Raw genomic sequence first — 142,979 nt, forward strand, 5'->3', positions numbered from 1 at the left:
AGGAATCACTTTTTTTTTTTTTTTCTTTTGAGGAAGATCAACCCTGAGCTAACTACTGCCAATCTTCCTCTTTTTGCTGAGGAAGACTGGCCCTGAGCTAACATCCGTGCCCATCTTCCTCTACTTTATATGTGGGACGCCTGTCACAGCACGGCTTTTGCAAGGCAGTGCCATGTCCGCACCCGAGATCCGAACTGGCGAACCCTGGGCCGCCGAGAAGCGGAACGTGCGAACTTAACCACTGCGCCACCAGGGCGGCCCCAGAATCACTTTTAATCCCATTATCTAGAGGAAACCGCTAATAATGTTTGGTAATTTCTAGATTAGGTGCCATCTCTGAAAAGTTGCACAAAAAAACTCACTGCAATTGTCTCCGGGAAGGAGTGGTGGAGACTGGTATCACTTCTCACTTTGGTACATTTTGAATTTTGTCCCATGTACGTGTGATATAAAAATGTATTATTTTATATAAATAATAGTATAGAGTAGGCTTTTTGGACTATATAAGAAATAGATCAGGACTCTAGTCATTTGAACTGTTTAGAGTATATAACATGGTTTCTTTACAAATTAAGCTTATCCATAGTGCATTTAAAATGTATTTATAACACTTTGCTTTAAATATACCTTCCCTGAAGCAGACTTCTACCTGAGTGGGCCCGTGTAGTTTCAGTGTGACTCTGGGCATCATCACAGAGTCAGCTTCCCGCAGGCCTCTTTTCCCTGTGCACTTACTTTGGAGTTAGAAAAACCCACGTTCTAATTTTGGCTCCACCACTTACAGCTGCATGACCTTGAGTGAGTTACTTAACCTCTTCAAGGAAGAAGAGCCTTGCTTTCTTCCTAAGTAAGATAAGAATACACAATTCCTTATTCATAACTGCAAAATTCCAAGAGTTCTCAAAATTGTTTTTTTCCTAAATTTGGCGTAAAAACTGGTTAGGTGATGAAATCCGACCTGAACTGGTGTGTGGTCATTTACAGTTTTATTTATTGCACTCATGGTGACTGTTCAAACATTTCACTACAGTCCAGAAATGTGAATGTGTGGGCTACATAGTGCTGTAGTGGACCCCAGTGGGGGTGTCATATACTATGTGTAGAGCTCCATATCACTTTTATAAAGTTCAAGGAATTCTGACTTCCAAAACACATCTAGCCCAAGAGTAACAAGAAAGATAAGGTATAAAAAGTAGTAGTGCACGCAGTATTATTCACAGAAGCCAAGACATGGAGGTAACCCAAGTGCCCATCAACTGATGAATGGATAAAGAAGATGTGGTATATATACACAATGGAATACTACTCAGTCATAAAAAAGACAAAATTGTGCCATTTGCAACAACATGGATGGACTTTGAGGGTATTATGCTAAGAGAAATAAGCCAGACAGAGAAAGACAAACACTGTATGATTTCACTTATATGTGGAAGATAAAGTAACACGTAGTTAAGAAGAACAAATTAGTGGTTACCAGAGGAAGAGGGGGTCGGGGGTGGGAGAAAGGGGTAAAGGGGCACACGTGCATGGTGATCAATAAAAACTAGACTATTGGTGGTAAACACGATGCAATCTATGCAAAAGCTGAACTATAATAATATACACCTGAAATTTATGCAATGTCAAAAGCCAATACGACCTCAGTAAAAAAAAAAAAGTAGTAGAGCAAAGATTGCTAATTGCTTACCCAATATCCATTCTTACTATGTTGCTTAATACAGAACTCTGATATTTTATTGGGACTAGAAATGTGTCTGGCTAAAACACTCCCCTTCCCAGCCTTCCTTGCAAATAGGAGTGACCAAAAAAGATGTAATTGGAAGCGACTGGATGGGTGTTCCAGGAAAGCACTCCCTTTTCTCCCGGCCCTTCTTCTTACTGCCTAAATGTGGATGTGATGGCAGGTGCTGTGGCAGCTTTATTGAGTGTGTTTAAGCTACACTAGTTAGAGCTCTGTTAACTGAAGCAATGGTCTAGTAAAATGCCTGAAGACTTACAAGTGTCTTAAAAGTCCATAAGAACACACAAAAACAGATGTGGTCCTCATGGAGACCTTCTGATGATATCAAGGACATGCCCAACAGGAAAGAATGAACTAGAAACTCCTTGGCTTCCATTATAGCCTGAGTCCTTGACCTGGGCAAGAAGCACTCAGGAGTCTTATTGGTGCTCAATTTCCCAACCAATGACGCCAGTTTCAGGGAGAGAGGGATGAGGCCCCCAGAGCGTGGGTAAAAGAGCCTAGGAAGGGCCTTATCCCCCTGAAGGACATGCAGAAAATGACCAATCAGTGGTGACGGGCTTTTACCTAATGCTGTTCCTGAACCCAACAGGTCCTGAGAGAGCCAGTCCTACGATGGTTGGGATGGGGTGAGGGTGGGGGATTGCTGAGAGCCTTCACTGGAGGTGGATCTGGGGAGCACTGGACATCCGGAGGGCGGGAGTCAGAGGACTCAGCCTGAGGCAGCTATAGGACAGTGTGTGGAGGAGGGAAGCCTGAGAGATCCTCAGATGGTTTCACAAAGTGAACACTCAGTGCTGTTAGAAAGGCTGAAGAGGGGCCCACTGGGAAAGAGCAGGGAGGGTCTTGGGGGCTGGGGCTGAGCAGAGGGGTCTGGAGGACCTGCTGTAGGGCTCTGAGGCCAGAGAGACCATGGGGATCTTGGGTCCCTGAGTTAAATTATTTCCTGGAGCCTGGAAGTCATTGGATTATTAATTGCGTGGTTTTTTTCTGCAAAATTGCTATGACCTCCGTCAAATTACTTCTTATTTTCGAACAACTTGTCACAAAAGACTTGTCCTCCTCCAAGGCACATTATTAAAGCAATACTTTAGGATAATCTGTGAAGCTGGGAAAACCAGAGAGCAATGTTGTAGAAAGAGGCTCTTTGTTAATATGATCACAAAATATTTAAATGCCCCATAACTAGATGAAAAGATGCATTCATAGACACCTCTTAACTCTAAAAGATAAAAAGGTGCATTCCGAGACACCCTTCTTAACTCCAAATTCCACAATATACTGTGAGAACTGACAAAGATCTCTGCCTGAGGGTTAGTATCAAAGTTGAACTGTAAATGTGTAAGTCACATCTGTCGACTCCTCAGGGTTGTACAGCCTTCAGGCGCTGGGTGGAAGGTCTGAGGCCTGAGCAAGTGTGTGCAGATCTTCCTTTCTTTTCATCTTTGTGCCTCCTTCCTCCATACCCAGCCCTTCCCAGCTCCACGGAGATGAAAGCCGCTCCCTAGACCATCCAAAGCCATTGCTGGAAAAACCACAGACACGCTGCAGCTCTTTGCTGATGGGGGCTGGGAGTGGTGCCAGGTCAGAGATTTCGGAAGGGAAACCTTCCAAATGCAGGATTAAGCTTCTGGAGCAGATGCTGCCTGTGGACTGCCAGCACTCAGAGAGCTGGCTGGGCAGCAGCCACGGACTCGGCTTTGGATAGCTCACAAAACTGTTGAACAAAGACCTGTAGACCCTGCACCGATGGAGAGGCCGAGGAGGAGTCAGCTGTCAGGAGTCCCCTGGGGGAGCCCGCTCAGTGCCCCACGAGACTGGAATTGCAGTGAGTCATTTCAGATGGAAAGAGAGGGCACAGAACAAACGCTCCTGTGGACACCTCCCTCACACCTCATCACACAGTGCTTAATGAATATTCTTTGCTCTTCCAGCTTTATACTCAGCCTCCCCATTCTGAAAATGGGAACAAGTTAATGTCTGAAATTTGCAAAGGAGTCGGGCTTTGAGAAATGGTAGAAATGATGGAGGTACCGTATTCGTAAACCATGATCTTGCACACAAAGCCTAGCTTCTGAGACACAGCTCATCATACTGCCTTTTGGAGGGGGTGATTTAGAGGGAACAGAGCGGGAAGCCAACTGGAGGATATCTCTATCCACGGGCATGTTACAATGCCCGAAATCCCACCACTGCCAGTTCAAACATGCTCTCTTACTGAGACCTTGTGCACACGTGTAATTTATTAGAAGCCGCGGTCCCAGTCATCCCTGACAATGCGTGTCTGGGGCCAGGACGTTCCATTAGCTGAGCAAATTCTCTCCACTCTCATTGTTCATCTCAGCCCCAGACCACGGCTTGCTCTTGGGTGGTTCTTCAGAAGCTGTGGCGACATTCCTGCAAGCTTTTGGGAGGCTGGAGGCTTGGGTTTCACAGAAGGCTTCAAAAGGTATTTGCATTTTGAGGCCAGTTTTCCTTTGTCATGTTTTTTCCATTTCTTCTTGGCCTTTGGGAGAAGGTTTTCATCTTTCTAGCTCCCCTGAAATTAATCTTTCTCTGGAAGTATGTTTTACCACCAAGGAAGATCTGGGCCTGCCCCCAGACAAATTTGCAAAGCGGGGCAGGACAGAGAAGTAAGAGGAGGGAAAAGGAGCGAAGGCAGAAAGAGGAATGGGTGTGAGAGTGACAACTAGAGAAAGTTCAGGGAGTTAGAGGTGATAGGAAGGGTCCCTGGAAACTGGAGGGTCACTCCCTGAGTAACTGTGGAAACCAGCACTTCCAGCAGACATGCTGTCTCAGGGACTCCTGTCCCCGCCAGGATGCAGAGCAGCCTGCCCCCATGGAGCTTGGCAGGGATGTTGATTGTAAATCAGTGCCATGTCTGCCCTCAGAGTCTACTAGCTGCCCTCTCCATATACCCTCCTGCTGCCTCGGAGAGGCGTGGGTTCTCATGGTAAATGATCGTGCTAAGCCCCGTCTTGTGCACTGCCTATCACCACCCAGGACAGGCAGGCTTCGTGGGTGTGCCACCTGTGTGGTCGTACAAGCCCCCATGCTCAGAAGGACCCGGCCTTAGTTTAATGCTCTTCTTCTGTCTCCATCTTGAAATACCTAATAATTTTATCTTCGAAACAGATAGGTGTTTTGTAGGTGAAATCTAATGGATCAATAGAGCATGCATGAGATAAGACACCTGGTGACAGCACACAGCAGGGCAGGCATCAGGAACATAGAGCAATGGGCCCACTGGTCCTGCCCACACATGCGTGCCTGGCACCACTGGGCCCCACAGTGGCTGAGCCAGAGCTGGCGCCAGATTGGCGGCAGCGACAGCGGCTGCAGCAGCGACAGCACCTGTAGGAGAGAGGAGAGGATCTGCAGGCTAGGTCCCCGGGGGGAGGTCAGCTGTGTTCCTGGAGTCCTTCCTTGCAGTGTCTGTACAGATAATTACTCTTGGGTCTGAGCTCCCAGGCAGGAATTGCGGGCCTTTAGGCAGTAAACTTGGTCAGTAAATGATTACAAAATAAAAGCATTTATATAAACATTGCAATAAGGCATATCAGGGAATGATTAGGATTCTTCAAGGAGTCTAGAATCTTCAGTTTTTGAGCCAGCCCTGATGGCCTACTGGTCAAAGTTTGGTGCGCTCCGCTTCAGGGGCTCAGGTTTGGTTCCCGGGCGTGGAACCACACCACTCGTCTGTCAGTCACCATGCTGTGGTGGCAGTTCACATAGAAGAACCAGAAGGACCTACGACTAGAATATACAACCATGTGCTTACTGGGGCTTTGGGGGTAGGCGGTGGCAGTGGAGAGGAAGATTCGCCACAGATGATAGCCCAGGGTGAATCTTTCACAGAAAAAAAAAAAAGAATCTTCAGTTTTGAAAACTTCTGCAAAATTGCAGAGCAAATATTCAGGAGGCTTAGAAAAAGCAATTAGATTTAAAGGTCATTGCATCCAGCGGAAAGGAACACTATTTTCATATGAAGCTTTAGATAAACCAATTATTAACAAGCAAGTCAATATCAAAATTAATTTTTTTCTTATAATTGAAGAATCAACAAAACAATGTATAGATAGGTGTTTGAAGTTACATACAAAAAAGGAAGTCACTTTCAGTTTCTTGTAACCTCCACAAATTACAGGAAATGTCAGAGGAAACATTAACAGGCTATTGTGTAAACTTACATTTAAAATCAAATTCAGGGGCTGGCCCCGTGGTGTAACGGTTGGGTTCATGGGCTCCACTTTGTCGGCCCAGGGTTCACAGGTTTGGATCCCAGGCGGAGATATATGCGCCGCTCATCAAACCACACTGTGGTGGCATCCCACATACAAAATGGAGTAAGAGCAGCACAGATGTTGGCTCAGGGCCAATCTTCCTCAGCAAAAATAGAGGAAGATTGGCAACAGATGTTGGCTCAGGGCCAATCTTCCTCACCAAAAATAATAAACAAAAATAAAATCAAATTCAGACTTGTGTGAAACTGATCTGTATGAAGAATTAAATCTGCTTAGAAAAATTGTTCCATGAGAATCATCAGCTCTAAATGCAGTAAAATTTATATTTTCAAATAACTTGTCAGAAATGTATTCTAACATTGTTACAGTCCATAAAATACTTTTAACAGCTTCAGTAACAGTTGCATCAGCAGAAAACTCCTTCTTAAAAATTACTGAAAATTATTTACGATCTTGCATTTGCCAAGAGCAACTAACATTACTCTCAATTATACTGATTGAAAATAAAGTTGCTAGAATTATAAATTTTGATGACCCAATAAATGAATTTGCCAAAAAGCAAGCTGGAAAAGGCTTAGGATCAATCAAGATCTAATATTAATAAAGTATTATTACTTATTTCATTATATAAAATACGACACCAAAGATACTTTTTTATAATTTGTGAGTTATGTTGTTGCTCATGTATCACTATTACCTCTATTACGTTTTATAAGTAATCAAATATTCTAAAGGCAAAACCTTTATATTCTAGTTCCTTTACTGGCGCTTCTCCCCTGCGATTTGACCAAAGGTCTCCTCGCATTTTCATTTTGCACTGGGCCCCACAAATTATATGGTCTGTCCTGTCTCAGGGTCTTGAAGGCTCTCTAGATACCAGTGAAGCCCATAAACATATAAACTCTCATTCTTTAAGAGTTCCTCCAGACTCCAGAGCACTGGTTCTCAACTGGAGGCGATTTTGTCCCTCCCTCAAGGGACGCGTGGCAATATCCGGAGGCATTTTTTGTTTTCACAACTAGGTGGCTGCTACTGGCATCTAGTGGATAGAGGCCAGAGATCCTGCTAAACCTCCTACACTGCATAGGACAGCCCCTTACAACAAGTAATTATCCAGTCCAAAATCTCAGTAGCGCTGCAGAGAAAACTCTGATCTAGAGTCCTTGGACTTGCAGAACATCCCTGCTGGGTTGTTTGAAATGCAGACTCTCAGTTTCCACCCCAGACCCACTAAATCAGAATCTGCATTTTAACAAGATCCCCAGGTGATTGGTGTGCACCCAAAAGTTTGGGAAGCGTTGAGCTAGGGATGTGAATCTCTAATGGTATATTTCGGACATGTGGGAGGGAGCCCTTTCCTGACCCTTTAGTCGTGCCATGTTAGGCCAACCCTGCACAGACCCCCAGGACCACACTGTTCCTGCCACTTTCCTCAAGCTTCTTGCTCAACTCTTAAGGGCGCCCTGGCATGTGACAGGCAGGCCCAGGTGCAAGGACACTGTGGGCAGTGTCTGACAGCACCTCAGCCCTGGCACTCTGATGTTGAACTTGTACCTCTGTCAAGCGAGTATGCAAAGAAAGACAGCAGGCTGACAGCTTCAAAGCTCTGACCTGGCTCCAGCTGGTCCCAGGCCTCCCTCTGCAGCAATGGACCCGAGGACTCTGCCACGCACCTCCACCATGGTCCTCGGGCATGCCCCTGCATTCAGAGCACAGCCTTTGAACACACTGCTTCCTCAGCAATGCCCTTTCCCCCTTTCCCACCTGCCCCTGAACCTTCAAGGCCCACTCGCCTTGAAGCCCCTCCTGGAGGCCTTGGGTTTCCCTCAGGGTCCTCATGGCTACCAGCAGACGGATCTGTGACAGTGGCCCAGTGTCTTCAAGAGACGGAAAGTCAATGAAGGGCAGGTGGAGGCTCCGCGGCTGTGGTCAGGACTCCTGCCCATACAAACAAATGCAGGCCCAGTGTTTACAAAGCTCTGGATTTTTCAAGAGAATCAAGAAGTCTGGGTTTTTTATGTGAAATCTTCTGATTTCCAAATACTGGCATCTAAATTAAAACAAACAAACCACAAGGCAGACCAGACCCCTCTGTGGGAGGCGAGAGCCTGAGATGGACACTTTGCTGCCGCTGGGCTCTGTAAACACTTATCGTGTTGTGTTGTGAGTGTCTGTGGACCTCCTTGTCTCCCCACTCAGCCTAGCAGCAATCTGAGGGCAGGGTCTGGAACAAAGCAGTTCAGCACATGCTCAGTGAGTGAGCGAACGACTGAACGAGTGAGTGAGTGAGACTGACACGTGTTGTAAGCTCTGGACATCCAGTGGTTTTAAATCCATAGTTCTTAATGGACAGTGTCACCCTCTAAGGGTCGTTTGGACACCTGTGGGGAAGGTTTGGTGGTTATGATGATTGACAGCACCACTGGCCTTTAGGGGGTGGGGGATCAGGGTGATAAAAATAATATCAGGCACTTATTTGTGCTCACCCTGTGCCAGACTCTATTCCAAACACTTTATTGAAATGAACTCGTTTAATCTTTACAACAGCCTTACAAAGTAGATGCTGCCATCACCCACATTTCACAGACAGGGGAGGGGGTGGGGACGCTAGTCAGTCTGCAATGGACAGGACAGCCCCCCACGGCAAGGAACCATCCTGTGTTCCACAGATTCTTGTATGCCCCACTGAATGCTTATGTAGAAAAAAAACCCCTGTTTATAACGATCAGAAATACAACTATCATATAAATTGTGGGAGGAGTATGCTTTATTTTTTAGCACTTTGCCAAGAGCTCACCATTTCAGAAAAATCTCGTAGCAGCCAGCAACATTGCTCAAGGCGTCTGAGTCACTAAAACCACACGTCTGCATCCATCTACATTTATAGTTCCCAAAGTCATAATGATTCTAGTTGCGAGCATTGGATTGGTTGATTAATGGATTTTTTTTTTTAGTAAACTTTTCATTGAACAATTATGTACTTCGAAAAAGTGTACAAACCGTAAGTATATAATGTACTAATTTTTGCAAAATGAACACACCTGTGTAATCAGCATGCAGCTCAAGAAACAGAACATTCTCAGCACTGTGGAAGTCCCCTCATGCTCCTTTCTAGTCAAAATTCCTCCTAAAGGGAACTATCATCCGAACTTCTAACATCTTACATTAATTTTGCCTACCTTTGACCTTGATATAAATGGAATCATACAGTGCATATTTTTTGTGAGTCTGGCTTCTTTCGGTGAAGATTATATTTGTGAGATTCATCCATGCTGTCGTGTGAATTGGAAGTTTGTTCCTTCTCATCACTGCATAGTATTCCATCATATGGACATACCACAACGTATTTATCCATTCTACCGTAAGTGGCCTTTGGGTTGTTTACAGTTTTTGTCTATTGTGAATATGGTGCGTGAACATTCTTTTGATAGACATCTCTTGGTGAACATACATATGCATTTATTTAATTTTTTTGTAATTACGTGTGTAGGCAGATCCTTTTTTGTGTGATTTTCATTTCATGGAAGTAAGAGGATATTACAAAATACTTTGTATCCAAAGGAGGCCTAGGTTCTGAGGGAATAGTTGGGACCCTCTTGTTTGAAGCAGGTGCTTCTGTCCATGGTCCATTTGTCTGTCGCACAAGGATTGTCCCTGCTGTGCTGTGCTCCATGTGGGGAGTGATTTGAGAATCTTGCCATAAGGCTAGAGGGCAGAGGCCTGCATTCTCACTCCCACCACTAGAGGGCAGGCATTGACAAGGCGCTGGGGACCCGCGGCTTCTTTCAGGCAGGGTGGCTCTGTTTCCTGCCCCGTCTCCCGTGGTAACTGGGGGTCCACCTCTACCGGGGGATTAAACAAAAGAAATCTTTGTAGTCCACCTCAGTGGAGGCAGAGGGAACTGACGCACTTTTGGGGATCAAATATTTCTCACCCACCTTCCCGGTTCAATGGAGAATCTCTGGAGTCTGGCTGCCTCCTAGGGGTACCTGGGCTCCCTGCCCCACTCACGCTGCCGGCTTCACTGGTGAGCTCACCTAGCCGGGCCACTGGTGCTGGTTCTCTGTTCCTACACGGTGGCTTCCGCAGACACACGTCCTGGTAAATGTTTAACAACTCGTTCTGGGAGTGGGGCCTGATTTGCAGCGTTTGCTAATTTCCGTGGTGTTACCGTACTTCCGCCACGTCTGATTTAAGCTGGATGAGATGTCCATCGTTGAACATGGAGTTGGGAAGAGATGCTAAGTAGCATAACATTATATAGTATTTCCACCATACGTATACAATAGATGTAAATAAACCTGAAGGCATGGAGAAGAATGAAATGTAGTAAAATAATTAGGAAGTGATAAGTTTGGGATATTTATTACTTTAAAAATATAATTTATTTAATTTTATGTATATGTAATTTAGTGGGGTATTTTTCTTTCTACTTTTTTCTCCCCAAATCCCCTCAGTACATAGTTGTATATTTTAGTTGTGGGTCTTTCTAGCTGTGGCATGTGGGACGCTGCCTCAGCATGGCCTGATGAGCAGTGCCATGTCCGCGCCCAGGATCCGAACTAGTGAAACCCTGGGCTGCTGCAGTGGAGCCCACGAACTTAACCACTCAGCCAAGGGACCAGCCCCCCATGTAATTTAGTTTTAATAAAGGCTGTGTTTAACAACCAGCTCACAAAAATCTTGGAAACCTTACAGTTGGTTCTTGGGAGACAGTGCTCGTAGACTCCTGCACATCACTGCAGGTAACGGGCTCTCGTCCCCCTTGAAACGTCACATTTGTCTTTTGCAGTGCAAACTGCAGCTGTATTCCCTAAGAGGTAAAGAGGCCTGGCCCTGCTACTTAGTAACTGTGGCCGTGGCTGCATGTTTAACCTTTCCGTACCTCAGTTTCCTCATCTGCAAAATGGAGATAAAAGTATTTTTTAAATTAAGTAATTGAGCTATTTAGTATTTTTATTTATTTATTTATTCACTTACCTATTTTACAGGTTGCCACAAGGCTTAAATGAGATCACGTAGGTAAAGCCATTAGCACAGTGCCTGGCAGACAGTATGACATACTTAAATAGTTTGGAGCTTTTTGAGGAATTGATTAACATAGCTCGGGGTTAAAGCTGCACCTTGGGTTCTGTCATCAGCATCCTCAAAATACTCTGAGTAGGGCCAGAGTGTCTGGCCCTGACCTGCCAAAAGGGGACCTGACCTTAATGGGCCAGCCAACAGTCCCTTCTGAGGCGTGGTGGCTGCCCGAGCTTCACAGCCCCACCTCTGACAGTTTGAAGTGGGGCTGCTCCATTCCTCCATCCACCTGCAGCTCAGAGCTAGGGAGCCAATCACAACCCTGCCTCCCCACCACTAAGTCACGTGAACAGGAACAGTCAGGGCAGCCTTGAGGAAGAAAGTCACCAAGGGAATGCGGTGTCAAGTGACCCGAGAAGTGTGGGTGGGGTTTGTGGGCTGGTTCTGTCTGGAAGGGCCTCAGGCCATCGCTGCCCCCACTACCTTCCTCCTTCCCAGCTGGCTGCCTCCCAGAGTCACTGCCCAGCCCTTGGACAAAGGGCACAGAGGAGGAGCAGGTGACCAGGCTGGCTGGCATCCGTGGAGGGAGGCTGGGCAGCAACATATGTGGACATGGCAGGTAGACGCTCTCTTTGCCACCTTGACTTTTCCTCAAGTATAAAATGGGGTGAATAGTTTTACCCAGCTTACCTGGTCTGTGTCAAGGATAAAAGTGTCGTCAAAGACTTGTCAGTGCTTCAGAAAAAGAGGGGCTCAGTGGCCCTCTTACACACCTGGTGACTGGGCAGCATCAAGTGCACATGGCTTCAGGGGCCCATTTTCCAGGGCTGGGGTCAGGGTCGGGGTGGGCAGGGAATCATAGTTGCTGCTCAGAGCTCTGACCTCTGCAAATCCCCTCTGATCAGTGGCCAACAGGGATTGGGCCACCAAGCCTGGCTCTCACAGGTCCGACATGCTCTGAGGAGGGGTGCGCTGGGTGATGGTGCAGGTCCACATATTCAGACAACCCTGTGAGCTCAGGATTTGCCTCCCCAGGAGTGGGAGCCACCCCTCAGCTGTGTCAGCCCAGCCTTGCCCGGCCCACCCATCTTGGACCTTGACTTTCCTTGGAGAAGATGGTTTGAAGACTTCCACCTCCCCTGGGGTCAAGCAGGTTTACTTCTTTACTTTTACAGGGCTTCTACGGCTGCCCAGAGAATCTTAAATCGAAACAAAAACCCCCAAGCTAATTCCCGTCCTGGAATCTGCTTGGTGCCTCAACTTCCTTGTAGGTGAAACTGGGGGATAAGACTATCTCATTTATGGGGGTGTTGTAAAGATAAAATGAGCTGGTGTGCAAGAAAGCACTTTGTAAAAGATCAAGAGATATGTAAGGACAGTTTGGTTATTACTTGTTATTTTTATTGGGGGTAGGAGGGGCCGTATGATTTATTTGGAACAGTGTGACTTTGGGAACAGACAAGATGGAATTCTGGGTTTGCAACATATATGCTATGTGGTTTTTGATGTCACAGAAATCTCTCTGAGCCTGTTTCTTCACATGTAAAATGGTGTTAACGATACTTAATTTGGAGGATTCTTATCAAAATTAGTGGTTACATGTATAAAATCCCTGCTAAGTACCCGGCACACAGTAGGTGCTCCATAAATAGGAGCTGTTACTCCTGCTGTTGTTATTACGTATAAAAGCAGAGGTACCACGTACTAATTCTGAAACTTTTCTCTTCACTTGCAGGGAGCCAAGCTCCTCTTTCCAGCCCTGTAAGTGGCAGAGGCACAGGCTCTGGGTTAGACTCCTGGGAGAGGACGGAGAACCAGGCCCTCTGACTTATTCCACCGAGTGACCAGCTTATCGCGGTTTGGCCAGGCTTGTCCTAGTTTTAGCACTAGGAAGTCCCAAGTCCCTGGAACTCCCTTCCTTAGCCCCAGGCAAAGTGGGATGATTGACTCCTCCACTCACCACCAACCTGGGTCTAACTCCCAAGCCATTTTCCAGTGCCTAGACTTAGAGTATTAAGACTGGTACTGAAAATCTGGAAGGACCCAGGAATATTAGCTCAAAATGCCAGCTTAAGTCCTTTCAGAACCAGGCAGAGATTAAACAAATATGTGAAAATAAAAAATTAGCTCTGGCCTTAAAAGTCATTATGTTAGGTGTAAGAAACACACAAAAAAGTCAATTATGAAGACCACATATTATATGAGTCCCTTTACATGAAATGTCCAGAATAGGCAAATCTACGGAGATAGAAAGTAGATTACTGGTTGCCTAGGGTGGGAGGTGGGGGAGGGTGGGAAATGAGAAGTGACTGCAAATGGGTATAGAGTTTCTTTTTAGGATCATGAAAATGTGCTAAAATTGATTGTAGTAATGGTTGCACAACTCTGTAAATATACCAAAAACCATTGGAATTGTATAATTTAAATATATAATTACACATTTAAACAGAATAGTATGGTATGTGAATTGTATCTCAATAAAGCTGTTAAATTTTAAAAATTAAAAAAAATTTTAATTATAAAAAAATCAATAGTTTCTCCCACTTGAGAATCTCTAAATCTAAATTATTCTTAACCCTCATCTTGAGAGTTGTCTCTTCAATGGCATAAAAATATTCAGCCTAGGCCAGGGAATACCACCCCCACTTTGCAGGCGACATGAGCAAGGCCCACATGCCGACTATAATAGGGGCTCTTGCTCAGCTCTATAGAGGAGGCCTGTGGAACCTCAGGCAGGAGGGGAAATGGTGGGGGAGGAGAGGCTGGGGAGAAGAGAGACTTGCCTCTGATCCTGGCAATATACAGCAGAAGGAAATGCATGCTAAACTGAGGCTCACGCAAAATGCCACAGAAGGGCAGAGGAGCAGCTCTGGAAAGGTTGCAAAGGGTTAGGTGGGGAGGGCATTGCAGGCAGATGGAATGGTGCGCGCATGGGCTCTGAGATGTGAAAGTAGGTGCCTGGTCAGAGGCACAGAGGTGGTGTGGGGAGGCTGGAGTGTGAGGTGTGTGGAGGGACCTGGAGGAGCTGGGCCAGACTGGGGAGAGCACCACACACAGTCCTTGCTCCGACTTTGACTTGGTTCTGTGGACACTGGGGGTCCAGCGGAGGATTTTTAGGCAGGGAGTAACAGACCTGTAGAGGGTCTCCAAAGCCATTTTACAATGTGAGAGTTCACGGAGCCGGTTAGTGCCCAAACCGCTGTGCAAAGCCAGGGGCTTGAAATACCGGGCCTCTCCATCTCCCACTACACCAAGCTGCTTTGCGGATGATGTGCCCTCTCTTACTCTTTTCATCTGTCTTCTCTAATTCCCTGTCCCGGGCCTTGGGTCTGCCTGGGGTGTTCCTGCAGTCCACACAGGGTTGTTGAGCTCTGCTGAGACCCAGGCAGACCTAATGTTTGCTTTTCAACCCCGTGGTGGTCTGGGCAGTGCAGCCCCAGCGGAAGATGGAAATGAGCAGGAAGGGAGGGTGTCAGTCTTGTCCAGTGAGAAAGAAGGCAGAGCAGGGCCAGGCTCTTGGAAAAGGGAGCAACACGCGCAGGTTCTGTGGGTCGCAGAGGGGAGGGTTCTCTTGGGGCTGGGTGTGTGTGCATGGGGGGAGGAGCGCTCTTCTTGCCTTGTTGAGCTACCTCCAGGACAAGCCTGTTAATTCACAACCCTTTTCCAGAGAACCTACTAGAACTAGGCTTGGGGAGAGGCCCTGAGGGGGAGTATCTTTGTCCAAAGGGCACCAGCGAGTAGGGGCCTGCTTGACCCAAGCTGCAGCAAAGGCTGAAGTCCATGGGTCCAAGCCCAGACTCTGGCACTGATTCTCAGTAGGTGCGCCTCCACATTTATTGAGCACCTCTGAGACAGGCACTGAACAAGGCCCTGGGGCACCAAGATAAGAGTCACAGTCTTAGCCATCACGGGGCGACAAGCCCTGTAAACACATAAACGGAGGACTTATCTGCTAGGGCCGCAGTGAGACATCACCAATAAAAGATGTAGCCATACAGCGCACCAACTGCTCCACAGTATATGCTGGAAAACAGCCCAGGAGGCAAGGCTCAGGATAGGAAATAAAGTTAGGGGTGTGGCCGAGTTCCAGCCTGGACTCTGCTTGTCCTGGCTCTGAACTTCCGTGTTTGTTCTTAACCTTGAGGTCCGCCGTGTGCTGAGGAATCACTTCGGAATGCTTGCTAGAAGAAAGACTCCTGAGTGCGACTTCACCGAATCAGAAGGCTGAAGATAGGGCCCTGAAGCTGCATTTACACCCGCCCCTCCCCCCAGGGCAATTCTGAAGTTGGCAGGCTCGCACCCTAGTTGGAGAAGTACTGCTTAATAAGAGATAATGACCTGGCCCAGCCATAGGTCAGGCGAACCATCCAAGAGCTAACAAGCAACCCGCGTGAAAGCGCCTTGTGAATCTGAGAACAAACCAATTCTTTGCAAAGACTAGTAAACCAACAATCCAAATAATATCCAAAAAAATCTAAGTAATAATAATAGTAAAAGAACTGGGGAGCGCACTGCGAACACGGTGCAGTCCACTCCGGCGCAGTCGGTGCGACTGTCTCTTTAAGGCTCCCCGGCCCAACCCAGTCTCTCCTCCCGAGGGGCGTGCCGCCCGGCCGGCGGCGCGTGCGTGCTGGCAGCCGTCGGCCGGCAGGGCCTCCCAGCCCGGCGGTCTCGGCGGCGCGACGCCGGCGCTTGTTGCGTGCGCGCCTGGCCCCGCCCCCTGCCCGCCCCTTCCCCTCCCTCTCCGCGGGCCTACCCCGCCCGTACGGTACAGCTGGCCCAGTGACGCGGACGCAGCCGCCGCCGCCGCAGCTACGACCGCCGCGTTCTATTCTCCTCAGCCGGCGACAGCCTTGCCTCCTGCCTCCCGCCTCCTCCTCCTCCTCCCGCCGCGCCAGCCAGACCGGCACGCTGGGCCTCGCTTAGAACCCGGAGGGCTGCGGGCGCGCGCAGGCTGCGGAGCAGATCCCGGCGCCGCGGAGGCTGCGAGCGCCCCCCTCCCGGAGGTCGCCGCGCTGTTCCCCGGGTGAGTTGTCACCGCGGCAGGGGTGCAGGCATTGTGTCCCTGGCGCGCCCGGCCGGCTGTCAGGGGCGCGGGGCCGGCGCGCGCCGCCCGGAGGGATGCGGGGGAGCCCGGCGTCGGCTGCCCTCGGCGCTGGCCCCGCTGTCACCCGGCCGGCCGGCCGCGAGCCCCGCGCTGGCGTGGGCCGCCCGGGCGCGGTGCCGGGAGGGCGGCGGGGGCCTGTGCGAGGCCGGGGGGAGGACCGGACGGCCGGTGTGCGGCAAGGGCTTGGTGGCCGGGGTCGTGCTCCCCGCCCGGGAGTTCGGGGGACAGCCCCCACTCTGCAGGTCGCTGGAGAGGAGGTGGCGGAGGCCCCCTTTCTTTATTACTCTTCTCACTGCCTCCTCCGGCCGACTAAAGCTGCGGGCCCTGCGCCGGCAGGGGGGCTTGGCGGCTTCCGAGGAAGCCGTGGAGCCCGGGTGGGGAGTGCCGGAGCTTTCTGGTGCCCCCGCGCCTCGTCTCGTCTTGTATCTCAGAAACTTCTTATCCGGGCTGAGACTCACCGAAACCACTTCCTGTTTGTATATGTAGACTTTCTTTTTTACTCCTGGTTTTTAGAGACTCCAGATAATTAGCGCAGGTCCGACCCTCCCGCAGTGTTGTGGCGGTGGGGCTGCGGGGCTGCGGAAGTGGAAGAAGTTATCTTAAACGAGATTAGGCGGGGGAGGTGGTTTTGGGAACCCTGAGACCCGGGAGGGAAGAGGCGTCAAAAGGAAGTCCTGGGCTGGTTCGAGGGAAGTTCGCGTCTTGGCACAGAGGCCTGATGCTGCTGTTCCCACAGAATGTTCTCTCGGTGGCAGGCGGCATGCTGGGCTTTGTTGCTCTTGCTAACTAGGCTCGTGTGTGCTTTGTAGAGAGGTGCGGTAAAAGGACCCAGTTCAATTAAATCATAGGTGTTTACTCCCCTTCTAGATCTGCAGAGGTGGGAAGTGTGTCTTTCCTTTTCACAGTGGTTAATTCATTTCTTGCTCTTTAAATCTCTCTGGTTTAAAATATGCATATAGATGATGCATACACACACCTTTTCTGTTTTGGGAATTCCACACCCAAATTGTCACCATCTAGTGGAGGCTAGTAGAGACATGCGCTTGGCATTGAGTTCTGAATTTTCTGGGCTTTGGTTTAGCTAGATGCATATTCAACCAGAATGAAAAATTTCAGAGTTTGGGGGGGAGATATGTCTATCTCCCCCTCAATAAAGGAGGTATTTAACAGTGTAACAGTAATAGCAATAGTAGGGAAAAGTTATTGAGGATTTACTGTTTACCAAGCTTTGTGCTAAGCTTAATCTCATTTAATAAATAAGAAACTTTTGAGATAGATATTGTTGTTATTCCCATTTTTCCAGTCAAGACAAAAGCCAGACAAATTCAGTAGCTTGCCCAAGGTCACAAAGGTAGCTCATGGTGGAGCCCACACTCTTAACTACCAGATTGTACTGTTAGTTTCTAGTTTGCTTACTTTTTGTTAAAATTGAAACTGGAGGCTTTCCAGAACATTTTCAAAGCACTACTTCTTCAGGATATGTCTCAGATCACGAGCATCCTTAACTCTTTCTCCAAGGTACACGTTTATGGTATGCTTGCACAGCATTCTTCTGTTCATCCATTTATTCTTTCATTCAGTACTCACAGGTATTTATGTGATACAGAATGTATGCCAGGTGCTGTGCTAGATATTGGGGATACTGCAGCAAATAAGTCAGAACTCAACCATGCCCTTAAGTACTTCACAGTCTATAAGTCAGTTTATTTTGGTTTGTTAATTTTCACTCGTGGCTATTTGCTGCTTAAGGAGCTTCTGCCCAATGAGTTAAACAGAGGACAGTAGTGGTATGAGGCCTGATAGAGAGGACTTCCTGTCCACAAATTGACTTTTTGGATACTGTAGTAGAAATGGCACATGAAACAAATCCTCACCTACAGCTAGATGGGAACAGGTCTCTGGGTACTCAGAGTAGGACTGCCCACCATCTGCCCTGCAGTATTTAAATCCTGAGATCAAAACCACTGTTAAATGACAGAGTTCAACTTATTTGCTGAGGCCTGGCTTCTCAAAGCTCAGAATTAGGGCACACAGAAAGAAAAGGAAGAAAAGTAGAATTAGGTGTTACAGATGCAGGCTGTCAGATGAAGAGACCTCAGAACTTTGTCTGGTTGCCTGGCAGGTCTCCATCATGTGGGGATTGAACATGTGCTCTTATGTGATGGTGCGTCTCCTGGCAGGGGATTTCCTCCTTTGCTGTTACTGGGGCAGCAATTCCTACAGCTACCCTCTCCCTCCATACACATACCCATGCACCCTCCAAAGGTAATAATTCACTTGACTTCTTAAAAGTAAGAACTTCTTTCTAGTTTGTTGCTACTGAGCATTGTTTCACTCCATGCTTTCTCATCCCCTAGATAAAAACCTGCCTTTTGTTTCAAATCTTTCCTTGTGCTCTTTTTCCATATCTTTAGCTCTTCTGACAACCAGGTAACTAATGGTATCTGTCTGTGAAGTTGGAGAATTACAGGATCTTTAAAAAAATTAGTGAGTCACGTAATCTTCCTCATTTCTGTACCAAAACAAGTGAACTGGGGAGAATGTCTTTAGCAGAGCCGCTTGCAGGCAGAGAAAGAAAGCCAGGCAACACATGTGCTTTTCTTTCTCCTCCGGTTCCCATTTCCAAGGACACTTCACGGAGAGGTAGCAGCAGGGCTGTAATGGCCCTTACAGGCCTGAAATCCCCCCTTACAGGCCTGAATGTCAGCAGATGCACTGGGCCCGGTTGTGTAATTGCCTTGCATGAAGCATTTTACTGAACTCCTGAGTTGACATGTGATCTCCTAGTTGAAGCTGACAAGCAGGGTTCATTTTTCCCCCTTCTATCTGCCTGGGCAGTAGAGAAGTCTTGTTTAGGGGGCATTCCTTCAAGCAATAGGAGAAAGATGAGAAGGAGCAAATAGAGGAACAAGCCCAGTCCCCCCACTTCCCCCACTTTTTTTTTTAGAACTTTGAAAGCAAATGCTGCTCCTGTGCAGACTTGAGTGTTGAGGGTTAGGACACTTAGGTTAAGGGTAAACATTGGGACAAATGCATATATGATAATAGAGATGCTTTCTCCTCAAGATGGCTTCAGTCTGGTGGCCACCCACATATCCGACCAAAGTGAGACTTCATGTAGTGGAATGGCTTTTTAAAAATTAATATTCTTAAGTTATGTTGCCACATTTCAGGAAACTTGGAAACCAGAGCAGTGAGAAATAATGCCTGTAATGTGGGAAGGGGTAGTTCCATGTTGGTGGGAGTGAAGGATGCGGCTTGAGGTTGGGGCTGGGGGTTTTGTGATGGTATTTGAAGCTGCTGACAGCTGTGGATCTGAGACCAGTGAAGCAATTTCAGGACAGCACTGGGGAGACTGTCCTTGAGCATCAAGATCTGTTCACTCCCACCCTGGTTTGGATTCAAGGCAACAGCCATTGTTCCCTGGGATGATTGTAAGTTCTGGAGTGTCTCTGTGTAAAAACCTTTATCTGTAAAAGCAGAGGTGCTGGGGAAAGAGGTGCCTCTTACAAGTCTTAGGTTTTAGTGGCAGAGCCTGCCAGGTACCTGTGAATGTTTCCTTTTTCTTGTGCTCACGTGTGTTTGACCATGTCCTTTTTCTTCCCTTTTACTCCTTTGGCCTAGAAACCAGCAGGGTTCCTCTATTAGCGCTCTCATCCTCTGGTTCTTACCTGAGTCTGAAAGTCTCCACTCTGCTGGTAGACTTTGCAGTGACATCGAGCCGGGTCACTTCAGCCGTGAAAGGCCACCTGTGCTATTGTTAGGGCTGGGGGACAGTTGAGTGTGTGTGAAGGTGCTAGTATAGCAACAGCAGAAAATGCAGCTGTAGTGAGAACTAAATGGGTTTCACAGACTCTGGTGTTGCTGTGATGTATTCTGCCTCTCTGGTTCTTACATCTCAAAAAAGGAAAATAGCCACCCTTGAAACATCTGAAGGCTGCCTGCCAGGAATCAGAAACAGGATATTATTGAAGCATTTTTCTCAAGCAGAAACAGATGTAGTACCCTGTTACTGTCGCCAGTGTTAGTAGATCCTTAAAATTACGTGATAGCAGTGTGCCCTTAAATGTACTCTCCCTCTTCCCCATACACAAGTGTTATACTTTTGGGCAGGGCCTCATTGCTTGATTTGGGAAAGTTAGCCTGGTATTCCTGATGACTGTAATAGCCTCTCAGTGGGTTTGCAGACTGCAAAGGTGGTGACTGACAATTCTTTATTACTCAGAAGAGAATCTTCTGTGGTGAGAAGTTAAAAGATTGAGGATTCTTTTCTCCTCTGGTTGGGTATTGCACACAAAACCTCAGAGAAGAGACACGAATAGGGGCTCTTTCCCAGCTGCCTTTCTTTCTTACCATCCTTTCTTGGGGAGGGGGAGCTTCTAATCTTTCCAAATCCAACCTCCTGCCAGCAGTGACTTGGCCTCACCCACAGAAGACTAAGATGAGAGTGTGGAATTGCCCTGTGTGTAGACTCTCCTTGCTGAAATTTGGGTAGACTAGCCTTCAGCTTCTGACAAAGCCAGTAAAAGGAAGCTGGCTTGTGGGAATGTGGTATAGAAGTCTGTTTATCCCATTTTTCCTTCTTTGGGTTGTTCTCCGTTGATCTCAATAAACTAGGTGGCTGGAAGTTTTAAAAAGGGAACTTGAACACAAGAACCAGGTGGTTTTACTTATTTTGCATTTTAAATTGAGCCAAGGCAGACTGAGGGAAGACTGAGGGGGATTTTTTTATTTTTTTAAATTGTCAGTACACTATGACAAGCTTACGGAAAGCTTGGAAAATAAAGGGGGAAAAATCACCGTGATTCTGCCATCCTAACACAAACATCATTTCAATGTATTCTACTTTTTCTATCTTTTATTGATAATCCCTGTATATTTAATTTTTTGTTCTATTTTTTTTCATTTAGCATTATACCATAAGCATTTTCCTAATTGTGGCACATAGCCTTTATGGTTATTTTTAAGGCTTTATAATATTCCATCAAATAGATCACCTATGATTTAAATATCCCCTCTTTATACATCTAGATTATTTCTAAGTCTGCACAAGGGGATTTTTTTTTTGAGAGGTGATTTTATTTTGTCATACATTTTTTTTTAAAAGAGCTTTATTGAGACATTATATGTTAAAAAATTCATCCCTTTAAAGTGTATAATTCAGTGGATTTTAGTGTGTTTACAAAGTTGTATAACCATCGCCATAATCTAATTTTAGAACATTTCATCACCCCCAAAAGAAACCCCATTAGTAGTATTCCTCTACAATGCCCTCGGCCCATGGCCACCACTAATCTACTCTCTCTCTATAGTTAACCTGTTTGGACATTTCATATAAACAGAATTATACAATATGTGGTCTTTAGTAGTCGGCTTCTTTAACTTAACATAATGTTGTTGAGGTTTATCCGTGTCGTAGCATGTATCTACTTCATTCCACTTTATTGCTGAATAATCTGTTGTATAGACATACCACATTTTGTTTGTTCATTCATCAGTTAGTGGACATTTGGATTGTGTCTCTTTTCTGGTTATTATGAGTAATGTTGCTATGAACATCTATGTATAAGGTTTTATGTGGACATATGTTTTCGTTTCTCAGGGAGAGAATTTAAAAGCTGCATCCATATTTCTGCTTTGGAGTTAACATTCTACTTGGTTATGCAGTTTGTTTGGGGAAGAACAGTGTTACAGCAAAATCTCTTGATCCTGTAGTTTTGAGGATATTCTCCTGAATTAAGAAAAGATATTACGAAAAAAAATTAATCATGTGTTTATGAAGTTTGAACTTTCCAGTAGCATTATTTCCGAATCTTTGGTGCAAAACTTTAAACAGTAGTGAGAGTTGACAGATGCAGTAGTGCCTAAATTCATTGCACATGTACTACTGCTTTAAAAAAAAAAACGGATTTTCAGTGTGAAGCCTCAGTTCTAAAACGTGCCATTGTGTTTTATGGAGAGAACTTTGCCATGAACCTCGTAGAGCCTTCCTTATCAAATGTAGTTTATAGTTCTCAGAAGCTTTTTCTTTCCTTGTGAAAAATTCCATGCCAGGGTTCTGTGCACCTGCTTGGAGGCTTCTGCTAGGCTGGGGAGTGGAATGCTTACTGAATAGATAGCCAACCAGCGAGGTAGGGGGAGGGAGAGGGCTGTGAGTGCGATTAAAATGTGGGTCTGAGAAAGAATGCTCTTGAGGTCAGCTCTCACAGGGCTTTTGCTGGTGGACCTCAGTTGCACCTGAGGTTAAAAATATACATCATGCCAGACACAAAGAGGAACAGATGGTGCTGCTGGGAGTGTTATTTCCTCTACAGGATCTGCCCCTGGGTGGTTTTACATCCTACCAGCTGTATTACTGAAATAATACAATGCCTCCCTTTACCCTTGTCCTAATTGGAACTACCAGCATTCATGATCAATAGCTGGTCTTGCTTTCCCTGCTCCTAGATCCCTACCAAAATCTCTTGAAAGTATGCATGTGCAGGTGACTGGATTGTTTTTATCAGCAGGTCCAGATGGTTCTACCCTAGAGAAACGTGGGACACAGGGCACACGCATGCCCTTTTGTCCGGCACAAGCCAGACAAAAACCAGGAACCTGAATTTTCTTCTCCTATACCTGTATTAGGCTCCTGTACCTGGAGCCAAACCCAAGGGATTGGTTCTTCCAGAAAGTTCCCTCGTGGGGGTGTGTATGTGTGTGTGTGTGTGTAAGTAAATATGTGTGAATGTAGCCATAACATCCCTACCACAATTCATTGCCAAAAGTTTTGGATTTGGAGTGGGCTCTCCCTGTTAAGGCAAGTTCTATTCCCAAGTCCTCAGAGGCTCAAAAGGCTCTGAGACAAGATTCTTATCTGAAGATTCGAATTTTGTAGTGGAGTGTCCACGTGTTGCCAAAACTCCTTGCACAGCAAACTAAGTATGTGACGAGAGAGACTATGTAGGCTCATGAAATGCCAGAGTTAGAAGGATGGGACTTGGAAGATCATCTCATTCTACCTGCTCACTTTATAGAAAGGAAAAATGGAAAATGGATGCTCAGAGCTGACTTGCTTTTGAATGGTGACAAGGCCAGGGGAGAAGCCAGGGCTCTTGAGCCCTAGTCTACTGCTTGTTCTACCCTGGTGTGATCAACTTCTTTTCTCCTCTGGGCCTGTCCCACGAAAGGGGGTTGGGATCCCAGCAGGATGTGTGGTTCGTATTGTTAGGACAAGTTCAAGCCCCTTCTGTAATTATGGTTTTGTGTCTAATAGTGAAATTACAAAGGAGAATGAGTCTTTAAGGGAAGAACTGTTTTTAAAATGGGTGCTGTTTGCAGGGTGAACATACTTAACTATTTTATCTTTGTCCTGTGCTTCTTTGCAATTCAAAAAATGCCACCTGACTCTAGGCCAGTGGGACATGTTCTCTGAGTCATTTTCTCCTTTGAGTCCCCCTGCCTAGGTGGACAGTGGCAGGTGCTGGTGGCATCCTAGGTGTAGTAGGACTGCCTGATAATTGAGAACATGCTGTTTGGGAGGGCTAATGTCCCCTCCCTCCCACCCCATTAGCAGACCAGAACCCTTCATGACTATGGTTCTGATTTCCTCAGGTTTATTTTATGTGAGATCCCAAATTCATCCAAGTACAGTGTGAAAACACATCTCTGACCAGCCAGAAATAAGCTTCCTAGGCTGAGGTCATATGTGTTAGCTTTTCCCATCCCAGAAAGTCAGTGAGCAGTTTTATGTTCACTGGGTGCTGCTCTTTCAGTTGGCATGCTCAAGACATTTCTAGAGAATTAACGAATGGTATGTTGGCTGGTCCACACCTTTATCAATCCTTGATTCCCATCTGCCTCTAGGTATAAACTCTGCCATGGGAGGGCCATCTACCTCCTCGTTTCAGTTCTGTGGGGATTTTGCTTGTTACACAGTAGGATGGCAAGAAAAACAGGCTCTGGGTTTCGTTGAGTTTCATAACAGTTCATTGGTCCATCTTTTTTTCTCTCTACATGCACCTTCAAGTCGTAATTTGTGAGCTGATAATCTGGTTGGGCTGTGACATCAGGCTGGTGGGAGGTGGGTCAATGGTTGCTGCAGAAACCAAAAGGAAGTAAATCTAGTCATTTCTTCAGCGAGTATTTAGTGAGTGCCTTTGTTCGGTGCTTGGTATAGAGTTGTGAACAAAGAACAAAATAGACACAATACTTGCCCTCATGGAGTTAACAGTCTGGGGAATACCCATGGGTTATTTAATTTGAGAGTAGTATTGGAGGAATCTGTTGTGTAAAGTAGGCTTTCAGCTTGACTACTCTGAAGGAGTTGCTCTAGTGTTTTCAGTGACACTTGTGCTCCAACCCAGCAATCACCCTGGAAGGGACACGGGCTTAGAGAATTCCCCTGCCATAAGACAGCACATTACCTTTCTCTGCAGAGTGAGCTAAGTCTAGGAGTTTGGTCTAGTGTGAAGATTCCTGTATTCCAGCTTTAACTAATCAGTTTTTAGTGTGGGAATGTTTTCTGACCCTGGAATATCTTCTTTATTTTTAATTAAGAGAGAAAAGCAGATGTGGGTTCAACAGTGAGAAATTGGGAGAAGGGAAATAGGATCAGTGACGTGAAAGCCATAGGGAATCCTTTTTCTCCCATCTCCAAGCCTCAACTTTAGATGTAGTTGTTGATTTGTGATCTCTCTTTTCCTGATATATCTGTGCATTATAACCTGCTGGGGGCAGTAAGGACCTAGTACAATCCTGCACAAATAAAGCTCCCAATAAATGTACATCCACGTATATTTTGCCTCTGTGGGTAGCCATCTCTGTATAAGCTGAGATTGGAAATCCCCAGACATCGGTGACTGTCTCATCTACTTCTTTGTACTCAGCTCCTTGATAGTTGGTTGGTTGATAAGTGATTGACCAGGTGTAGAGAATTAAAATAAAAAGGGAGAGAGAGCAAGGTGGGAGGATGTGAAGGAAATAGGATATTGGAGGTGGTCCAAAATGTTTTAGCAAGGCCAGTCAAAAACAAACTACAGGGCCCATTAAGAATTATGATCCAAGACCAGAGAGTCACCCCTGCTAATTTTCAGGTGCAGGTCTTTGTGTCTAGAACTCTGTCATTCTTTCAAAAGCCTCAGGAGGCATCAGTCATGCCTTAAATCCAGCTCACACATGTGCATCTGCAGTTCGGCCTTCTGTACTTCTCTCTCTCTCCGTGTATCCACTGTGAATCCGGTTGTAGGCCAGTAGTTAACACGGGATGGCTTGTTTCTGTTTGTTCTCCAGAATGGAGCTCTTTTGGGGGTTGTATTACTTCTGGAATTATAAAATATAATTTTGTGGGTCATCTCCTTTGAAAGTCTTTGTATGCTCTTGAAAAATCACATCTTTGAAAGAAGGGCTGCTCTCTACAGATGCTGACTGCTTTTCTTGGGATGTATGCGAGCAACAGTAGAAGGAACAGATTTCAGAGCCTTTGGTGTTGGTAAAACTTTCAGTGAATAGCAACAAGGTAGGTATTTTTCAAGCAACACATCTGAACTCATTTATTAATTGAACAAGTATTTATTGAATGTTCTTTCCCATATAATCATCTCCCTACAGGGATTCTTTGCAGCTCACAGTCTAACAAATTTTTTGAGTTGTTCTCCAGCATTTTGGTTAGTCTTTTCCCCTCGTAGATTTCAAGCCTCTTGAGGATGGAAGGGCTAGTTTAAGTTTCCTCTGTATTTACTATGCAGGCTGGGCATCTTTTTTGATAACAATAAAGATTTCTTCATTTTACAATGTGCTTTCACATAAGATATCATATTAATACTATGAGGAAAGTTTTAGTCCCATTTTACAAATGGGAAAACCAAGACCTTTGGTAAGCGGGAGACCTTTAGCAGTGACTGTACTTATAAATAGTGACACTGAGTCAGCTGGGACTCAAGCTGAATCACACATTGGTGCCTCATGCTGGAAAATAGGAAACCTCCTATTGCAGACTTGATAAATTTTAACTTGCTCATGAAAAGTGGTAAAACCACCCCTTTCCTGGTTTCCCAGCCCCATCTCAATACAGATTCTGTCAAGGTTGGTATGTCAGTATGTTTTTGTGTACTGATGGGACAAAAATGTGCAAGTGTACGTAATTCGTCTCCTAACTAAGGAAAAGCATTCCCATATAGTCAGAGGGGCTTTTATTTTTATTTTTTGGAGGAAGGAGGAGGCCATACGGATAAAACCCTGGTATCTAGAAATCCATGCAGTTTTCACTTATTAAAGGTTCCAGTTGGGGGTAAGCCAGAACAGAAATTCTGGGTTCTTTGGGTTCTAAGGGATCTGTGATGGGGATTTTGAGCAGCTTTGCAAACTTACGCTATATTAGGCATTGTTTGCAATCTTCATTATCTCTTTCTGCAGCTGTCTTCTCAGTCCAGGCAGCTGCGGTAGGTCCAGGGCCTCCCTGAGATGCCCCCCATGCTATTTCCAAAGGGTCACTGTCTTTGCATCAGAACTCACGAGGGCTCCCGAAGGAACGTCCTTCCTTTGGCTGCTGACGCGGGAGCCCAGCGTTTCCTGTAGGGGAGGCTCCACCTCCTCTTCCCGTTGTTCTGCCCTTGTTTTCAGAGGCAGAAGATGAGCCTGTGTGGGCAGTGAGGAGGTTAGAGGTGAAGGTCACGCCTCACCCATGACAGCTTAGATTTGAAGAAACATAAAGCAGTGCTAATGGTGCTGGGGCAGGGTGTGCTTGGACTGCCCTGTGTTTTCCATTTAGTTGGGAAAGTAGAGGAGTAAGAGTGGCTGTGGGCCAGGTATAGTTTCCCCCTTTCCTATGATGAGAGCAGATGATTGTCTTAAGAAGTGGGTACTGAGGGGGAGGCAGTGGAGGATGGCGGCCTTGGAGTCAGACTGACCCTGCTTTCAGTCTCAGCTCAGCCACTTACCAGCTGTGTGACCTTGAGCAAATGTAACCTCTCTGATCTTGTTTTATCATTTATAAAATGGAGATGATGATGTTAATTAACACTTCCTGTCTCTAGAAGGGTAGCTACCAAAATATTGGGGTGGGAAACTGTGGTGGGGAATGCTGGGGTGATGAAAGGTAACAAAATAACTTCTTAAACTTTCTTTTTGTGTCATTTGAATTTTTCACTATTGGCATGTATAAATTAAATAACTTATTAAAGTTATGTTTAAAAGTACCCCTTCATGGGGGCTGGCCCCGTGGCCGAGTGGTTAAGTTCGCGCGCTCCGCTGCAGGCGGCCCAGTGTTTCATTGGTTTGAATCCTGGGCGCGGACATGGCACTGCTCATCAAGCTACGCTGAGGCAGCGTCCCACATGCCACAATGAGGTGGACCCACAACAAAGAATATACAACTATGTAACGGCGGGGGGCTTTGGGGAGAAAAAGGAAAAAAATAAAATCTTAAAAAAAAAAAAATACCCCTTCATGGGACTGTTATGAAAATAAAATAAAATGGGATTTTAAAACGCTAGGTACAGTGTCTGACAACTAAAAGATACTCAAATGGTAGTTCATTTGGGGAAGAAGTGATATGAAGTAGTTGACCGTTGCTTTTGTAGTGGTAGATTTTCCATCTGGCGTGTGTGGCTGTGGGTAAGTCTCTTTGTTAAGCCCCAGCTTCTTCAACTGAAAATGGTGGTTAACAGGAGTATCTGCTACATAGAGTTTGGGGCAGACATGTAAAATAGTTGGCCTGGTATCTGGTGCATAGTCAGTGCTCAGTAAATTTTAACTTATCAGCTGTTATTCTCACAACTGTGCTGGAAGCAAGGAGGGAGTTATGCCCACTTCACACAGTGGAAAGTGAGACACAGAGTAATTTAGTGACTTGTCTTGAGGCCACATGTTGAGTTAGCATCAGAAATAGGGCTGATGCCTGTATGGTCTCCCTGGTATTTTAGCTCTTGCCTTGTCATCCCGGGTAGCAAAGAATGGAGGCCTCACAGGTGGGCAGTCACAAAGCACTGGCCGGGGCTCCACATGTGAAATGCAGCACTGGTCTGGACAGAGGGAATTTATCTAGGGTCACTTTGGTGGGGCTGAGCGAGGGGGAGAGGCCAGCTTAGGACCACATCCCTTTCTCCACTTTCTGAGGCAGATGGACCGCATCAAGAATGACAAAAGGGTGGAGGTTATTTCCTCTCTCTCTCTTTTCTTCCACATCCTCCTGGCTTGGCAAGTGGTAGACTCCTTACCACTACCCTTGTTATGGGTTCAGGCCTCTGAACTCCTTCAGGTCCAGAAAATTCAGGTCTTGCTTTCTCCGTTAAACTACCCTGCTGCTGGAGTCCACACTGATAGCCTCACAGCCCTGAGTCTGCTCATCTCTCTCTCTTTCATTCTGGAAGGCCCACACAAGGACGGGCTCAGCTTCTCTAGGGCAAGGCCTCTCTCCACGCCGCTTAGGTACTGCCCTGACTTCCCACCTGCTCCAGAACTATCTGGCTGTTTGTGGGGCTGAATGGTTGAGTTGAAGCCAGACTTGGTGGGAAATAGGTTTTGAATTTCACTATGGGCACCTGTTCTGTATGTTTACATTTTGAGAGGAAAAAACTCAGAGTGATTTCTGCCCAGGATTGTTTCCAGAGAGTGAGAGATTCTCATCTTCAAACTCAGTCCTGGGGCAGAGCTGTGATGCCCCAACTTCTCACCTTGGGTTTGTACAGTGTGCTTCTCACCCTTACCCTTTTGGTTTTCTCTTTACCGGACTTTACTGCATTTGCCTGCTCCCTTCTTCACAGGGGACATGGAATACTTACCCATTGGTGAAAAATACAGGCAATGCAATATCAGAAGTTTTACCAATTTAAGGTTGCCTAGTAGACTGGAAGGAATGTGCATAGTTGTACAGACTCTTGCACTTGATAGTTTTTGTATTGTTTTCCTGTGTTTCAAATACACCCTTTTCCAAATTTGCATTTAATGGTGGTTGGCAAACCTTGTAGTCCATTTTTCTTTGGAATATATCCTTGCTCGAGGTATTGGGTTCACATATTGTAATTCTCTATTAGGATCTGAAGAGTATGCGGGGGCTGCTCTTGAGGCACTCACTTTTCAATACTAGATACCAACCAAGTCACTGCACCTCCAGACAAGTCCCCTCTGACCCCCAACCTGATTTCTTTTTCTTATTTATGACAGTCTGAAGGCCTCCAGTGAAGTGCATCCAAGTGCTTCCTGTTGGCTTGGCAAAAGGAGGACCCTTGGAGGATCTTAAAAATCTTGTGGAAAGGACCCTCCTAGTCCTAGCTAATTGCAAAATGAGACTCTTGATTGGAGAAGCCACCCTCTTACCTGCTTTATGAAAACCCCTCTAAAGCACAAGTTGTTTAGGCTATTTATCACATTTCTGTAGTACTTATCTGGTTTTTGAAGATAGACTTGCTTAAATTAATTTTAGTTTTAAGAGTGATGACTGGAAGTTTTGGAGTTTATTTGAGGCCTAATCATGAATTTGCAGGAGCAGCTTCAGGGTACCAAGGAGAGAGGAATGGCATGCTGCCTTGGAGCTGTCATCTACAATGCCGCCTTTTGGGAACCATATTTTAGGCAGTCCCTAGCCTATGCAAAGTCGTGCCTGGGCCTTATCAGAAATGAACCAGATGGTGCTTCTAGTAAAACTGGCAGATGTTCTTGCTATCAGAATTAATTAGAAATTTTTATGTGTAAATGTGGAATTATGGGAATCTTCCTTTTGGGGTTTTAGTTGCATGTGGAAGTACTACCCTAACCTTACAGAGGCCTTTATTTATGCCTTGCTTTTGGGCAGAAGTGACTCTTAGCTCTGTCTTTCCATCCCCTCTGGTTGCTTTTTCTCACCAAATGGATCATTTGAGTTATATAAGGTGACCAGTCCTCTCTCTAGAGTAATTTGAAGGATGCTGATGGGACTGTGTGCCCAGAATGTGCCTACTATACAGATAACGTGGTGACTAAAATGGTCATCATTTGAGTCACTCCTTTGGATTAAACACTTGGATGTAGCAGGTGTGATACCTAGAAGGAGAGACTGTGTCAGAGTCACAGAGCCCAGAAAAGAAAGAAGAGGAACAATCCCATGGGGAGAGGGAAAGGCAGGAAGTGTATTGAGTGCTTGCTCTGTGCCAGGTGCTGTACCTAGGTGAGCTTATCTTCACTTTATAGGTGAGAAAACCAAGCTCTAAAAAGCCAAGTACTGTAATTTACTGTGTTGGAGCTAGAATCAAGGTTGGCGTGATTCCAAAGCCTGTGTTTTTTTCATGGCAGAAAAAATATATGTGGATTAGGAACTTGGGGTAGAGGATAAGGTTAGTGAGGGAGACAGAGAACAAATGCCTGGAGAGAGGAGGGCAGTGCCAAGTGGGAACTGCAGTGGAAGGGTGCTTGGGAGTGGATGGTCCTGGGTGAAGGGTGTGGAAAGGAGAGGTTGGTTAGCAAAAATAAACTGAAGTGGAAAAGAAGAGAATAAAACGTTGGGATATTGTTTGGAGGGGAACTTACCATTGGATGATGGAAGCTTTTCCCTGAGGGAAGCTCAGTAGGGTTTGTTTGGGGCCCGGAGGACCAGATAGCCTCTGTAATTAGGCAGGTGGCAGTTGGGCCCCCACAGGAAGCCTTTTAATCCCTGGTATTTATAGACTGGCCTGTACTCTACTGAAAGGCTACTCCCATTTCACTTAGCAAAGGCAGCATTATCTACTTTTGAAACACCGCATTTATGGATCCCCATTTAGCCCAGCAGGAGGTACTGGGTAATGTTCCATTATATTATCCTTATTCCCTGCTGCCTCAGAGGTTGTGCAGGGACCGTTCTGCCATTTCCCTGTAAGTGACCTCTGGCTGCTCCCTGTCCCACAGATGCTTCTTTTCCTTTCAGGGATGAGTTGGAATCACGACTGGGAAAGGTAGCCCCCTTGTCTCTGTGTTGAAGGTAGCCAGAAATTCCCTAGAATGATGATTCGGATTTGTTCCCCAGCTTCTCGCCACAAGGCTGGGGTTGCTCTGTTTACAGCATGGCCAACCCTACATTCAGTCCAATTCAACGGTGATTTATTGACACCTGATAGTGTGAGTGTGTGAGGTGGTATGCAAAGATGACTGAGACAGGTCTCTGACCTAATGAGGGAGACTGATGAGTAAGCAGCTCCAATGATCAGGTTAGTTTCTTTTCCTCATGGCAGGAAGTGTCGATAAATTTCCAGTCTTTTCTAACTTAAATGGTTATTGTGAGGACTGAGTTTATTAATAATGAATTGAGACTGCTTCAAAAAATATAAAGCTAGAGATTCATGCAGAACTTTCTTAATATTACAAGGTAGACTCATAATAAAAGATAACACGTATTGAGTGCTTTCTTTATGCCAGACACTCTTCTGAGTGCTTTCTATGTGTTAGCTTATTTAATCTTCACAGCAACTTTGAAGTAGGTTGCTTATATCATACCTGTTTTACAGTTGTGAGAATTCATGCCAAAAGAGGATAAAACACCGGCCTGTGATGGCATAGCTGGTAAGTAGCAGAGCCAGGCAGTCTGAACTCTTGGCTGCACAGTGTGACCTCTGTAAAGACCCTGCAGAAGTCAGGGAACAGAGGGGGTCCCACCTCAAGGGGAGGCAGCAGGCCAGGACTTACCCTCAGAGAGCAGAAAGGAGCAGGGAAAGGTCAGGCTGGTACCAAGAAAGCATCAGCATTTCTGCACAACAAAATTAAATTAGTGAAACCATTTCTGAACTTGGAGCCATCTTTCTTGGATAATACAATTGAGAGAGATAATGTAAGCCTAGGAGGAAGAACAAAGTTGGTGAGTTCATATATACAGATGGACACTTATTGACTCCGACTGAAACACAGAAAGGCAAAACCTTAAAGGGATTGCATCTTTATTCAATTTACACGAGTGCAAAGACCCAGGCAATGTGCTTTGCGTTGGGTCAACAGCTTTTTTTTTTGAGGAAGATTAGCCCTGAGCTAACTGCTGCCAATCCTCCTCTTTTTGCTGAGGAAGACTGGTCCTGAGCTAACATCTGTGCCCATCTTCCTCTCCTTCATACGTGGGACGCCTACCATAGCATGGGTTTTGCCAAGCGGTGCCGTGTCTGCACCCTGGATTCGAACTGGTGAACCTCAGGCCGCCGAGGAGCGGAACGTGCAAACTTAACCGCTGCACCGCTGGGTTAGTCCCTCAACAGCTTTTTTAACATGCGGTGCTTATGACTGAACGTGATTACGTCTCATTAACAGTTCAGGGGAATTAGCCATCAACATCTAATCACCTGGTTCCCAAATCTTGCATTGGCTTCAGAAGTTTCCTAGAATTCCCCAAAGCAGTATCTCTCAAAATGTGTTTTAGAATCACCTTACCCACCCTACACCTTGGGAATCAGTTCTCTTGTGGATGGGGCCCTGGCATCCGCATATTAGACAAGCTTCCTGGGCCGGCCTGGTGGCGCAGTGGTTAAATGCACACGTCCACTTCGGTGGCTCGGGGTTCGCTGGTTCGGATCCCGGGTGCGGACATGGCACTGCTTGGCAAGCCATGCTGTGGTAGGCATCCCACATATAAAGTAGAGGAAGATGGCCATGGATGTTAGCTCAGGGCCAGTCTTCCTCAGCAAAAAGAGGAGGATTGGCAGCAGATGTTAGCTCAGGGCTAATCTTCCTCAAAAAAAAAAATAAATAAATAAAAGATAGTTGTTAAAAAAAAAAAAACAAGCTTCCCTCTGCTTAGTTCTGAAGTAGATCTGGGAAGCCAAGTACAAGCCTGTCTCAAGAGAGTGTGGAGCTGCAAGCAGCAGTGTCAACAATCTTCAAAGCTTCCTGTTTTCTTTTTATAATGAATGGGAATTTTGCCTCCTATTCCATAATACATCCAGGATAATTTTAATATTTAAAATGAATTACGTTATCTAACATGAAATAAATTTGAACCTCTACCAAGATTGTATGCTTTAGGGTCCAACTGCTCAGTTTATAATCTTGGCCTCATGAATTGCTATCTGTATGACCTTGGGCAAGTTATTTAACCTCTCTGTGCCTTGTCTAAAAATGGAGATGATAATAGTGCTTACCTTTTAAGGTTGTGAGGGTTAAATAAGATATTAGATGGAAAATGCTTAGATCCATGCACCATGGTTAAGCGGCCAAGTACCAGTTATTAATAATGATGCTATTATTGTTATCCTGAGGTTTCATGTTACTGGGAGTATGACCACCCAGTTATAGAATCCTGCAAGATGACAAAACATCCCTCTCCCCGTTGACACAGCCAGGCCACAGGCTTATAGAAGACCTTTTACCATCCATAGGAGTCCTGAACAGAGCACTGGGAAAATGCTTTGTGATAACAGATATCCTCAGGTCACATGCTGGCTTTAGTTCTCCAAGCCCCCTGTGTGAAGGATGTAGCATGACTGTTCTCAGGTAGTCAGAGTCTTTTACAGGTGGGAGGGAAGTACTTGTTTTTTAGAAAATATCAGAGAATCCATCAAGTTCTTTTAACCAACAACTGTTCTCTCTTCAATCTGGGCTCTTTTTTCCCCTTATTCTTATTTAATGGTTAGGGCTAAATTGTACTTTTCCTTTGTAAAGGTGCATGTCTCAAATTTGTTTCCCCCATTAAATAACTTGTTTTTAAAAAATTTAATAAATCACAAGTTATACTTGTTTCTTGGAGAAAGATTAGGAAATATAAATTACTTGGGGTCATGGAGGGAGAAATCACCTGTGATTTTTCTTCCAGAGCTCACCACTGTTCACCTGTTATTGTGTTGTTTCTGTCTAGTCTAGGATGGTCAGAGATGGCAGAGTGGCTGGCAGGTGTCAGACTTCAGAGAGAGGGGCTGCATTTCTGGGACCCAGCCTGGCTCTCCTGTGTCTCGTAGCCTTACACCAGGCAGCCCTACTTTAGGACAAGCACTTGGCAACACCCTTGTCCTCCAAGTGTCCTCTCCCCTTCAGAGCAGTACTGTGGAAAGCTGACTTTTTGTTTCCAGTGGTGCTGCATACTCAAGCAGTTTTGGCCTGATTCATGTTGATTCTGCTCTCCTGGTTTTCTACTCATTTTTCACATAACCAGGTGGTGAGAGATCTTGGGCCTCTTTTTTCTGTAGGAACTGGTACTGGCTCTCAGGGTGATACACTCCTCATCCCTCCTCCCTCACAGATGGAGCTGGGAGGGCTCTGCCTAGGAGGAAAACTCATTGCTAAGGAGACACTGCCTCAAGGCTTTTTAAATGTAATGCTTCCTTCCTGTTTTCTCCTCTTCCCAGAATAGGAGCTGCCAGTAAAACTTTAGTGCAGGACTGTTGAGATGTATTTATTACTGTAGTGATGGACAAAAGAATTGTCAGCTCCTCTTCTCCTTATCTTCTCATCGATCCCCTTCACCCCCTTGCAAATGGGAATTATAGGAAATTACAACTAGCATAAAAAACCGTGGGCAGATGGGAAGGAAGGAATGTGTAACCTCCATTCCCGGAAACAGGCAGAATGGCTGAGCTGTGACTGACCTTAGCATTTGGCGTTCAGTGAGCCAAAGCATGGCCTGAAGATAATGTCACCATCTGGGAATTGAAACCCGAGTCTTCCTGCTCTCTGACTTCTGTGTTGTCATGACACCCCTCTTCCGAGCCCCTCCTGTGTAGTCCGTAACTAGCCCCTGCCACTTCTTTATTCTCTTGCTGAACCAGGTTCGTTTTTGCCCATTGAAACACTGAGTCAACGAGAATCCAGCAGAGAGAGGGTTTTAATCACAAGGCAGCCAAGTGAGGAAGCAAAAGAATGGGTCTCAAATCCCCCTCCCCAAAAATGGGGACTTGGAGATATTTATCGGGTAAGGGGCAAGGTGTAGAGATAGATGACTGGAGATGAGGAGAGGTGAGGTAATTGATGATCTGCGCAAGCGTAGTCAAACTTCATGCCTCTCTATAGGACGCGTGTTCACAAAATGGCAGTATTAGCATGATCTCAGGGTGGAGTTTTTAGCCTCTTGACGTCAAAAGATCACTTACCGGGCATCTCTGGGGGCCCACTTGATGGGTTGGTGGTCTCAACTGGCCTGAACTGGACAAGGGGATCCTAATTCCTGAAAAACAGGCTCAAACACCCATTACCATGGTGACCCAGGCACCGGAGAAGTGTTATCTATAGGAACCTAGTGAGAGTCAGATAGCATATTGCCTAAGCAGCACAGTTAGCAATGGGCGGGTGAACAACAAAAACCTATAATCAGTAATTGCAAAAAAGAAAAAAACTTTAGTTACTAGCTCGCTTATCATCAATGGCTAACTGTTTACTGATTTTGGTTCTGTAGGTTTCTGTCAGCAACACCCTGGCCAGACCTCATCATCCTGTCTGGCCTCCTTGGCTGCTTTAGGTTCATCTCCCATGAACATTGTTCTTATCTCAAGTGAGACTAAGTAAGAGAATGAAGCCCTATGTGTGGGAGGTAGTATCACCATCCTCTCCCATGGTGGCAGTACTCCGTGCGGGTGAGGACCAAGTGTTCTGGCACCTCTCACATAGTAGGCCTTTAGTAAATGCTTGTGGAATTGAGTTAGGTCATGTTTCCTGTTCAAGGACATTTATTGGCTCCCCACTACTTGCTGATCCGAAGTCGATTTTTTCTGCCTGTTTTTCATGGCTGTACAAACTAGCCTTCTGTAAGTGTTCAGTTGAATACTTAATAGTTTGTGGAATAACCAGAGTCTGCTATGTGATAGATACTAGAGAAACCATCCAAATTGTCCCTTGCCCCGAAGGATCTCAAATGGAATTTTTTTCCGTTCTTTCCTGATTCTTAGCCTCTCTCTTCCTTTCCCCACCCCACCCCACCCCATCCCTCCCCAATTTTTCTTGCTTACTTCAGCCTTCTAGCCCGAGAAATTCCCTCTTTCCTTCTCCATACTTAATCAGCCCTCAAGGCTTTCAGGTCAGATCTCTCTTTCTTTTTTGTTTTTTTTGGTTTTTGTTTTTACTGAGGAAGATTTGCCGTGAGCTAACATCCACTACCAATCTTCCTCTTTTTGCCTGTAAGCCGGCACGGCATCACGGCCTCTGGCAGATGAGTGGTGTAGGTCCACGCCCGAAAGCCAAACCTGGGCCCCTGAAGCACAGTGTGCAGAACTTAACCACCAGGCCACCAGGCTGGCTGGCTCTTTCTTTCTTGATAAGGCTCTGTTTGGTTGTCTTAGGTTTGGATTCATTTCTCTCTTTTTCTCATTATTTTGTCCATAACTCACAAGTAGATGCTGCTTGTTCTTCCTTATTTTCTAGTTATTTGTACCTCATTCTTCAGCATTTTATTGGCCCTGCATAGAATACTGAAATAGATACTCCTACCTATTGTGTGCCTTGAGTGTTTGCTCTCTGGGTGTGCAGCCTCTCCAACTCCATTGAAAGTTCCTTGTGGGCTGGGGCCTGTGCCTTCTGTGCATTTTGCAAGCTATAATAGACAGCTGTAAGGAAGTGATGATACATGGGGCAGGCAAAGGTGAACTGTTGGAGGTGAAGGGTGATTCAGCAGTGCTTTGAGAATGTGGTTCCTCATAGGATTTTGGAAGGCCAAAGCATAGCGGGGGCTGGAGGCCAGAAGACCATCCAGGAGATTTAGGACTCTGGAAACCAAGACCTGAAGAGAAAATGGAAAGGGCAGGAAGGGCCAGGCTTGTCCCCCATGAGTTTGTCCCATTCTGAGATTCTCTTGAAACCTCGGTTCACGTGGAAATGTGTTCATCCTAGACATTAACCAGGGTTCTTGGGAAATTGTGGTGAGGCCAGATGCCTGTGTGATGAGTCCTTCCAAAAGGAGGGTGTGAAAGGTGGCTGGCTGTAGGGAAGCTTATTGCTTAAGGGAATAGACCATTAGGGGCAACAGTGAGCAGACCTGTTGGACTGAGGATTTGATTTATTTGTATTAATGGCATTTGTATTGATTCTTCTGAGATGTTTGGGGACTTGAATGTTTTCTGCAAATACAAACATTTTCTTTCTTTGCTTTGTCACTGATCAGTTTTACAAGCTTATGTTGCATTTTTTCTTGTAATAGTAGAATCTTGCATGAAATTAAAAGCAGTGTTTTCTTCTTCTGATGTGGGCAGAATTGTAAGAATCTTGCCGACTTTTCCCACATTTCCCTTTTGTTTCTCAGACCCACTGAGGACTGTGAAAAAGGTTAGTAACGTCTGTGGACTGGGACCAGTTTCAGCCAGCTAAATTCTCTGTAATCCAGTTTAAATCTGTGGGGGCACATCTAAACTTACTGGAATTCTAGGTAGGAAGTGTGGTTGCAAAGGCAAAGCCATTTAATTGTAGGTTATATGAAAATAAAACCAGCTTGAATTTTCTTCTCACAAACTTTCTCTGAAACACCTCTTTAGATCTTTTATTTTTGGCAAATGGGTTTCAGGGTGGTAGCCTCATTACTGTTGTGATGGAGGGATATACTAAGCCAGTGGGTGATTTCCCAGAATCTTGAGCCTTTGAAAAATGCTATTCCTTTTAGAAAATAGTAAGTACAGAAGCCGGGCTGCCTGTCTCAGATTTATACCGTCTTCCCCTTCTATTCTCAGCTAGTAAATAGTGTGGGCTCAGTCTGCTTGAAAACATAATGGCTTAAATTTGTTTAAATTGTCTGCAGCAGTTTGTAATAAAGTTTAGCCCTTTGATGAAGATGGTGATGATGGTGGTGGTGGTGGTGGTGGTGGTAATGGTACTGGTACTGGTACTGGTACTGGTACTGGTAACAGACACTCAGCAGCAGGTACCCTGATTGAATTGTGAGCTAGTTCTTTCTAAGGCTCCCAGGAAGAAAATCGCTACCTCACTTTAGATGTGAAGGTCTTAGTGTTAAGTAGAGGAGGAAGCAGGCGTGGAGTGTAGAATAATCATCTGCCCCAGAGGTTACACTCCAGAAAAGTACTTTGAAGGAAGTTGTGTGTTTTCTGTTTGGAATGGGGTGTGGGGCTTCTTTTGAGAAGGTTTTTACAATAGTTTAATGGTTCCTCTGGAACTCATAGCAGGATTCTTTTTCCACCCTCTCCTGTCTTAACAGCTGCTTTTTCCCCTAGGGGAACATTCATCTGTTTTAAAACGCAGACAGAAAACAAGAAGTTCTCTCAAACAGTGAGTTTTGGAAATCGGAACTGCGTTTGTCTTTTAGGAGGGCAAATTCTAAAGGGTCATTGTTTGGTTAGAATAGAAGGACGTCTGGCTGTAGTGCTTCCCCCACCATGCCCCCAATGCACACGATACACACACACACACACCTCCACCCAGAGGTTCCTTATGGCAGATGTGAAGGAGTTTAGGACACAAGATGCCCATTATGGCCCCTTTGTTGATTTTCAGCCCCTGAGTAAGTCAGTTTTTCTAGCAGGTCGCTTTTCTTGCTCTGAATGTCCACGTCTAGGGTCCTGGACTGGTGTTGGCCCTGAAGGCCAGGATGCTTCAGGCCTTGAAGCTGAGGTTCGCCAGGCATCTAGGTGAGGTTAGTAAATGGGCTTAACCCTACTGCCCTTTAGCTTCTTTCTGCACAATTTTAACCAGCTAGCTGGTTGTTGACATGCATTTTGTTTTGTTATGAGAACAGGAATTCTGTTTTGCAGTTGAATAACTGTGCCTTCTGTTTAGATTCTATAGAGGGTTACACTCAAAAAGCTAATGAGTACTTTCTTCCACTCTGCACACACTCTGATCCAGAGTGGGTGGCAGGCTGGAGGCTGGGGGAATCTTCATAGACCAAGTGCTGTTGAAGGCGGAATATCGAATGACAGTAAGGGTAGCTGTGCCCTGAAACTCCAGTGGCTTGGCCTCCTGGCTGATGGCCCATCCTCCAAGGGTAGGCCCACAGGGAGGCCTTCAGCTTCCCTGAAATGCCGGCTTCTCACTGCTAGGTTAGTGTGAGCAGCCAGAGGAGGGGGTGGGCTTCCTGGAGAGGGTTGAGAGGCTTAGTTAAGCCTGCCTAGTTTGGCAGCAGCGCAGACTTGCCTCCTGTTTCTGTGTTGGCTGATAATTCCCTTCAGCTCTCAAAACAGACCTTTTTCATTTCCATGGGGGATACATCTTTGCTAAAAAACACCCCCCCAAAAACTACAACCTACTTTGAATATTGCTGTGTGTGCTTTCCCCCTCGGTTCCGAAAGAGGCAGGTAGCCACTCCTGTGTTTTCATGAGCTGCTCCTGCCACATTGGAGTTCCTGGAGACTAATGCTGCTAGACTTCCTAATCTGGTGGAGGGCTGGACATGAGCCATTCTTTGGGTGCTCAGCTTGGACAGAACATAGTGGAGAACAGTGCTGGGGCTGGCACTTTATCTGAGAGGGCTCAGTGGTCCTTTTCTGATTGGTAGATATTTGAGAGAACTTTGCTTAGTCAAGAGGTAGGAGAAGTGAGTTCTGGTTCAGCATTGACAAGCCCTGTGTCCCTGGGCAAGTCATGGCCCCTCTCTAGGCCTCAGTTTCTCCCTCTTAAAGTGGATAGATTGGACTTTACAAAATGACCCAGAGTTCCTTTAGGCAATGGTATGTTAGGGTCCCAAGACAAACCATGAGTCTGCTCCTGATGAAGGTGACCAGAGGAAGCAAAGGCTGGGACAGAACAACTTGCAGTTCCCGGTTCTGTTTTGCCTCCAGGCTTTTGCACATGTTCCCTTTCCTTGGAATGCCCTGCCCTTGCTTTACCCACCTTTTTCTGCTCTACCTGGCTAACACCTTCCTAAAGTCAGTGTCAGCTTACACTGCTGTTTGCCCCCATGCTGGTTGGTGTGTCCCTCCTCTGTGCTGCCATATTGCTTGGGCTCAGGACTTAGCTGACTCTGTTACTGTCTATTTCCTTATTCTTCCTGACCCTACTGTGAGCTTCCTCAGGGCAGACTGTCTGCTGTCACCACTGTATCCCTAGTTGGCTGGTGCGGTCCCTGGAATGTGGTGTATATGCAGAGAATGGTTAAATGACCCCTCCTAGGCCATGCCCTAGTGCACTCTGGGAGCTATTCTGGGTCTCCTCCCACCCCCACCTCACCTAGGCACTCCTTCTGATGAGCTGTGTGTGGGTGCAGGAGAACCTTGGATGATGCTGAGAGTTGTTCTTGGGGTTGGTCTTATTGTGGCAAAGCATTGGGTGGTGTTGCTGCCTGGCTCCCAGGGTGCTCTTTGAGATGTTGCTTCCACCTAGGATGGGCCTGGACTTTGCCCTGCTCCTTCCCATCTCCAGCCCTGGGGGAGGGGCAGGCGGGCACGTGCAGATTTCTGTCTCTGCCAGCTGCCTGGGGCTGGGCCATCTGCTGCTTGTGGCAGTGGGTGGGGCGAGCCCAGCGTAATCTCCTTTGCTGCACTGACTGCTCCGTGGAGTCTAGCCCCCCTTCTGCCCACGTTCTGCCCTCTGTTCAGCGCTCCCTTTATCGTGGTCTTGCTTTGTTCCAGCTGCTGCCCCCCACCACTATGCTAGGAGAATCCTTGCTGCGTTTTTGTTTACTCTGTATGTGTGCATTGCCCTTTAGCCCATGCTCCCAAGAATCTTTATGTAAGGTAAGACAGTGGCAGCAGCAAAAAAAAAATCTTTAGAAATGAAACTTTGGACCACTGTTGATCTCTGTTCAGATGCAAATGTTGAATCTCTTCCCAACAGTTTGTACCTTTGGGTTCACCACCCCTTTTTCCATCCCTCCTTCTGGGGAACCTTTGAACGATGGGGGTGGGCTGAATCACTCACTCAACAAAGCTCTAATTTTGCTTGTGCTTCAAGCCTTGCCTCTTTCTGGCCTTGTGTGGACATAGGAAAGAAGCAAGGAGAAAGTAACCTGTCCCCATCACTCTTGGTGGCTCTGGGTTTGGAGGTTCTGAACTGGTGTGTGTGTACATGTGCACAAGCTGTGAAAGGAGGTGGGATTAGGGGAGACTGTGGACAAAGTCTTAAAAGTCATTTTTACCAAGTGAGGAGGTGACAAAGCAGGGAATAGAAGGGCAGTATATTCTAAACCAGAACTTTTCAGACTTTAAGGAGCATGTGAATAACCTAGGAGTCATTACAATGCAGATTCTGATTCACTAGATCAGGGATGAAGGCTGAGGGTCAGCATTTCTGATAAGCTCCCAGGTGATCCCAGTGCTGCTGTTCCATGGAACACAAAGTATGCTGTTCCATACTTTGAATAGCAAGGTCTTAGCTTCCCTCCTCCACTTAACATTGATTAAAAAGATTGACTTAGGGAAGGCATGAGGGAGGCTAGTAAGGACTTGCATGTTTTAAACCTAAGGGCCTGGGCTGGCTTTTCAGCCATGCTTACAGAGCCCTTTCCTGGGTCCCTTGTGCCTGAGCTCCTGGCTACTCTGGAGATTCCCTTGGCCCAGTTGGGTTTCCACAATATAAGAACCTCTCTCCTTCAGAGGGTGGGTGTGCATACTCGCAACTAGACTGGATCCTTCCGCTTTTCTTTGGCTCATTGTAAATAGACCAAACCAAGCATTTCAAATAGAATTTTAGAGCGGAAGAACTCTTAAGTCATCTTTTCCAGTCCCTCTCTTACTGAAGAGGAAATGGGCCCAGAGAAAGTTTTGTGTCATGTCCAGAATCATATAGCTAGTGGCAGAGCTAGGGTGAAAAACCATATGTCTGAACTGATAAGCCTGAGTTAGGGACAAGAGGATTAAAATATTGTTTTGGGGACAAGAGGCTTTCCAGTGGTGTGAGGGAATTTTGCACTACATGCACAACTAAGGTAGATCTATTGGCATCTGCTGCAGCTCAGCATTTATTCACTTAGTCCAGGGTTCTCAATTGCAGCACTGTTGACATTTTGGGCCAAATAATTGTTTGTTGTGGGGAGCTGTCCTGTGCATCGTAGGATGTTTAGCAGCATCCCTGGACTCTACCTACTAGATCCCAGTAGCACTCCCCAGGTTATGACAATCAAAAATGCCTCCAGAGGTTGCCAGATATCCTGGGGCGGGGGGTGGGGGTGGGGGGTGGTAAAATTGCCCCCAGCTGAGAACCACTATTTCAGGCAACAAGTATTTTGGGGAGAAGGGTCCCTCTTGAGCACCTGCGCTGGGATTTTTTTGAGTGTGTTTTGGTCTCAGGATTATAAAGAAAGCATAAAAGAGATGAGGCCCCAGCCTTCCTGGGACCTTATGGTTTAGTTTACAGTTTAGTGGGGAGACTAGACCAACGAAAGCATGGAACAGGTAAATTGTTATCTTAATGGTCCCTCTAGTATATCGGGCCTCAGGCTGAACTCTGAAGAATGGGGTGCAAGCCCAGGGTACTTAATGAGGAGGAGATTTTTCTGCCCTGGGCTGGATTGCATAGCTAAAAGAACTAAGTAACTGTCATTCACATCTGGAATTACTCTTACCTATTTCTGCTCAAGGAACATTTTTCTATTCTGAAAAAAAGATTTTATCTGAATTTTTAAAGGCCAGTCAGGCACATTAACCAACAGGTATGTGCACTCGAAGGGAGGGAGCCCTACTCAGGCCTGACACTGGTGAGGCTAACTCAGTCCTTAATGAGATTTATCTTCTTATTTTTAACTTGATTTCCTTTTGTTATGAGATGAATCCTCTGATAGACCTTTCTTCTGTCTTTTTCAGTGTGTTAAGAATATTGCCATAAGACTACATGAGAGCAACAGTCTGTAATGTTCTGAGTACATAGGCATAAAACACAGATAAATACCCCTTTTGGTGGTGTAGTGGTTAAGATTTGGCACTCTCACCACTGTGGCCCTCGTTCGTTTCCCGGTCAGGGAACCACACCACCCGTCTGTCTGTTGTCATACTGTGGGGGCTGTGTGTGGCTGTGATGCTAAAAGGTATGTCACTGATATTTCAAATACCAGCAGGGTCACCCATGGTGGACAGGTTTTGATACCAAACCTTTTAATCTCAAGTTCGTGTGCCTGATGCCCAGCAAGCCAAACACTGAGACATTGGTGCTTGGCGATGAAGAAAGATTTATTTTAATTGGCCAAAACGAGTAGGTGGGAGCCTGGGTTTGCTCAAATTCGCCTCCCCAAGAAAAGAAAGCAGGGGGGTTTTATAGAGCTAAGGGACTTGGCAGGAAGAGCTTCAGGGAAACAAAGGTCACTGTCTGACTTCTGGGCTTCAACAGCTGCTGAGGGCTGGCCATCTGGTGGTTGCAACCTCCCCAAAAGCATTTCTTTCCCCTGTAAAACAAGCGCACAGATCCTTGAGACCCCTGAGTCACCCGTCAGGTTAAACAGGAAAAACAGCAAATTGGTTTAATATCTGCAGTACCCCTCAGGTACCTGGCTTCAGTTTCACTGGAGCTTCCAGATTAAGACAGACTAGGAAGAAGGATTTAGCCACTCACTTCCAAAAAGTTGGCCATGAAAACCCTAGGAACAGCAGTGGAGCATTGTCTCATACAACGCTGGAAGGTGAGAAGATGGCACAAAAAGACGGGACAGGGTTCCACTCTGCTGTACACAGGTCGCTAGGAGTCGGAATCAACTCTATGGCACTAACAACAACAAAATGCCCCGTTGTGTGAGCCTAAGAAAGGGTCTTTATCCCTTTTCACTCTTCATAGGATACTGTACTTACACGTTTTCAAGGCTATTGACCTCCCATTTTGTGCTCAGCACAGGTCTCCCTGAAAAATATTACTCCAGAGCACAAAACGCATTAGTGATGGAAACTTCATAGTTCTTGTCCACTTTTTTTAACCAGTGTCAGACTGATTTTTTCTGTGCTTCAAACATGATGCTGTATTCCCTCCTGGGTTACATTGTTTCTGATAGTCAACCTGCTATAATTCTTTGTTCTTCTGAATGCCCTGTGTTTCTCCTCCCCCTAACCTCTATGGCTGCTAACATTTTCTCTTTATCACTAGTTTTCAGCGTTTTGATTATGATGTGCCTTGTTGTGTTTTCTTTTTGTGCTGCTTCTTGGGGTTTGATGAGCTTCTTGGATCTGTGGGTTTATAGTTTTCATCAAATTTGGAAACATCTCAGCCTTTATTTCTTAAAAGGTTTTTGTATCTGCTCCCCTCCCCCGTTATACATATGTTAGGCTTGCTTGGTATTGTTCTTCTGCTGACTGATGTTCTGTGTATAGTAGTCTCCCCTTATCCACAGGGGATATGTTCAAGATCCCCAGTGGATGCCTGATACTGTGGCTAGTACTGAACCCTATATATACTTTGTTTTTTCCTATACATACATATCTATGATAAAGTTTAATGTATAAATTAGGCACAGTAAGATGAATAGCAATAATTAATAGTAAAATAGAACAATTCTAACAGTAAACTATAATGAAAATTACTGTAGATCTCAGCAACTTCAGCATACAGTCTTTTTTCTTTCCTTATTAAGTGGAGCACTTTCACCCTTTCACTTAAAGGAAGAACTTTGGCTTCTCTTTGGCATATCTGAATTACCAGCATCACTACTCTTGTGCTTTGGGGCCAGTATTAAGTAAAATGGAGGTTACTTGTATACAGAGCACTGCAATACTGTGACAGTATCAATCTGATAACCCAGACAGCTACTAAGTGACTGATAGGTGGGTAGTGTTACAGTGTGGGTATGCTGGACTAAGTGATGACTCATGTCCTGGGTGAGATGGAGTGGGATAGCACAAGATTTCATCATGCTACTCAAACGAGTGTACAGTTTAAAACTTAGTAATCATTTGTTTCTGGAATTTTATATTTAATATTTGGGACTGCAGTTGACCTCAGGTGACTGAAACCAAGGAAAGAAAAACCATGGATAAGGGGGGACTACTGTATTTTGGGTAGTTTCTATTGCTGTGTTTTCAAGTTCATTAGTTTTTTCTTCTGCAGTGTCTAATCTGTTAATCCAATCCTGTATATTTTTCATTTCAGATATTTGTATTTTTCCCCCTAGAAGTTCAGTTTGAGTCTTCTTTATGTCTTCCCTTTCTCTCCTCTTCATGCTCATGCCTTCCTCTTCTCTCTTGAACAGATGGAGAATATTTGTAATAGAGATTTTAACGTCCTTGTCCACTAATTCTATCATCTGTGTTACTTTTAGGTCTGTTTCTATTGTTTGATTATTCTCCTAGTTATAGTCACATTTTTCTGCCCCTTTGCATGCTTGTTAATTTTTGACTTGAAGCTAGACATAGTGAGTTTTATGTTGCTGGGTGCTGGAACTTTTTGTATTCCTTTAAATACTTTTGGGCTGTTTTCAGAAGCAGTTCACTACTTGGCTTTGGTTTGATGCTTTCAAGGCTTGCTTTTCAGGTCTCTTAGGATGGGCTCAGAATAGCTGTTAGTCTAGGTCTAGGATGGTCTCACTACTGAGCCCAAACCCTTCCGAAGATTCCATCAGATGCCCTGTGTCTTAGGAGATTTTTCCACTTTGGCTGGCGGGAACATGAACTATTTCTAGCTCTGTGTGAGCTCTGGGGGTTGTGCCACCTACTCCTTTCCATTGGTTCTTTCCCCAGCCTTGCTAGTTTTCTTCACACACATGCACAGATCAGTACTCAGCCAAAGACTCAAGGTGATCCCTCCGCAGATCTCTGGAGCTTTTTATCTTTGTAGCTCCCTCCTTTCAACTACTTTGCTGAGCAAATTCTAGCAATCTTGACCTCCCCAAATTCCCAACTCAGTCTTTCAACTCATTGAGATTGTTGAACTCTTTCATGTTTTTTCTCCCCATTCTGTGACCTGGAAACTCCTTAGGGAGTTAGCTGGGGTACTAGTGGGGTTCCCTGCATTTCTTTCCCTTTTATCAAGGATCACTGCCCTGTATTGCCTATTGTTGAATGTCTGAAAACCATTTTTTCATATATCTGGTTTTCTGGTTGTTTAAGGAAAGAGAGTAAATCTAGTTCCTGTTAGTCCATCATGACTGGAGGCAGAAGTCCCTCAGACCATCACCTCAGACCAATTTTTAACCTTGAATGTCTTTTTTCTCCTTTGTTCATGTGTTGAAAAATGGATCCATTGAGACAAATTATATTGATGATAATTTAATCAGGTTCAGGTCATGTCAGGTCATGTCAGTTTGCCAAGTTGTTTGTTTTTTTTGGGTGAGGAAGATTGGCCCTGAGCTAACATTTGTTGCCAATCTTCCTCTTTTTGCTTGAGGAAGATTGTCCTTGAGCTAACATCTGTGCCAGTCTTCCTCTGTTGTTTGTATATGGGATGCTGCGACAGTGTGGCTTGATAAGCGGTGTGTAGGTCCACACCCAGGATCTGAACCCATGAACCCCGGGCCACTGAAGTGGAGCACACGAACTTAACCACTATGCCACTGGGCTGGCCCTGTCAATTTGCCAAGTTCTTATTGAACACCTCCTATGACCAGAAAAATAGCATCATTCAGTATCATGCTGTACGTGGAATACTCTGTAACTTTACCTGTATTTTAATGCTGTGCCTTCTATCATAAGGCTCGGTGTGTGTTTCCAGGTGTTAATCTGGCAAGAACATGCACATGTATACACACTTTGTGCTGCCTTCCTATACCTCCTGACCATGGTCCCATTTAACCTGGGTAACTAATTGAACTAATAGGCACAATTGATGAGCAAATAGCAGGTGCTTAGCTGCCTATGGGTTAGGTTCAGACAGCCCTCGGGGGGCAGGGGAGGAGCATTAAATCTCTATGTGCAGTGGCCCTTCCATCTTACTTAGTCTTACTCGGTGCCAGATACTGTATTAATTCTTCAAAAATGTGTGAATCTTGGACTCTTTGCAATTCTATGAAATAGGTATTGTTACCCCAGGTTTATATGTGACAAAACAGAGGCTCACAGCAGTAAAGCGGTATACCTAGAGCCTGTAAAAAGCCAGAGGCAGAACCAGGATTTGAGTTCCCCTTTGTGTGACCTTAAAACCCACCTTGATTGATCCTGTAATTAGCTGTTTCATTTCTCTCTTCTGGGTTCCAGCTTACTTCCCTGTTTTGTCTTTGACACTTTGGCTGTTATATCTACTATGTGTCTTCACTTCCTACCTCATGTTGTAGTTATTTGTGTATTTTCATCTCCCCTAGTAGACTGTAAATTCTTTAAGGGCATGTGCTTTCTCCCATCTTTGTACCTTTTGTGGAATCTAGTATATATAGGTCCCCAATACATGTATTAAATGAAATCAGTAAGTTTCTTAAGAAAGGTAGGTATTAGGAATGAGTCCTTGTCTGGAGGGAAATATCAGCTTCCTTCATTAATTATGATTTTTTTCCTCATCTACTGTGTTTATCGTAATCCCTTTTAACATCTAGGTTGTTACCTGGACTTTATGAAATTTTTCATTTGGTACCTCTGCCTGAACTTTGACTAATTTGAGATTACTTTTGGAGTCTTTATTTGGAGATTTAAGGAAATATCCCGTGTTGTGAATTAATCAGATTCCTTTCTTCTTGGGCCCTGATTTAGAGCCCCACATGGAGAGAACTGGAAGTATGATTGGAGTTAGAAATGGAACATGTAGGCCCTGGTAGAGGGACTCTGTACAGTTAGAGGGTCATATTAGGGCATAGGTGGGAGCAGGGGTGTGGGACTAATCAAAGGGGAAGGAACAGTGGGCAAGTTCCTGCTTCTCGTTTTTGCTTGTGGCCTCAAAGTCCAACCTTGACAGCTTACAGGAAGTTTGGGTAATTTGTGAGAAAGAGGACAAGAAGAGTCATGGTTTGGTTATAAATTAGGAGGCTTCTTGGAACTTGCACGAGACGGAGAACTTTTGGAGCTAGAAGACTGTCTTGTTTAGCTTAAGTGTGTACTTCGTTGAGGCTGTTAAGCTTCAGTAGATGGAGGTGAAGAGCATGCTCCTAGAATCTTAGATGAACGTGAACCTCAGGGGAAAATACTCAGATGATATTTGAGTAGAACGGAGGAAAATGGCAGAAGCTGGGACCATGTTTATGGAGAATCTTAAGGCGTGAGAGACACTAGGAAAGGTCACTTCTCTGGCCCTGCCACTTGGTTGACTGTTTCTTCCCACTCATGAATCCTACAGAAGAGGTAGCAGTTTATGGGGAGGGGTGAAGGAGTAGAGAGGCTTTTATGTTGTTGTGAAATACTAAGGAAGCAGGCAACCCTTTAATATTCATCCCCAGCTTCTCCCTAGCTTTGGCCCACCATAGTGTGTGGGAGTATCAGTTCCGAGGGACTCTCCATGCCGAGATCTCTGACCTATCTGAACAGTTCAGGAAGCCTTAACTGAAATCTTTTGATTAACCGAGGAGGTACAATTTATAAGATAGAAATTCCCTTTAGCCATTATCCAGTCTTTCTTCTCCCTTCTTTTCCACCCCCCTCAACCCCCGCCAATAGTTTTGCCCTTATTGTGTCTGCTTTCTCACTTTGAAGTCATGTTAAAGTTAATACGATCTGCCTTCACCACCCTAATGAAACTGCTCTTGATGAGATCACCGATAATCTCCTAGTGACCCGATCCAATGGATGTCTTTTCATCTTCATCTTACTGGACCTTTGCTGCATCTCCCCTCTCCCCCTTATATCCTCCTTGAATCTCTCTGTCCCTGCCTTAACATCTGCGATACACAGGCTCCTGGTTTCCTTGCACTTCTGGAGTGTCTTTCATGGACTCTCCTTCCTCAGTATGCCCCTTTAAAAAGTTAGTGTTCTCCCCAAGATTCTGTCCTTGATTCTCTTTTCTCTATTTTGTATGGTTTCAACCATCACTTACAGGCTGATAAGTCCAGGGCTATATCCTAAGCTCAGAGCACTCTGCAGAGTTTCATACTCATTTCTCATTTGCCTGCTAGACCTTTCTACCTGGATATCCTTCAAGCACCTACAATTCAACACATTCAGGAGTAACCTGAACTAAATTCATTCCATTCTTTACCAGAATCTGCTTGTCTACCTTTGTTTTTTCTTCTGTGGTAGCTTCTGTCATTCACTCAGTCACTTAGGCTAAAAACCTAGGTGTCATCCTTTATTGGTCTCACTCATCCCAGCCCATTAGTTTTTGGCGTGTCCTGCAGCATTTGGCACATCATGGACACTGAATAAAATAAAACATTTCTTAATTTCATCTGAATTTAATTATAGTTTATCACTTTGGTCTTGATAAAGCTGAACACCTCTGGTTACACTCTTAACTTTTGGGAAGGGTGTTTGATTTTTGGCCACATTCAAATTACATTAAGGAGAAGGCATTTTTTTGTTTGTTTAAAACACTGTGCTTTTCTGTTAGGGCTGTGCTAAGGAGCTGCTGACAGTTAAAGATGAGGTGGGTGAAGTCAGATTGTGCTGGCCCAGGAGGGTGTTGTCCTTGGTGCTCATGGGGGTAGAGGCAGTATGTTGTGGGTGAACTTGCCAGATGCTGTGGGCTTAATGTGAGTAATGGGTAAGACTTTCCCACTGGGGAGGGTAATATGCCCCCATTTACTCACTGATGGATTTCCTAATTGTATCCTAGTGTTTCTAACAGAAACACTAAGGATGTGTTTGTAGCTGTCTTGCTTTGTCAAGTTTATCTCCCTTCCTTTCCACCTAGCCCCCTAAAAAAGGAAACAGAAAAGGAGAAAGTGACTTAAAGAATCATTGGATTTGGAGCCAGAGAAGCTCTTCAGGTAGTGGTCCCCTAGCTCAACCCTTCCATTTTCAGATGATGATGATGATGATGATGATAATGATAGATGGTGATAACTATAATATCTACCATTTTCGACGACTTACTAAGTATCAGACACTTTGCTAAGTGCTTCACATGCATTTCCCTATATAACACTTACAATAGTCCCCTGAGATAGCTACTGTATCAGTCTATTTTATAGATAAGGAAACTGAGGTCCAGAAAGGTTGGATAACTGCATTGGAATTAAAGAGTATGCTGAAGCAGCTATTGTGCAGAGAGATGAGGCATCTTGCTTGCTCAAGGTCAAATTTTCCAGTTAGAGGCAGAACATGAGTAGAATCCAGATCTCCTGACCTTGAACTCGGCATATAATTTTGTTCTGACCTGAGAATTCATTCTCTGGTCATTTTTGGCTCATTTCTCGCTCAACCCTTTTTAATTTCAGTGAAATGAATGAAATAAAGGAAAGGATGGTTTAGAGTTGGGGTTTTTGGTGAGTTTTTAAAGTTTATTTTTAAATAGGCAGCCTTCCCAGACTGACTGGGAATGTAGAAGAAGGCCTGAGGACCAGGAAGTGACACAGACCTATTTATGCCATCCCACTCTGGGGCCTTTGGAAAGCCGTCCACAGAGATGATAAAAAATAAACATCACTGCATCAGCCAGTTCTGTTTGGTTTGCTATTTTTGACCTGGAGGAGGTGTTTCCTGAACAGCTCTGAGTACTTTGAAAACCCAAATCTAGCACCTAAACATCCCCTTGAGTCAGGTTTTATGGACAGATATTTATTTCTTGTTACCAGACAGCATTCAGTGAGTCTTGGCAGACAAAATTATCACTATTTTTTTTCTTTTTTTTCTTTTAAGACTGGCACCTGGACTAACAACTGTTGCCAATCTTTTTTTTTTTTTTCTGCTTTATCTCCCCAAACCCCTCCTATACACAGTTGTATATCCTAGTTGCAGGTCCTTCTAGTTGTGGGATGTGGGACGCCACCTCAACGTGGCCTGACTAGCGGTGCCATGTCCACGCCCAGGATCCGAACCCTGGACCGCCGCAGTGGAGCGCGTGAACTTAACCACTTGGCCACGGAGCCGGCCCCTCACTATCTTTTTCTTTTTTTTTTTTCTTTTTCTCTGCCTTCCTTTCAGTGAATTGTTCTTCCATTTCTTTTTCTTTCTTTATAATTAGCACTGTGCCTGCAAAACTGTCCTGAGAGGTGACTGAATATGTGCACGATCTTGAAGGTCCAGCTCAAAGCTTTCTCTTTCACTTCCCCACTACTCCCAATCAGAAGTGTATTCCTATCTACTCTGCATTTTCATAGCACTTTTTTTTAAAACCTTTTTATTGGGCACTAGTAACAATTTCACAGTGTTGTATAGATAAACATATAATTCCTCTCACGTACATTGTGAATTCCTTGAGAGTGAGAACTATGCCCCACTTCACCTCGGTGATCACGCAAACCTTGCACTGAAGACAGCCAGTAAATGTTTATTGAATTGCAATATAGTCACTGCAAACACAGAACCCTAAGAAGCTGATTTAGCAAATCAGCTTCCCAGACTTTATTTGCAAGTAGATATTGAAGCCTGCTCCACTCAGGTCTGATGGGAACCAAGCAGAGGGGTGTGATGACACACAGATGTATCTCTGAGGTCTAGGAACCAATTACATCTGCTTCTGCCAAGCATCTGCCGTGCTTCCTGGCCAAAACTTAAGGCTTTTCCCGTCTTGTTTTATCTCTGCTCTTATTTTGCCATCTTGTATTTCCTACATAAATTAATGTCTTTTAGGTTTATCTTTTTTTTCCCTTCAGTGAACAAGTAAATATTGAACACTCTGGGGGCACAGAAAGAGGCAGAGTTGGTGGTCCCTGCAGGAATTTACTACCTGCAGTAAATGCAGCACACAACAGTTAAGTAACTGTGAGTGGGCCCTGGGAAGGGATATGATTGGTTGTCTCAATTGTGGTTCAGGCAGTGATCCTTTGGGTTCAGAAGAGCCTCCCATGCTTGTGGGTTGACTTGATGAGTTTTTTCACAGGAAGCGCAACTAAGCTTGACCTGGTATTTGGAAAACGAAAGAGCAGGGAGCCCTTTGCAGTAGGAAGGCAGGAGAAGGAAAGACTTCTAGACCCATTTATTGGATTCTGTTTATCTGTATAATGGGGGTAATGACACCTATTTAATGTGGTAATGAGTGTGTGCATGTATATGTATGTTGTATGTGTGTTTATATATAACACAGCTGGCCCTCATGCTCTAGTGGTTAAGATCTGGCGCTCTCACTGCTGTGGTCTGGGTTCGTTTCCCAATCTGGGAACTTCACCACCTGTCTGTCAGTTGTCATACTGTGGCATGTTGCTATGATGCTGAAAGCTTGCCACCAGTATTTCAAATACCAGCAGGGTCCCCCGTGGTGGACAGGTTTCAGTGGAGCTTCCAGACTAACACAGACTAGGAAGAAGCACCTGGCTGCCCACTCCTGAAAAAAATTAGCCATGAAAACCCTATGAATAGCAGCGGAGCATTGTCTGATACAGCACTGGAAGGTGAGAGGATGGTGCAGAAAGACCGGGCAGGGTTCAGCTCTGCTGTCCATAGGGTCACTGGGAGTTGGATTGACTTGATGGCACTAACAGTGAAAATGTATATAACACAGGTAAGCTCCATGTCCTTATCCTTCCCTACAACATATTCAGGCTAGAAAACCTCCTAGGTCCCTCTAGACACAGTATTATTTTAGTATAGTCACATACATAATTATTTAATTTTGAGAGAGAGAATGCTAAGTTCCTTAAAAAATATTTTTAGAACTTCCTAGGAGATAACCTTAGAGTTTCACTTGTTTAACCTGTTGGCTGTTCTTTCATCTAGGTGAACTTTGTGTTTTGAGCCTCGTCTCAGAGCATCTGTTTCCAGCCCAGCTGATTGGTGCCTTTTGGAGTCTAGGGGTTGCTCAGTCACAGCCTGTTAGAGCAGGAAGGGGCCGTAGCCAATGCTGATTTGAGTGTCTACTGTTCAGACACTGTCATGCATCCTTCACATTTATCTCATTTCCATCTCACAGCACTCCAGTTGGCAATATTGTCTATCCAGTTTATAGATGGGAACTGAAAATAACTTGCTCTAGACCGCCTAACTAATATCCAAGCAGACCAGAGATTCTGACCCCGTCTACCAGAATCTTTCCACGATCCCAGCCTCCCTGAGAGAGTTTTAGTTGAACTGTTTCATTTTACTGGTGAGGAAACAGAGGCATAGGGAGAAGCTATTTGTCCTGGTTCAGCCCTTCAGTCATTGCTGAAGCTGGAGAGAAGTGGTGGCCTGCCTTCAGGGTCAGAAATTTACACTCTAAGCCAAGTTGTTGCCTGCAGGCACTCTTCTGTTTTTCTGTCCTGTCTGTGTCTGTCTTGCTTTGTTCTCTTTTGTCCTCTCTTGCATCTTTTCTTTCTGTCTGGGCCCCCTACAGCTCTGTAGTGATTCCTTGTGTATGCAGAGGCTGGGTTTTTTTGCTAGACATTTGTTATTTTTGGAAAGCATTTTAGGAACGCTGTGTACGGATGCCTATACAAATGTGCTGACGGATTCATTAAGCTCTAAATGGGAAAGTGGAGTCTCCTGAGTTTGCTGCAGTGCAGAGGAAGATAGATGCTAGGATAGGTCTTAGGAGATGTCGGGGGAGAGGACTGCTCATGCAGAACAGTGAGGATGGATTTAACATTTCTTCCTTCCAGTCAGACTTTTGTTGACTTAGGTTTTCAGAGGAAATACTTGTGGGCCCCTCCCATTCCCTAGAATACCTTCCAGATTCCTTAGAACTGAAAGGGCATTTGGGGATCATCCAGGCTCACCCCTTGAGGACCAGGAAGAATGATTGACTTGCCTGAGGCCAAACCACTGCTGGTTGGTGGAGCTGGGACTTAGGGCTGTCTCCTGCATTCAGGTCCATGCTGCAGTCATCCACTGTTAGGCTCCAGAAGAGAGGTGTTGGAGACTGTTAAAGAGAAGGCTTAGGGATGGGGTGGTAGTGTGTCTGCTAGCATTCCTGCTGTCTGAAGCCTGAGGAATAGGGTAGAGGGAAAGTGTGATAACAAGAGGATGTGGTGAGCACTTCTACGGGAAGAAGACAAGGATACAAGCAATATCAAAGCAATTAAAAACATTTTCTACCATCTATCCTACCCTGGCTTAGGTGGCTTATGAAAAAAGCTGAAGGTTATTTTCATGATTTGCCGGAGGTGCGTTTTAACAAGAGTTTGATGTTTGTGTCTTTGGGGCTTTGGAGCTGGAGATTAAAAGGAAATGGATATGGTAACATTCTGACTCTCAAGGATCTCAAAGTCCACAGGCCAACCCTGTGGCGCAGTGGTTAAGTGCGCACGTTCCACTTTGGCAGCCTGGGGTTCGCCAGTTTGGATCCTGGGTGCGGACATGACACCGCTTGGCAAGCCATGCTGTGGTAGGCGTCCCACATATAAAGTAGAGGAAGATGGGCACGGATGTTAGCTCAGGGCCAGTCTTCCTCAGCAAAAAGAGGATTGGAAGCAGTGAGCTCAGGGCTTATCTTCCTCAAAAAAAAAATAGAAAAGGATCTCAAAGTCCAATAGAAGAATTTGTGCCTATTGAAGCACTCTCATTTTAGTGGCACAGAAGATAAGGGAAGAAAGGGAAAGAAAGGTTAGCAAGATTGGAAGAAACCATCTATCCACGGAGTGGGGGATGGAGAGTAAACTGAAGACATCTAGAAGTAACTTCATTTCATCATTTTGGGGAGAAGAGTGGGAGGCATTAAGATCTGACCTTGTATTTTGTCCCTTCTGAGCCTCACTAGAGACTAGTGAGATATTCAAAGCAAGCAACAGCCTTATTTTACAGATGAGGAAACAAAGACAGAGATGAGGTAAGTGGCTTCCTCAAGTCAGAGCCATGGTTTCAGGGCAATGTTCTTCCTCTTGGAGGATCATTCTGGACGGGAAATGAGTGTTCATAACACCACATTCAGCAGAGCACAGTCACCCAGCTTTTGATGTTTTGGGTTCACAGAAGTGGGAAAGGACAGACCCAGACCTTGAGGGACTGACAGTGCTGGCTCATGGGGTCTCCCTTTACCGCGTGCCATTGGGGCAGCAGCATAGTACCAAGAAAAAATCAGAAGAGTGAATGCAAATTTTCCGTGGCTCCTCCTCACTCTATGTTTTGGAGGGAAAATTGGCTGCTGGAGGAAGAGGTGGGTTTTACAAAGAGGAGTTTGGACGCTCTGGAGAGTTCTGTGGCTGAGAGAGGCCTTCGGACCGTTTTTTAGATGTGGAAATGGAAGCCAGAGAGCTTCATGACTGGCCAGCTAGTTGGTGGAGTTTGGGACTAACTCATAGCCCCAGGCCTCCTCCTCTTTTCTTACCTTTAAGTTTAAATGTTACATGCCTTGTGAGGATGGGTGAGTGCTAGCTTTGAAAATGAGGCTTACCTCCAGGTTTCTCTTTAATGATAGTTTTTTCCAATTTACTTTTTATTGTAAAGTAAAATTGGCCATTTTAAGTGTATAGTTCAGTGATGTTCAGTACATTCATAATGTCGTGCAACCATCACCACCATCTGTCTCCATAACTCTTTTCATCTCACAGAACTGACCCTCCATATCCATTAAACACTAACTCCCCATCCCTTGTTCCCCCAGCCCATGACAGTCACATTTCTACTTTCTATCTCTACTTAATCATAATTTTTTTTAATTGGGGGAAGTGGTCACTAACATACCAAAGGAATGCTGAAGGGAAATGATTCCTTTTTTTTTTTTTTAAGTTTTTACCTGTGTGTTTTTCTAGGGGTGATGAATACCTAGTTCATTTGTTCTGAAGTGTTTTTCTTTTCGCTTGGTCTAAAGCCACAATTCAAGGACAGGTTTTATTTTGTTTTTTAAATTCTGTGTTCAAAACAGATCCTTTCTTAAAATGATCCAATGTATAGTATCGCTCGTTCTCCACAGTACCTGGGTTCTTCTGTTCTGGGCGATACTCTGGGGTTGTGGGGATTCGCTTTTCTCTGTGTTCTTTCTGAAGCACTAACTCTTGGCTCAGTCTTGCATGACTACCCTCCGTTCATGTTATCTCTTTTCTTTGCAAAGCTGCCATTTCCATCACCCTGTCTGTTCTGCACTTGTTCAAGTGAGCTGGTGGAATTGGTCCCTTGGCTCAGGTAGCTGCTTAAGCAATAAGGGAGGAGCTAGGAGTCTTCACAACAAAACAAAACAAAACAAAACAGGAGCTCATATGTCTACATCTTCCCAATTCCACACGGGTTCCTCCCTGCAGTATTTGCGAGTTTGGTAAACATTTGCTGCCTGCCTGTCAGTTACCAGGCCTTGTGCTGGCTGTTGAAGATTCCAAGTTGAGTAATCGACAGTCCTTGCCTTCAAGGAACTTTGAGCCTAGTGACGTGAGACAGATAAACCAAAAGATGTAATAATCTGCTAGAGTTGCAGTTGTAGCAGGGTGCTAAAGGTCCTTTGGGGTAAGCAGGGGGTTAGTTCTGTTGGAGGTGGGTATGGTATGAAGTGTCAGAAAAGAATTCCTCCAGGAGATGACCCTTGTGCTAAGCCTTGAAAGTGACTCTGCTCCCGGCAGAGGGAGCAGTCAGGTTTATTTGAATGTCAGTTTGTTGAGGGAGGAGACAGGCAGTCTACAGGAAGGCCTTGCTACATTAATTTTATTTTGTATTTTATCTGTTTGAATAGGTAATGCATGCACGAGGTACAACACTCAAGGAGACTAAAAGGGAATACCTACAGTGAAAAATGAGTTTCCTTTCCTGTTAAACACTCAGTTCCCTTCCCTGAAGGCAATCGTTAGCTATCAGTTTCGTGTGCATAATACCAGAGAGAGATTTTCAGTGCATGTAGGTGTGTGTGTGCATGTGTGTGTCCTTTAAAAATACACATAAGTGGTTTTCTTCACATACTAATTTTGGAAGTCATTCCATGTCAGTACAGACTGAACTACCCAGGTTTTTTTTTTTTGGTGGGAAGATTGGCCCTGAGCTAACATCTGTGCCAATCTTCCTCTTTTTTTGCTTGAGGAAAATTGTCCCAGAGCTAACATCTGTGCCAGTCTTCTTCTTTTTTGTATGTAGGATGCCACCACAGCATGGCTTGATGAGTGGTGTGTAGGTCTGTGCCTGGGGTCCGAGACTGCAAACCCCAGGCTGCCAAAGTGGAGCATGCGAACTTAACCACTACACCACAAGGCCGGCCCCCCAGTTCCTTTTAAACCACTGCATAATATTCTATTATATGGGTGTATGACAACTTATTTTAGTCCCCTGTCAATCTTTTGCCAGTATAAATAATGCAGTGAATGTGTGTCATTGCACATATGTGATTTCTGAGGTCAGATTCTAGAAGTAGAATTGGTAGGTCAGAGAATATGTGTATGTTTTGGACAGATACTGTCAAATTGCCCTCCAGAGAGCTCCACATAATTATAAAAGACTAAATTAAAGATTTTTTACCACTTGGCGCTCCCCCCACTCTTCCCCAAATCCCTGCCAGAGTGAACTTCTTAAATGAGTTTGGTCCTACAGCCTCCCTGTTTGTAATGCTGTAAGTTCCATGTGGTTTTTAGGATAAAGTTTAAACTCCTCAGCCTAGCCCCTGCCTCTGGCCTCTGCCAGGAGTGCTATGCTCCCGTTGCTCTGCTGCACTTGTATTTGGTACCTCCTTCTTTTCCTTTTTTCACTGGACACATCCACTAGCAGTCAGCTTAGCATCACCTCCTCTGGGTAGTCTTTCCTGATTACCTCCACTCGTGCACAGAATACCAGAGCAGCACCCTGAGTCAGCCTCATCCATTCACTACAGAAATATTTGTTGTGCACATGCTGTGATGTGGCACACGCAGGTGTTATTCTCAGTGATCCACTGGTTGTTGCCTTGAGGCGATGATGACTGCCTGCTAGGGTTTCCTGCTGTGGCTGCATCTAAAACAGCAGCACCAAAAGGCCCATTGCTGACTGGCTAGTGGTCCTGGGCATATCCTTTAGCTTCTTCAGACCTTGGTTTTGGCATCTGTCAAATGAGGAGGTGAAGCTCGTGACATCCAAGGTCCCCACAGATCAGGTCTTATTAATAATTACCATGGCAACAGCAGCCAGTGTTTATTGTGGACTTGCAAAGTGCCAGGCACTGTGCCAAGCACTTTGTCAGATGATCCTAATTCTTACATTAACCCTTGGAAGACAGTATGGTTACTGTCCCATTTTACAGAGGGGACAACTGAGACTAAGAGAGTAATTTGGCCACAAGGTCATAATAGAGGAAACAAATTTAAATCCTGGCATTCTGACTTTACTGTTCTTAGCCACATAAATGTATACATATTCCATATATTTACTCACATGCAATTTTGTGAACTGTCTTGGATCATTCACCCCTAGACCTCTCCATGAACTGTCTCTGTTCCACAGCTTTAAAGGCTCAACTTGGAGCCTGGGTGAAAGCTGGGGACGGAAGACTGCTACCATCACAACTCTTTAGGGGTAGTGGGTGAGGACCCAGTGGCTGGCTCTATTCTTGAACCCCTGGCTCATGCTCATTGAAGACCCTCATAGCTGCTTTTCCTTTGGACTGAGACAACTCATGTTGCTGTTCGCAGTAACTCTTTTTAGAAGAAGGGCGTAGGCCTGAGTCAAGGCTTCAGGCTTGGATTAAAGGCAGATCTGGTTAATATCCCTGACATAGTCTCAGGGGCATCCTTCATTAGATTTGTAGATGGCAGGCACCCCTATCTATTTACATAAAGCCTTATTAATGGAGAAGGAGGTACGTGTGGAATTAAAATAAAAAAGGAAGGGGCTGGCCTGGTGGTGCAGCGGTTAAGTTCACACGTTCCGTTTCCGTGGCCCGGGGTTTGCAGGTTCGGATCCCAGGCACGGACCTACGAACCGCATGTCAAGCCCTGCTGTGGCAGGCATCCCATGTATAAAGTAGAGGAAGATGGGCACAGATGTTAGCTTAGGACCAGTCTTCCTCAGCAAAAAAGAGGAGGATTGGTGGCGGATGTTAGCTCAGGGCTAATCTTCCTCAAAAAAACAAAAAGAAAAAAGGAAGTGTAATCTTATTATTTGGAATACCTGTTATAAACTATGATAAATGAAATCAAATGAGTCAACTAAAATATAATAGACCCATATCATAATGTATCATCAACTCAGCTGCTTCCCTGAAGGCATGTAGAAAAAAATCCTTAAAAATCTTGACTCCTGATATTTTTTTTTTTTTAAAGATTTTATTTTTTTCCTTTTTCTCCCCAATGCCCCCTGGTACATAGTTGTATATTCTTTGTTGTGGGTCCTTCTAGTTGTGGCATGTGGGACGCTGCCTCAGCGTGGTCTGACGAGCAGTGCTATGTCCGCGCCCAGGATTCGAACCAACGAAACACTGGGCCGCCTGCAGCGGAGCGCGCGAACTTAACCACTCGGCCACGGGGCCAGCCCCCTCCTGATATTTTTTTTTTTTTTTTAAGATATTGGTTCCTACTTTTGAAGTCTTTGTCTAGAGTCAGCGGTGGGGCTAATTAACAATTCCAACCTGTTCTCTCCCCAGTCATTGTCAGGTACAGCTAACAAGTCTGGCCTCTAGGGTCACAGGTTTGTCAGGTTCGCCTTGATTACTTAGCCCATTTTTGAGATTCGTGGCAGTCATGTCAGAGTCAGATCCTCAGGGGCTCCTCCAGCCTCTGGTGGTTGAGCAGGCCAAGCCAGGGCCCTTGGCTCTTGCTGCTGCATTCCTTCCCTAGGTGGTGTATTTCTCCCTTAAAGACACGTGTTCTCTGTTTGTTTTTTTTTTTCCTTTTGATTAGTTGAACTTGCTCTACGTCCAAGTGGCAAATGCAAAGCTAGACTCAGGGTGTAGCAGCTCTGTGTCAGCAGCTCCCTCTCTCCTCCTCTCTGCTGGAGCCACCGAGGCAGGCAGTGGGCAGACCCAGGGCAGTTTCTGAAAGTCCTGCTGTGCCTGACAGATCTCCGGGTGAGCCAGAGCTTGTCTCCTTCTCCTATCGCAAGGGTCTGGCTCCCCAATGCTGATGCTGATGCCAGCTTGCTGCATGCCTTGGCGTTTCCCCAGGGAGAAGTTGAAAAGCCACTTCTGAGCTTGTATCTTCTCCTGGCAGCAGAAATTCAGTTGCTAAAATTCTTTCAACTTTGTGTGTGATTATGCCTTCCTCACCTAATTGTGTAACTAACTTATGGCTAAAGTTTTCACTTTACTTACATTCTTTTTCTTGTTTTTTATAGGTGAGTCTACCCCTGGCTGACTTGAGAATTCTTACTTCTGGCTTTTAAATTTTTTCTTTTTAAAATAACTTGGACGGATAAAAGATGTGCCATGGCAGGATAGCACCAAAGAGCACCTCAGCGTTTGCCGTGGCCTCCGTGGGACATGGAGTGTTCCTTCCGCTGGTGATCCTTAGCACCCTCCTTGGAGACGGACTTGCCTCAGGTAAGTTGCAGCCTGCCTTCTGTGTGTGGGAGGGACAAGACTCAATACCGTTGTTTATCCCAAAGGCTGGGATAGGGGACTCTCCATCTTGCGGGCAGTCTCAGTGAGAGCAGAGGGAGGGGGCTTTTGTGCTGTGGTATAGCAGGGAGCCAGTCCTGGGGGCATGGCACCAAGGGGCCTAATGAGCCAGCCAGAGGAGGGGTGTGTAGGAACCTGCTGGTGATAACATTATCACCCCCTCTCCTCTCAGCAGTAGTCATCAGGCAAGAGTGCAGGATTCAGAGCATGATGTGTGGTAAGGGTGCAGGCGGTGGAATCAAACTGTCTGTGTTTAGAGCCCAGTCCTACCACTTGCTGGCTCTGTGACCCTGCACAAGTCTCTATTTCTGTCAGCCTCAGTTTCCTCAGCTATAGAATGGGATAATAACGGTACCTCCCTCACAGGGTAGTTGTGAAGACCGAGATAACACGATAAGCACTTAAGTATTGTTGTTTAGCTCTCTATTGTTTGTTTCTTGTCTTTCTATGCTTTTTCTTAGAATGAGTTCAGAGTTGAGGTATTGCAATTTAGCGAAAACAGGATCTGGTCACTGATACTATGAACTTTGTGATGTTGGATGAGCCACTTACCATTCTGTGGCTTAGTTTTTCTATCTGTCAAATGTCCAGGGTTGACCTGGATAACATTTGAGGTCACATCTGGCTCCCTCAGTCTATACTTTCATGATTCTAAGGGCTTTCTGGTTGAAGATGGTAAGCTGATGAGCCGGGGCTAGAATGTAGCAGTGAGCCTTTTTGAGTTTGTACAGTCCTTGTTGCCTTCAACAATGCTCTGGAGAAGCATTGAGTTCTCTTCATGTGGTTCTAGACCTGGTATTGTTAGAAAGGGCGTATTTAGGGGTTTACTGTAGGCCTCTGGGTGATGCTACTGACTGTGTCTCTGTATCTGTGAGCACTGATAGGGGCCTCAGTCACTTATGATTGAGCTCACCAAGAATGGTGCTTCTACCAGACGTCAGTAGGTATAGGTGTATGGCAGTTTTCTTTGGACAGTGTTCCCTGGAGAGGCATCTCAGCTAGATTCTGGGAGCGGACTTGGACAGGGGGTGGTGTGGTATAGTGTGGCTTGTGGAGTCCCCATAGCTTAGTGCTGTCTCTTTCATTCCTTTTCTATCAACTCCCACCACCTGCTTACCTAACATATACAGATAATGGTACAATCTCATGTAATCTTATTTTTTTCTTCTAAATTGTTGGGAAAAACAATTACTGATTTTTTGTTCCATCATAGCCTTCCCCACCACCCACATACAAATTTCTTCTTCTTCACCCCATTCTGACACTTAACTCAAACTTTTCCCATAAGCCGGAGACCTCCTTGGCTGTGAGGAGCCCCTGGCCTAGCCAAGGGGGCCACTAATGGTGGGCATCATGGTTTTAGGAGGTTTCAAAGGAAAAGAAGGCTGGACTACACCAATATGCAACAAAATGAAGCAGGGCCTACATTTGTAGGGCCACTCCAAAGCTAGAGGAAGCCTCTAGAAGTGGTAGTCACAGAACCATAAAATACAGAGATCCCGTTTTGTTCAATACTTTATCTCTAGAGTAGAAGTTGGCAAACTATGGTCCACAGGCTAAATCCTACCTCCTTTTGTATGGACTGTGAGCTGAGAATGGTTTTTATATTTTTGGATGGTTGGAGAAAACAAAAGAGTAATATTTCATGATATGTAAAAATTATGTCAAACTCACATTTTAGTGTCCATAAATGAAGTCATATTGGAACTTAGTGATGTTCATTCATGTATATATTGTCCGTGGCTGCTTTTGTGCTACAGTGGCACAGTTGAGTAGTTATGACATAGACTGTTGGCCCCCAAAGCCTAAAATATTTTGACTTTAAAATGTCCCTTTATAGAAAAGGTTTGCTATCCTACCTCCAGCCCAGAACAAACAGTAAGTACACGGAGGAATGGAATGACTGTCCAAGCAGGAAGAAAGGAAGGACTGGTCAGACATAGGATGTACTTTAGAGGTTGTGAACTTGCCCAAGGTCTTAGGACCAGCTCATGATAGCACTAGGACCAGAACCTGGCATGCTGCCACAACTGGCCTCTTCCAAGGCTCTGCTCGGGCAGCTGTTGGTACGGCATGTTACATGGCAGTATCGGGGCAAAGTGTCTACCTCCGGGGTCTGAACTCTTTAGCCTCTTTAGCTTCATTTCCTCTACTCCCACCCTCCTTTTTATGGGCATCACTCTTGCCTCCTCCCATTCCCCACCCCAGTCTCCAACTACCCACACCTTCCCAACTTTCCATCTAAGGTCTGAAATCAATTATCAGAGACTGATGGTTCCAGATGGGCTGGATAAAGGGATTATTATTCTCCAACGTGGAAAAATGTATGTCTGTAGTGTGGGCTCAGACCAGGATGGGAAAGTTGGCTCTGGTGTTTTCTTTCCCTCCCCCATCTGCAAAGAATCCTCTCTCCCCTGCCATCCCCACCCGCTAAGTCTTTTCTTCTCGCCATAAAACATGTGTACTGGCACAGAGCAGCGTACAGGCAGGGGAAGGGGTTTCACAGTTACTTAGATCCAGCGCACTAAGTTGCTGCCAATGTTTTTCCCTCTCTCTGGAGTGGCTTCTGGGGGAAGGAGGCGCCCACTCCTTGGCCTGAAACCCAGAGCACACCTGTATGGTTGTGCCTGCTGTGAGCAGCATGCCAAGCAAGCTTGCCAAGAAACCGAGACTCTCAGATACTCTGAAGTTGAAGAAAGGCAATTCACTTCAGGAAAGGTCCCCTCTTCCTCTTCCTACATTTCGTACCTGCTCCTGTAGCTGCCCCTGAACACCCATTCCAGAGGCATTTTAAAATGAGATGCTTGTAAAATACAAAGCCTTGTTACCCAGTGGGCCCTAGTAGACCCTGAATACGCTTGTTTGTACATGCACATTCGTGACTGTGAGAATCCTACTGGACATAGGTAAATGGGCATCCTCTGGGGCGCAGTTTGTCTGCATAGTCTCTGGTGGTGAACACCACAGTCACCGCTAGCCTTGGCCATAATCGCTCAGGTTTAGAAGGAAAGAATCATCTATGAAGAGGTATTTAAGAATTCTGGGGTAAAGTTATGTCATATTCAGGGTTCAGTTTTCCATCCTGGTTTCTCTTATATACAACTTGGGATTTGAAGTTAGAGCAGGTGTTAGAGAGGCCTTGGGTCCAGCTTCCCCCTTGCTTATTCCTTTAGCAGAGATGGGGAGAATTAGTGAAATTTTCCTTTTTAGGAGTGGCAAAAGGAAGTGTTTCTTATTCTCTACACTCGGTCACACCATCCAGGAGAAGACCAGAATTGAAAATAAGATCTATGTGCATACTATCCAACTTGGCTTTCTTCTTGTGCTAGAGAGGAATTAGGATCCTCACTGTCCCACACTCACAGCTTCTTCCCTCTGCCTGTGATCTTAAGAAACTTGCAGTATGACCTTAGGGAAATCACTTGACCTCTTCGTGTCTCCTATAAAACAGAAACAAGATCCTTAAGGATGTTAGGCTGGTAGTGTTTAGACTAATAAAAATGATTGGAAGGTACTTGGCATATAAAACATAGAGTGTGGTTCCCAAGTAATAACAGCAACAGAGTTGGTATGTGAACTACTGTTGAATCATGCTGGGCAGGGGACTTTATGCAGAGGATATCTTTTACCTTCTTTAAAAAACAAAACTGAAGGCTTGGAGATAAGGAACTGGGAGGAGGTGTCAAACTTGACCAGTTGAGGAAGGATCCATTACTTCAGGAATCCTCTTTGCCCTCCATGTTTGCGTTGTTTGATGGTCTCAACCCAGCTGGCTCGCTGACTCACATAAAAAGCTTTTGATTTTCATTCTCCCCTTTCCTGAGCATATTTACTGAAAAATCTCAGGATATTACCTGTTTTCGATTTTTTCCCCCTTAAAATGTTGCCATGACAGTTTAGGCCATGTTAAAACATCACACATGTACCTAGAGCAATTTTAAAATAGCAAGGAAAGCTGCCGTCTGCGTTTCTACACAGTGGAGTGAGAAAGCCAGGCAGTTAGTGTTCATTGAAGATGGAAAATGTTGAGAACCAGGCTCTCTGGGGATGACGTGGCTTTGGCCCTTAACATCGCTATGACAGAGAGATGTTGGCAGGTGGCCTTGGCTCACCATCTCTGATGGGACCTGGAGTCAGAGATAATGTACGCTGAGCTGAGAGGTAGGAAACTGATGTGTGTAGAGCATCTTTATGTGTCAAGCTCTGTTATCATCCCATTTAAAGCTCTCAGAACACCTATGAGCTAGGTTGTCATGTAACCATTTTACAAATGAGAAACTGAGGCAGAGAGTGGTTAGGTAACTTGCTCAGAGACAGACAGTTCTAGGTGGTGAAGCTGGCTGGTGTTTATGCCCAGTCTGTCTGACTCTGCTGCCCATGGTCTGCTGAGAACCGCACTACCTGTGCTGAGTGGCAGGCTTCTCTGAGACCCGTTTCTCATGTTGCCCTATTGGAGCACTCAGATCAACCTTCAGAGGATTATTTTGACAGAGGAAGAAAGATACTGTCTGTTTTCTCCTCTAGATAAAGGATGCAGGAGTCATCTCTGGGTTACCATTTTTCCCTCTGTGGTTGTTTCTGTTCTCATCTACAATGGCCCTTGGCTCTTTAGTTCCCAGTTTAGGCACAAGCTTTGCCAAGGCAGTTCTATTCTTGGAAAAGAACAATAGGGACCACAGCAAATTGTTCGCTAAATGAGGATGTAGTTCCCAAAACATCCGCAGAGCATCTTCCTGTCAGCTGCAAACCCTCCTGATGAAGTGATGTAATCTCACCATGGGATAATTACCTGTGACTATAAAAAGACTTGAGGATTGTAGTAGGAGGCTGGATGGGTTGTACAGAGCTTGTTTGACCCTGGCGTCATGAAAGACATTGAAAAATTACCCTCTGCAAGAGGCTAATTGTTGTGCCATGTTTACAACACTGCAAACACTTGGTACAAGCCTTACACTGTAACTTTCGAACAAAAGGAAAAAGGAGTCCACCAGAATGAACCCCTAAGTGGGTCTCAGTTGGGTTAAAGCCCTCATTAAACACAGATTCCACCTGCCAAGCAAAGGTACCCCACTACCCTGACCTAACTGGCAAGCTTGGAGCTTATCCGTCGTACCTGCCCAACTCTTTCTGCAAAAGGGGGTCACAGGATGCTAATAAAAAAAAACTAGGGGCCGGCCCGGTGGCACAGTGGTTAAGTTCACACGTTCCGCTTCTTGGCGGCCCGGGGTTCGCCGGTTCACATCCCGGGTGCAGACGTGGCACTGCTTAGCAAGCCATGCTGTGGTAGGCATACCACATATAAAGTAGAGAAGATGGGCATGGATGTTAGCTCAGGGCCAGTCTTCCTCAGCAAAAAGAGGAGGATTGGCAGCAGTGAGCTCAGGGCTAATCTTCCTTGGAAAAAAAACGAAACTAGAGTTAGCACTCAGAGTCTTTAATTATTCTAGGTAGGTTTGCAGGTGAACTCTTTTCACCACCTCTTACCCACTGGGAGATTCCTTTCCTCCGCATCACTCGAGTGTGAGTCTGCAGAGGGCGTGAGCAGGCCTCCCATTCCAGGTCGCTGATGCTGGTATGGCTGGCTGCTTGGACTGTGGCCACATCAGGAGTGACCTTGGCTCAACTCATGTTTAGCCTTGGGGCCCAGAGGGACAGCGGTGTTTAGAGACAACCTCTTCGTGCTGCAGTATGAATGAGGGGTGCTGGCTGCTGACTTCTCCCAGCCCTCTCATCTACCTCACCTTAGGCCAACCTAAAGCATGCAATCTAAGTTCACTGGAAGATGAGGGTGAGATTATAACTATTAAAAAAAGGATTGTTCATGGGCTGGCCCCGTGGCTGAGTGGTTAAGTTCGCGCGCCCCGCTGCAGGCGGCCCAGTGTTTCGTTGGTTCGAATCCTGGGCGTGGACATGGCACTGCTCGTCAGACCACGCTGAGGCAGCATCCCACATGCCACAACTAGAAGAACCCACAACGAAGAATACACAACTATGTACCGGGGGGCTTTGGGGAGAAAAAGGAAAAAATAAAATCTTTAAAAAAAAAAAAAAGGATTGTTCCTAGGATTTCTTCACATAGTTGTCTTTTGTCTGGTGGGATAGGATTCAACTCATAAACACCTTAAAATAGCAAATACCACCTGTGACTCTCAAGGAGCCACTGAGGTCACTGGGACAGCTCGGTATAATATGTAGCTATTGTTATGCTCCAACTCTGCCCCTTGTTTTTTTTTAGAGAAGCATGTATTCTGATTAAAAGCGTGGACTACAAATTCAGATTGCCTGGATTTGAATACTGCCCCCACCTCTAGCTACCTACACCTTGGGGAACTTTCCCGACCTCACTGTCAATGTTTCCCTAGAGTGGGGATGATAGCAGTGCCTTCTAAAATCGTTGCAAGGATTAAATAAGATAGTATATGGAAAGCACTTAGGACATGGCCTAGCATACAAAGAAGGAATTCCCAGGTTGGAAGATCAGATTCCAGCACCAACTGATACAGCCTACACTTGAGATGCCACACCTAATTAGTTCAGACAGACTCAGGGGTGGAAGGTGCTCCTTGTTTCTTCTGTATCTGTTGGATTCTCTTTGATTCAGTTCAGTACTTAGTAGAATTAGATACATAATTCATATGTCCCTAATTCTCAAGTACCACATGTTGGCATCCCATGAATGAAGACAAGTAGAAGAGAGCAGTAATTCCCCTTTGCGACATTGCTGCCTGGGGATCAGCTAGGTAACCACACAGTAAGCCATTCCTTTCAGTGAGGCTGTCTTGTTGGCATTTCAGAGGCAGAGTTCCTCAAAGCTGCTGCTATTTGTTAGGTACTTTTGGAGTCATTTTTGAAACCTTTCAAATTTGAGAATGCCAAGGATCTGTTCTTTTAAAGATAGATTTCATTTCATCAGCACTGTGAAGTGATTGAAGGATTACATTTTGGAAGATTCCTAAACACATCCGGGAGAATACATTAGACTCAAAGAATAAAAACTCTGTATCTTCTTTCTGTGTGGTGTTCCCTTTGCCTCCTACTTTTCTGAGCTATACTGCTTGACAACATTGCTTCTTGTAAGAGCCTTTTCCTAGCTAGATTCATTCGCTTCCCCAGAGATGGAGATTTTTCCCTTGTTCAACAACTTTGACTTGTTAGATTTGCCAGTATCTCAATCTTTTAAAGTATAATTGTTTAATCATCCAAAATTCTTGGACCTAGTGCAGGGAAGATAAGCAGATTCTCTTTAAGATTTCTTCTTTGCAAAGCTTTTTTGTCTTTTTAAATTCACAAAAGTATTTTAGGCATTTCATTCCTAGAGGAGAAATGTGTTTCAGGAAGTTATGGCCAAGTACAAGCAGGGTTATAAAATAATTCTGTTGTAGCCTTTGTTATTCAGAGTAACAAGCAACACTTTCTGAAATACAAAGGGCCTGGCCGTCAGTTATTCACATGCAGTAGACACATGTCTCTTTGGGAGAGGTCAGGATCTGTGTGTTTATTGTCACTGGCTTCAGTTCTGACAGTTCGACCTTGACTCTGGCAATGGTGGGAAGCACAAGGGAATGTCGTTGGGATTGTCACACACAAGATGAGGAGTGAGTGGGCACGACAGGCTGCCTGTCAGTATTTACTGAGCAATGGTCTCTGCACAGTGAGGTGTGGGGGCAGAAGGGAGAGAAGCCTGGGATGTTTGTGCTTCCTGGTTGATCTCTATTTTGCAGGCCAGATTGCAGAGCACTCAGTGGTGTCTTGAGCCGGTGCAGCCCTACTAAGTCTTCTGATAACCATGCTTAGTTGCTCAGAATTGCTAATTAATGGTCCATGAAGTTAGCTGGTGACTTCAGTAGGGTGTGTGGCTCTCTGCTTTATACCCCTCACACAGTAGACCCCTTCAGTCTTTGCTCTTATAGGACTTCTGCTATACATGTGTCTCTAAGTCTTAGTTCTTGGTTTTGTAAGTGTTTGCACATAAGCTCTTGAAGGTAGGGACAAAGTTCATTATGCATTACTTCTTTGCTAACTTGGCCAGTGGTCACCCCAGGTGGACCCAACAGGCATACCCTGAGGAAGGTACTCTAATGAGAGGAGGTCACTCCTGGCAGGATTGTGCAGAATCAGCCCTTCCTGTATGTGAGGACAAGCAGGACAAGTTCATGGTCCTGTGAGCAGCAGCAGCCTGTGGGACTCCCCTGCTTGTTTATGGGTTCCCATAATATTCTGTCCTCAGGTTTCTGGGGAGTTGAGAAGCGTATGAAAGTATTTTCTTGTCTAGGGGATGCAGGTGGTGGGGCTCCTCTGAGGGGAAAGGAGTAGGACCGAGGAGGCTGCCCAGAAGACTTCAGCACAGAGTGTGCTACCTTTAGATTTGGGGAGGATCTTTGAACCCAATGTGAGTCCCCCTAGGTGATGAGGAGGGTGGAAAGGTAGGTTTTCTTTACCTGTGGGGAGTGAGGGTCACGTGGAGGAATGCATGTGAAAACCATGCTGGCTCTAAAACATATCCTGCCATTAGAGAGGGACTGGGCAAGGGCAGCTTGGATGGGTTTGGCTTCCCTTCCTCACCCACAGCTCCCTTACCTGTGTCCCTCAAGTCATGACTAAAGGGACTCCTTTTTCCCCTTTCCATGAACATTAGCACCTTCGAGCCTATTCTCACTCTGTTCTTCCAGTGGCTAGATTCCTGTGGCTGGAATCCTGCTGCTTCTCTCCCTCCCATACTTCTCTTTATGCTTCAAGATCCGGTTCAAAGTCACCTCCTCTGTGAGACACCCCCCATCCCCTTACCACTAGAATTATTAGAGTCTGAAGGAAGGAGAGTAGGCTTTGTGTGTATTTCTTGAATGGAATTAGCAAGCGCTCCTAGTTTCAGTCCTTTCTCTTGAGAGGATGTCAGAGGGGTTTTCCTGTGAACAGGATTCCATTTCCTACAATCTTGACTATCTTTGATTTGGAGGGATTGGACAACTTGTTAAGCTTTCTGGGAATTGCAGCTCTGGGGAACGTGAACCCTTTGTCCTGCAGGTCATGATACACAAACCCTGTAGAATTGCTCCAACCCCTGACCACCGAGGGTTGCCAGGGTTGCTGTGGGACAGATTTGGTTTAGTATTTTCATAAGCATCAGTAACTGATTTAGCAAGTATGTGTTGACATAAGATGGGCAGGGAGGACAGCAGGAGATGTGTAATGCCATGGAGGGCTTTCTGGGGCCAGGTCCTGGATCTTGATGGGAGTTATCACATGAAGTTTGGTCCTGTAAGAGGAAGTCAGCTGCAGCCAGGATCAGTATTCTACGCCAGGAGGAGCTGATGGTTCAGCACTCTGATTCATTCACAATTACTTACTTGCTGAGCTGAGTGCCAAGAATGTGCCAGCTACAATTCTGTATGGTATGTGCTACTATCAGGGAGTCATTGCACTACAGTGGAATACACAGAGGAGGGGCTCCTGACTCAAACTGGGATGGGCAAGGAAGGCTTCTCTAAGGGAGAGACATCTACAACTGAAGGCAAATAGGAGCTAGCAAGTAGGGACAGGTTGGCATGGTAAGGTTAAGAATGCAGCCTCTTGGGCCAGGTAGGCTGGTTTGAATCCTAGTTCTGCCACGAACATGTTGTGTAATTTTGAGCAAGTTTCTCAAAGTTGATGTCCCTCAATTTTCATATGTGTGAAATTGGGATTATAACATACTTACCATATAGGGTTTTGGTGTTATCATCAGTGTTGTTATTAATGTACCTTACCAGTGGCAAGTACAGTCAGCATGTTGGGGGCAGTCTGGAGGGAGGAGAGGAAGAGAATAGAGTGTCTGCTTTGATTGCCTTGACCCTCCCTTTGAAACTTGCCATGTCACTTGTGTTGAAACCTTGGAAATCCAGTACACTCGATCCCTGACACTGATTTGCCTCTCACCGTTGTGGATGATTGAGTGGTCTCCTCTACTTTGGTGGAGTATATTTGGAAGCTAGAGTTTCAAAAAAGAAAATAAATAGAGTCTAGCCTTAGCCTGTGAGTTTAGAGATTTGGGCTGAACGTCACCAAAAGCACAGTTTGGGGGGAAGCACCTAGTGGGGTGTAAGGGTGCTGGTAGAGGCAGGTGCCTTTCCTAGCTGAGTTGTCAGAGTTGAGGAAAGGAAGGAGGAAGAAGGAAGGGGGAGAGGGGAAGGAGGAACAAGCTCAGTGCTGGAGTGTCCTAAAGATCAAAGGGTTAAAGAAAAAACAGACATCAGTTAGTGTATTAAGGGTTGGATAGGTTTAAACAGGGAAATAAGGACGGCTGGAGTAGGTGTTGATTTTGGTGCAAGCTGTGGAGAAGATTGGAGATGAGAAGAATGGCAGTCAGGCTCCTATTTGCCCATGGGAACAGGAAGTGACTGGCTAAATGAGGCTGCCCTCCCAGCCTGCCTGAGGGGAGGAGGTCACTCAGGACAGGCTCCTCATCCTCTGCCTCAGCCCAGCCAGTCCATGGGAGGTGTGTCTGACAAGGACTCCTTATTTCAGCCTCTCTGACACACCGCATGGGGTCCCATGTGGGTCTTATCACGTCAGGAATTCCACAGGGAGGCTGGAGGCTGTGGGAGGTTCCTGATTGATTGGGAAGGGAGAAGAGTGGAGGAGCAGCTGGGGCCTGTGGATATATTCCAGGACTCGTCGTCTTGGATCGGACCAGGGTAACTGGAGACATGGTGGTGAGGACTGTCTGTGATTTGATGTGTCAGGGGGTGCAGAGAACTGTTGTGACTTCCAGCAGAGAAACACGTTGAGTTTCTTCAGAGTGATTTTCAGCAAAGGAGTCCGTTCTGCTCGCTCTTCTTCTCAGCACCCCATTAGGCAGTTTAGAGGCTTTTCAGTCCCTCTTCCTGCCATTCAGAAATTCTGTTACTAGTAATGGCAGACCCTGGCCTTGCAGGAATAATTAAGGTTGTGACTAATAGGATTAAGTGAGATAATATACGTAGAAGTGCTGGGTAAGTAATAAAAGCTCTTCCAATGGAAGGGATTATTATAATGCTTTTTTAGTCAGCATCTCTTTTCTGAATTGCTCAAAGCACTTAGTTAACACTAACTGTCACTCTTTTATCTATTCCTGGGCTGGCGTTTAATAGCCCCCTTTGAATATAAGGTCAAACTAGGGTTTCCAACAGAACCCCAAATCTTGAGTTTGAAGCCCAAATCTATGGAGTCTAAATCTAAAGCTTGGACCTCCAAATGTGATAATGCCTCATTCCTGGGAATAAAGAAGGTGAGAAGAGAAAGGGAAGGGAGGGATCATTAAAAAAAATTTTTGTTTTTCTCCCACAGACAGCTGGTCGTGTCAGACAAGGGTGTCATAGTCAGGATTTTGAGACACCTGGAAATCGGACATCCATTTTCCTTTGAGAAACCACAGACTCTCTGTTGGGAATGAGGGCTTGATATAAGCTGGCGAGGCACGAGGCTCATCAGAAGAGGTGTGGGGCAAAGAATAGAGAAGCAGAGAGGGAGCTGGCAGGTTTCTTAATTCTGTTCTGTTTAGGCTGTGGTTGGTGGTACCAAGAAAGTATCAGGGGACCCACAACAGGTGCTTGTTGTATTCTGCAGGTCCCATGGTGAAACCACTTGGCGGTGAGGTCAGGAACCTCCCTGAGTGTCTGTCCCAGGCCGGTTTTCCTGCAGAACAAATACTGCAGCCTACATTTGGCGGGATGGCATCTGGGCAGAGCAGCCTCATGTCAGCCCTCCAGTCAAGGAGAATCCTAGGCCTCTTGGCCCACCTTTGTCTCTTCTGAAGGCTGGTGAAGAGAGGTTCTGTTTTGTCCACATTACTAGGTAAAGCCCCTTAGGGTCATCAGGGCCTTTCTTCCCAAGCCTGTGCTTTCCTGCTTCTGATCATGGCTTAAAGGACAGTTTGTGTACTTTCTTGGACAAGGTCTTGAACCCTGGAAGCAGGAGAAGGATATGCTGAGTTGAGAAGCTCCTTCTTCCTCCACTGGGAGCTATGTGGGCTCCTAGCCTTGAAATTCTAGAGGTTGTTCAGGTGTGCCAGTTAAGAGTCACATACTTGTGAGAGAACCAAAAGGTTATGTGCACCATTGGGTCTCGAATTTGAGCCTGTATCAGAATCCCCTGGAGGACCCAGATTACTGGGCCCCACCTCCAGAGTTTCTGATTTAGTGGGTCTGCGATGAGGCCTGAGAATTTGCATTTCTACTAAATTCTTACATGCTGCTGCTGCTGATTTGGGGCCCACACTTTGAGAACCACTGGTTTACAGTTGGAGTGAACAAGCTCATCTGACCCTTTTCAGAGCAAATTTTGGTGAGGTGGGAACAGAGGGATGGAGAGGTCTTGAACCCATTGGGGAGAGAGGTGGTTCAGAAATAGGATGCCACAGGTACACCAACCTAATTTGAAATCTGGGAAAAGGTTAAATGATTAAGGGAGATGCTGGTAGGTCTCTCTGTTACCTTCTCTGGGCAGCCTCTGGCCCTTGCCAACTATCCTACAGAGTGAGGAGCCAGACCTGGTGAGCCCCTGGCATTTCCTCCCTTCTCTTCTTATTCTGCCCTCTTAGGCAGCAGTGAGCTCTGAAAGTCTGTATTTTAGGAAGTCTTCCCATGTTTTGGGGTGTGTGGTATGAAGAACAGGGCCCTGAGCTGGGGGTCCCGAGCATCAGCCCCAGCACTGCCTCTGATGAGCAGTGACTAGAAGGCGCCTGAGTTTGCTCAAGGGTGAAATGAGGTATGGACTAGCTCTCCAGGGCCCTTTGAGCTCTGACATCCTGGATTCTTTAATGCATCCTCTAACAGCTTCCTCCCCCAGGGTCAGGAACTTGTTTTTTTTTATTTTTTACATGTGTGAGAACTTCAGTTGATAAGCAGTACTGAATCAGAATCCTATCCAGAGACTGGCTTACTGAAAGTGAAACTAGAGAATAGTTTGGGAATTGAAGTCACTTTTCTTTTTTTTTTTTTTTGAGGAAGATTAGCCTTGAGCTAACTACTGCCAATCCTCCTCTTTTTGCTGAGGAATACTGGCCCTGAGCTAACATCCGTGCCCATCTTCTTCTACCCTATACGTGGAACGCCTACCACAGCATGGCGTGCCACGCGGTGCCATGTCCACACCTGGGATCCGAACTGGTGAACCCTGGCCCACCGAGAAGCGGAATGTGCGAACTGAACCGCTGCCGCCACTGGGCCAGCCCCTGGAGTCACTTTTCTTTTTAGAGAGTTGCTGGCCTCTGCAGTTATGCTGCTTCCATAAAACCTGTGTCCAGAGGGGAATGGCTTAGCATTCTTGTTGGGTGCTGATCCTTTACTCCAGATCGTCATACTTGACTGCAAGGTCTCATAGGCTGTCTGATCAGTTCTAGTTTCCAGGTGCTCAGGATTGTTATTCCACATTCTCCACTGCCTGGCATAGTGCACATGGTAGGCCTGTGTAGATATTTGCTGGGTGGATGGAATAGAGGGTTGTATCCATGTACCTCTTTTCCTTTCCTTCAGTTTCTCCCTTCCTTCTTAACTTTGTATAATTGTCCTCCTCCCTTCCTTCTCCCCTCCCTCCCATCCTTCCTCCCTCTCCTTCCTTTGTACTCATTTTAACTCCTTTGCACTCTGGCAGAGCTGGCCATCGATATTTGTACATTCAGCATGTTAGGGGTTGGGGTGTGCCCAAGGGATCACAAAAGACCCTACTTAAGCTGTCTGTGTGAGGGGCGCACCCAGAGCTGCCCAGTCTTTTCCTTTTCCCTTCTCTCTTCTCACTTTGTCTAGGAGTTGCAGACTGTTTTCACCGTCCTAGAGGAGTTTGCTGTTCTGCAGATTGAACTTGATCCTCTTTTCAGCCTTTATTTCCTGCTGTTTGTATTGGCAGGCTAAAGGACTCCTGGCTTGGAGAGAATTCGCACATCCTGCCTCAGAACTATTGTCTGGCCCTGTCTTTCCAACCGCTGTCTGAAGAGGCAAAAGGAAGACTTCCCAGCCTTGCTTAATTGTCACTTAGCCCCTCTAATCCTGCCTGGGCAGCTTTCAGGCAGCTCAAGCACTGACTAGCCCGAGGTCTTCCCTGAAATAGGGAAAGACTGAGGTAGATTTAATTCATTTTAAGTCCAATCACCAGCCTTTTAATGATTCCATTCATTTTCTCCCTTCTGAACGCCCTCCTGTTAACAGTAATTGGAAATCTGACTGTTTCCCCACTACCCTCCTTTAATCTGAGGCAGCTGGATACTGCACTCCGCTTTTTCATTTACTGGAAGAGTGGTTGGAAGATGGTTTTAATGACTGGCTTTGGCAGTACTTCCAGAAGCTGAGACTGTTGCTGTGCTTAAGTTCACACCCACTTGGGGGCCTCAGTCTTGCTCACCTTGCCCCTATAAAACTCTACTTAGTTCTTGGTGTGCAGATGGGAAGAGGTCCCCATGAGAATGCTCTCTTGTCCCAGGCAGTATACGCAAGCTTTTCATCACTCAACATTTGTGGACCTCCTGGGCTGTGCCAGGCACTGTTGTAGTTGCTGAGTGTTTCCCTGGCACCTCCTCCTCGCCCTGGTGGAAGTGCAGAGGCCTAAGTACGTAAGTTTCCAGCAGGGTGGTGGCTGCCCACAGACCTTGGGAACTGTAGTCTCTGAGGCTTGCTTTCTCTGTGTTTTTATAGTTACAATGCCTATTTCTGTGCTTTCCCTTTCTTGGCTCTAAAGATGTATAAATAATATGAACCACCTCTTGAGATGAGAGAAATAATGGGTAGCAATAGCTATAACAGCTTGACAAGATATATACCATGTTGTATTGATGTCCTCACAATAAATTTACCACAGCCAGTATAGGATAAAGCTGGGATTTGAACCCAAGGCCTCCCATTGCAAATCAAATACTTTTTGTACTAGTGTGTGTGTGTGTGTGTGTGTTTTTAACACTGACTTACCCGTGCCATTGTCTTTAGTATTATTTCAACCACTTAAGTGTTAAGAAGCTATTATGTATGCACTGGGCCCTCTGCCAGGAACTGAGGGCCTCATAGTCTAATTGGGGGGAAAAGATAAGAGAGTACATCTTCGTTTCCCTTGAGTGGTTCATGTATTGAGTGCTATTAGAAAGGAGAGAATTAACCCTGACGTCATCCAGGAAGGCTTCCAGAAGAGCTGAGACTTACACTGGGCCTGTTGGGAAGGCAAGATCTAAACAATAGGAGATGTGGGAAGGGGAATTTAGTATTTTGCCACCTGAGACTCTGGGATACAGAGAAGGTGGTGAGGTTTGTCTCCTTCACACTTAGAAAACCAACGCCACTGGGGTGATGGTTCTCCAACTTTACCATGCTTTTAAAATCAGATTCCCACACCTCATGCCCACTAAGAACCATTCAGTCAGTCTGAGGTGCAGCCCAGCAATCTATATTCTTTAGAAGTTTTTTAGTAATATGAAACAGTCTCCCAGCCCTTCAGTTCTCCTTCCTGAAGAGAAGAAACCAAGGGTACAGATTTCATTTTTTCTCTTCCAGAGGTAGAAGCTGTTTAACCAGCTGCCCCATAGTTCTGTTACAGGTGGTGAGGGTGGCCCATACTTTGAGAAACACTGTACTCTAAAGGAATGCTGGTGCCCTCCATCTTGCAGAATACATTAGGGGTCAGGGACCTGGGTTTTGACCTCATAGAGGCTCCCTCCTGAGGACCAAGTGTTCAGAATAAACTAAGGAGGAATGGGAGGCGTGGATATTAAATGGTGTAAGTTAAACTGACTCTGATAGCAGCTGGGTTAGTTTGGCTGCTATCTTGACTTGAAGGCAGGTGGGCCATTGAGGCGAGTACCTTTAAAACAAAGTCCAGATCTTCCTCTGTTAAGAAAAGCATTTTTACAGATGCTGCTTGTGGCTTAGTCTTCACATGAGTATGTTTCAGGGGAGGGGGTCTGGAGTCAGTCACTGCATGGGTGGAAACAGGTCTGGGATTCAGGGTTGGATACTTGAGAGCCATGGAAAAGATAATCCCATGTCTTCCATAGGATTTGGCAGTGTTGGCGAATCTTAAGCATTTCTGACTGTAGTTTGGGACCAAATGGGACCTAGAGTGGTTATGAAGATTAGAACAGTTATCAATTATCAAACACCCTGTTAATAAATGACCTGCCTTTTTGGGGTGTTAAAAAAATGCCTATAGTATAGTGAAAAGAATTCACACTTAATATGCAATATGTACCAGGTAATAGCCACTTTAAATCTATTACCCCATTTTCAGTTTTTCAATGAAAATTTTCAAACATTAAAAAAATACGGAGACTAATATCTTGCTGCCTAGATTTAGTATTCTACTCAGATCTTTTCCTCCTGAGGTAACCAGTATCCTAAATTAATGTGTATCCTTCCAACTATGTTTCTGTGTTTTTACATACTTACATATGTATTTACATGTATTTTATTACATGTACATGTTTTACATACTTATACATGGATTACTAAGCAATATAAAATATTGCTTAATATGTTTCAAAATGTATATGATCTTCCATAGACTCCTTTTTTCACTCAACATTGTTTTTGAGATTTACCCATGTTGATATGTTTGTTTTACTTCTAACATAGCATCCCATTGTGCTGATATACCAAAATATTTGTAACCATTCTCTCATTGATGGACATATAAATGACTTGAGTTTTTCACTGTTAGGAACAGTTGTGCAAGGAATATCCTTCTACGTGTGTCCCAAGCGTGTCTTCAAAATTTCTCTGGCATATATACCTGGCAGTGGAGTTGTTGGATTATTAGAAGTGCACAACTTCAATTTTCTAGATATTGCCAGATAGCTCTTTAAAGTAGTTGTATCAGTTTACACCACTGGTGATATATAAGAAAATTGTTGGTTCTCCACATGCTTTGCAATGGATGGTATTGTTAGATAGTGATTTTTGCCAATCAGATGGGCATAAAATTCAATCCTCATGTGGCTTTAATTTGTATTTTCTTGTTTATCTTCTCCCAATTTCTAGATTATTTTAGCTTTCTCTATGGCAGTGGTTTTCAAGGGTCCTTGAGATCCTTTCAGGAGATTAACAAGGTTGAAAATATTTTCATATTAATACTAAGATGCTATTTGCCTTTTTTGCACTCAATCTTTCACAGATGTGTAGTAAAGTTTCCAGGGCTGCATGACATGTGTTGACACAATCGCTCTAATGTTATTTTTAAATGAATTTATAAATAAATGATAAAATTGTTTTAGTTTTATTTTCCACTATGGTTTGTATCAAGAAATGTAACACACAGACAACTGTTTGGGGGATCCTCAATAATTTTTAATAGTGTAAAGGGACCTGGTGAACAAAGAATTTGAGAACCACTGCTGCTTTATGATGTCCACTTTACTCATATTTTTTTCTTTCTGTAATGTGTTTTCTTTGACTTATTTAAGAAATTCTTTCCAAATTTCAAAAAGATAGGCTCTTATATTTTCTCCTAGAAGTTTTAGAATGTATTTTTATGGGTGGAATCTGCCATTTTCCAGCCCCTTCAGCCGCTAGGAATACTTTTTATAATTTTACATCTTCTCAAAAATATTTATATAGCCTGAAAAGAACATTTTCCACATCTATCCTTAAAATAGAATTTTTTTGAGTTTTCTTTTGGGGGGTGAGAGGGGATGGGGGAAGGACAGTCGGATTTAGTGACCTTCTTGACACCCCTTTTGTTCGAGAGTCTCTTAGCATTTTGCAGAAAACAGCAGTCTGCTTGAGATGGTGTACACTCTCATTTTGGTCCCTTGGGTTCATTGGTTCATTGCAGCTTGCTGTCTAGAGGACCAGTGACAGGGATCCTGAAAGCACATCCCCTCTGCAAAGCCCACAGTTTCCACTGGACACTTGAGTTTCTGTTAGCATAGACACACCAGAGCTCTTCTTCCCTGCTTGTGTCTGTGTTGGGATGGGCGAGGGGGGCAGTGGGTGGGCAGGCAGCTAGCTGGTTACCTGCAGTCAGGGGTATAAATGATGGCCCTCTAAGAAGAAAATACTACTGCTGACAGCCAAGCCCTCATCATCTCTCACCAGGCTCTTATTGGCTTTTCTGTCTCCAGGGTCTTCCCCACCTCAGAGCTTCCTATAAGGCTTATAGTTAGAGCCATACTCCTTAGGAACATAATCTTCATCTATGCTTTTAGTTTTCTCTCCAGTCATTTCCTTATCCTGTTCTGTGTCCTGGGACCTCACCAGGCATTTTATCATTCCCATAATTCACCATGGAATGTGCCCCTAGTGCCTCGCTTATGCTGTTCCCTCCATCTCAAATGTTGCTCCCCATTTGTCTTCTGCAGGGAGAGCCCATTTAAGTCTCAGACCCCACAAAACTCAGCAAGTGTGAATTCTGAGAGGATGATTCCTTTTTCATCTTAGTCTCTCCGACTGACTCAGCCTTTCGAATTAAAATGAAGACTTGGAGTTAATTTCACTTCTAGCTTTGTTAGGGGATAGCTGCTGTGTCTCCATCCCTTCCCCACAAATTCCTTCCTCATAAATTGTATTTACAGGATTGGCCTGCTGTCATTTTGCAGCCCAGTCTTTAGTAGCTGCAAGAGAAAGGGATTTCTTTTTTGTGATTAAGGAGCTGATGTAGACACCCTTATAAATTGTCTTCCAGCATATCTTGTCTGCAGAGAGTGAAAGCACTGAACAGATGGACGGAAACACCTAGTCCTTCACTTTCCCCATCACCAAATCAGTTATTGCTCATTTTAAAAAATAATAAGTTGACATTTATTTTAAATTGGCATGTTTAAAAAGTGGCGATGAATTGTGTGTATGTGTTAATGCTGCCAGGATAAAGTCTCTGCTCCTGGAAAGAATTCTGATGGTGCTGTTTTTCCCGTTTAGCCATACCCAATCTCCTGACTCCCCTTCAGCAGCCTAAAAAGTAAAATTTCATGAATGCTGGAAATCTGTTAAACATGCAAATTAGGTAGATTAAGTTTTATTTTCTGAAAAAGGTTTAGAGGAGGAATCCACATGGGTATGGACAAGAGGAGTTCCTTCTGCTTGAAAGCCTGCAGGCCCTAGTGGCCTGCTGTAAGAGGGTTAGTGTGGAGACCTGAGAAAGGGAAGGCCCTGCAGAGGGGACTCACGTCAGAGGATATGGGATTGTGGGAACCTTCTGCACATCCTTATTGTGTATGAATGAGTTAACTTTCTTTGGCACCTTGTTTATGGCCCTTTGATTAGTTCTTTTTTTTTTCCTCCCCAAAGCCCCAGTATGTAGTTGTACGTCCTAGTTGTACATCTTTCTAGTTCTTCTGTGTGGGACGCTGCCACAGCATGGCTTGATGAGCAGTGTGTAGGTCTACACCCTTGATCCGAACTGGTGAACCCTGGGCCGCCACAGTGGAGCACGTCAATTTAACCACTCGGCCATGGGGCCGGCCCCTGATTAGTTCTTGAGAGTGGTCACTAGATAGATGGGGAAAGTAAGACAACAAAGGGGAAGAGTCATTCCTTGCTCATGCTGATGAGGGCAAAGCTGGGGGCAAAGCTAGGATTTGATCTGTTGCACACTGCCTCTACTCCCTCCAGATAGCCTAGGTGAATATGAATTCTCAAGTTATGGGGAAGGGGTTTATGCCAAAGTGCAGTCTGAGCACTCAGAAATGCTGTGTTACCAGCTGTGGAAACATTAGGTCTTCACAGGGACATGGACCTGAGAGGTTTCCTTGTGAGTGATGCTTTTCTTTCTTCTTACTTGAAGAGTACTGCTAATGTTGCTGTAATGTTTGGTTAGTAGTAGTTTAGGAGTAGAGTATATGAGGAGTAGTTAGATAAGCCTTGCAGATCGAGCAAAATAGTATGTATTTTCTCCTTCTGCCCTAGTTTGCCCATGCTCCTTCTCCTGACCCAGGTACTCTGGACTGTGTGAGAAAACAGTCTTTTGTAATCAAACCAAATGTAAGAAATACACAATTACCCCCTCCGATATTTTTTTTTTTTTAGATTTTTTTTTATTATTTCCTTTTTCTCCCCAAAGCCCCCCGGTACATAGTAGTGTATTCTTTGTTGTGGGTCCTTCTAGTTGTGGCATGTGGGACGCTGCCTCAGCGTGGTCTGATGAGCAGTGACATGTCCGCGCCCAGGATTCGAAACACTGGGCCGCCTGCAGCGGAGCGCGCGAACTTAACCACTCGGCCACGGGGCCAGCCCCATCCCCTCCGATATTTTTAATAACAGAGTATAGTTATTGCAAAAGATTTTTACCATCCACCAAAGGAATCACTGTGCAATTGTTTTAAATAGCAGGTGTTCCTGGTGTATGTAAAATATGATTACATTCACACCCAAATTTTAAGCTCACCTCTGTTGTTTAAGGTCTGTAAGAGAGAAAGTGGGGGAGCTCCCAGTGGCACCTTGGGCAGTATCAAATGAAGGATTAGGTTGGGCCTCCAATTCTGAAAACTATGCTGAGTTCTACATCTGGCCATAAGGATTTGCTTCCTTTTTCCCCCTGCAGCTCTCATCTCTCTTATTCCTGCACAACAGGCTCTTTTGCCAAGGATGAAGAGTCTGGATGTCAAATCCTTTCTGTCTGCCCTGGCAAGGAAGCTGTTTTATTTGTTTTCCAAGAAGCCTTTTTAGCACTTGGGAAATTTTTTCTTTCCCCTTATGGGAAGTTGCTTCATCATTTCCCAAAAATATACTGCACCTCTTGTTTAAACAGGGTGCCCTTGAAGAGCTTTGGAGCCTGAAGCGGGGCGGGGGGGGGATGTTGTGAAATCCTTTGTTTGGTGCTTTGATGCGAGCTGGAATGCTGGCTGTCTGCAGGCAGAAGTCTCAGAGTTTGCCAGGACTGGGACCAGGAGTGGGGTTTGGGGAGGAGAGACTCCCTAGGAAGCAAGAGCTGTGATCTTTTTAAGCATTTAATCAGTCCATGTTGTAAGAAGTATCAACTCTTCTAGACACAGGCTGCAGGAGGTATTTGTCCAGTGTGTTAAATGTGCCCAGGCTGGTGAAGGTGGGTTCTCTGCCCGTTTGAGATGCTCAAGCTACCCTGAAGAGGCAGGACCAATTCACATGTAGCAGTGCTGAACAAAATAGTATGTAACTGTCTGCTAGATTGTGTAGCCATGGGTGCTTTAGTTCAGAGAAAGGAAATGCCTGTAGAAGAGACCACTAAGATCAGACCTTGCACTATGGGTTGGGTTTGGGTTGATGGAGGGAAAAGTGGAGGATATTGAGGAGAGGGGAAGAAGAAGGAGTTGAGAGGAGCCAGAAGGCTGATCTGAGGCCATGATTGTGCGTCAGTGTGGCCAGTGGGGGTAGCCTAGTGGAACTTGACGTTGGAGAAATGGGACAAGCCAAATTGTGGAGAGCTCACATATCCAGCAGAAGCATTTAGACTTATAGAAAGAAATTGGCAGCCTTTCGAAGATTCTGGGAAGAGAGCATTATTAGGAAAAATGTGTTTTGGGGGAAGATTAACCTACCAGGGTAAATTGGAGTATGCCTCCGGGTGGGCAGCAGGAGGGAACCGCAACTTCATCCATAGTTCTTGGAAGAAAGTCATGCTGTTAGGTACTAGGAGGGAGGAATGGCCTGGTAGAAAGCTGCTTCTGTCTTGCAGGAGCGTGGTCCCACAGTGCCTGTGGCCTCTGGCCCTCTGCAGCTCCCCTTGGCAGGGCATGGCAACTCAGGCCATAAGGTTGTTGCTGGCTGGGTAGGACCAGCTATGGGGTGCCACCCTGAGTAAAGCTTTGACCAGGCCCTGCTCAGAGTGGAGGTGATATCCCCTGGTGGGCCCAGTGGGGCCAGGCATAATATACAGCAGGTTCCAGGCCTCCAGCTGGTGATTGGCCAGGGATTATTGCTCAGGTCCAGGTGACACCAGTTACCTCATACCTAATCGGTAGTACAAGAGAGCTGTTTCCAAAACCCTTGCCAATGCTGAGTGCTATTACCTTCCCCTGTGCCCTGCACCCCCTTAACAATTTTAAATAAAGAATTTGGGTAACTTTGGATTCTAAGTAAAATCAAAGAGAACCAGTCAAAAAGTGCCCTTCTTAACAAGGTGTCTATCTAGTGGTTGCTCTTTGTGAAAGATGGGAATTGGGAAAATAAATTTTTGTTGAGAGAGATTGTATCAGTGGAGACCAACAAGCATAAGCATGTTATGCTTATTATAAGATCTATTAATTTCCAATAGAAAGAGAGAAAAGTAAATGATTGCCAAGGGAGGTCCTACCCAGTTCTCTTAAGTCAGAAAAATGAATGAGTTTCAATACCAGCTACTGTGCCTGGGCTGGCCTGCCACTCCCAGCTGACCCACTCCAAGCTCCCTGGCACAGACCCACGGCACGGCTGATGCAGGCATCATGTTTGCAGCCCTGGGAAGTGAGCTCTTCCTTTTTGGGGTCAGACCAGGGTATAAGGCCAGGCAGAGGCTCCACTGCCAGCCTTGGCTCTCCCCACTGAGGGGTTTGGGGCCCTTGTGCAGGAGAGGTGCTAGGGAGGAACACTTAGCTTGGAGCCTTGAGTCTTCAGCTTTCACCTCATGTTACTGCATTTTAAAGACCCGTGCTTTCTTCTCCTTTTCATGAAAGCTGTGAGGCCTCAGACACTGTTCTGGATTGCTGATAGATAAACTGCTAAGACCATTCTGAGTGATCACTTTGTTACAGTTAGGTAACAGGATGGTCCCTAAAACAGGGCTTGACCGTCATTGGCTCTGCCCACATTTGCAGAAGGCCCAGTGGTCTTTGTGTTTGTTTTTCTCTGTCCCTCTGAGAGGTGAGGCTAGCTGGGAAGATGTAGAGGATGGATTGGGGGAGAAAGCATCAGGCCCAGAGTTCAGAATCAGTTGCTCTGCAACTTCTGTACCATTTTGGGGCACGTGGTTTCCTCTGGTTTTGCAGAAGGCCTGTGAGTATAATTGAACTAGCCCCAGAGGACATTCCCCACTTTGACAGAGTATACGAGGCACATTGGTTCAGTTTCCCGTAGGCCAAGTTGCTCTCTGTTGGGGAAGGAACTGTTGTTCTGTTACTCCACTGCAAGGTCTGGCTGGAGGCATCTGCAAAGACTCTAAGGACCCCTGATTGCATGTGTGACAAGCCTTTTCCATCAATAAGGCGTAAAGGCTGGGGAAACCCACGATGAGCTGTCATCCTGAGTAACAGGCCTCTGGCAGGTGCTGACTAGCTTCAGTTGGTAAAGTGCAAACCTCTGAGCCCTGGATGCAGTCCTGCCTTCTTCATAAAATGCTGGTGTCTGTTTGTTGCTGAGTGCCAAAGATCCTGGGTCCTGGACACATTCCTCATTTGTATCTGGGCCTGCCTAAGAATATATTTTCTTTGGGTTCACCAAAATGATTCTGGGCCTTTGGGGCTAGGGGAGTGAGGGGCAGGGAATTCAAATTTGATGCCTTATGAAGTGGTTCTGAAGCAATGCTGAGCAGTCAGCTTTTAAACATTTGTCTTAGGAACAATCTGTACTCTGGTACATTGTAAATCGACACCCCAGTCACCTTTCTGTAATGAATTTGGACTTTTGTGGAGAAGTTGAGAAAGAACCTCTTGAGCAGTTGTGAGGTATGGCTGCCTGCCAGCCTACAGTGCACTCTGAGCAGCGTCACCAGCTCCATCTGTGCGGTCCTGCATGCTGGCGCAGTAACTTGAATTTTTTGGCCTTTATTTTGTAGGGATGGGTTGAAAATGGAAAAATGACATTGCTGGGGCCGGCTCCGTGGCCGAGTGGTTAAGTTCCCGCACTCCGCTGCGGCGGACCAGGGTTCGGATCCTGGGCGCGGACACGGCACTGCTCGTCAGACCACGTTGAGGCAGCGTCCCACATCCCACAACTAGAAGGACCTGCAACTAAGATATACAACTGTGTATTGGGGTGGGGGCGGGGGGCGGGTTTGGGAAATAAAGCAGAAAAAAAAAAATTGGCAACAGTTGTTAGCCCAGGTGCCAATCCTTTAAAAAAAAAAAAGGAAGATTGGCAACAGTTGTTAGCCTAGGTGCCAATCTTTAAAAAAAGAAAAGAAAAATGACATTGCTGATGGTAGTTATAAAAGGGGTAGGTCTTCTAAAGTTGATATAATTGAGGAAATTATTGTGAAATTGAGCATGCCAGAACTGGGGAATCATTAGTGTCAGTTGAATACTTGCTGACTGTAAGTCAATAGCGCTGCTCAGTTGTGAAGACAAAAAAACAGAGTTAAAGAATAATATGTAAAATGCCCAAATTATATTGTCCAAGATTGGATCTAAAAGGCAGAGTATAATTAGACATTTTATGGTCTTGTTTGGCTTTCTGACAACATGACTTCCTTATAATATGTAAACCTATTGTTTGACCTTGGAGGGCATTTTCAGAGACGTGGAGTGACTACCTATAACCAGATTCTGGTGTGACTAAGACTTATGTAAAAACAAAGCCCACTTTGTAAGTGTGCAAGACCCTTCCAGAGCTGTGAGAGTCTGTCCTTCGGAATACATTCCATATGGACCTACTCTCTTCATGTATTAATGACTTTCCGCATGCATTGTACTCATTTATATGCTAATTTCTGTCATCTTTCTTCCATTTAGACACGTTTAACCTGTGATTTTAAGTTATCAGGTGGGCTTCTGTTTAAAAGTGTAGGCTGCTCAAACATTACTAGCCTTCTCTAACTTGTAAAGCCCTAAGTTTGGGGAGATAAGAGAAAACCACCAAAACATAAACCAGCTTCTAGACTGTGAACTTTTTCATATTCTTCAGTCTCATTCCCTAACTTTGTGGATATAGAGTTGTTGTATGTGTGTGCTTTAAGCAGCTAAGTTTTTAAGGAAAAATAACCAACATCCCACACCACAGTACCATTATAATAGAAAGAGAAAAATATCTTTAATTATAGCAGTGTTGCAGGCTTCTCCCATGCCTGGCTGGCCACGGCATCGAGTTGACAAGCATACAGTGTCTTTCATGCTTGCCATTACAACATGTTAATTAAGAGAATTCAGCTGTGGCACCAGCTGGGGATGTCTGGCTTTGTGGAAGATTGCAATTAGATGCTTTATTTTCTATTTTCTTTTTCCCCTTTCAACTTTGGTGGAATGCCTTTGAGTAGGGGCTTTTAGTCTCATCAGTCTAAATACTTTAATGTGCCTAATTATGTAATCATACACTTATACTCCTCTGTGTACACACACATCGTTTTATGGATTTTTATTCCCTTTTCTAGTACATGAAACATCTAGCCTGCTTTTTGGTTGGTATGGTGGAGCCAGACTCCTCTTTGCATTGGGCAGGAGGAAGAGGAGGACCAGAGGCAGTTCATGATTTTCGTGATTATAATCTGCCCCTCTGCCACCTCTCCTTGACCTTATGAGCAAGTCCTTTATCTTTCAAATAATTAGCATCTCAGTAGTTTCCTAGCAAAGTCAAGGTAATTTAAATAAAATTAGACTTTATAATACTTTATCTTTCCATTAATTTGCAAGTACAGTCTTTCAAAGTGTGTAGTGTTATTTTCCCCAGTCCTCCGCTACAGGCAGGCAGAGGGCATGAGCCTGGACGTGAGAGCTCATGCATGAAGGCACAATGCAACCCATTGATTTCTAGCATTCAGCTTGTGCATGGAGGTCCTGTGACCCCAGCTGTTAGAATCAGGACCTAGGAGCATCTGCTTTCTGAGATCCAGTCCTCCAGGCATAGGCCATCTGCTGCCATGTGAGAGAACCCTGGGAAAGAAATTGACCACAAGATATCTTTGTATTCCTTTTCTCTGCTTCAGTTCTTTTCTGACCCCCCTCATCGAGGCAAACTTAGGAATCATGATGAATCTGCACTGGAAAACTCACATGGTTTTCCACCTGTCCTTCTCTTGTCCCCACTCTACCACACCAGCACACACCCAGCTCCATTGAAAAATAGTTTCCAGAGTAGGCAGGCAGATTTATATGGCTGGCTCCTTCAGCTGGATTATTACTATAAAACAGACTTTCATTTTATTGTTACTAACATGACTTTGCATTTTAGGACTGAAAGGGTCCTTAAAATCTCATTTTATGGAAGAGGAACCCGAGATTTTTCATTCCTTGGCCTTCTTATTCTGGGCCCTCCCCATTCTGGCGCCAGCCTGATTTTCTAAATTTCCAGCTATCGCTATCTACTGTTAAACCTGGAATCACTTGCTGCTTTCCAAATGCATACTATCTCTTCTTACTTCTTTGCCTTTGCTCCGCCCCCATCTCCCCTCACGTCTTCTTCCCACCTTCCTTTATCCCAGCCACAATCCCATAGTCACAATCCTTTATTCCATAGTCACAGTCCCACTTTCTCTAAAGTTGGAGTTCTAATACCATTTCTTCCATCCTTTCTGATCTCTTCCTCCTTGGATTAATCCTTCTTCAGAACCTCCTGTTGTAGGCCATATTGATTTCTAACGTGTGTCTATTATGGTTACTTATTGAACAGTAAGCTCCCAGAGAATAGGGTCTATAATATCTTTTTCATCTTTCCACCCTCCTTCCCCCATTATCTGCGACAGTGCTTTGGTACTTAATAAACACTTGTTGAAAGAATGAATGGATAAATGTAATCCTTATATGAACTCTGGGAAATTCCTATTAGGAAAGTGAAATCCAGAGAGAATAAGAATCAACACTGGTAAATGCTTTTTACTTTCTTCTGGGTGAAAATTATCAAACGCATTCTTTGAAGACAAACAGTTAAAGGGTATCTTCTGTTCACCTTTGTGGCATTTGGACATAGTTATCTACTAACACACAGAATGGGTGAGGCTTCAGTAGGCAGCATCTTCTGACCAGGAATCTCATACTGGTCAGTTGAGGTGAATTGCCAGAGTCAAGGGTCCAAAGACCAAGAGAGGCCAGAGGAGGCGACAGGAGCGTGGCCTCAGTGTGACAGATGAAGCATAGTTGAGACTACCCTGACTCTGACCTGGTCTAGGCCCACACTTCACTAATCTGTTTTGAGGTTGCTCTGTTTAATGATCAAGGAATCCCAACAACATGCTGGAGCCAGGCTGATAAATGCGCAGGCTGACATCAAAGGGGAGGCAAGTCTCAGATGTGTAGGAAAGCACCTTGAGGGCCAGGTGCCCTGCTTTGGACCTCACAGTGGGTTTGAGTGGATTCCTGTTGTTTTTAAAGTTCTTTACAGAGGTTTAAGTATGGCTTCCTCAGAAAAAAAGCATGTGGGAAGGATCCGTAGGAGGTGAGAGGCTTTCTCTCTGTCTTCCTTTCTGCCTGGGAGGAGGAAAGGGATCTGCTAGGAATGCTCTGGCATGCAACCCCTTGATTGACCTCCATGGGCCCATCTGGTCTAGAACTTTAGAAAGGCCCAAATGTTGAAAGTAGGGAAGAACAAAAAAAACTTGGATGAGTTTGAGTCCTCACTGTCCTTGATCAGCTCAGGGTAATAAGTTCCCTTCTAGGAGGTGCAAAGGAAACGAGGAAGGCGTGACAAGCTGTTTTTCCTGTGGTGGCCACGGGAGACAGGGTGGTTTAAGATGAAAAGTTTCAAAAAGAGAATCCCATCCCCCACAAGATGGAGGAGGAAGAACATCCAGATTAGTGAGTTTTGTAACTTTTGACTCTATCTACCCATGCTCATTTGTCACAGTGTTCCTTATACTTGTTGGTTCAGAGATGATAAAGGCAGACTTGTTGCCTTGGCAGCTTCATCCGTGCCCTCCCCCCCAAAAAAAAACCCCTAAACCTTTTCTTTTCCGTAGTCTCTGTCTTGTGGTAGGTTAGGCCTGACACAAGCCCCCAGGGAATGTACAGGGCTCACTTCGTGGCATGCCTTAGACTTATGGTCTGGTACTTCCACCTTGTCTGTCATAAGGAGACCCAATCACATCTTTCTTTAGAAAAGACCATTCAGACCTTTACGCCTCAATTACTGGTGAATGTTTTTCAAAGAACTATGGTGTTTTGCTGGTTTTAGGCCATCACCTCAGCCTTCTCAGGTTTCTGCCACTGTCTGAGTTTACCAAGTATTTCCTTTCATTCTTTGCAGTTGTGTAGGCCTCTGTGAGTAGCAGTAGCCTGTTGAGCACCTGGGAGAAGCAAAATGCCGCCTGACTCACTGGCGGTACTGACAGAGGCTGTTTATTTTGGGCTTTGTCAGAGATGCTCCAGTGACCATGTATGTTCTGGTCAGCTGGGCAGAAAAGCAGCCCTCTGTCTAATTCTAGGCTGCATCCCCATTCTGCTTTTAATGACAACCTTCCTTTCACATATCCTTCTTGTAAGACTTGCGTTCTTAGCCGAAAATGCCTCCATACCTTCTCCCACTTGCAGCTTTGGTGTCTGTGATCCTTAAATAGCTCCATTGTTAGTAGTGCTCAGAGATTAGTGCAGGAAACTGTCTTGCCTTTTTCCCCCATTTCTCTGGAAAGATTTGGGCCCACTTGAGATATGAGCCGAGTCCTCTGGGCACAAGTAAACTCACCAGTCCACATTCTTCTCCAAACAGGAATTGCTGTAACTCTTGTCAGAAGTACCCCACCCCCATGTTATACTTCTGTAGGTCTTGGGGTAAATTTTTCCAGTGGCATCTGTAATCAAGGAGCTTCCCTACAATAGAGAGAACAGCAAACCAGCGTTTGCATCCGGACTCTTAATACTTCATAGCCCTGTAACCTCAGGCCGTTACTAAATTTTGCCAAGCTTCAGTTTCTTCATCTGAGCAAACTGAGTATTATAATACCACCTTCCTCATAGAGTGGGAGAATTAAACAGGATGACAACTTTTTTTTTCCCTGCTTTTTCTCCCCAAATCCCCCCAGTACACAGTTGTGTATTTTAGTTGTGGGTCCTTCTAGTTGTGGCCTCTGTGAGCAGTGCCTCAACTGTGGCCTGATGAGTAGTGTCATGTCCGCGCCCAAGATCCGAACTGGCGAAACCCTGGGCTGCCCAAGCAGAGCGCGCGACCGTAACCACTCCGCCATGGGGCCGGCCCCAGGCTGACTCGTTTAAGGTGCCAAGTCTAAGTGCCTGTTGATACATGTTCTTTTCCTCATTTCTACCTTGTTGAGCGACAGAGATCATTCAATTTATGTTGTTTAAATTTGTGTTTCTGGAAGGCCTGCTGTGTGTGCTTGGCACTGGACTCATCATTAGGAGTTACCATTAGATCAATGAGTTGAAATGAAACCACAACTCTCACCTTTGTACTCAAGAGTCCAACCTTGCTTTAAACTCCAAGCCAGGCTCCTAAGTTAATTATCACCCTCTCATCAGTTACCCTTCTGAGGTTGGACAGTGCCTTAAGCAGCTGCCTGGGGCCTTCCTCCAGAGGACTAGACTCCATGCTCTTGGGGAATTTTGAGGGGAGACCAAACACATGTGCAGCTTAGTTAGATGATAGGGTGAAGGCGTTGAGACCATGAAGTAGCAATTGCTGCTGAGAAAGAAATAATCATCTGCTTTCTCTTAACCCTTTAATTACCACTCTCAAGGGGAACACAGTAACATTTATTAATGTACATGGAATGGTCTGGTTCCCTGGCTCTGCTGTCATCCCATCACCCTGGGATTAGGGATGGGGGACAACTGTGGGCTCTGCTCTGTAGGTCACTGCACTGGGTGGGAGGCTGTAGACACTGAGTGGCCCAGGCCTGGAGCAGTAGGGTGAAAGAGAGTGGTCCTCATGCCCATCCTTCTTTTAGCAGTCATAACAGTGGGTGGGGAAGTGGAGGGCACAGCCTCAGCTGGCATCCTGTTCCCTCGGGTCCCTGAGCTGCGAGAACAAGAGGAAGTGAAAGGGTAACAGGCCATGGAGGCCATTTGTCAGTCAAGAGCAGCTCAGGCTGTTCTGCTGAGAAGGAAGTGGGGAAAGGGGCTGGTGTATTACTGAGCTGGAGCAAGGGGAAAGCAGAGAAAGATGCCCCAAGGTGCTCATCCTGCTCTCTTCTCTGCCTGTCCTCTCTCAGATACCTAGAAATTTCTGAAACAATCCTTTCTGTTTTCTTTGCCAAAGCCTTTGCCCTAACTCATTCTAAAAACCAGAGGTAAGGGTTTAGTTTGCTATGTGAAAATAAATATTAAAAAATCTATCAGTGCCTGACATGTGCCAGGCATGATGCAAGATTCTTTCAGGTACACAGTTTTATCAGTCCTCTCAAACTTCATGGAGGTGAGTTTGGCTGTTAAGGAGTAAGGCTCCGAAGAGTTCAGGCAGTTGACAAGTCTGCAGAGTGGGCCTCTGAGTCAAACCCAGATTCATCTGTCTGATCTCCAAGACCATGCTCTGACCCCTTCTGGCCCTGTTCCTGGTAGGTAGGGAGTATATTTTCACAGTTACATACCAATTTAGAGAACATGAAATGTACCATATGGAGGGATTCTCTTTGCTCTAGTCTGTTCTCAACTCATCTCAAATCAGAAACCATGTGGCCCTTTGTAGTTAAAACAAGACAGTGTCTTGAAATGGCGGGGGTGGGGGGGGTGGATTTTGCAAGTCAAGTCAGCTTTCTACTAAGCATCTACTATCTGCCAGATTCTATGCTAAGAGCTAGGGATATAAAAATGAGCAGAACAGATGCTTGCCCCACTGTTTGGGTGGGTGGGTGGGGTTAGTGGAAAGATAGGGAAAAGACTGACCTGTGAGAAAATAATTGCAGAAACTACATTACAGTGGTCACTTGATAGAGAGGACTGAAGGTGTTAGGGAACAGAGGAGGAACAATAAAGCTACTGTTGATTAAACACTTAGTATGTGACAGACCCCAATACCAGATACTTTACCTGCATAGTTGTGATTAATCTGTACAGGATTGCTGTAAAATCCCCATTTTACAGTGAGGGAACTGAGGAATAGGAAGATCTGCCCAACCCCCCACAGTGGGTAACTGTCAGAGCAGTACACAACCTCAGGGCTCTCATTCTAGGCCCATGCTGGTAAGCTCCACCCTGTGCTACTTCATTCTCCCTGGCAGTTTTCTTTAGGACGGTTTCCTGGAGCAGGTGACCTTGGAACTGAATCTTGAAAGATGGGTGGGGTTCCAGCTGACCTGTTTCCAGGTCAGGGTTTCCAGGCAGAGGAGAGAAACAGTACTTGTTTCAGAATGACTAAGGGCTTTGGTGTCTGCTTCCAGGTGACAAGAGTTTTCATGTTTGTGGCAGGGTGCAACAAAAAAAATGTTCCTCCTTCTTGTTTGCTCTGAAGCTGCTGGCTGGCATTTCTCCCCTTCTGTGAGGTGGGGCGGAGGAGGGACCCAGACCTAAAACAAGATGGACAGGCTCTGAAGCCAGACCCACTTGTGAGTTGCCAATCTCCTGGAGCAGGGCTTGGGCTAGACCTCTCTTAGGAACATGGCGGTCAGGGCCTGAGAAGAGTGGTAGGGGCAGTCTAAGGCATGGATGGTTTCTCCCTCTCTTGTCTATCCACCCTTCTCCCCTCCCCCAACCCCTCACCCCCAACAGCTCCAGGGCCACACCCTAGGAAAGGCCTGAGCTACCGCAGGCTGGCCCTGCCCCAGTATGTGGGAAGTTCTCATGAGAAAAGGGATCCTGGCTAGACAATAGGCTTCCTGTCTGCCTGCTGGGAAGGTTTGTCTTAGAGGAGAGGAAGGTTGCAAATGGCATGAGAAATCGTCTCTTCCCTCTCACTGCAGCCTGTTTTAGACTTCTGACTACTTGAGTAGGGGGTCAGGAAGGGGGAAAGCCGTGGACAGAAGCAGCCCTTTGGGTATCTTGAATAATTGAACTCTTCCTGCCTGTTTCCCTGCTCCCACCACATGCTTGAGGCAGGAGTCTGCCCTCACTGATGCAGGAACTTCTGCACAGACTGGATGCTTTGCCTTAAGGCTCCCACAGCTGTGCTCAATTCAAAACCATGGTGGCTGTAGGACTTTTATGGAGGAACCTCGGGTAGGTGGTGAGGCCAGCCACCCACTCAACTTCAGACAGATCTGCAAATGTCAGAAGAGATCATTTGGTTCAGTGCCTTCATGTACTGAAACTGAGGCATAGAGAGACCACTGTTCACACGCAATGCCCAGATTGTCTCTGGGCTCCCTTCTCTCTGGCTCCTTTCCAGGATGTGGGTACGGGAGGAGAAACTAGACTTGGAGACCCTCTTTTACTGCCTTGTGCCATGGAGTGGGAAGCCAGCCTTCCTGATTCAAATCCTGACTGCCCCTTACCCTGCTGGGTGACCTTGAGCAAGTTTCTTAACTTCTTTAACTCAGTTTGCTACTCTGTGTAATGTTATAATATGTTCCTTACAGGGTTTTTGTGAAGCTTAAATGAGTTACACATGTAAAATGCTTAGACCCGTGCATGGCATATAGTAGATGGTCAATAAATATGAGCTGTTATTATTGAGATCTTTAAAGGAGGCCTCAGAAGAAACCTTGTGACTGTAGTCGGATATGATCCCCATCTTTTTGCATCTGTCTGGAATGCCTAGTCCCAACTTTCTTGGGAGGTTTTCTTGAGGAGAATCCCCTCTCCTTTGAACCAGGCTGTTCACTCTGTAGTATGACTTTTCCTTTCACATACAGAGCGGCTAGATGTTCCGAAAGCTCTAGGGCTTAGCATATCCAGGGGTGAGTCATGGAATGGAAGCTGGCGCTCTGCCCTCCTCACTAGGCCTGGATTAGCTTAGTAGTCAAGCCTACTGCTTAGGAGCCAGAGTGCGTGCCTGTAGAATGAACTGCAACATTTACAAATGTGTGATTTGGGGCAAAGTACCCAACTCAGCTAAGCCTCATTATTGTTATCTTAAAATGGGAAAGAGCTCAGAAGAGTGCCTGACACATATAATACGCTGTCTGCAGTAATTATTATTTCCTTGTCTTATATCCTCCCCCAAAATCTGCATATTTGAACACATTTTTTTCTCTGTTTTCACCTTGTTTTTTCTATGGCTCTCTCTGCTCCAAATAAACCATTGAGGGCTAGAAGTAGAGATTAGACCGTCATAAATCAAGAAAGGTTTTGGGAACAAGCACATAAACAGTGCTGCTTTTTTTTTTTTTAAGATTTTATTTTTTTTCCTTTTTCTCCCCAAAGCCCCCCGATACATAGTTGTATATTCTTCGTTGTGGGTCCTTCTAGTTGTGGCATGTGGGATGCTGCCTCAGCGTGGTTTGATGAGCAGTGCCACGTCTGCGCCCAGGATTACGAACCAACGAAACACTGGGCCGCCTGCAGCTGAGCGTGATAACTTAACCACTCGGCCACGGGGCCAGCCCCTAAACAGTGCTTTTTAAAACAACCTGAAGGGACTCTCAGTGCTAGCTTCTTCCCACACCTGCTGTTTATCCTTCTATCTCATGCCCTGTGGTATGGTTCTGAACCCTTCCCACTGTCCTCAGATCCCCAGACTCATCCTCTGACTCTCAGACATAGACTTCTCCACTGAGCATCTGTACCCTCTAATACAATGGCCACTAGCCCCATGTGACTGTTGAGAACTTGAAATCTGGTTAGTCTGACTTTGGATGTGCTGTTAAGTGTGAAGACTTACTGTGAAAAAAAGAATATAGAATATCTCAATAAATGTTTATATTGATTACATGTTGAGATGTAATCAATAATGTGTTTTGCATATATTAGGTTAAATAAAATATTAAAATTATTTTCACATATTCCTTTTACTTTTTTTAACCTCTGTGGCCACATTATATTTCTGTTGGACAGTGCTGTGCTAAATATGTGATTTCCATCCATCCTTTCCTTCCCTCATTTTTTTTTTTTTTGAGGAAGATTAGCCCTGAGCTAACTACTGCCAAACCTCCTCTTTTTGCTGAGGAAGACTGGCTTTGAGCTAACATCCATGCCTATCTTCCTCTAGTTTATATGTGGGACGCCTACCACAACATGGCTTTTGCCAAGTGGTACCATGTCAGCACCCGGAATCTGAACCAGTGAACCCCGGGCCGTCAAGAAGCAGAATGTGGGAACTTAACCGCTGCACCACCGGGCCAGCCCCCTCCTTCTGTTTTTGCTCCCATTTCGCTTCTTTGCCCCAGGCTCTCACCTTCCTCTGGTTTCCTACAGTGCTCAGGTGAATAGGACATCTCTGCCCAGGACACCCCAGGCAAATAGAAAAACTCACCTTTGAACACTTGCTTCTTTGATTGACATTAGAGTTGGCTGTGTGCATGTCTGTGTCCTTTTCTAGACTGCAAGTTTTTTGAGGGCATAGTCCTGTCACGTTTACTTTTATGGCCCTCCTAGGGCATCTTGTGTGAAGAGGCACGCTCTAATTGTTTGATAGAATTACCACCAAATCAGGACATCTACAGTACTGCCTCCGTGGTGTCCCTGATGAATAGAACTGCTGTGTTGGTGTGCTGAGTTTGAGGGAACCTCTTTCTTCTCCCCTGAATTCCCAGGAAAGCTTTTTTCTGGCTGGCCTTTCTTTCACCACCTTTATTAAACACCTGTTTCTCTGTGCCCAGTTGTGTTCTAAATGCTGCTGGTTTTAGTCTGAATCTACATTATTTCAAACCTGTGAGTGAACACTGACACAGTTTCCTAAGCCCTCTGTCACTGTGTTTGGGAGTGTAGTGTTTTATTGATAACTGACCTCAGCCAGAAACCTCTTTTGTTGTCTTTTTAAAATGCACTTGGTTTTTAAATGTGTTTCCTGTCTTCAAGCTGATTTTCACACTCCCTACACCTTGTTTTGAAGGGGTTCAATTAAGTATTTGTTCAGCTTGTTATACTGAACACTCTGACCCTGGGCCTTTCCTGGAGCCTGTTTTGATTTGCTTGTTAGTGAATTTTATTTAAAAAGTCTGTTTTGTTTCTAATTTGCTTCTTCCTCCTGAAAGCCTGGTGCCCAAAACAACAAAAGCAAAACGCATTTAGAAGGGCTGATTGAGGGTTCTTACGCTTCTGCTGAGGTTTTAGGCTGCGGTGACTCTCAGGAGGAAGTCTCAGCCAGATCATTCTGCTTCTCTTCCGTCCACACCCTCACCAGCTGGTTGGATGGTCTTTCACTGAGTGACTGCCGTGTGCCAGGCGCTCTGCTGGACACCCCGAAAAATTACCTTGCTGCTTCCTATGCTCACTGGAGGCCTAAGTGGCTGTGAGAGATAATGGAAAGCAGAGAAGGAAGCTAAGGAGAATTGACTTTTTTTTTTCTGTAAAATTTCTATCTTCTGCCTTTCTCCTTCTCTTTTTAAAATCATGCAGCTTTGCCAAATCAGATGAGTTCATTGTCTTTTTGGGGTTGAGAGCAGAGCTTGAAACTCCCTCTGTGGACCTCGGGTTGCCAGAGAGCGAGCCTGATGCACAGATTAAGTCAGCCTCTTGCCCAGAACAGTGGCTTCCGGAAGCTGTTGGATGATTTATTTGCGCCTCCTGATGCTCTTCCCTTTTTTTGTTATCCCCAGGCCTCACTGAGAGGGTCCACTCAAACACCTGTCCTTTGCCAAGACTCTCTCACTCTGCTCTTTGACTGGGCAAGAGGGCCATTTTTTTCCCTTGTATTCTTGGCGTCTTAAAATGACCTTGCTTTTTAAAATTTTATTTTATTTTATTTATTTATTTTTTTTTTTTAAAGATTTTATTATTTCCTTTTTCTCCCCAAAGCCCCCCAGTACATAGTTGTATATTCTTCGTTGTGGGTTCTTCTAGTTGTGGCATGTGGGACGCTGCCTCAGCGTGGTCTGATGAGCAGTGCCATGTCCGCGCCCAGGATTCGAACCAACAAAACACTGGGCTGCCTGCAGCGCAGCGCGCGAACTTAACCACTCGGCCATGGGGCCAGCCCCTTTATTTTTTTATTTTTTTATTTTTTTTACTTTTCTGTCTAAGTCCTCCTTATTTCCTTCCTTGGACCTGGGGCAGCCTCTTTGCCATGCTGAACCTGATATACTCTAACTAGTTTCCTTTGTATGATCTTCATAGATAAACATAAAAGAACTTTGTACAGTTCATTTTACCATACTACGCTGTACTGTTGACATACTCTCAAGGTTCTCTCCACCTCTGTCGGTCTTATATCCAATTCTGCTCCTCTTGCAATTCTGCCTTTCTCAAAACCCTTCAGGTCTCCCCTTTTCCTTTGAATACAGTATAAACACCGCCTGTTTCATTCAAGGCCAGCTACAAGATGGTTTCATTGCTCTTCACATTATTATTTGGCGAGGGGGAGGCAAATTTTTTTTATTACATTATGCAACCCAGTTAACCTGGTCTACTTGATGTTCTCTGGGCTTAACCTGCATTTTCCTACTTCAGTGCATTTACTGCAAACTACCACCTCCTTTCCTGATGAAATAAAGCCCTGTTTGAAATGCTTCCTCCAGGAGCCTTTCCTGGCCTCCCCCCACAAGACTTGTTCTTCCCGTTTTGAGTTCCCTCTCTTACGGCACTAATCACAGTCCCTAGACTTGTATTAGAGTAAGTTTGTCTATAGAATATCTTTGGAAGAATACAGAAGAAACCAGTGCAGTGCCTTGGAGGGAGGAACTGAGTGACTAGGAGACAGGAGAAGGGCTTACTTTTCCCTATAAACCCTTCTTACTTTTGGAGTTTTACACCATGTGTGTATATATATCCTATGATTTTTTTTTCGGTAAAAGTATTATTTACATCACAAAGACCCAATCAATAAAACATTAGAAGAAGATATTGGAGAGATGTTTATAACCTCAGAGTAGGGAAAGTGCCCTTAAACAAGACACAAAACCCAGAAGCCATAAAGAAAATGACTTTTAAAATATGTGTGTACTTATTTGTCATATACCTATTTGGCTACAAGTTCTTGAAGTGCTTATCATTTTTTAGAGCATAGCACAATGATCCCTACACAGTAATCAGTCAGTATTAGTTGAACTGAAATGAAACTGAACTGCAAGTCACTTCTTTGTAGACCTCACTTTTTTCACTTATAAAATGAGGGCTATGTGATCTCCAGGGTCCCGCTCAAAGATTCTATGCAGATGTGGGCTTTCTGGGCAGAAATACGCAGCAAGGCAGGAGTGGCTTTAGAATCAGCACCTCTTCCCCTGAGACCCATTCCCAGCCCATTGGACCTGTGAGTGGGTGCTGCTTGCTTTCAGGAGCTGCCGTGGGGTGCTCAGCATTAATTATGTCGAGGAAATGAACCGATTAGACACAGTCCAAGGAGAGCCAGGGGGATCTGTGGCAGGCTTGCTGCCGCAAACAAAAGAGGGAAAGTGTGAAGGGTAAAGCAGTTCACTGAGGTTTCTTTGGAAATCTGGCTAGCCAGCTCTTTGAACTGCTTGGCTAAAGTTTCAAGAGGCACCAGAGGGAGTGTGGTGCGTATGTGTCCCTCTGTTCAAGACTTTGGGCGAAGTGGTGGTGTGGGAAGAGTCTGGCGAAGACATGTCCTTAGAGGGGACTGAGGGGGCTTATTTGGGCTCCTGTACTCGTGTCAGAGAAGCTGCCCAGACCTCTCCTCTGGGTCCCTGTGGCACCTACCCCAGCTTTGTTTTGTTAACAGCTCTTTAAAAATGGAGTCTTTTCTCCCCTTCTCAGTAATAAGCAGCTTGAGAGCAGGAAGCCATCATCTCTCTTTCAACTTGGTATCCACCCCCCAGCCTGGCTGGCAGTCAGCTTGCTTAATAGCAGTTTGTAGGTTGAAGGGAAGTGGTGAGAGGCTGTAAGGGCACCTCTGCATGAGAGAGTGGTGGGCGGTCCTGTGAATGGGAGAGCCCCTTATCTTGGACAGCCAGAGACTGCAGGTTTGTTAGAGGAAGTGAGAAAAAGAAACAGTTCTTATTCTCCTACTGATGCCCTTGTGATAGTCAGGCTAGGGGCAGGGTATTTGTCAGCAAAATCAGATGTCCTTTGGAAACTTTTATCTTCCTTGCTTTTGTAGGGCTTTTGGAAAGTTGCGGTTCGTGGGCCGTCCTGCCAGTGTGTCTTCTCTCCCAACCCAGCCTTCCAAACAGTGATCCCTTAGTGCCCCTCCTATTTTACTCTCTCTCTGTCTTTGCAGTGTGTTCCCTGCCCCCGGAACCAGAGAATGGTGGCTACATCTGTCACCCCCGGCCCTGCAGAGACCCCTTGAACGCAGGCAGTGTCATCGAGTACCTGTGTGCTGAAGGCTACATGTTGAAGGGTGATTACAAATACCTGACGTGTAAGAATGGAGAATGGAAACCAGCCATGGAGATTAGCTGCCATCTCAACGAGGGTCAGTTTGGCAGATGAGAAAGGGGTGCTGCTGGGGTTCTGCTTTCCTTGAATTCACAGGAAGTCGTGCCAGCTTCCTCTGGGGCACCCTGTGCTCTGGGTCAGTGTAGCCCCCGTGATGCCCTGCAGCCTCCCTTCCTTTGGGATTTTGTGTCTTTGTGAGAGACCTTTGGGGTTGCTGGTGCTTGTCCCACCGCATTTCAGCTGAGCCACTGAGGGGCTCAGTCTCTTTACTGAGGCATCTATTCTGCCATGTAAAGTCCCTTTGATGCTCAGGATCTCGTTTGCCTAGCCAAGTGCTGGTAACCTTTGACCGTGTTTGCTAACACATGAGCACAATGCTAACACCTTCTGTAGTGTCTCTTTTATATTATTTTTCCTTGACTGGAAATGGACTGTTTTGTTATGAAGCTACAGTCCAGCTGGACAGAGGATCCCTCCCACTCCTGCCTCCTCCTGTTGTGCATGACAGGAAAATCCAACTGCCTGCAGGAAAGTGTGTGTCATATAGTCATCTTTGGGCTTTATACTGAGGCTTCAAGACCGTGACACCCCAGAGACGGGTGGCAACCGGCCTGAGATTTACAACTAAAGCTACAGGCTTGGAACAGTGGGTTATTACAGCCCAGTTCTTATAAATTTTCTGCCATATGGGGAAAAACAGGGTTGAGACTTAAGATGGTGGAATGATGTGTCCATTTAAATGGTTGGTGTCTACCAACCTGCTATTGAGGACAGGATCAGAAGTGGTTTATAAAGGTAACCTGATCTCTAGAGGTAAGTGAGTTTATGTTAGATGGTCCTCAAAGGTCCGAAGTGAAGGGAACTTTAGACTCAGGGACAGGATAGGGAAATGGCCCCTTTGCTTGTGTGTAAAAGCTGCTCTGCTCTGTTAACTCCTAGAATGGCCCTGGCCATGGCATGTGTCTCTGCCTGGTGCCATGCAGGGGGCCTTTGTTAAGATCAGCTGTAGAGGCTCACATCTGGGTACAAAAATTTCTGATGATGGTTTGTTTCTGTAGATAAAGATGCCCACACGTCACTCGGTGTCCCCACGCTCTCCATAGTGGCTTCCACTGCCAGCTCTGTGGCGCTCATTCTCCTCCTTGTGGTGCTGTTTGTGCTGCTGCAACCAAAGCTGAAGTCTTTCCATCACAGTAGGTGAGTCCCGGGGATGGTGAGAGGCAGGAGTCACTATGGGGGCCTGGCTTTTGGCTGTCAGAGGGGTGCTGATGGTGCCTCTGCTGGTCTGTGTGTGCTCAGGGAAAGAGGAGGACCTTGCCGTGTGTTAAACTTCTGGATAGGCCTGGCACTCCGCTTGTTGCTTTGCATACATTCTCTTAATCCTCACAGGAACGTTGCAGATAAGGAAACTGAGGCTCAGAGAGGTTAAGTCATTCACTCAAGGTCATCCCTCTAGATGATGACAGAGCCGAGGTTCAAACCCAAATCTGTCCAACTCCAGAGCCTTGTCATTTCCCCTACATCAGTGGTTCTCAAAGTGTGGTTCTAGCAGCGTCAGAATCACCTGGGAACTTATTAGGAATACAAATTTTCAGGCCCCATCCCAGACCAACAGAATGAGAAACTCTGGGGCTGAAGCCGGCAACATGATTTCACAGGCCTTCCAGCTGACTCTGAATAAGGCTCATGTTTGCGAGTCACTGCCTTTGTCCCCCCGGTTCCCAGTCCTGGCTGCACATAGAGGCACCTGTGGGGAGTTAAAAGCAAATACCAATACCTGGGCCTCAATTCCCAGACAGTCTGGTTTGTTTGGTTTGTGGTAGGAGCCTGGCGTTAGAGTTTTTTGAAAAGCTCCCCAGGTGGTTCTAATGTGCAGTGAGGATTGGCAACCAGTGTGCTGCACCATCCTAGAAGCAGAGGAAGTGGTTTTCCTGCCCGCCTTTGTCACTTTCCTTTTTCCAGTTGAGTGCATTAGCCACAGATCATCCCAGACTGGGTGGGTAAGGCTGAGGAGACAGGTGGCAAAGGGTGGGGCGCTGACCCTGAGTGGATCCCTTAGCATGGACTTCTCTCCCAGGCTGTCGTGGCCTCCACAGTTGCTTGGCTTGTCCTGGCAGTTCCTCCTTCCCTTTTAGGAGGAGAGTTTATATTCTTTCACAGCCCTTCATCAGTCACTATTCTCACTCACAGGCACGAAGGAACACACTAAAGTGCATTAAATACAATGGTCCTGGTTTGGAATTTACCAGGCTAAGTTTAACCTCTGTGTACTGCATGTAATTTCTCTTTTTATTTTGTTTTGTTTGAGGGAGGGGGTAGCAGCTATTTTTAAAGGTTGTTAGACAATTAGTAAAATAAAGAGGATTTGGAGACAACTGTTTACTTGAAAGAATCAGCTTTTCCATATAAAGTCAAGCTGATCTGTTGGTCATTTCATGCAACTTAGGGAGTTTTTTCCCCCTTGTAGTTAACTAGTAAGTGTGTTAAAAGTAACTGGCTGATTTTGCCTGACTTGAGTGGGAGGGAGATTTGGTTTTCATCATAGACCTTGTTTAAATTCTGTACTATGGGGGCCGGCCCCGTGGCCAAGTGGTTAAGTTCGTGTGCTCTGCTTCGGCGGCCCAGGGTTTCACTGCTTTGGATCCTGGGCGCGGACATGCCAACGCTCATCGGGCCATGTTGAGGCGGCGTCCCACATGCCACAACTAGAAGGACGCACAACTAAGAATATACAGCTATGTACCAGGGGGCTTTGGGGAGAAAAAGGAAAAAAATAAAATCAAAAAGAAAAATTGTACTATGTAAATGTATTACTTTTTAAACAAAAAAATTTTTGAATACCAAAAATTAAACACATGCCAGCATGCTCACTGCCTTGGACACCAGCTTGCCATCGTTTCCCTTCCTTCCAAAAACCTCTGAGCACTTTTATGAGTGCCACCTTGTGTATGCCATTTGAATTGAGTAGCACAGATTTTATCTGCAAGTACAGATGAGGAAATTGAGAACCAGTAATAACAGTCTAGCAGTAATAATATGGTCCAGCTGTAGACCTTATGTGTCTCATGTGATGCACTGAGGGTGACGCAGCGTCACAAATGATGTTGTGGTATTCTAGGCAAAATGTAGTGTTCTGGGAAAAAATTGATCTGAATCTAATCCCGAGGAAACAATTAGACAAGTCCAGGTTATGGGACCTTCTGGGAGACAGCTGGCCTGGACTCTACAAAAAAATGTCATGAAGGGAAACTATAGTGGATTGTTCTAGATTAAAGGAAATGAAAGAGAAAGAACAACTAAATGCAGTGTATGATCTGTAATTGGATCCTGGATGAAATCAAACATGACAGCAGCTGAAATGGATATATTTTTGAGTAGTTGGGAAAATTTGTATTACAGTATTAGACCAATGTTGAATTTCCAGGATGTCATAATGTTGTAGTTATATTGGAGAGGAGGTTCTTGGGAGGTGTGTGTTAAATGATATCTTATTAGCAAGAAATAACTTACTTTCAAAATGGTTCAGAAAAGTGTGTGTGTATTACAAAAGTGATCCCAAAAAAGGTATTTGCATGAATAAATCTCACAAACATAATGTTGAGTAAAAAGCCAAACACACATATACATACACACATTTATTGTACATTCCATTCATATAAAGATCCAAAATATGCAAAACTAAACTGTGTTGTTGAAGGATTCGTATTTAGGCAGTCAAACTATGAAAATAAAAAGCAAAGGAATGATTTTCATGAAAGCTAGGATTGTGGTTACTTTCAGTGGTGAGGAAATAGGAAGTGATAGGCACAGGTACAAGGACTGTCTGCCAGTGGTGTTCTTTTTTCCCTCCTTCTCCCCAAAGCCCCCAGTACATAGCTGTATATTCTAGTTGTAGGTCCCTCTAGTTCTGCTATGTGGGACGCTGCCCCAGCATGGCTTGATGAGCAGTGCCATGTCTGTGCCCAGGATCTGAACCCATGAAACCCTGGGCCGCCAAAGTGGAGCACGTGAACTTAACCACTCAGCCACAGGGCCGGCCCCAGCAGTGTTCTATTTCTTGACCTAGGTAGGGTTATACACCTGTGTTATCTTTGGGATAAATCAGTGAGCATACATTTTTCTATGTGTTTTTTCTAATACTTATGTTATAATTCATATATAATTCTTACAAAGTTAAAAAATAAAATAAAAGGCAAGCAAAGTAGCTGAATCAAAACAAGAACATTTTTCAGATTTCAAGTCCAGAGTCCCATTTCAAGACCACAGTGCTTCTTTTCCCTCTCCTGTTTTTTTAAACAACTTTATAGAAATGTAATTCACATACAGTACATTGTACCCATTTAAAGTGTACAGGCAATGGTATATTCACAAATATGAACAACCATCATTCTCTCACTTTCTTACTCTAGCTATGCTGAATGGATGGCTTTATTTCAGGTCACCAGCTTCCTAGTTTTTTTGCCCGGGTCTAAGGGCTAGATGCCTTTGTACCCAGTCTCTGGACGCAGGTGGAAATTGATTCACATCCTGCTTCGTCCCTTACCAGCTGTGGGACTGGGCAAGTTACTTAGCTTCTCTGAGCCTTATCTTCCTTCTTGCACCTGCAAAGGCTCAAAGGAGGATTCAGTGGGATGAAATGTATAAAGCACTTAGTGCTGTGCCTGGCTCATAGCAAGTGCCCAAAAATGGCTGGTGGTCTTGGTATTATGGTATTTATTTTTGTATTTTAATTCTTCCTTTGTCTTTTCTTCCTCCATTGCAGGCGTGACCAGGGGGTATCTGGGGACCAGGTCTCCATCATGGTGGATGGGGTCCAGGTTGCATTACCATCATATGAAGAGGCTGTGTATGGCAGTTCTGGTCACTGTGTGCCGCCTGCTGACCCCAGAGTGCAGATTGTGCTGTCAGAAGGGTCTGGGCCCAGTGGGAGGAACGGGCCAAGGGAGCAGCAGCTGCAGGACCAGGGAGCTGGCTCCTCTGCAGGTGGAGAGGAGGAGGCCCCGGGCCAGTCTGGACTGTGTGAAGCCTGGGGTTCTCGGGGCTCAGAGACTGTGATGGTGCATCAGGCAACCACCTCTTCCTGGGTGGCCGGTTCAGGGAACAGTCGACTGGCACACAAAGAAGCCCCAGACTCAGAGAACAGTGACATACAAAGCCTTTTATCCCTAACGTCGGAGGACTACACAGATGGTAGGTAGTCTGCACTGATCCTGAATTATTAGCTGCTCAGGGTCCTTGTTGAGAGTGAGGAAGGAATGTGAGCCTCTCTAATAATTGGTGTATTTGGGGGCAAAGAAAGATAATACTAGGGGATTAGCCTACAAAGTAGGATTTCACCCTCAGAGCTCCAGGTCAGGCTTTGGGCTCTGTATCAGGAGACTTTTCATTGTTGTCTGTGAATTTTTATGGTTTGGAGTCTCTGAGACTATTTGTGGCCACAGGGCTGTGCTAAATCAAAGGGGAGACCGCTGGTTGGAGGTGGGAGTGGAGTCTCTCCTTTTGTTGTAATTTTTATGTTCCTGCAAGGACAGAAATGACAAGGAGGTGTGGGGTCATATTACAGAGAAAACATGCCTGTCTCTGTTCCAGAGCGTTCCGCTGCTTCATTTTAAATAGGAGTATGTCAGGTCCTCTGCTAGTTGGTTTTCTTGCACTGTCTCAGTTAAACCTCACAGTGATCCTGAGAAGTAGATATCATCACCATTTCCATTTTACAGATGAGGAGACTGAGGCTCAGAGAGGGTGAGTCACTTGCCCATTGGTAAGTGGCTGAGCTGGGATTTGAAGCCAGATGTGTCTGGCTCCAAAGCCTGTATTTATAACCCCACAGTGCTATGCTGCCTCCCAGATGACTCCAGGTTCTTTGTGGCAAACCAGCCATACAATGAAATTGCCACGTCCTGACCCCTCTGGTTTTGCCAGAGCCTAGAGTGTTGAACCTTGGGATTGACTATGTCACTTTAAAAAAATGTCTTTATATGAAATCCCAATGCGGTTCAGGATGCAGACTAAACCTAGACGTTTCCCTTTTGACACTGAGGACTTCTGCATTTACCAAGCCCCCGTAAAAGAGCCTTTGAGAAAATTTGATGCCTCCTGGGGGTCCTGGGCACAGCTACTGTCTAAGTTTAGAATATCTGAAATCAAAGAAGTTGGAAATTCTTGAATGCAGGTCATGGTTAGGAGTTTCCTGATTCTCGACAACATGGCTTCTTTTTTCTTGGTAAGATATAGAACTAGGAAGCAGCCATTAAATAGTTGACCTAGGTTTAAAGGTAGAAGCCAGTGACTCATGGGCACCCAGCTGTACATATTGTGTGTCTACACATAGTGACCCATGTCCAAGTACAAATCCTCAGCCCTTACACTTCCTGAGGAGCCAAGATGGTGCCTACTCTTCTCTCCTCCTTGCTCCCTTGCTTTGTTCCATGTATGAAACAGCATTTTTGAGAACCCATCTTGTACCTGGTGCTGGATTAGCTTTCAGGGTTGATAGAAAGAAATATGAAACATGCTCTCAGCCTGAATGGATTGTCAGTCAGTTGGGAAGATGGGGCCTATACTCAAGAAATAATGGAACCAAGAATTGTAGGGTCCATGTCAGAATGAATGGTTTAGAAAACACATGACATAGGTTATCAGGTTTGTTGCAAGCCATGCCTGAGCCGTCTGGGGCTTGCAGTCCTGTAGGAAGTCAGGACCTCGAGGCATCAGTCTAACCCCATTGACATAGGAAAGACTGAAACCCAGAGAGGGGAAGTGAGTTGTTCGGTATCACACAGATGTCTTTAAGGAGGAGGTGGGACTTAAGCAGGGCTCAGGAGCCTCATAGGATGAGATCAAAGACAGAAAAAGAAGTAACTAGACCAGCAGGGTTGAGGTCAAGAGGAGGGTTCAAGCTGCTGGGACCAGAAGGGGTTTGAATACCTGACTGAAGATTCAGATTTTATCACACAGGCAGAGGGAGAAATGAGCAAGGAAGGCCTAAAAGAGGCGAGACTACCCAGAAGTGTATGAGTAGGGCATTTTGTTTCTTGAAACAGGGGCTGCATGGGTATGCCTGCAGTGGGATCAGGTGTACTGCAGAGCCACATGGGGTAACCACTTTTCTTTCCTTCCTTCTCTTCCTGCAGATATCCCACTGTTGAAAGAAGCATGAGGTCTGCCACTAGCCTCTCTCCTCTGCGATGGTCCTCTCTGTCCTTCCTCCCTCTCCCTGTGGGTTTGAGCACCCTGTACTCCAGCCACCCTACCCGGATACCTGAGCTGCCACCTGTGTATCTGTGTATTTCTGTATCTCTGAGGGCCTGCAGGCCCACCTCGCTGGAAACTCAAGGAAGATTCTCGCCATCTGCCTGCTGGACAGCTGGAGGAGCTGGCTTTTTGCCTAGCGCTGCCTCCCCATCTATGTCGGGGACATATGTGAATGTGCTGGATTGAACCCTTCCTTTCCTTGAGCCCTCTGGGTCCCCTCCAGCTAGCTCTTTGGCGGCTGGAGTTTACTTGTGCCTTCCCCCCACCTCGTCCACTTTCCCTGTCACACAGGCTTGTTGCTGTCCTACAAGCTGTAGTGGCTGCACTGCTGCCCCTGCCCCCTAGGGCTGGGCTTGGGTCTGGCCTATTTCCTTTGAGGGCTGGCATTGCTGTCCTTACTTAGCAGGAGCAGATCCAAGAGTGCCTCTAAGTGGGGCGAGAATGTGGGTCCCTGCGCCTGCCCTTGGTTGACACCAGTGCCACATTTCCTTGGCTGAGAATGGAGGACGTGGAAAACCATGCCAAAGCCATCCCAGCACCCGTCCCTAGCTCGGAGGTGCCGGCTCCTGGCCCCTCTCGGTTGAGTTTCCAGGAAGCATCCAGAAGATCCCAAGGGAAGGAAGGAAGGTGATCATTAATGATTGTCTTCCTGATCTGCAAGTTCTCACTTTCTACTTCCAGCATCCGCTTTCCTGGCCTCGGTTTTTCTATTTCCCCGGAGTGTAAGGGGAAGTTGCATGCTGCCTTTTGGGTTTGATCCTAGGCAGCTCTGGCTTCCTTGCTGCCCACAGAGGCCTGAGGTGAATCATCCCTGGGACAGGAGAGTTGCTGAGATGCCACAGAATGCCCATCTGGTCACTGGCAATTGGGGCAAGTTGCCCCATTTTGGGTTCTTGGTGATGGAAGGGAGCCTCAGAGTCATAGGCCGAGTCCCCAGGCAGCTGCAGGCAGCTCCAGCCCTGGTCCTGAGGGTCCTCCTCACCACAGTCACGTGCCTTAGTAACTGTGCCAGGAAGCGTCCTGCTGCTTGCTGCGCTGCTGCTTTTCCTACTCCCGCCCCCACCCCCTGCACCCCTGCACAGCTGGCAGCCACTCCCTGGGCTTCCCTGCACCCTGGGGGAGGGACGGAGAGACCGTCCGCATACACCCCTGCCTTGTTGGCCTGCGGTGGGTGAATGGTTGTGAAGCAGCCTGGCTTCAGGGCCCTAGTGTTGAAGGAGTGGGCTCGGCGCTCCAGATGATTCTGCTGGGGCCTCTCCCTCAGCCATGTGTTGGATGCTGATGAGGCTGGGGTCGTAGAGCTCCCCCGGGCTGCTGCCATCTTCAAAAGCCGTGGCATTAAGGAATGCTTGTTTTTGTTTTGTTTTGAAGCACTAGGGCTGGGAAGCTTCAAAGCTGACCCTGTGCTGCACCTCTGCGCCTCCCCCGAGCCTCTCTGTGTGGGGTGGTAAAAATAATAAAGAGCCCAGTCTGTTTTCAGTCCCTGACCCCACAGGGTAGCTCCAGCTGTGGGTGGCCTCGAAGACGAGGGGAGTGGCTATCTCTCAGCCTCCTGCCTCCGCTCTCACACACGCACTTTACTACCCGCTCATTCCCAGGCCTCTTGCCACCACTTGTAGTCTTCCTTCCTCTCAGGTAGGGGCAGTGCTTGCTGTGCCTGTTGGCCACTCCCGCGTCTCTCCCCTTCACCCTGGAGCCCTCGCATGCTGTGCCCAAAACCCAGGCCAGCGTGGTTCGATTGGGAACAGGTTGGCAAAGGTGCTAGAATGAGAACGCAGAGGAAGATGAAATGGACCAGGAGCCTGTCCTTGGCCTCAGGAGAAACTATTTCCAGAGATGTGCCTGCCAGCAGTTGGCTGGCACTAGGCCTGTCTGGAGGCGGGGGTCCCCACAACCCTCAGCTGCCTCGCTCATGGGAACCCTAGTCTTCCTCTGAAGAAGAAAGCAGGGCAAGTAGAGAGGGTCCAAAGTCTGCCTGCCGCTCGCATTTCCCAATCTTCCAAAACCTGAACTTTTGAATATTTTAAAAATGGAAGATCTTATCCTTTCTTATGTCATTACTCTGGGTTTTTTCCCCCTGAGATTGCACTTTTTATTTTGGGTTTATTCAGCCACATAGGTGACTGGCTTGGCCCTTGAAAAAATGAAAAGCCTTCTTTCACCTCACCTACCCTTAGCACCATCCTGGAGATTATGAGCCCATACTTCCCTACCTGGTAGGAAGGAAAGAAGCCAGGATAAATGGGAACCTCCCCTCCCCTCCCCCACCTCCCTTGTCACTGGCTTTGATGAGGCCTACCTCCCCGAGGCCCCTGGGCCTGTGGGTGCAGGAGCCAGGCCTTGCATTGCTGCTGACATCTATGATGGCTTCTTCCAGCAGTTGGTTCTCTTCCCTGAAGCAGTTTCTGAGCCGTCAGCCACGTGCTGCTGTTTCTAGGGCTTTTGGGCTTTGTCCCTTGCAAGAGATTAGGGACACCACAGCTGCCTTGAGGTGGGGCCTGGCTGAGAGACAATGGCCCTGTCGGGTGGCAGGCTGTCAGGAAGGAGACTGCTAGAGGAGCCTGGAGCAGGGGGAAAACTGCACATGGTCTGGCTTGCCTGGGCTCCCCTCCAGGGGAGCCCAGCAGAGGGCTTGTCCGGGAGAATGGTCAGCACCAAAGGACTTTAAGAAGGTGTTTTTTTGCACATGTGAGCTGACTGGATGCAGGTGTTATATCCTGGTGACTTGCGGTCACATTCCAGCAACTTTCAAGGGCCAGTATATGGTAAAAATAACTTAAAATTGCCGTCCCTTTCAATGCCTTAGTTTACTAGATAGGCTCTATCTTTTGCCATTTCTGAATTTTGTATGCTGTTCCCATTTCACTGGGTGTGAACTGTGAAATGGGCTGAGTCCTGGCCATTTTGTGAGTTCTTTTGGTTTTATAAGGCATTTCGATGTATATTCTACTAACACTCCGTTTGCAAACAATTTAAACTAAAGTGGTCTTCCTCGTGCATCTTGCCCTCTTCCCCGTGTCCCCACCGCGCCCCCCCCCCCCCCCAGCTTCAAAGTTCTATGGAGAAGCTGGATGGCAAGACAGACAAAGGTAGACTTTTCCTGCTTCATGAGTAGTGGCACAGGGATCCATGGCCCTCAGCCTTTCCCCTTCCAGTCCCGGCTGAGCTCTCAGCCACCTGCTTCCCACATAACTGTGTCACTTCCATTGCCAGGGAGCACCCTTACATAGAGAGTGGAATATGCTGCAAACATTTCTACATCCTTGCCTTTTCTTTTTCCTCCTTAAAGAGAATAAAAGGCCCAGAAGGGACTTGTTACATAGGCTTTACAGCTTAATTCCAGATGTGCTTGCTGAGGACCGTGAGGCTGGGAGCTTGTCTCGTGGGGCCTGCTGGAGCTCCTGGGTCTCAGCACAGGGACAGTCATTACTGTTGTGCACTGGGGGGCTCTGAATTTTGCTTGGCAGATGTGTGGACTGAGTGGTAGAGTAGCTGGTCCCCTGGAAAGGCAGCAGGCTCCGCTTTGCTGGGAAGCAACTCTTCATCTCCAGTTGAAAACTTAGTAGAATTTTTAATGAAAACCCCAGGGTGGAGCCCTCTGCCAGGCAGAGCTAGCTGGGAGCACTGCAGGGGCTCAGCACTTGGATTGCCAAGCAGGGAGGAGAGATGGACACCGGTTGCGTGGCAGCCCACACACCCTGCCCTGGCTGCTGCTTATCGCACCACTATGGAATCCTCTGCAGAATGGTACTCATATGTAATGGTTTAAAATGACACGTGTGTCATTGACTCTGTGCAGGATGTCACTCAATCAGTTTGGATTTGCTTTATTTTATATATATATTTTTTGGTATCCTGTACATTGCAGTGGGTGTGAAGATAGTATTTTAATATTTGTACAAAGTTTAATTTAATTTTAATTGTTCTATGTATATAACTGCATTTCTAAATAATAAAAAAAATTTTCCTATGAAGGCAGTAGTGAGAGGTGTGATCCTTCCAGAAGGTGTTTGCAGAAACCCTAGACCGAAAAGAGTGTATCATGTGGGTGGGAGCTCCTGAAGGGATGAAGCATTGGTTTTGCGGGGAGGGGCGTCTGGCAAGAGGAGATGGGACGGGGAGGTGGTCTATGATACAAGAGAGACCACAAACGTAGTGGGAGTGTATTACTTCTCTCTTTTAAGTTCAGCCACTGATCAAGCTGGGATTCAGCAGTGAGCAAAACCATGTATTTTGGGCCTGCGTGGAATTTCTGACACACTGGGAAGGCAGACAGTTCAAATAGTATGTAGTGGTGACCAGAAAGGTACGATGGAGGACAGTCAGAAAGCACCTTTTGCTTGAAATGGCTTGTAAGCTGAGATGTGAAGCCAGTACAGCGAGGCTAAGAGGCAGGACACTACATCTGTGTGGGTTCAAAGGCAGCAGAGAGCACATGCAGTTTGAGAAACTAAAAGGAGTCTGGCGCTGCGTGGTAGGTCTGAGGGGGGATGGCTCAGGATGAGCCGAGATGGTTGGGCAGAGGCTAGATTGTGAAGGGCTGTACTTCATCCTAAGGGCAGCAGGAAGTGCCTTAACAGTTGTACGTAACAGAATGACTTAGTAAACTGCATTTTGCAGCTGGGGCGGGGGGGAGTGCTCTCCATCTCTTCAAGAGAATGAATTTAGCGGGTAGAACATACTGTACCTGGAGACCATGTGGGAAGTTGTTGGTCTTGGGGAGAAGAAGGCAGTTTGAGCAGCTAGGTGAACAGCAACAGTGTTCGCTGAGATGGGAAATGATGGAGATGTAAAGATGAAAGCCAGAGTACGTGGAGGTGAAGAGGTCATTGCCAGCCAGGAGAGGCCAACAGTAGGTGAACAGTTACAACAGGTGGAAGGGTGTGAGTAGAGGGATAAAAAAACAGACCACCGTTAAACTTGCCGTGAAGGTAACAATCAGGATGTGTTTCTCTAACACACAGTGACAGATGGGAAAACATTTTAGGGGCAACAGTGCCAACCACCCAGTCTCAACCTCAGCACCAGTCCTCAGTAGGGTCGGCACAAATATCACTGCCTTTAGTTGCAAGGAGGTGAAGGGAAGAGCACTTAGCAACTTTTTAAAGTAATGCTAATAGCTGATACTCATACAGCACTATGTCCCAGGCAGCGGCCTAAGCACTGTGTGTGTATAAACTCAGAGAATCCACACAGCAACTCCACGAGGCAGGTGCTATTATTTCGCAGAGCCCCAGGCCACGTATAATGAATCTGAGGCACAGAGGTGAACTCACTTGCCCAAGGCAGAGCAAGGATTGAGTGCAAACCCAGATGTTCCGCTGGAGTGATGCCCTCCCCTGCCCATTCCTACCCCCATCCGAGGCTGCCTTCCTCTGCCTGTCAGTCTCTGTTCTAACCAGTGAGCTCAGAGAGAGGAAAAACTAATTGCAGGGCGGAGAAATGGCACACTGTTCACTAGGATGATAAACTACCCTCATCTCAAGGAATGGGAAGTGCCCAGCATGGTATGGGGAGGGGCATTCAAGCTAGGCAGAACATGGTAAGAAATAAGTTCACAAAGCAGAAGGAATTGTTCCTCCAGAAGAAGAAAATATAAAAAGAAGAGACTGCTTATTTCAGTGATGGCTAAGTCTTCATTGTTGCTGGAAAACTGGCAGAAACATGTCCCATCAGGTAAAGAATGCTGGGGAGGGGAGACGTGTCAACATGAGGTCACCCAAGGGGTTGTTGCCTTTCTCTTGATGAGAGATGAGGCAGGACAAAGGTGACAGAACCCACAAAACCTGCAGAGCTGCCCACGAAGAAGGGCTTACTTTGAAGCGGCTGCCTCAGGCTGGGAGAGGTGGATGGAGGCGAGAAAAGGGATTTCCTGCCCTGTTGCCGAACACCCACCTCCCAACTTGGAAAGCTGAGGCTCCCAGACTACAAAAGTAGTAACAATCCCTCAGTGGGTCTTTCTCAGACTACTTAAAAAATATCTCTAAATATGCCAAAGTAATACATACTCATTTCAGAAAATTAAAATCACTCAATACTACCTCCTACTGCTAATATTCTTCTTTCTTCTATGCCTAAATATATTTTCCTCTAAAAGATCACTTTTTTTTTTCTGAGGAAGACTGGCCCTGAGCTAACATCCATGACCTTCCTCTACTTTCCATGTGGGACGCCTGACAAAGCATGGCTTGATAAGCGGTGTGTAGGTCCATGTCTTGGGTCCAAATTGGTGAACACCAGGCTGCCAAAGCAGAGAACGCAAACTTAACTGCTATGCCAGCAGGCCGGCCCCTAAAGATCACTTTTTTAGTAGTATTTTGGGTTTTTTAAGCCTTACAATCTATTACAATCTCATAAAACATTCATCTACATAATTTTTAACAGTTGCATATGTTTCCATCATATTGGTAATTTGGACTTTTAGGTTGCCATAAAAATTTTAAATTCTTATGACCAATGGTTTGCTAGCATTTAAAATGATTTCCTTGGGATAAATGACTGGAAATGAAATTGCTAGATCAAAAGAAATGCACATTTTGGTGACTTTTGATATATCTCAAATTGTCCCCCAAGAAAGTTATTCCAAATTTTCTTCTCATTGCTGGTGTTCATTTTCCCACAACCTCACCAGCATTGGGAATTATCATTTAAAAAAAAATATGCCAGTTGAAAGAAAGTGGTATTATTTTTGACTCACGCTTGTTTCATTATTCCTGAAGTTAAAATTTTAAAATGTAGTTTGTTTACTCTTCATAACAAAGACATACTGAAAATTGTCCACATTTGATGTCCAAGGCATCCACGTTTGAGATGAAAAGTCAAAAACTCTGAGTCTCCATCTAAATTAACATATATATATATATATATATATATATATATATATAATGCATAATATATATAAATAGATAAACAGGGAATTTCATCTGAAATTCCTGGGGCAAAGAATGAATCTGAACCCAGGCAAGACGTAACACATTCTCAAGACAGGCCTGGGTTGCCCCTCTAAGCTCCCTGGAGGTAGAGGAGTGTCAGAGGGCTTGGGGACCATCCCATCCCACGCAGAGAGGTGAACAGCTGGTTGGCATTTCAGATTTCCCATCATGCCCCAGTGCCCCCAGAAAAGGAAATTTCACAACTTAGGAATGTCCTGAGCAGCCCGTCTGGGGCAGCATGAACTGTTCCTGACCCTACGGAAGCAAATGACTCTCAACTAGTCAGGGCACTGCAGAGCGTGGCAAGCGTGGACTTCCCCACAGTGGAGCTTCACCTGGGAGGCAAGCAGCCCAGCCTCCAGCAAAGGCAGCCTGTTTGCAGGTTAAGCCTGTGGGCTGGGGCTGAACATCTGGGGTGATTTGGGATGTGTGAAGGAAGGACCATGACAACACAAACAGACCAAGCGTGAGGTCTGCTGTGGCTTCTGGGGTGGTCTCCTGAAGCCCTTGAGCATCTGGGCTCCAAAGACTTAGAGACTTTTGGTGCCATAGCCTGTCTACTGATGGCCGTTCCCACTCCTGCTCCAATCTTTTGTTCATTCATTCAGCAAACTTCTCTTTCTAGGATTTATTTTACACAAAACGTGGTACTAGGTTCCAGGGACACAACAGTGAATAAGACTCAGTCTTTGCCCTCAAAGAGTTTGCAGACTTATGGGAGAGAGATTGAACAGCTCTCTAAAACTTAAGGCAGAACTTGAAGAAAAAACAATCAATGGAGCACCAGCAAAGTGCCTGGGGAGTGAAGAGGGAAGAGGAGTTAATTTCTTTGGGGGGTGAGCAAAGATTCCCCAGGGAAGGTGCCATCTGCTTTGCATCATGAAGGTTGAATTGTGTTTTAATACTATAGGTGGAGAAGTAAGTGAACAAGGAGCTGTGTAGTGGAAAGTGCGAAGAAGAGGACTTTCGGGCTATAGAGACCTATAGGCGCAAAAGTGCCAGCATATAAAACTAAGAACCATCTGAAACGATCAGTTTTGCAGGTTAGTAAAAAAAGGTCAGATATGGGCAATTTCAACCCCATGCATAATTGTTTTAAGATCTGCTAAGACTAAATTAGAAATGCCTTTCTTCTCTGGGTTGACTAAACTTTAATTATTTTAATCACGAGAAAGAAACCCGTAGACAAGTGTCCAGAGACCTCCAGAGTCTATTTTCTACAAAAACAGAGGACTGAGCACAGTTGACTTCCTGGTCACAACCTGCCAGCTCCTGGCCCCTGCCTGCAAGGGGCATCTTCAGAAATCACGTGAAGGGTTCAAGTCTCCAGTCCAGGGTCAATTCACTTGCTCTTTGGCACAGACAACAGGAAGGAGGCCCACTGCTTGCCACCGAGTTTCTGCCAGCAGCAGCCAGGCAGCCATATCCAATGTTAAGAGGAGTTTTAACCCTTCTCCCTGTTTTCCTTAGGGCAGAAATTAAGGGACAGCGATTACATCCAACTACAACGTAACTCTTTCCCTGTCAAGTTTCTCTGTTTTTCATTAGAAACATTCAAAACTAATCAAGCTATCTTATAATAAGAATAACACATGTTAAAACATCAGAAATAATATTTTCACCTATCTGATTGGCAAAAGAAAGAGCTTAAAAACATCCAGTGGGAGTGTAAATTTGTACATTCTCTGTGCAGGGCAATTTGGCAACGACCATCAAATTACAATGCAGTTCCTCTTACCTTCTCCTCCTGAACAATTCAGTTCTAAAGCCAGTGAGCCAGTAAGTAGGGGCAGAGTTACAAAATCCGACAGGGAAACCACACAGAATGAACCCTGCACTGTCAGACTGGAATTGTAGGTATTGGTGCGAATTCATGGTTTTCAATCTACATAGATAGATGTAGAAATAAATATAAATGTAATGTGTGTAAGCGTGTACACAAACATACAGATTCCCTAGCTCTTCCCAGAGGGCTGAAGCAGGAAGATTATAAGAGGAGCCCGGAACATTTTATTGTATCAGAAAGCAAGAAAAGGCTCAAAAATGATGGATTTGTGCCCAAAGGACCCCACTGGAAGGGGCTTCTACTAACCAAATCAGGAACAATTTGAGCCTCAAAATAAATAGTGATGATAAATGGATTATAATCCCTTCAGTGAAATACGAGACCATGAGACCATATAGATAAACAGAAGCCTGGTAGACATTACTTTAATCAAGTGGGACAAATGAAAATCATGCATCTCCTGACAGGATGCAATGAGAGAACCTAGCACCACCTCCACAATACTCCCATCGGAGCGCAATGTAAATCTAAACATGAAAAAAATGAGATAAATCCAAACTGAGTGATATTTTACAAAATAATGACCTGTAATCTTAAGAATGTCAAAGTCATGAAAGTCAAGGAAAGACAGGAATTTTTCCATGCTGAAGGAGACTAAAGAGACACGCATAAAGAGAAATGTAACGCATGATTCTGATCCTTTTGCTCTAGACTTTATAGGAACAACTGGCAATTTTAATGGAGGATTAGATGGTAGTAATCTATCAAAGCTAGTTTCTTGATTTGTTACTTGTATTGTGGTTATGTAGGAGAATGTCCTTGTTTGTAGGAAAAACATGTTAAACTATTTGGAAGGGATTGGGTGACATAATCCCAAATGGTTCAGGAAACTTTCTGTAAATTTGTAATTGCTTCTAAATAAAACTATTTACTTAAATTTAAAAATGTTACAATGAATCCTTTGACTTGGAAATTCTACTTTCAGGAAGTTTTCCTACAGATATCCTTGCTCATCTATGAAATATCCTATGTGTACAAACTACTCATTGCAGTTGTCTAATAAAGCCAAAATTCAAAAATAAGCCAAATAATCATCAACATGGGCTGGTTAAATACGTACGATACATCTAAACATAAAATGGATACAGAAAAAAAAGAAAGAAAGAAATACTCTGGACCAAGCTGCAGAATATATTGTTGTATGGAAAAAGCCAGGCGCAGAACAGGGGCATGGAATGCTAATATTTGCATACCAAAAACAGATAAAAAGAAATGTGTCAAAGCGCATGCTTTTCTATGCACAGAGGATCACTCCAGATACCGCTCAGGCGCCTCTGGGGAGGGAGTGTGACATGGGAGGAAGAGCCATCTTCTTTGCCTCTGGTACTTTGGAATTTTGAAGCAAGTGAATACATGACCTGCTCAATAAATTAAATTATTTCTAAAAAAGCAAAATGCATGCTACCTATGCACAGAGGGAATATTCACAAGGAATTCTGTGAATTTATCTGAGCTCTTCTCTTGTTAGAAATTAGTAATCTACCTCCTGGGCAGGGACACACAGCTCCCTGCTGAGCCTTCCTTAAGAACAATAAACAGGACTCCTTGCCTCTTATTTCCATCTGCCTTCTCTGAGAAAATAAAAATTATCTCTTGGAATCTCCAGTATTATGGACTGAACTGTGTCCCCCCCCCCCACCAAAAAAAATGTATATTTGAAAGTCCTGACCCCAGTACCTCAGAATGTGACAATACTTGGGCATAGGTCTTTCAAGAGGAAATTAAGTTAAAATTAAGTTGTTAAGTTAGGGTGGGCCCCAATCCAAAATGGCTGGTGTCCTCATAAGAGAAGGGAATTTGGGCACAGACGCATTGAGAGGGAAGATGATTGAAGACACAGGGAGAAGACAGCCATCCACAAGCCAAGGAGAAAGACCTGGAACATACCCTACCCTCAGGGCCCTCAGATGGAACCAGCTCTGCCGGCACCTTGCTCTGAGACTCCTAGCCTCCAGCACTGAGAATATACATCTCTGACTTTAAGCCACTCGGTCTGTGGAGCTTTGTTATGGCAGCTCCCGCAGACTAACACAGTCAGTCTCAAAATAGAGAAGTGAGCAAGGCTCTCTCCCACAAGAACGACACATTCAGGGAATGGACAGGTCAAGCGTGGAGGGAACCAATGAGGGAAACAGCTAGAAAGGCAGCCAGATGGAGCGGGACTTTGAATGCCGTACCCAGGATGTGGATGTGATTGATTCCATAGGCAAGTGGGAGCCACTGAAGGATTTTGAAGAGCGAAATGATGTGCTCTGAACCTAATATGTTAGAAAGGAACTGGGTGGACAATGGTTTGGACCACTTCGGGCATCCTGGTGAGAGGGGGAAAAGCAGCTCTCAGATGATTAGAGCAGAAGGTGGGCTTGAGTAGTTTGGGAGAAATGAGACAGTTGCTCACATGCTTGGGAAGATCATTCAGGTTAAGAGGTCTGAGCTCTGTGATTGACTGCACAGAGAGGAGTAAGAGAAACAGACAAAAGCGTCAGGAACACAGCACATCTCTACCATGGCAGGAGACAAAGGGGAAAGACAGAGAAATGAAGGAAGGGCTTTGATTGGAAAGAGAGCTTGTAGGGAGCTGTGGGTGGAAGAGTGTGAGACTGAGGGAGGGGACCCGCGGAGGGTCCATCACACTTGTTCAGGGCAGTAGACCACAGCCTGTTTTAGAGAATTGCTCGTGGGGTGAAAACAGCAGTGGTTGGCCTCCCACAGCAAGATGTAGAGGAACTTGAACGACCAGAGCACAGCCCACGGTGAGGGCAGAATCCGGGAGGCAGGAATGCCGGACTACTACTGTTTCTTTCCGTAGTGACTCAACCTTTGAGGCTGTGACGGGCTAATGGGGGTTGACCGGGCAGTTTGCGGGAGAGAGGATCCGACTTCTTCTCGCTGACAGAACAAAAGCCACTTATCTGGGAAGAACTTAAAGAAACCGGATATCTGATCTCGTCTTGGATTTGGAATCTAGGTCCACGGCTGACCCCCCGCCCTTAGCCGCCCTTAGCCGGCCGTGGAGCCCACGCAGCCGGGATGGCTCAGCCCGCTGGCGGCATCTAGTGGCGGATGAGGCGGTGGTCCTCTGCTGGTCAGAGAGCGGAGGCTGAGGCTCAGGGAAGGCTGGAGGAAGTGGCTGGAAATTGGGATCCAGCCTGCCGCAGAATTTGGGGCAGGTGGGGCCTCCTGGGGCGGTGGGGAGGGAATGTGACCCAGGAGTTGATGAGCAATGAGTTTTGGACTCTGTATTAGTTTCTTAGGGCTGCTGTAACAAATTACCTCTAACTGCGTGGCTTAAAGCAACAGAAATGTATTCTGTCCCAGTTCTGGAGGCTAAAAGTCCCAAACCAAGGTGTCAGCAGGGCCACGCTCCCTCTGGAGGCTCCAGGGGAGAATATTTCCTCGGCTCTCCTGGCACCTGGTGGCTGCCAGCAATCCTTGTTGCTTGTTGGCTTGTAGGAGCATCACTCCAGTCTCTGTCTCGGTCTTCACCTGTTGTTCTTCCTTGTGTGTCTGTGTCCACATTTCCCTCTGCTTATGAGGACACTACCCAATCCAGCACGACCTCATCTTAACTTGATTGCATCTGCAAAGACCCTATTTCCAAATAAGGTCACATTCGTAGGCACTGGGGTTTAGGACTCGAACATATCTTTTTGGGAGACACAATTCAACAGACTCCTTTCACCCAACAGATGTTCCCTGAGCATCTGCAAAGAGCCAGGCCTGTGCTGCGAGCTGGGCTTGTGGAGCTGAATACGTAGACACTCCTCCGTCCTTGAGGTTCACACGTGTGGCTTGTTGATAATCTTGTCACTGATCCGTGGCCTCCTGGTTCACCCTCGATTCCTCAGTGTCCAGCAGGGCAGGCCTGGAGACTCAGTATGTCACTGAGGTAGGAAAGAAGGATGGAGGAAGGGCAGGAGAGAGGAAAGAAGGGCTTCAGGAATGTCGAGGAGGGGGATGACACGGGGAGAGGCGGTGCAGGACAATTGGCCAGACTTTGCAGAGCAAGTGACATTTGAGCTGCGTCTTGAAGCAATGGGTGTTGTGGGTACCAGAGATAGAGACTGCAGCAGGCAGAGACCGTGAGAAAGGAGTCCAGAGGGCCTCCTAGATAAAAATGAGCATATCCAATCATGGAACCACCCCCACTTTCCGGCACCTAGTCCAGAGTAAAACCATGCTGCCTTGAAACTTTCCCCAAAATAATTAACCCAGGCCTGACTTCTAAACCAAGCCCCCAGGAGCATCTTCCTGAGGGGTGCAATCTCCTTCATGGCAGCAAGTACCAAGAAACCTGATCTGTGTGACTATACGTGTGTCCCTCATAGTCTTTAGCTGTGGGCATCAATGTAGTTAAGGAAGTGCCCTTAATTCCTAGTTTGCTGAGTGTTGTTAGTAATAAATCAGTGTTTAATTTTCTCAAATGCCTTTTCTGGATCTAATTAAGATAACACATTTTCCCTTAATCTGTTAATGTAGTGTAATATATTGAATATTGATAGAATTTGTTGCTATTAAACCATCCTTATAACCTTGCTAAACCCTACTTGGTTATAGTAAGAGCACATAGGTGTGCGTGCATGTGTGTTTAAAAATGCACTGCTGTTTTAAATTTTTGCATCTATGTTCATAAGTGAAAATAGTGTATAATTTTCTTTTCTAGTCCTTGTTTGCTATCACAGCTTTACTAACCCCAAAAAAGCAAATAAGTAGCTTCCCTCTTTTTAATTTTCTGAAACAGTTTGTGGGATATAGAGTTTTTTGGTTTCTTAACAGTTGGATAAAACTGACCTATAAAACCATATGTGCCTGGTGACTTTTGGTGGGAGAGACTTTTGATTACCACTGCAATTTCCTGAATGATTATTGACTTCGTTAGGTTTTTCCATTTGATTGAGATAATTTTGGTGATTTTTTTCCTATAAAGTTATTTCAATAAATGTTTTTCAAATCATTGGTATAAAGTGGTTCAAGATATTCTTTTTTGATTTTTAAACTTTCATTATTTGTAATCATGTCCCCTTTTATATTTCCCAATTTCCAAAACTGTTTATTTGTGTGACTTTCTCTTTTTTCTTGATCAATCTCACCAAAAGTTTGTTTTAGTCAGGTTTCATTAGTTTTGTTTGTTTTAGTCAGGTTTATTAACGTATAATTTATACATAGTAAAATTCACCCTTTTTAATTTTGATGCTACAATCATGTAACCACCACCATGGTCAGGATATGCAACTGCTCCATTACCACCTAAATTCCTTTGTGTTCCTTTGTGGCCAACCCCTGCTCCACCCCAGCCCCTGGCAACCACTGATCTGTTTTCTGTCTTTATAGTTTTGCTTTTTACAGAATGTCATTGACAAATAAAAATGGCAAGTAATAGGATATATTGGAATATATGAGGAAGCCATTTGGTGTAAACCTAATTCGGCCTGACCTTGTCTTTCCAAAAGGGCCTGACCGAGGCCATTGAGCATGCATTGTATATCTGCTTTAGAGATTCCCTATGGCAAGAGCAAAAGGCCCTTGAGATAAAGGCGCAACTTCCCTCCCCCTCCCAACGTTGGCATCTCCTTAAGGATTCAGCATCTTTCCTTAGGCTAGAAGCTGATTGCTGCACGCACCTGTGACGCCTAGCTGGAGACAATAGACTTGCCTCCTGCTACGCCCACGAAGATAGCAGACCCACTACCTGCTGTGTCCATCAAGTGCTGTGCCGACAGGGCAATCTTGTGACTATTGTGGGAGGGACATTTCAATCATATGTGAAACACCCTCTTTGAGGGTATATAACCACCCTTATACCCCCACTTCTTTGGAGTGCTCTGTTCCTTTGTGGAAAGACTCTCACGGGTTATAATCCTAAAATTTAAGCTCAGAATAAACTCACCCAAATTTTCATTTATAGATTAGTTATGGATTATTTTCGTCGACATCATATAAAGAGAATCATACATTGTGTAGCTTTTTGAGTCTGGCTTCTTTTACTAATGCATTTGATTTTCATCCATGTGGTTGCATGTATCAGAAAGTCCTTCCCTATTGTTGCCAAATAGTACCCCATCTTCTGAATGTATCATTTGTTTATTCATTCACCAGTTGAAGGACATGTGGGTTATTTCCATTTTTGACTACTGACGTTGAGCATCTTTTCACGTGCTTATTTGCTGTCCATTTGTCTTCTTTGGTTAAGTGTCTGTTCAAATCTTTTGCCCATTTTAAAAACTGGTTTGTTTTCTTATTAAGTTTTTAAATAATTTTTCTTATAAGTTTTCTAATAAATTTATTAAGTTTTGAGAGTTCTTTTATATTCTGGATACAAGTCCTTTGTCAGATATGTATTTTGCAAATATTGGTCCCTGTGTTTTTGCTTTGTTTTTTTACTTTCTCAACAATATCTCTCAAAGAGCAGAAGTTTTCAATTTAGATGAAGTTCATTAGTTTTTTAAATTAGCTTTTTCAAATCACTAGTTTTGGGGTTTGTCAGTGCCTCCCTTTTTATTGTCTCATTAAAAATTTTCTTTCTTGGGGAGTGATGTCAGCATCATGATAGAGTGAGCTCTTCCAGTGATGTCTCTACTCTATGATACAATGAAAAAGACATTCTTCTCCAACAGAGGACATCCACACAACATAAAAGACATCTGCGAGACCCACCAAGCCATACATTGGAGGGTGGAGAGGCTAGAGCCCACCTCGGAGGAGGTGGAATGGGGTAAGAGAAAACTTTGCTCCCTCCCCAAAGACTGCGATCCATGCCTGTGCTTGGCCTCCGAGAGGGAAGGAAGGGAGGAGGGAATGCCCATTCTTGGGAACATCAAAGATCCCTGAGGTCCCTTGCAGCGTAGGGGAAAGCCCCCCTACCGAGATGAAAGCTATCATGAGGGTGATCTCATCAAGCCAACACCCTAGGAGAGCAGATAGTGAGAGCAGAGCGAGTAAGCCCATGATAGCACACAGAAGAAAGCACCCCTCCCCACCACCTGTCCAGAGCTGGCTCTAGTGCCTGAAATCCCAATGGAACACAGAGGGCTCAGAATATGCAGCTCTTGACCCCCATCCAGTGGCAATAGGTAGTAACAGCGATCAATAATACCAGGATGTGGAAGAACAGAGCCATGCCCTCTCCCAGCATCAAAAATGATATTAAATCTCCAGACCAGAGAGAAAATGACAAGTACTCAGAAATCAGTCCTGAAGACACAGAAATATGTAATCTAAATGGCAGAGAATTCAAAATAGCTATCATAAAAAAACTCAATGAGTTAAAAGTGAATGTACAGAAACAATTCAATGAGTTCAGGAGCTACTTCACAAAAGAGATTGAAACTATAAAGAAGAATCAATCAGAAATATTGGAGATGAAAGACACAATCTATGAGATAAAACAAAATATGGATTCCCTGAATGCTCAAGTGGACATCATAGAGGAGCAAATCAGCATAATCGAGGATAGACATATTGAAATGCTCCAGATAGAGGAGGAGAGAGAACTAAGACTAAAAAGAAATGAAGAAAATCTCCAAGAAATATGTGACTCAATTAGGAAATGCAACATAAGAATCACAGGTATTCAAGAAGGAGAAGAGAAGGAGAATGGAGCAGAAAGCTTGTTCAAAGAAATAATAGCAGAGAACTTCCAAAACCTGGGGAAAGAGATGGAAATCCATATGAAAGAGACTATTAGATCTCCTAAATATGTCATTGTAAAAAGACCTACTGCAAGGCATATAGTAGTGAAACTGTCAAAAATGAATGATAAAGAAAGAATACTAAGGGCAGCAAGGCAGAAGAGAATAACCTACAAAGGAACCCCTATCAGGCTTTCAGCAGATTTCTCTGCAGAAACCTTACAGACTAGGAGATACTGGAATGACATATTCAAATCTTTGAAGGACAAAAACTTTTGCCAAGAATACTCTATCCAGTGAAAATATCCTTCAGATATGATGGAGAAATAAAAACTTTCCCAGATAAACAAAAGCTAAGGTAGTTTGTAGCTACAAGACCCCCTCTTCCTGATGAGAAATCCTCAAGAAGGCCCTCACGCCTGAAAAAAAAAAAGGGGAGAAAAAGGTTACAGAGCATGGAGTAAGGAGATAAATAGGTAGACAAAAATCAGAAAATTATAGCTATACATCAGAACAAGTTAGCAAATACTCAAGTATAACATTATAGATAAAGGGAAGGAAAACACCAAAAACAAAGATAATTTTGTCATTTTAACCACAAACTCATAACACAAGATGGAATAAGATGTGACAAAAACAACATAGGAAGCAAGAGGAAGGGGTCTGAATTGCTTTAGTCTAAGGAAATAAGAAGCCATCAGAAAATGGACTATCTTATCTATGAGATTTTACATGCAAACCTCATGGTAATCACTAAACAAAAAAGCAGAACAGAGACACAGATAATAAATAAGGAGAAAACAAAGAAACACAGCATAAAAACTACAAACTCAATTGGTAGACCAAAACACACAGGATGAGAAACAAAGGAAACGCAGGAGAACCGGAAAATGAGTGATAAAATGGCAGCATTAAGCCCTCATATATTGAAAATCACCCAAAATGTAAATAGATTGAATTCTCCAATAAAAAGACACTGAGTGGTGAGATGGATTAAAGAACAAGACCCAACAATATGCTGCCTCCAGAAAACACATCTCAGCTACAACAACAAACACAGGCTCAGGGTAAAGGGTAGAAGATGATACTCCAAACTAATGGCAAACAGAAGAAAGCAGGTGTCACGATACTTATATCAGACAAAGTAGGCTTCAAGATAAGACAGGTAAAGAGAGACAAAGAGGCAGTATGTATGATCAAAGGGACACTTCACCAAGAAGGCATGACACTTACAAATATCTATGCACCCAACACAGGAGCACCAAAGTACACAGAGCAACTATTAACAAACCTAAAAGGAGATATTAACAATAACACAATAATAGTAGGGGACCTCAACACTTCACTCACATCAATGGATAGATAATCCAAACAGAAAATCAACAAGGAAATAGTGAAATTAAGTGAAAAGCTAGACCAGTTGGACTTAATAGACATACATAGAAGACTCCATCCAAAAACAGCAGAATACACATTCTTCTCAAGTGCACATGGAACATTCTCAAGGATAGACTATATGTTGGGAAACAAAGCAAGCCTCAATTAATTTAAGAAAGTTGAAATAATAACAAGCATCTTTTCTGATCATAGTGCTATGAAGCTAGAAATTAATTACAAGAAAAACACTGAGAAAGGGACACAGATGTGGAGACTAAGCAACATACTGTTGAACAACCAATGGATCATTGAAGAAATTAAAGGAGAAATAAAAAAATATCTGGAGACAAATGAAAATGAAAACACACCATACCAACTCATATGGGATGAAGCAAAAGCTGTATTAAGACAGAAATTCATTGCAATACAGGCTCACCTTAGCAAACAAGAAAAATCCCAAATAAGCAATCTCAAACTACACCTAACTGAATTAGAAAAAGAAGAACAGGGCTGGCCTGGTAGTGCAGTGGTTAAGTTCGCATGTTCTGCTTTGGCTGTCCAGGGTTCACTGGTTCAGATCCCAGGTGTGGACATGGCACCACTTGGCAAGCCATGCTGTCCCACATATAAAGTGGAGGAAGATGGGCACAGACGTTAGCTGAGGGTCAGTCTTCCTCAGCAAAAAAAGAGGAGGATTGGCAGCAGATGTTAGCTAAGGGCTAATCTTCCTCTCAAAAAAAAAAAAAAAAAGGAAAAAGGAAAAAGAAAAGCAAACAAAGCCCAAAGTCAGCAGAAGGAGAGAAATAATAAAAATCAGAGCAGAAATAAATGCAGTCAAAACAAAAAAGGCAGTAGAAAGGATCAGTGAAACAAAGAACTGGTTCTTTGAGAAGATAAATAAAATTGACAACCCCGTAGCCAGACTTACAAAGAGAAAAAGAGAGAAAGCTCAGATAAATAAAATTAGAAATGAAAGAGGAGAAATAACAACAGATACCACAGAAATACAAAGGATTATATGAGAACACTACAAAGAACTATATGCTTACAAAATGGGCAATCTAGAAGAAATGGATGAATTCTTAGACTCTTACAGCCTCCCAAAGCTGAATCAAGAAGAAATAGATAATCTGAATAGACTAATCACAAGTAAAGAGATTGAAACAGTAATCAAAAATTTCCCCAAAAATAAAAGCTCAGGACCAGATGGCATCCCTGGAGAATTCTACCAAACTTTCAGAGAGGATTTAATACCTACCCTTCTCAAGCTATTCCAAAAAATTAGGGAAGACAGAATGCTTCCTAACACATTCTATGAGGCCAACATCACTCTGATACCAAAGTCTGACCAGGACAACACAAAAAGGAAAACTATAGGCCAATATCACAGATAAACATAAATGCAAAAATCCTCAACAAAATATTGGCAACTTGAATACAGCAATACATCAAAAAGATCATAGGGTCGGCCCGGTGGCACAGCAGTTAAGTTCACCCATACCACTTCAGTGGCCCGGGATTTGCCGGTTTGGATCCCAGGTGCAGACATGGCACCGCTTGGCGAGCCATGCTGTGGCAGGCGTCCCACATATAAAGTAGAGGAAGATGGGCACAGATGTTAGCTCAGGGCCAGTCTTCCTCAGCAAAAAGAAGAGGATTGGCAGCAGATGTTAGCTCAGGGCTAGTCTTCCTCAAAAAAAAAAAAAGATCATACATCATGATCAAGTGGAATTTATACCAGGGACACAGGGATGGTTCAACATCCACAAATCAATCAATGTGATACACCACATTAACAAAATGAGGAATAAAAACCACATGATCATCTCAACAGACACAGAGAAAGTATTTGACAAGATCCAACAGCCATTTATGATAAAAACTCTTAACGAAATAGGGATAGAAGGAAAGTACCTCCACATAATAAAGTCCATGTATGACAAACCCATAGTCAACATCATACTCAATGGGGAAAAACTGAAAGCCATCCCTCTGAGAACAGGAACAAGACAAGGAGGCCCACCATCACCACTGTTATTCACAGTACTGGAGGTTTTGGCCAGAGCAATTAGGCAAGAGAAAGGAATAAAAGGAATCCAAACAGGGAGTGAAGAAGCGAAACTCTTGCTGTTTGCAGATGACATGATCTTGTATATAGAAAACCCCGAAGAATCCATCAGAAAACTATTAGAAATAATTAACAACTACAGTAAAGTTGCAAGGTACAAAATCAACTTACAAAAATCAGTTGCATTTCTATACTCTAATAATGAACTTACAAAAAGAAAACTCAAGAATACAATTCCATTTACAATTGCAACAAAAAGAATAAAATATCTAGGAATAAATTTAACCAAGAAGGACTTATACGATGAAAACTATAAGACATTGTTGAAAGAAATAGATGATGACATAAAGAAATGGAAAGAAATTCCATGCACATGGATCAGAAGAATAAACAGTTAAAATGCCCATACTACCCAAAACAATCTCCAGATTCAATACAGTCCCAATCAGAATCCCAATGACGTTCTTCATGGAAATAGAACAAAGAATCCTAAAATTCATATGGGGCAACCAAAGACCCAGCCTTGCTAAAGCAATCCTGAGAAAAAAGAACAAAGCTGGAGGCATCACAATCCCTGACTTCAAAATATACTACAAAGCTACAGTAATCAAAATGGCATGGTACTGGTACAAAAACAGGCACACAGATAAATGGAACAGAACTGAAAGTCCAGAAATAAAACCACGCCTTTACAGACAGCTAATCTTCGACAAAGGTACCAAGAACATACAATAGAGAAAAGATAATCTCTTCAATAAATGGTGTTGAGAAAACTGGACAGCTACATGCAAAAGAATGAAGGTAGGCCATTATCTCATGCCATACACAAAAATAAACTCAAAATGGATCAAAGACTTGAAGATAAGTCCTGAAACCATAAAACTCCTGAAAGATAATATAGGTAGTACAGTCTTTGACCTTGAACTTAAAAGGATCTTTTTGAATACCATGTCTTCTCAGACAAGAGAAACAAAAGAAAAAATAAACAAGTGAGAGTTCATCAGACTAATGAGCTTCTGCAAGGCAAAATAAACTAGCATCAAAACAAAAAGACAACCTACCAATTGGGAGAAAATATTTGCAAATCATATATCTGACAAAGGGTTAATCTCCAAAATATATAAGGAACTCACACAGCTGAACAATGATAACAATACCAGCCTGATCAAAAAATGGACAGAGGAGATGAACAGACATTTTTCCAAAGAAGATATACAGATGGCAAATACGCACATGAAAAGATGTTCAACATCACTAATTATCAGGGAAATGCAAATCAAAACTACACTAAGATACCACCTTACGCCTGTTAAAATGGCTATAATCACTAAGACTAAAAATAACAAATGTTGGAGAGAGTGTGGAGAAAAGGGAACCCTCACACACTGCTGGTGGGAATGCAAACTGGTGCAGCCACTATGGAAAACAGTACGGAGATTCCTCAAAAAACTAAAAATAGAAACACCATATGACCCAGCTATCCCACTACTGGTTATCTACCCAAACAACTTGAAATCAACAATCCAAAGTAACATATGCACCCCTATGTTAATTGCAGCACTATTCACAATAGCCAAGACGTGGAAACAATCCAAGTGCCCATTGACTGATGATTGGATAAAGAAGATGTGGTATATATATACAATGGACTACTACTCAGCCAGAAAAAGACAAAATAATCCTATTTGCAGCAATATGGATGGACCTGGAGGGTATTATGTTAAGCAAAATAAGCCAGACTGAGAAAGACAAACACCATATGGTTTCACTCATATGCAGAATATAAAAAAACACATGGACAAAGAAAACAGTCCAGTGGTTACCAGGGGAAGGGGAGTTGGGGGTGGGCACAGGGGGTGAAGGGAAGCACTTATATAGTGATGGACAAGAAATAATGTACAACTGAAATTTCACAATGATGTAACCTATTATGAACTCAATAAAAAAATTTCCTTCTTTCTTCTTACTTTAGGTTTATTCTATATTTCTTTAGGTTCATAAGTTGAACACAACTTATTTATTTTCATTTGTTCTTCAACAAATGCATTTAAGGCTACAAATTTTCCTCTAAATACCTCTTTAGCTAAACCTCACAAGATCTGATTAGTAGCGCTTTCATTGTTCAGTTCCAAATAAGTGTAATTTCCCTTTTAACCATGAATTATTTGGAAGTAAATTTTTAAGTTTTCAAATATGGATGAAAATACTTTGCTTCAATAGTTTGCTTTTAATTTAATTGCATTGTATTTAGTAGAGATAGTGATTAGTAAAATAAATTATTTGGAATATGTTAAGATTTTCTTTGTGATCTTATAACTGGTTGATATTTATGATGATCCTTTCACATTTGAAATAATGTATTGTTTCTATTTTTTGTGCAAGGTTCTGTATTCAAACAAAGTACTTAGAATGGTGCCTGGCACATAAGTTCTTACTAACGATTAGCTAATAGTATTATTATCATCTATCTTATTTTTTTTCTGCATGATCTATCCATTTATAATGGAGGCTGTTAGAATCTCCCACTAGGCCTAGGGATTTGTCAGTTTCTTCTTATAATTATGTCAGGTTTTGCTTTATACAACTTGAGGCCATTTTATTAATTATCTATTGCTTTATAACAAATTCCCCCCCTAAACTTGATGGCTTGGAACAACAATGGACATTTATAACCTCACAGTTTCCATGCACCTGGGATTCAGAATTGGCTTAGCTTGGTGGTTCCGGTCGGGGGTCTCCTGAGCTGCAGTTGTGAGCTGGGGCCACTGTCCTCTGAAGGCATTCCAGGGCTGGACGACCTGCTTCCAAGCCCACTCGTGTGGTTGCCAGGTTGGTGTATCAGTTTCTTCCCACATGGACCTCTCTTGGGCTGCTGGGGTGTCCATGTGACATGGCAGCTGGCTTTTCCCAAAGCAAGTGATTCAAGGGTGCGCAAGGCAGAAGCTACGATGTCTTTTTTGATAGAGCTTTGGAAGCCGAATATCATCACTTCACTGCATTCTATTCATTAGAAGTGAGTCGCTAAGCTCTGCCCGTATTCAGGGCGGGGAGTTAGGCTCCACCTTTAGAAAGGAAGAAGGTCAAAGAATTTGTGTGCATATTTAAAAACGGCTCACCTGTCTTATTCAGTCCACCCAGATTCATAGTTTTCCTCTTTCCTTGATGGACTATTCCTTTGTTATGCAATTTTCCTCTTCATCTCCTTTTAATGTTTTTTTATACCATGTTTTATTTTAACTATATTATGTTGCTAAGCCAGCTTTTCATCCTTTTATTTTCAAAACTTCGCTGTGGTTTTGCTGTTGGTCTCTCTCATAAGTAGCTTTTATTAGGTTTGTAAGACTTTGATCTGATCTGATAAATTCTTTTAATATCTGAGTGTATTAGGTAAATCTTTCTTATAATTATCAATACATTTGGACTTATTTCTACTATCTTATTTTGTGTTATCTTTTTATTGTTCTTCCCTTTTACTTTTTCCTGTCTATTTTTTGGATTGAAAATGTTATCAATTTTCTATAGTCTATTTTCCTCTTGACTAGTTGGGAAGCCGTAAGATTGAATTTCCATTCTTTTAAAGGTCACCACACTTTTTCTAAAAAAGTTTCTCTTTTTTTTTTTTGAGGAAGATTACCCCTGAGCTAACTGCTACCAATCCTTTTCTTTTCGCTGAGGAAGACTGGCCCTGAGCTAACATCAGTGCCCATCTTCCTCCACTTTATATGTGGGACGCCTGCCACAGCATGGTTTGACAAGCAGTGCCACGTCCTCACCCGGGATCCGAACCAGTGAACTCTGGGCTGCTGAAGCGGAACGTGTCCACTTAACCACTGCGCCACCTGGCTGGCCCCCAAAATTTCTGAAGTTGTTATTTCCGTCCTTTCAAATATTTCACAGTCCTTTGCCTCTCCTGAGATTTTTAAAATCTACTTTTGTTATAGATTTCTAATTTTATTGCTTTGTCGTCAGAAAATATATTCTGAATGGTAAGGACCCCTGGGAATTTGTAGAGGTTTCCTTTATGGTTTACTAGGTTGTTTTAAATGTTGCGTATCTCAGAAAGAATGTGCCTACCTTCTTTTTCCAGGTGCAGAGTGCTGTACGTAGCTAATAGCTCTGTCTTATTAATTGTGTTGCTATGACCCCTAACATCTCTGCTTGACCATGGAGGAGTGTGGCAATGTTTCAAGCTACGATTGTAGACTTACCTTTTCTCCCTGCACTTTGTGAAGTGTTACTTGCCGTATGCCAGGATGCTCTCCTGCACTGTCGCAGACACATGCCACACTGATTTTTCAGTGTGTTTATTGAATTTTAATGCCAAACTCCGTTTTTATTTGCTCCATTTGCATAGTTTTTTGGTCAGCCACACGGTCCTCTTTCAAATTAAAATAAAAACGCTGGTGAAGGTTAGAAATAGGTTTAGGATCATAAAGTGGTGGTCAGGCACTGAAAACGGTTTTGGTAATGAGGGGCAACACCTGTTTCACAACATTTGAGCAGCTTTCGGAGATCTGTGACATCGTACGTCAGCTCCAGTCAGAGGCTGCGTCCAGCGCAACTCTCCCACCAGGTGGCGCGCTAAGCACACAGTTCGGAGCTCGTTTCTGCCGGCCTTACTCAGGCAAGAAGGAAAGATCTCAGTAAGAAATGTAAGGAATGGGGGGTTTTCAATAAAAGATGAGAAGTCTACATTTAGTAATTTGTGTGTGTGTGTATGTGTGTACCAGGACCAGGAACTTGTAATAACAGAATGTGGGATCTGGACTGGACCCTCTCAATCTCCTTTTTTTAAAAGAAATAATCAATCCAGAGAAGGAAACAAACAACTGGTTTGGTTCATTCACTCATTTGTTCATTCATCTAGTATTTCCTGGGTGTCACCAAGGACTTGCCAAGGTCACATTGCTAGTGAGTAGCAGAACTTGACTGAGAACCAGATCCCCTAGAGAAATAATGCAAAAACTTAGAATACCCCCAGATTCTTTGTTTACTTTTGGAAAGTGTTTTGGGTATTCATTTAAATATCAGTGTATCTAACATTTTAGAAATTAACAGCAGAGGCCGGGCCAGTAGTGCAGCGGTTAAGTCCCCTCGTTCCGGTTCAGCGGCCTGGGGTTCGCTGGTCTGGATCCCCAGTGTGGACACGGCACCATTTGGCAAGCCATGCTGTGGCAGGCGTCCCACATATAAAGTAGAGGAAGATGGGCACGGATGTTAGCTCAGGGCCAGTCTTCCTCAGCAAAAAGAGGAGAATTGGCAGCAGATATTAGCTCAGGGCCGATCTTCCTCAAATAAATAAATAAATAACAAAGAAAGAAAGAAAGAAAGAAAGAAAGAAGAAAGAAAGAAAGAAAGAAAGAGAGAAAGAAAGAAAAATTCACAGCAGCTAAAACAAATAAGGGAGGCCCACTGTGGTGTGTGGTGGGGTGGGGGTGCTGCTGGGAGCCCTTGGACCCTGCTCCTTCTCCAAGGCAGAGCTGACGGGTGGAGCCTAAAGAGACAAGAACCATCAAATGTCCTGCGTGGGCCTTCATTGGTTCCTGGATTAGGGGAAAAACAATTCTAGAAGGCATTTTTCAGACAATTGGGGAAATTTGAAATTTGAATATGGCCTGGATTTGAGATGACATTATGGAATTAATATTCAAGAAAATATTCACTTTCTTGGGTGTGATAATGACACTACAGTTATGTAGGAGAATGCCTACATATTTGGGAGATACATGCTAGAGTGTTTAGCATAATTACGCAACTTACTTTCAAATGGTTCTGCCAAAACACTTACACACACACACACACACACATCAATCAATCAAGCTAATGTGGCGAATTGTTAACAATTGTTGACGAAGTGGAAGAAACACAGATGTTCTTTACACCGTTCTTTCAGCTCTACAGTGTATTTGAAATTTTTTGTAGCTAAGAGTTGGATGGGGGTGCACAGCTCTCCAGGAGATTTGAACACACAGCTCTGGTTGAGAACTATATGCTGGGTCCTTACAGAGGGAGACACTGCCTGCAGGTTGGAGAGAGATGGCCCCTCGATCCCTGTCCTGTGCGGGTCTGAGAGGCAGAGCACCCACTGGAGTCTGGATCTGCCCACGATGCCCTTCGGGTCCTGAATAGATAAGGGGAGGGTGACAGGTTGTACTTTGGAAGGGTGCTGAAGGGGCCAGTCCCAAAAAGCACTCTTGGAGTGTCTGTGACTTGCCCATAGTAGGTGTTCAATAAACTAGTATGTTTAATTGGCTCAATAAATGCTTATGGATTTCTTTGTCTATCAGATCACACAACTGAAAATATGGGGCCTGCCCGGTTTGTGCAGTAGTTAAGTTTGCACGTTCCGCTTTGCAGCCCGGGGTTCACCGGTTCAGATCCCGGGTGCGGACATGGCACTGCTTGGCAAGCCATGCTGTGGTAGGCATCCCACATATAAAGTAGAGGAAGATGGGCACGGATGTTAGCTCAGGGCCAGTCTTCCTCAGCAAAAAGAGGGGCATTGGTGGCAGATGTTAGCTCAGGGCTAATCTTCCTAAAAAAAAAACAAAACTGGAAATCTGATTGCCTCTTTAATCATTGGTCCCCTCGACTACACTGGTGGGCTCCTTTGAGGACATCCCTAGTCTGACAGCCCCGTGCGGAAGGAGCTGTGGCCAGCTGCCAGCATTGCCTTGGCAACCTCTCTCCCCCTTAGTTCCCTAGAAAAAGCCCCAGAATCACACCCCTGAGATTAGAGGGGACAAGTAAGTGGGAGGGGGAGCACCAAGGATGGAGAAGTGATTGATATACAGTAAGTACTCTAGAAATATCGCCTGGAGGGTACCCAACCATTTGCTGAGCGCCGGCCGTGTGCAGGCACTGTGTGAATACTTTATAGCCCTTTACGTCCTCACAACCACCCTGGAGACTAGGACTTACTATTCTGGTTTTAAGGAAAAAAGTGAGGAGAAAGGGATCCAAGGATAACTCGGAAAGTCCTCATGGGGCTGTGCGGAAAGGGAAAGAAAAAAAGAGAGAGGGGGCAAGGGCGCAGGGGAAGGGCAAGGATGTCAGGAAAGGTCGGGGCAGCTCTCAGTGGCAGACACGCTTGACGAGAAGGAAGAGGCGCAGAGGGCTGCCCAGGAGGAGGGAAGACGTGACACGGACGGGGAGTGCGGAGGACCAGGAGATGCTGAGGATGCCCAGGCCAAAGCAACGAGAGCAATTTTCTGGGTGTGAGGTTTTGACCTAGGATGACCTAGTTAGGCCTGAACCCTGTGGCCGGTGCACGGCCAAGCCCACTCCAACCTGAAGCTGCAAGACCGGCACTTGTCCCAACAGCGTCCCGACCAGTGACTTGTGGAGCACCAGACAGGCCAGGGCAGCAGTAAGAGAGCACACTGTCTGTAGGGAGTTCAAAAACAATAACAAAGCCTACCAAAAGCCACTCTGCTTTTGAGATTCACCATGTGCTGGCCACTCTGACCCTCTGGGACACATACTGCTCCCCGGAAGGACTCGTGGCTGTAAATTCTAATTCATTGCTGCAGTTCCCTTCGAGTTTTAATAAAATATCTGTAAGCTGCAAATACACTCGCTTTTATTGTTTATCTCCTAATGCACGCTGTCTGCCATCTGGAGGTCATGCGGCCCGCCCCGTGCAACTAGACTCAGCCGCTCAAGTTTGCATCAAGAATAAGTTCACGCGGGCTCAGCATAGTTTGCACTGGCGCTGGCATGGCCTGTGTCTCCGCTTCCTTGAGGTCCGCATTCCTGCATTTAAAGAGTAGATTCCAAATCAAGGGTGATGGTGGTGTGGTTGGAAAGACGAAGATGCTTTAATTCTCTCTCTCTCTCTGTCCATCACATATGGAAACCTCTGGGGTCCATTCTTTTGGAAACATTTCTTCATGTGTTTCTTTTTTCCCTTTTGTAAAAATAAAAAAAACGAACCAAAAACCCCAAACATGAATGTCCTTAAGAAGTATTTAATCTATGACTTCGTTATGAAATGTATTATTTATATTTTATTTTAAATTTAACCAGGGTGATTTTATCTTTCTGCTGCCAAGAAATGTGATATGTTGCTTTAGTTGTTGAAACAAAGAAATATTGGTTGTATGATCAACCCCTCCATTGTTGTGCATTTAGGACATTTCTAATTTGTTCCAAGCAGCCACTTTGTACTGCAATTATAAAGGTTTTCGTGCCATGTTGAAAATGCTTGCAGTTTAGCAGGCAACAAAAAGAAGGCATAAAATAGACGATTTGCTGTCATTACAGCCATGTAAAGATCTGTGCATGTATGGATGTAGGTTGGAGTGGATGATGGAGAAAGAAACACGTGGGTTTCTTAGGGGACTGGAATTCTGTATGGTTTTTTCTCTAAGTCATAAGTTGTTGCTTTAATAATTTGATGAGGAATAAAAAATGAAGCCAAAATTTATATATATCAAAATAGTTTAGTGCAAGAAAAACTTCACCGTCTGTATTTCTTTTCTGGCTGCTTTTAGCATTTGTTTCATTCCATGATTCTTGATGAAAACAATTTTGCTGTACAGAGGAGGATGGCGTTAAACAACAATCTGCTCCGATGGTCACAGGTACCGGGTCTGCTGCTGTCGGCAGCCTGGGTTTCTCCTCCGTCAACTGGGAATAAGATTACGGCTGCATGAGGGTTAAGTGATTTGCATTAATTAGTTGAAATAGTTACTTTACATTTATTCAGACTTAAATGCATTAAATTAAGAAAGCCTGACAAGGTAGAGGGGCGCATTTCCTGTTTGGAAGTGTGAACCAGAGACTTTCCTCTGAATGGCGCCCCTCCCCGTAGCTGAAGCCACCTGCAGGAGTGTGGGAACAGGGAAGGCTTTGTCACTGGTGCCAGGGGTGGGTGGTGGGGGAGGCACCTCCTGGCCTCCCTCTTGGTCCTCCCTGCAACTGTTGCAGCAAAGGTGCTGGTTTTCCTGCCACCTGGGGCCCGGAATCGACAGGAGAATCCCCATATCCATTCGGCTTGGGAGTCAGAGTCAGAAAGAAGGAGAAAAGCGATGGCTTCAAAGGCGGGACATCTCAGGCTAGCCTCTCCCTTCTGGGCAGAGGTAGGTCTAGGGGGGCGGGGGCTCTGTGGGTGGTGGCCAGGGGGCTGGGCAGGGCTGGTTGGTTTCATTGGCTGCAGTGCCCTCTTGGCCAGGTCCAGATTTTCCTTGGGTTCAGCAGGTTTCCTTGGGAGGTGGGGCAGTGCATGGTTCTGCTCCCAGGACTTCTTGAACCTACCAGTGCCATCTTCTTGGAGAACTCTCCAGACATCTGCACACACACAAAACATGCCTGCCCTCCCCTCCCCGAGGATGGAGAAAGCCCTTTTACAGATAAGGAAACTGAGGAAGAGGGCTCTTATTTTCAGGATGAGAGAATACCCTCAACCAGCCAGAGGCTCCTTTCTTTGGTGCAAACACCTTGTTCTGGGGAAAATACAGACAGCACAGGCCTGGTGGAATCATTAGGAGCTGGGGTCTTGGTTTGATGAGGGAGGACTCCGTGTGTCAGTGGTTAGACTATCAGCTCCCTAAGGGGGGGACTGGCTGGGTCATTTCTGCCCCCCACATTTGGCATAATGATTAGCTCACAGTTAGGAATTAATAGGTAATATAACCGTCGTCATGTCACAAAATTAGAGACCAGCTCAACAAACTCCACGTACCTGTTCTTGTGCTTCAACCATTATCAATAGTCTATCAATTTTGTATAATGTTTTAAATGAGGGGTTGAAATTATATTTATTGACAGGAAAAAGATGGTCCTGGTTTATGGAAAAAAGGCAATTTATACAGAATTATTGGTCAGTGCAGTGTGATCCTAATCATGGTGAAATGTATCTTTAGAATGCAGAACTGCAGTCGGACCATGTGGTAAATTTGCCCAGCTGATTGCTGCTGAGCACTGAGTATCTGTGGCCTGTTCTGGTGGCTTATTTTTAAAAAGAGCTTGTCCTGTTTAGAGGGACAGGGTGAGGCAGCCTCCTGTCCTGCTCAGGGAGATGCACGGCTGTCTGTCAAAGGCTTCAAAACATTTTGCAACTGACTCTTCACCCACTCAGTGTTGTATTTCAGGTGTTGAAAAAACATCGTAAGAAGAAAAAGCTACCAGGCCTGCCTTCTGTAACACTGCAAATTGAATTCACAAATGATAAGTGGTCACTTCAAGTCATGGTGTCAGAATCTATTTGACTAAGATGTTTGTGGTACATTCTTGCTAAGCGAAAAAAAAATTACACACTGCCAACAGGTGATCCTGACTTTGATTTTGACAAAAGGGCATGTGCCTGGGAAGACGGTCTGGAAGGATGCCCACACGGTAGCAGTGATGTCTGTGGGGTCTGCTTATGGATTCTTCTTGCTCATCTATACAGTCAACTTTTTTCCTATGAGATGCATCGAGAAAAATAAGTAATTTGTTTAAAAGCAATTAAAACACTGAAAATAAATACATTTTTATTTTATCAATCCCGATAACATTGCATTTGAAAGCAAGAAGTGCTCCCGGGTGCCAGCATGCCATACTCAGAGAAAGGAAGTCCCGGAGCTGGAAGAACCTGTCTGACGAAGACGGGATCTGAGGGAGGATGCTGCAAACCACTTTGTTTCCTCAGGTGTGAATGAGAGTGGAGGTGGGGGATACAGGTGTGGGCCTTGTACAGAGGAAGGAAACACCCAACAGAACCTGGGAGTCTTTTGGCCTCGTGTGGGTGTGGGTGTGTGGGTGTGCGTGTTCATGCAAGTGGCACTTTGGGCAGGCAGCCCTGATCCAGTGCAGCAGGGTTGAAATGAGTGGTTGGCTCCTGATGAAATACGGTTCTCTTCCCCAAGGAGCCTTTAGGCGATTGGTAGGCAAAAACCAAAACAAAGTCCCGAAGCGAAGCCCTGACAGTAAAGACAGAATTCTTAGGTCAGGACAGCAGTGAACTCTGCCGGAAAAAGGACCCCTGGCTCTGGGCGGTGCTGGAGCACGGGGAGTCTTAGACCAGCACCCCTGTGAGGCTCCTGCAATGGGCAATCCCACATGGGCTAAGACTTAAATTAACAACTGCCCAACTTTTCATTGGCAGAGCCCACGCATCAGAAGGAAAGGAATGGTTTTATAGGAAACCTGGGTGGATGCTACTAATGCTCATGCCAATACTTACTACTAACAACAGCTGCGTTTACTGAGCCCTTATTATGCACGAGGCACTTTGCATGTATTATCGCACTTAACCCTTGTTTCGACCTTGAACCATAAAAACCAACTGTATTACTTAACATCAATGACATAGGGCTGAGAAACCCTGTTCTCTCAAATCATAGACTGTGAGAAACTTTGCTACTTGACATCTTTTCCCTAAGAATGGAACAGCCTGGGTTGAAGGGGTGGAGCAAAATGGCGGGGTGAGCTGACCCGGGATTCTCTCCCCTCCAAAATACAACAAAGGATTGGAAAAACTGAATTTCAGAGAATACATCTAATGCCAACACATTAGAGACCAACAATACCAAGAAGGTGGAGATCATAAACCTTACTTATGGCCTCGGAGGCACTGGAATGGTAGGAGAGAACATCGCTCCCTCCCCTAGAGTCTGTGACTGCTGCTGTGCGGTTGGGGAAGGAGCGGGGGAGGGGCTGCGTGACAGAGGTGGGGGGGGTGGGGATCATCCAGGACTCCTGCCGCTGGTTCAGTGGAAACCCGCTGACAGGGAAAGCTTCCATCCGTGGGGACCCCATAAACCCAGGGCCTCGGGAGACCAGAGAACAGAACTGATCTGAACCCAGATCCGTGCGTGTGAGTAACAGCCCACCCCCCCACCCCCCCCCCCCACCCCCCCCCCCACCCCCCCACCCCCCACCCCCCCCCCCCCCCCCCCCCCCCCCGGCAAAGCCACTGGGCGCAGCCATCTTGCCCGAAGGCGGAGAGCTCATAACACGCAGCTCTCGACCCCCCATCTAGTGGCGACAGGCTGTAATTGCAACCGAATTCTACCACCATGCAAAAAAACCACTCCTCTACCATCCAGCAATTTATAAAAGCCCCAGACCAGAAGGAAAATAATAAAAACATAGAATTAGGCCCTGAGGACTTGGAATTAGGTAAACTAAGTGATAATGAATTCAGAGCAGCGATAATCAAAAAACTCAATGAGGTAGAGAGCAAGATAGAGAAACAAGCCGAGTTCTGGAGTTACTTCACAAAAGAGATTGAGAAATCATAAAGAAGAATCAAACAGAATTACTAGAGGTGAAAAACACAATGGACCAGATAAAACAGAATACAGATTCTCTGAATGTCCGTGTGGACACCATAGAAGAGCAAATTAACATGACTGAATATAGACAGGCTGAATGGCTCCAGACAGAGGAAGAAAGAGAACTAAGAATTAAACAAAATGAGGAAAATCTCCGAGAGATAGTGGATTCAATGAGGAGTAAGAACATAAGGATCATAGGAATTCCCGAGAACATGGAAAAGGAAAATGGAGCAGAAAGTGTGCTTAACGAAATTATTGAAGAGAACTTGCCAAATCTAGGGATTGACGGAGAAATGTGTGTAGAGGAAGCTTTCAGATCTCCTAGATTTGTCAATGTAAAAATACCTACTGCAAGGCACATAGTAGTAAAATTGGCAAGAAGGAAAGATAAGGAAAGAATACTCAGGGAAGTAAGAAAAGAGAAGAGAATAACCTATAAAGGAGCCCCTATCAGACTGTCAGCAGATTTCTCTACAGAAGCCTTACAAGCTAGGAGAGAATGGAGTGACATATTCAAAGCTTTAAAAGATAAAAATCTTCAGCCAAGAATACTTTATCCAGCAAGAATTTCCTTCAGATATGAGAGAGAAATTAAATCTTTTCCAGACAAATAAAAGTTAAGGGAATTTGTAACTAAAAGCCCTCCACTACAAGAAATCCTCAAGAAGGCTCTCATACCTGAAAAAAGAAAAAAGGGAGAAAGGGGACACAAGCCACAGACTAGGGAGACCGATGGATAGAACCAGAACAGGATAGCAAATATTCAATGATAGCATTAGGGTAAAGGTAAGGAAACTACCAAAGCAAGGACGATCTTATCACTCTAACTACAAATTCATAACACGAGTTGGAATAAGAAATGAAAATAATTATTTAGGAGGGGAAGAGCAAAGGGTCTAAATCAGTATTGGTCAAGTAAGTAAGAGACCACCAGAGAATAGACTATATTATACACGAGATTCTAAATACAAACTTCAAGGTAGACACTAAAATAAAATACAGAACAGAATCACAAATCATAAATAAGGAAAAATCTAAGAAACCCAGCATAAGAAATTGCAGTATTAAATGGGTAGTCTAAAGCACACAGGAAAAGAAATGCAGGAAAACAAGATAATGAGCAACAGATTGACAGCATTAAGTTCACATGCATCAATACTCACTCTCAGTGTAAACGGATTCAACTCTCCAATAAAAAGACACAGAGTGGCAAAATGGATTAAAGAACAAGATCCAACAATTTGTTGCCTCCAAGAAACACACCTCAGCCCCAAGGACAAACACAGACTCAGGGTGAAGGGGTGGAGGACAATACTTCAAGCTAATAGCACGGAAAAAAAGGCAGGTGTTGCAATTCTTATATCAGACCAAGTGGATTTCAAAATAAGACAGGTAAAGAGAGACACAGAGGGACAATATATAATGATCAAAGGGACACTTCATCAAGAAGAAATAATGCTTATAAATATCTATGCACCCAACACAGGAGCACCAAGATTCATAAAGCAACTATTAACAGACCTAAAGGAAGATGTTAAAAACAACACAATAATAGTAGGGGACCTCAACACCCCACTCACATCAATTGACAGATCATCCAGACAGAAAATCAACAAGGAAATAGTGGAGCTAAATGAAAAACTAAAACAATTGGACTTAATAGACATATATAGATCACTTCACCCTAAAAGAGCTGAATACACATTCTTCTCAAGTGCACATGGAACATTCTCAAGGATAGACCATATGTTGGGAAACAAGGCAAGCCTCTACAAATTTAAAAAAATTGAAATAATAACAAGCATCTTCTCAGATCATAGTGCTATAAGGCTAGAAATTAATTACAAGAAAAAAGCTGAGAAAGGCACAAAGATGTGGAGACTAAACAACACACTACTGAACAAGCAATGGATCATTGAAGAAATTAAAGAAGAAATCAAAAAATACCTGGAAACAAATGAAAATGATAGCATGCCATACCAACTCATATGGGATACAGCAAAAGCTGTATTAAGAGGAAAATTCATCGCAATACAGGCACATCTTAACAAACAAGAAAAATCCCAAATAAGCAATCTTAAAGTACACCTAACTGAACTAGAGAAAAAAGAACAAATAAATCCCAAAGTCAGCAGAAGGAGAGAAATAATAAAAATCAGAGCAGAAATAAATACTATTGAAATGAAAAAGGCGGTAGAAAGAATCAATGAAACAAAGAGCTGTTTTTTTGAAAAGATAAATAAAATTGACAAACCACTAGCCAGACTTACAATGAAAAAAAGGGAGAAAGCTCAAATAAACAAAATCAGAAATGAAAGAGGAGAAATAACAACAGACTCTGCAGAAATACAACGGATTATAAGAGAATACTACGAAAAACTATATGCCAACAGAATGGATAACCTAGAGGAAACGGATAAATTCTTGGACTCCTACAGTCTCCCAAAGCTCACTCAAGAAGAGGCAGACAATTTGAACAGACCAATCACAAGGAAAGAGATTGAAACAGCAATCAAAAACATCCCAAAGAATAAAACCCCAGGACCAGATGGCTTTCCTGGGGAATTCTACCAAACTTTCAGAGAGGATTTAATACCTATCCTTTTCAAGCTATTCCAAAAAATTAGGGAAGATGGAACACTTCCTAACACATTCTATGAGGCCAACATCATGCTGATACCAAAACCTGACAAGGACACCATGAAAAAAGAGAACTACAGGCCAATATCACTGATGAACATAGATGCAAAAATTCTAAACAAAATTTTGGCAACCAGAATTCAGCAATTCATCTAAAGGATCATACATCATGATCAGGTGGGATTCATACCAGGGACACAGGGATGGTTCAACATCTGCAAATCAATCAACGTGATACACCACATCAACAAACTGAGGAATAAAAACCACATGATCATCTCAATAGATGCAGAGAAGGCATTTAACAAGATCCAACAGCCATTTATGATAAAAACTCTGAACAAAATGGGCATAGAAGGAAACTACCTCAACATAATAAAGGCCATATATGACAAACCCATAGCCAACATCATACTCAATGGGCAAAAACTGAACGCCATCCCCTTGAAAACAGGAACGAGACACTCTTATTTAACATAGTACTGGAGGTCCTGGCCAGAGCAATCAGGAAAGAAAAAGGAATAAAAGGAATCCAAGTAGGGAGGGAAGAAATGAAACTCTCGCTGTTTACAGACGACATGATCTTATATATAGAAAACCCCAAAGAATCCATTGGAAAACTCTTAGAAGTAATCAACAACTACAGCAAAGTTGCAGGGTATAAAATCAATATGCATATATCAGTAGCATTTCTATACTCCAATAACGAACTAACAGAAAAAGAACTCAAGAACACAATACCATTCACAATCGCAACAAAAAGAATAAAATACCTTGGGGTAAATTTAACTAAGGAAGTGAAGGACCTATATAATGAAAATTACAAGGCCTTTCTGAGAGAATTGGATGACGACATAAGGAGATGGAAAGACATTCCATGTACATGGATTGGAAGAACAAACATAGTTAAAATGTCCGTTCTACCTAAAGCAATCTACAGATTCAATGCCATCCCAATCAGAATCCCAATGACATTCTTTACAGAATTAGAACAAAGAATCCTAAAATTCATATGGGGCAACAAAAGACCCCGAATTTCTAAAGCAATCCTGAGAAAAAAGAACAAAACAGGAGGCATCACAATCCCCGACTTCAAAACATACTACAAAGCTACAGTAATCAAAACAGCATGGTACTGGTACAAAAACAGGTGCACAGATCAATGGAACAGAATTGAAAGCCCAGAAATAAAACCACACATCTATGGACAGCTTATCTTTGACAAAGGAGCTGAGGGCATACAATGGAGAAAAGAAAGTCTTTTCAACAAATGGTGCTGGGAAAACTGGAAAGCCACATGTAAAAGAATGAAAATTGACCATTCTTTTTCACCATTCACCAAAATAAGCTCAAAATGGATCAAAGACCTAAAGGTGAGACCTGAAACCATAAGGCTTCTGGAAGAAAACGTAGGCAGTACGCTCTTTGACATCAGTATTAAAAGGATCTTTTTGGACACCATGCCTTCTCAGAGAAGGGAAACAATAGAAAGAATAAACAAATGGGACTTCATTAGACTAAAGAGCTTCTTCAAGGCAAATGAAAACAGGATTGAAACAAAAAAAAAAAACCCACTAACTGGAAAAAATATTTGCAAGTCATATATCTGACAAAGGCTTAATATCCATAATATATAAAGAACTCTCACAACTCAACTACAAAAAATCAAACAACCCAATCAAAAAATGGTCTGGAGACATGAACAGATATTTCTCCAAAGAAGATATACGGATGGCCAATAGGCACATGAAAAGATGCTCATCATTGCTGATCATCAGGGAAATGCAAATCAAAACTACACTAAGATATCACCTTACACCCATTAGAATGACAAAAATATCTAAAACTAATAGTAACAAGTGTTGGAGAGGTTGTGGAGAAAAAGGAACTCTTACACACTGCTGGTGGGAATGCAAACTGGTGCAGCCACTATGGAAAACAGTATGGAGATTCCTCAAAAAATTAAAAATAGAACTACCATACGATCCAGCCATCCCACTACTGGGTATTTATCCAAAGAGCTTGAAGTCAGCAATCCCAAAAGTCCTGTGCACCCCAATGTTCATTGCAGCACTGTTTACAATAGCCAAGACGTGGAAGCAACCTAAGTGTCCAGCAACAGATGAATGGTTAAAGAAGAAGTGATATATATATACAATGGAATACTACTCAGCTGTAAAACAGAACAAAATCATTCCATTTGCAACAACATGGATGGACCTTGAGGGAATTATGTTAAGTGAAATAAGCCAGCTAGAGAAGGATAATCTGTGTATGACTCCACTCATATGAGGAATTTAAAATTATGAACTAAGAACAGTTTAGTGGATACCAGGGGAAAGGTGGGGTGGGGGGTGGGCACAAAGGGTGAAGTGGTGCACCTACAACACAGATGACAAACATTAATGTACAACTGAAATCACACAAGATTGTAACCTATCATTAACTCAATAAAAAAAAAAAAATAAGAATGGAACAGCCCGTCCATGCCTGCAGGTGTGAGCCACTAAGGTCACAACACAGAGCAACTTTGATTTCCAACTGACGTGCAGAGCTTGGGAGGAAGGGTTTGGGGATGCAACAATCCTCATTTAGCTTAATCTTGTAGGAAGGAAACAAGGTCCCGGGTTCACTTCCTAGGCCTGGTGCTAGTCAGACTTCAAGTTTCTAACAGAACGTAAATCAACGTTCCTGAGGGGCCAAGGCA

At 44.8% G+C, this 142,979-nt stretch overlaps 1 protein-coding gene across 2 annotated transcripts; it reads left to right on the forward strand.

Annotated features, from left to right (window-relative positions):
• Window positions 1–15,763: 15,763 nt before the first annotated feature.
• On the forward strand, window positions 15,764–109,492 carry SUSD6 (sushi domain containing 6). 2 transcript variants are annotated; one of them, XM_014867193.3, is made up of 6 exons: window positions 15,764–16,033; window positions 59,929–60,133; window positions 98,104–98,301; window positions 99,323–99,461; window positions 103,027–103,454; window positions 105,398–109,492. In XM_014867193.3, the coding sequence occupies exons 2-6, from the start codon at window positions 60,013–60,015 to the stop codon at window positions 105,421–105,423; spliced, it is 912 nt and encodes a 303-aa protein (XP_014722679.1). In that variant the 5' UTR covers window positions 15,764–16,033; window positions 59,929–60,012; the 3' UTR covers window positions 105,424–109,492. The 2 variants fall into 2 exon arrangements, with proteins under 2 accessions (XP_014722679.1, XP_070369986.1); XM_070513885.1 differs by lacking the exon at window positions 15,764–16,033 and adding an exon at window positions 59,541–59,662.
• The last annotated feature ends 33,487 nt before the right edge of the window (window positions 109,493–142,979 follow it).

The sequence above is a fragment of the Equus asinus genome, chromosome 7, assembly GCF_041296235.1.
Source record: "Equus asinus isolate D_3611 breed Donkey chromosome 7, EquAss-T2T_v2, whole genome shotgun sequence".
In the NCBI taxonomy this organism is placed as follows: domain Eukaryota; kingdom Metazoa; phylum Chordata; class Mammalia; order Perissodactyla; family Equidae; genus Equus; species Equus asinus.

What these genes read in the sequence shown, in the direction of transcription:
- SUSD6 (XM_014867193.3), top strand. Translation starts at nt 60,013, where the DNA reads ATGTGCCATGGCAGGATAGCACCAAAGAGCACCTCAGCGTTTGCCGTG. An exon ending in TGGAGACGGACTTGCCTCAG is followed by an intron (nt 60,134 to 98,103) that starts GTAAGTTGCAGC and finishes CTGTCTTTGCAG; the next exon opens with TGTGTTCCCTGCCCCCGGAA. An exon ending in AAGTCTTTCCATCACAGTAG is followed by an intron (nt 99,462 to 103,026) that starts GTGAGTCCCGGG and finishes CCTCCATTGCAG; the next exon opens with GCGTGACCAGGGGGTATCTG.